Below are 128094 nucleotides of genomic sequence, written 5' to 3'. Positions count from 1 at the left end.
ACAGCTGTTGTAATGACATTTACAACTCTAGGTCTCAGTATCAGTAGTGCTTTAAGTGGTGCAACTAAATCTGTAAAACCAACTCCAGGACCAGACCCAACTCCAGGACCAGAACCAACTCCTGGACCTACACCAGAACCTGGACCAGGACCAAAACCATCAATACCAGATAAAGTAAAAGAAGGTCTCAAGAAGTTTGCTGAATGGCTAAAAGAACTAGCCAAGAAATCAGCTGCGGCTTTACCGGGAATCATCGGTTCTATCGTATCATTTCTCCTGAAAACAATTGGTGCAGTTGTTGGCTTTCTAGCTGAACATCTGATCATAGCAGTTATTGCTATTGTAAGCTCCATAATCTATGGTTTAATAGAGGGTGTTAAAGCCTTAAAATCACGTAAAACAGTAAAAAAACATAAAAGGTCTTAGGTGAACTTCTATCAAAACAATGTTTAAAAAATAATTATCATGTATATATGAATAAATACATATCATTTAAAGATTATTATTCTAGTGAGTGGAACAATGAGAATCTTAAAGGATACATTCGTCCTAGGGTTATGGATCGAGCTATGCTCTCAGGACTGCGTCCGACTAGAAATTTTAGTGAAGAAAATGACAGCAAGAATTATGACAGTGGGAAATTTGATAAGCCTACTCGAGCTATGCTCTCAAGACGAAGTCTGACTGAAACACACAAAGTAGTCCTGCCAAGAATGAAAGAATATGACGTCAGTATCAACACTAATGCCCAATTCTGCCGTAATTGTAAAAGGTGGACCCTTTTTGAGTATCAAAAAAACTTGAATTCAGCAAGGTACGCAGCTAAAACTGTGAAGTATCAATTCTGCACCAATTGCAATTCGACTACTTACGATGATGATTTTAAAACTCTTGAGATCAATATTGACAACAAGACACGTTACTTTGACAGTATTCTAAGGAAACTTGGATGGAGGCGGCTGTCCAAATCGGCAGTTAAGTATTTAAAGGACTTTGTGGAAGGGTATTTACAGTGCTACTTTTCAAGTCACAGAAAATGTCTTAGTAAGCAGAGATATGAAAGTACTCTTCAGTCAGCCCTAAAAATGGGTATTAACACTCTCCCCTCTAAGTTATGTAACCAAGGGTTACATGGTGAAGCCATGCTTTTTAAATTTCACTGTGGGGAATATGATTGGTTTCTTGCCATTGAATTTATTAACAGGGCAATTGATAAACCGCAATTAACCGATGAGAATATCACTGACCTTAGACTAGTGTACTATGCTTTCCTTAGATTTCTGCATTACTGTGGTGTCAAGGTCACCATTAACTACAAGGTATTTTTACACCAAGCCTTTAAAACGCTGAAAATTGATTATGTAATATTTACACCTTTTTTAACCAACAAGGAGCGAGTAAATGATTTGGAGAGATTATGGTATGATTTCACTCAAAGTATTTTCTTCCAGAATTACAAGGTTGAGAAGGAATATGACCAGGATATTGACAAGCAGTTTGACGTTTTACTGAGTGCCAGTACAGGTAGAGACAATAACTGCATCAGTAGTATTAAGTTTACACCAGCCGGACTTCAACCTGAGAGCATAGCTCGAGCCCGACTTCGTCCTGAGAGCATAGCTCGAGCTAGTGTTAAGATGTAATAAAGTTGTGAAAACAGCATTTTGCACTTAACAGTCATTTTTCCATAATTTTAAATGAATAATCAGCAAATGAACAGTCAGACATCTGCAGTTATTGAACAACAGATGAAACAGATTGGTGTTATCATTCCAAACCCAGTTCAGAACACTGGTAGTTACCAACAGAACACTGGTAGTTACCAACAGAACAGAACTAATTTTCAACAGAACTGTTCTACAAATCAACAAGTTTCAAACAAGCAGTTGAATAGTTCAAATTTAGTTACTCCTAGTCAAGGAATAGTCAATTCTAGTTGCCAACTAGGATCAACTCGAGCTACGCTCTCAGGACAAAGTCCGACTAGCAATCAACAAGGTTCAAGTAGCAATCAACAAAATTTGAACTATTTGACTGATAGTGGCCTTAAAGCCAAACAAGACTTAGAGATTCTAGTTGCAACTGGTAAAAGCAAGGATTTCCTTAATAAACAAATAACTTTTAATGACTTAGATAATACGACTGAAAAAGAAATCTTAAAACACCATAGAATGTATGAAACAAAGATGGCTGCCAGACTTAATGATTCTTTGGGTAAGACAGTACTTAAAGCTTACACTAAATTATCAAGGTGGTTATTACCAATAGATGATGAAGATAATCTTTATCATGATCTTAGAAATGATTATTTGATAACTGACGAGTTGGATAAATGGCTTGGATGGTTGAGTTTGAGAATGGGTGCACTAACTGCACTTGCCTCAACAACACTTATTACTTTAGGTCATTGTCATGAGGAATCATCTATGAATACATCGGGTATGACTGCATCAAATATGAATACACCAAATATGACTGTCTCTGAATGTGACAAACCAATAGATGAAAGTCTAGATATCACAGGTAGTGATGATAAAGAAGACTAAATTAACCTGGTTATGAGAACATAGTTCGAATTAAATTCGGCCAAGATAAATGGAACTTGAAACTGTAACTGATACTACTCGAGCTAAGCTCTCAGGACAAAGTCCGACTAAAGTTTCAGTGTCTAAGAAACCTCGATCAGAGAAACAATTAGCATGGTCTAGAGAACTGGGTAGAAGATCTAAGGAATTTAAGAGGATAAAAAAGGATAAGACGACATTTAAAGTACAGGACTCCTCACCAAAAAACAGAGTTGTGGAAAAGGAGGAAGAAGAAGTAGAGGAAGAAGAACCACAATCTCAAAATACTGATGTATCACTGCGTGAATCTAGTAGTAATACCTATGTCTATGTACTAGGTTTAGGTGCCGTTATTTTAGCAGCATTCATTATGTTTAAGAAACTTCCTAAAAAAGTAAGTAAAGAGCAGCGATCAGGCTTGAATCGAGCTATGCTCTCAGGACAAAGTCCGAATGAAGCAGTCATGAAGGGATCACTCAGGAAGGGGTCAATTAACCCTCTTGTTAAACCTGTAGTTAAAGAGAAGAAATGTACTATTCCTTTAATGGAATGATCTCATCAGGTGGTCGAACTTTGTTCTCGGGACTTTGTCCTAGTCAGACTTCGTCCTGAGAGCAGAGCTCGAGTCCGAGTTGCTTGTCTTCACTACAAGAGTTTAACTCTATTCGGACTTTGTCCTGAGAGTTTAACTCTATTCGGACTTCGTCCTGAGAGCATAGCTCGATTCCTAACTCTAAAGAAACCTCTGTTCCTCTGAAATTAACTAGCTTACCATTTTCATGAGTGATTTCGAATTTTATGTGATTAGTACACTTATTTATCGTTTTCTTACAATTCGGTTCGTATCGCTGCATTTTTATTTGGTCACCATCTTCTACAGGTATGATGCAGAAAATGTTAGATGGTTTATTGTTGTAGAGGGTCTTAGCTTTGTCAACCAAATTAGCTTGCAGGAATAGATATTTCCTGTAAAAGTTGAGTGGTCTTGTGGAGTAGTATTTTCCTTTCTTTGTGAATTTAGTTTGCTTAAAGCCAAACCACTCATTCACCACTGTGAGCTGTTTTTCTATCACCTCTCTTATGGTTTTTCTTATTTGAAAACCTTCTGTGTTTCTCTCAATCTTGATTTTTTCATTTTTATCTAACTTGTATACTTTCAGAGGGTACTCTTTATCCTCTGTAAGTTCAAGGGTTATGTAATTATTGTTATCACAGTAAATTTTCACATGGCTAATTCCAATTTCTTTTATGTATTTTTGCCATACCTCACAAAACTCACTTAAACTAAAATGTCGAGAGTATGGAAATGTGTATTGAGTAATGGTGTCTTTAGTTGTGGTAGATTCATTTTCCAAATACCGTTCGCAAACTTTCATGACTTCCTTTTCAAGTGTATCTGTTTCAAGTCCAGGAGCAAATAATGTCCTAAATTCATCCATACACCATAATTGTTTATCTAAGGGCTCATTTGTTGTAATTCTGGTTATTTCGACTAGAAATGAGAAAATCCTGACTCCCTCTGGTAGAAAATCACCTGTCCACCATGAATTGTAAAAGGTTATCGATTTCAAAGTAATGGATTTTATGTCTAATTGGTCTGTTAAGTAGTACTCAAATTTGGCTTCATTACATTCTTGTTCATTGATTATGAAGTCCATTTCTATTTAATTCAAGAGATTTATTGAATTTAATAAATTTTAATCTAATAAATAGAATGACTGATAAGAATCAGAAAATACTTTGCACTACATGTGACAAGTACATATCCTACAATAATATGGCCATTCACAGGAGAACCAAAGGTCACTTAAGTAAATTAAACCCGGATTATGTCCCTATTGCTCAACCCCGAGCCCCATCACTGATCCCTAAAACTATGGATAAGAAACTTGCATTTGAGGAAAATGAGCTAGATGGCATAAAGAAAGTGAGTGGAATAGAAATAGTAAAACAATTTGGAAAGCCTGTAGTCACCATTAGTTTGAAGATTGACAGAGAAGCTAAACAAGTGTGTGAATACAGAGATAAATTAGAGGAGGTATTATTTCAACTCAATGATTACCATCACAAAATTAGCATATCAGTATTTGCTCAGTTTGGTCGACCTTTGGTCGAAGAGCAGAGCATTGATCGTCAGGGTGAAAGTGTAACACACCCCATACAGTCCCCAATGGAAAGCATAATTTCAAGGAACCAGGCAATTTATGCCATAACCAACCAGTTAAACTACATTAAGACACAGATTGAGGAAAGGTACTTTCAAGGTTCTGGACTTACTTTAAATAAAATAGAGTCTTGTAACATGACCATCTGTTCTTACAAGAGGTGTAAAGGTGGTCATTACACTAAATTACCATTTAAAACAAAAGCAGTAATAAATGTGGAATCAAATGACAATAAATGTTTTCTCTGGTCTTTATTGGCCGCTAAATATCTGAAAGAAAATCCAGAGACGGCCTTTGTCCTGAGAGCAGAGCTCGAGAGTACATTAAATATTACTACCGATATGCTAGAAATGACTTCGTCACGAGAACAGAGTTCGAAAACTACTGATATCAAAATCAAATCATTTCCTGTATGTATTCAAAAGGATATCCCTAAGATAGAGAGTGATAATAATCTCAAGATTAATGTGTTCAAGTTAGAGAACGAATGGGCTAAGAGCACCTGTGAGGCAAAACTAGAACCTCTCTACCTGTCCAAGAATTATGATGATGATGATGTCATCGATCTGCTGTATTTCAAGGACCATTTCATGTACATAAGAGACATCAATCTTTTCTTCAGGACACTAGCTCATAGAGTGTATCTTTGCAGGAGATGCATGAATTACTTTTACAGGAAGTCAACACTAGATAAGCATAAAAAGAAATGTGGAGAACACGATTACTGTAAGATTACTTTGCCTCCACCTAACAGTAAATGGTCACAAATTAAATTTGAAAAACACTCATTCAAAAATAGAGTTCCGTTTGTGATCTATGCTGATTTTGAATCAATAAGCACAACAGTCAATGATAACTCGAGCTCTGCTCTCAGGACGAAGTCCGACACAACTCAGACAGATACCACTGTTACCACTAAAACACTTTTTAAACAAAATGCATCAGCTGTTGGTGTTTATGTTCACTCAGACTACACACACCTTTACAGTAGCCAGTATGTGTCTCACAGGGGTGCTGATGTTGTAGATGTGTTCTGTAATTGGTTAATCAGGATGGAAGAACAATTCTCTAATTTATTGAACTGTAACTTTCCTCTAACAATGACAGATGAAGACTGGCATAAATATCAATTAGAAACACATTGTTACTATTGTAATCAACCTTTGGGATATGACAAGGTCAAGGATCATGATCACTACTGTGGTAGATATCGAGGTGCTGCTCACAACTCGTGTAATTTGAATGAAAAGAAAGCTATGTTTGTTACAGTATTTTTTCACAATCTCAGTAATTACGATTCTCACTTATTTATTAAAGAATTAATGACTAAGCTACCGAAGTACAAGAAACTGAAAATACTTGCCAAAACATCAGAGGAATACATTTCATTTCAGTTCGGTTGTTTCAGGTTTTTGGACTCGTACAGATTCCTGCAGTCCAGTTTAGACAACATAACCAAATCAATGTTGGATGATGATTTTAAAATTACCAGACAGCTGTTCCCAAATACCACTGACTTTAAGCTAGTGAGGAAGAAGGGTTCAGTACCTTACTCTTTTTACACATCACATGAAAGCTACAATGTTACTTACCTAGAAAAGTCTATGTTTTTTGACGAATTGAAAAATGAAATGGCACCTGATTCTGCCTATGATGAAGCTAAGGTAATATGGGATCATTTCAAGATCAGGAATCACGGTGAGTTCATTGACCTCTACCTCAAAACTGATGTGATCCTTCTAGCTGATTTATTTGAGAAATTCAGGGATGTCAATTTGAACTACTTTCAGATAGATCCATGTCACTGTTACTCGGCACCAGGCCTAACCTGGCAAGCTGGTTTGAAGTACACAGGAATAAACCTAGAACTACTGACTGATACCAACATCTTACTTACTTTTGAGAAAGCAATACGAGGTGGAATTTCGGGTGTTATGGGAACAAGACATGTCAAGGCAGATGAACACCACAAACTACTCTACGTAGACGCAAATAATCTCTACGGCTGGTCCATGATGGAACCTCAACCCTATGGTAGTTTTGAAATGATAGATATTGATCCACTCGAGCTATGCTCTCAGGACAAAGTCCGACTTAACATGAATGTTATCAGTAAAGAGCAGATTATGGCAATTCCAAGTGATAGTGAAGTAGGCTACTTCTTAGAGGTTGATTTTGAGTATCCAGGAAATATTAAATTTAAGTCAAGGAACTTTCCATTCTGTCCTGAATCTCTCTTTATTGAAGATGATGAATTAAGTCCTTACCAGAAAGAGTTACTGGGTGATGATAAAAGATCAAATGTAGAGAAACTAATACTAACACAAAAGGATAAAACTAATTACATAGTGCATTACAGAATGCTACAGTTTTACCTAAAGCACGGAATGGTACTTAAGAGGGTTCATTCAGTGATAAGCTTTAAACAATCAAAGTGGTTAGCACCATACATTGATTTTAACACTAAAAGACGTATGGATTCTAAGACTGATTTTGAGAAAGACTATTTTAAGCTCATGAATAATGCGTTCTACGGAAAGACTTGTGAGAATGTAAGGAACAGGGTTGAAATTGAATTGGTATCGGACGGGGAGAGAGCCAGGAATGTAATGGCCAATCCCAGGTTTTCATCGATATGCGTATTTGACGAACATAATGCTGCTATTAGCATGAGGAAAACATCAATGAAATTCAACAAACCAATCTACATAGGAGCTGCCGTACTTGAATTGTCTAAATTATTAATGTATGAGTTCTATTATGAAGTTCTTCAACCATATTTTGGTGAGAAAAATATTGAACTACTGTATCTAGATACAGATTCTTTCGTAGTTAACATTAATACTGATGACTTAACTAAAGACTTAAAGGAGTTGAGACACTATTTTGATTTCAGTAATTATCCAAAAGATCATACACTCTATGATACCAGTAAAAAGAAGGTACCAGGCTACTTTAAGGATGAGCTAGGAGGAGTAGAGATGACTGAATTCATTGCCCTGAGAAGTAAGATGTACGCTTACAGGACAAAAGATTACGATTCTAAGAAATTGAAGGGTATTGCCAAGAATGTAGTAAGGAGAAATATCTCATTTGATGACTATGTTGATTGTCTTGAAAAGAGTAGGTCATTTTACCACAAGATGAGACACTTAAGATCAGATAAACACCAAATCTATTTGGAAGAAGTTGACAAAAAAAGCCTCAGTCCTTTTGATGACAAGAGGTTCATACTTGAAGATGGAATAAGCACCTTACCATTTGGAATGTATTATGAAGGCTACATAGATTACAGCAATTCAAACTTCGCTTGAGTTGCAAAATCATTATTCGGACTTTGTCCTGAGAGCATAGCTCGATTAAACTAATGAATAGGGTGGTGCTGATGGTAGTGCTACTTGGTGAAATTCATCCCTAACACCAAAGAAATGATAATAGTGATAGTGATACACCACATTAGGATTAGGACTATTTAGTCCGACTTCGTCTTGAGAGCATAGCTCGAGTCGAACTTTGTTCTCGGGACCTTGTCCTAGTCGGACTTCGTCTTGAGAGCATAGCTCGAGTCCTGTTTGATTTACTGAACTTTTAGTTTTTCTAGCATCTCTGTCTGTGCTAGTTTTTTTCCTTCTTCTAAAAAAGTCTTCTTTAAAGACTCTACATCAACAGCTGAACTTGCCTCCCTTTGTTTTTTCCTAATGGCATTTTTCATCGAAATGTATTTCTCCTTCTCCTTGAGAATCAAAGTAAACTCATCTGTAGATATGTGAGAATCGGTTAAGGCTTTACTAACCAAATCATTGATTGTGTTCAGTTTTGAAATTGCCAACATTCTGATATTCTCATGCTTTTCAATTTTCCTTAGAATATTCTTTTTCACCCAGCCTAAGGCTGATGAAATAATGGCACTACCTATTGTTACGCCACCCAAAGCTAAGCCTATCGGTGCCGTGATGACACCAGCTAGAGCGGAAACACCAACAGATCCGGCTGCTACGCTAGTTAAATTAAGGAAGTGGCTAATGCCAGTAATTACGCTAAATGCTTTTTTGTACTTTGAAAATATATTTCTTCTAAATTCAATCTCTCTTTCTAAGAAACTCTTAACATCACATATTTGTTGTAGTCTGAAAGCCTGAGGGTTACTTTCTGTATGCTTTTCAGACCTTTCATAGTTTAATTGACTTTCAGAGTTTAAATTACTTAAATCTAGATAAACCTTGTTGTCTCCATTCATTTAATTAGTGGGAATAACTAGAATCAGTTGTTCTGTCATTTCTAGTGTTTAGTGTTGATCTTGCAGACACTACAGGTTTTTGAAGTACATTAAATTTTAAAGGTTTTTCTGACCCAACAGGCCCAGCATGTTTTAAAGGTTTTTCGGGACCAGGCTCCAACTTTGACTCTACTTCTGCCTCTAATTCTCTATGAAATCGTTCTAATCTTTCTTTCCAATTACGTGGTCGTTTTGTGTAACCCCAAGTTCTATTCATTTAATTAAGTAAAATAAAATCAATTCACTGCAAAGAGTAAATTTCTTTCAAGTCTATTATTCAACTTAATCATCTCGTTTATGATTTCTGTCTGACTACATATGTTAATGTTCTGGTTCATTCTCATGTTATTATTTAAATTCGATAATCTATCAAGAAGAATCATATTTTCATCACGAAGATAATCCCCGAAATGCTGTGATATCACTATTTTCCAATCTGGTATTACATCCTGGTCTCGAAAGACAAACCAGTTTTCACTTCTCATCTTTACCATGAAATCCATTGACCTATCCAATTGATCCTTAAATAGTGTGTAGTCTACTTTAGCACTCTTCTGTCTGTTTTCTGTCTTTTCCATTGGTCTCATGTTAAACCAAGCAAAGCACAGTTCAGGTTTATCTTTGAATTCCTTGATTGGTAAGACATGATCCAACTCTTCTTCTATTCGAACTCTGTTCTCGGGACTTTGTCCTATTGGAGATAGACTCCTCTGGTACTCTAACCACTGATGGAAGAAACTGTCTGTACATCCTAGATTAAATGAGGAATTACCGGTACACTCTCCCTTAGAAATGCGGTTTAGTCCAACTCTAATTTTGTGTCTGTCTCTATTACCATTTTGGTCAAGGTAATCCTTTTTGTAATATGAATTAAAACATGATCTGCAGTTACCTCTATTTCCGTTTTTACCAAATTCACCATCACTTAGTAATTTAATTTCATAACATTTATTACATCCCTTGATTTTACTTGAACCACATTCTTTACAGTAATCAAGTAGTTTATTACGCCTGTTCTTTTCAAAATTAATTTCAGGTTTCTTTTCACAGCACTTAACACAATAAATTGTAGGTTGATTTTCCATGTTTTGATTCATCATATTATTCTGATTTTCCATGTTTTGATTTTCCATGTTTTGATTTTCCATGTTTTGATTTAACATAATCTGATTTAAGATAAACTGATTTATCATATTTTGATTTAACATAATCTGATTTATCATATTTTGATTTAACATATTATTTTGATGCAAATAATACAAAAACTTCTGAATATTTTGATTCATCATATTATCATGATTCATCATATTATCATGATTCATCATATTATTCTGATTCATCATACCATTTTGATTATCAAATATTGCTCCCTCCATTTCTTTCTTTATTTAGTAGGACATTTTTTTTTTAAATTACGTTTTTTCGAACTTGTTCTTGTGACTTAAGTCACTTTAGAGACTTTATTTCATTTCAATGATTTGATATCAGAAACTGGTAACCATTCATTGAACTTATCACTGTAACCGTTCCACTTCACTAATCCGTATTTCTTGCCTTTACTGGTCTTGTACCTTAGGATTTTCTCGATCTTGTACTCTAGCTGGTCAGGATTAGGAACATAGCTCAATTCCTCTTCATAGAAATATCCTTGAATTTCTTCTTTGTGGTAATCCTCAAGCTTGTAGACGATAGGGTGAGTAAAGATGATCTGTTTGATTTGGAACACCTCCTCAGTGTAGTTGGGCATGTAACCTTTACCGAAAATGGACTTGTATTTTGAAATTCTTTCACTGTCACCTACTTTGTACTTTGGATCACCAAATGTCTCTTTGAGGTGAAGACCGTTAAGATTGTACCACACTGTTCCTTCGTTTTCCATCTTTCTGGCATCTACAGGTTTCATACCTACTGATGAGTGAAATGTGTTGTTGTAGCCACTGACCAGGTCATCCAGAACGTCAATCCACTTGTCAGTCTCCTTAGCGGTGAAATAACGCCACATTTTTTCTTTAAGGGTTCTATTGAATCTCTCTACTACTGCTGCCTTCTTATCAGATTTTGTGGAGAACCATTCTATGTCATTTTCTGTTAAGAGTTCCTTGAAGTGTTTGTTGTAAAATTCTTTACCGTCATCAAACTGGATTTTCGTTGGTTTTGCTTCCTCAAATATCACTTTAAATGCATCTCTGATTTCTTCTCCCCTCTTACTCTTAACTGCTAGAGCCCAAGAAAAACGACTAAATAGATCTATGACTGTTAAAATGAATCTGAAACCCTTATTCGGACTTTGTCCTGAGAGCATAGCTCGATTCTTACTCTCGAATTTCTGCATGTCAACCAGATCAGCTTGCCACTGTTGATCGATGTACGATACCATTGTCTTCCTGAAGGTGAATTTCTTAATGGCCGGTTTGTGTAGTTGGTGAGTTGGTAGTGTTTCTAGAAATTCTTTCACTTCTTTTTGTTTAATAAGTTTTCCTGAGCTCTGCTCTCGTGACGAAGTCATATCTACCTTGACCTGTTTCCAGATTTTACTCAAAGAACTGTAAGCCACGGGACTCTCGGGGTTGTAGTACAAATCCCTTAGATACTGCTGTGTGTCATCCTTTACATTCATTTAAATGAGTGAAGTATTTATTTACGAGCCACACAATATGTTAATTTCTGGTGTTACCAATTGTGGTAAGACATATTTTGCCCTTGACCTCTTAGAAAAGGAGTATCGGCACAAGTTCCAGAACATAGTCATTTTCTGTCCAACATATTTCAACAATAAGACATATGAAAGGAAATGGATTTACCAAGACAAGAACGTCTACATAGTTAATCCCGAAGCTGTGGCCAGTAATTTGGACCTTGTGCTTCAGTTTGCTACTCTGACCTTTGCTGGTTCTAACACATTATTCCTCATTGATGACTGTGCTAATTTGAGAGACACAAAAAAGAAGGTGTCTGAGTTATGTAATCTTGCCTTTTCCGGCAGGCACTACAATCTCACTGTTTGGTTACTAGTTCAGAAGTACAATTCAGTTGTCAAGGACTACAGAGAGAACATAAGAATTTTAGTCCTGTTCTTTAACAAGGATGAATCAGCCATGAAAGATGCCTTAGAAGAAAACAGTGTTATTCCTAAGGAGAAAAGACAGTACTACATAGAAGAACTTAAGATGAAAAAAGGATCAAAACTGATCATTAGACTACAACATCCATTTGGATTTACTCTTTCCCATCAAAAATCTTAGTCCCGCTTCTGATCGAGCTATGCTCTCAGGACTGTGTCCGATCATCAGGACTGTGTCCGATCATCAGGACTGTGTCCGATCAGTGGTCTTAGTCTTTCTAACCCTAGTAAAATAATAAATTATTAACCCTAAACCACTAAGTCCTAGGATAATCCATAGGTACTCGTATTTCTTCATTTCATCACTAGGTTGGTAGTAATCACTTAATTGTGGTCGCTGAGGTAGTACAATAGTTCTTTCTGGATGTAAATGATTGTAAACAGTAAGTGCTGAATCAGTATTGTTAAAATCAATAGAAGCGTCTCTTTCTCTCTTTAATTCAAGATTAACAAAGTCAATAGTACTCTTTCTATGCTCCTCCCATTCTGTGGAGGCCTTCTGTAATTGCTCCTGAGCCAAATCATGTCTTTTCACTTCATCTTCATAACCGTTTTTGTCTAGTGACTTGAAAAGGTAACCGGATCCAGTGAATGCTAATCTATTGATTATTGCAGATCCAAATAACATACCAATGCCAGCCATTTAATTCCAGTGAAAATGTTAATTCCAGTGAATTTAATGATGTGTCGCTGAGAGCATAGCTCGAGTTAATACCAATTGGTACTATACATTATGACCATTAAGATCGATGATGTCACCTTTTTCATCAGTTAAGCGAATATTCAGCTTATTGAATCTTGGTTTACAGGGAATTGCTATTGGTTTCTCAAATGTGTATGCTATTAAATTCCCAAAATTAGCTTCCTTTATTGGTCTTGTGGTTAGCACATCAGATGCTTCACCATTACTTAATACACTATTAGATTCGATTATGTCACAGTGAAAAACAAAATGGTTAATTGGTCTAAAATTGATGGGTTTCTCGCTTACAACATCATCCTTACTTTTATTGTCTAAAGGGTAAGGCCATTCTGATTTCATGCCAAATAATTCATTACTTTTACCAAGAAAATAGATCTGATAATGCGCCTCATTTTTTCTCTTTAGGAAGTGTAAGATGGCCTTACCTGTTGGTTCTTCAAGGTCAAATCTGACAGCACCTCTACTCATACTATTTTCTTTCAACTTATCCGCAAATACTTTTGAAAAGCTCTGTAGGTCATAGAGACCATCTGGTAGCGTAATCTCTGCCACATCAAACCCCTTAACTTTGATTCGGTTATTCTCCCTGGCTGCACTTATGTTGTATAATGTACAAGGTATTACTGCAAAAGTTAAAGTGATGCTACATGCATCCTGAATTTCAGTCTTGAGATTGACTGTTAAATCACTTGAACTCTGATCTGGATAGTCACTTGAATCTATGTTCATTACAGTAACCATTTACTTAAGCAAATTTTCGTTTTCAAATTTACCTTTTATCAAATAAGTAAATTATTCCAGTTTATTACTTCATAATATTTCTGGGTAGGATTCCTTGATCGTAAAGGTACTCTAATGTTCCATTACTAATAGCTACAGTTCCTCCCAGTTTAAGAATTTCCTCTAGGTTGGCCTGACTTGGGGGACCAATATTGATTCTCAAGAACCTTTTCAGTAACATAGAGTAACCAATTGTTGTTGATGCCAACAGTAAACTTTGATACAGTGTATTTATGATATCTTTCTTTCCTGGTGTATCCATTTAATTACTTAGAAAATCACTAGTAAAACTCATTATCTAGTATTCAGTGTTGGAGCGAACTTTGTTCTTGCAGCACCTCAGTGTTGGAGTGAACTTTGTTCTTGCAACACCTTAGTGTTGGAGTGAAGCAATCTGAGAATTCTGGATGTTTACCTGGGCGTCAGAAACCACGAATATGTGCATTTTGTATGGTCCCTTTCCAGATTTCTTTGTAATAGATAATTGAATACCATCTTTTGTGTTCTGGAGCTTCTTTCCTGATCCGTGTAGACGATTGTCTTCAGAAGTTCTCAGGTCCAACCATAAACCATAGTGATTAGAATCACCATAGTATTTCTCCATGGTCATGTTACAGTCATGAGTTTTCTTCAAATCTTCAGACAAAAAATGTTTCTTGATCTCCTCCCATTGATCCATCATTCTCATTCCTTCTTGGAACACCTGATTTGCAACACCCTCTATTGTGATCTGCACTTTACTTATGTTAGGGTTTTCAAACTTCTCTGAATCTCTAGCTCCATCTACATAGTCAGACACAAATAGTAATAATAATCCTTTAATAGACATTCTTGGAAAGTTGATGTTCTCATTAATTAGTGTTTCATTAGCAGTAACATTGACTGTCTTAAAATGGTCTACCCAATCATAAAATATTGAGAATCCAGAATTGTACTTGTTACTCAATTGACTAGCAATCATCTTGTTGGTTACGGTGTCATATTCAAAACAAATATTCTCTAGTTTGTAGCCCATACTTGCTGTGGTTGCGGTAACTATGATCTCTTCCTTTGGTGCTAATGTGATTTCAATGATAACATCTTCTTGAATTGGAAACTTGTAAAATGGAGCATGATGGTGAAATAATTCAAAATCTAACGGTATTTTGTACTTCTTGTCAAACACTTTCTTAAATGTTTTTTCATTAGCTGTTTCTCCAGTGACATCAGCTTCAGCGACTCCTGATCTTAATTCTCTAAGATTTTCTGATTGAATACCCTGAAAAACTCTATCATTTCTTTCTTCTCCAGTTAGCCACAGATCTTTAAATGTAGAATAATGACTGTATTCGTCAAGGTCAAATATCTGCTCTGTTCCCCACTTAACCACCATCTTTGAGATTAGGTTTATACCAAGATTATTTACAACACTATTTTTAGAATCACCAGAAATGGTTACAACAGCAGACAGATAAAGAGATTTAGGTACAAAGAATGTATTCTCTCGCAATGCCGGTATTCTAACATACAGTGTTTCTTTTGGGTTAGCAGATGAGGGGTTATGAGTAATGATATGATGCTGCCTCTCAGCTTTTAAACCAAGTGGAATCTTATGTGCCCTTTCGGTATTTAATAAATATCCTGTTGCCATTTCTATTTATTTACTAGTAAAATTATGTACATGCAGTGAACAGTGCCAACATCAGGTAAAATGCACGGAAACGAATGTACAGTGTACAATACTTACAATACTTACATTTTCCAGGCAAAATTAAGGCCTCTAAAATTCATGGAGCGTGGCTTTATGCCACATATGGTAATTGATAAACTATTCTTTATTGTAATATTGATCGGCTCTCATTAGCAATTCAGTCATACGCAACGATCCCTGAGAGGAGGATGGTTGCTATGCCTATGTAAACACCTTGGTGTGTTTGTCATGGATGATCGTTGGACATATGTTCGATTGCGACATCTTTCATTGTAACATCTAACTAAACAAGCTTGTCATCGGCCAGACTCGAACCCGGGTATTCTGCGTGGTAAGCATATGTTATCCCACTAGGCTATTGAACTTTCTATTTAGATCAATAACATTTATGCCTATTTAAAAGTAACATCTGTTTAAAGTAATAAGAGCGCCTATTGATTATGCGCGTCACAGCTGTCATGTGATATCTCATTCAGTGTGGCACATGCATGGAAATAGGGTCAATTTCTCTGCTATTTTTTAACGGATATTTGCAAATGAGGTATCCTTGGAAAGCTATTGACGTGTACTTTCTGTTGGAATACAGTAAGTCATGATTACATTAACCCATTGAGCTCTAGTATTCCCTCACCATTTCATTGACCATTTCATTGCAACGCTTCACTGGGAATCTCATGAATGATAGAATATATGTATTGCGGTGGATGGTTCTTTGGGGTTTTAGGCTAATTTGGGGCAAAAGACCTGTAAGGTCTTTGGTCAAAAGGGCCTAAAACATAACCTAGTTCCTACCACCGCAATACATATATTCTGAGTTGGTTGGTAAACATGAAGAAGTTCCTGGAGATATGCGGGTGCAGTACCACGAATACATGCAAGATCACGCCAGTAGTTCTAAGAACTCTGGCGGTCTAATGGTATAGCCACTGGCCTAACACGCCAGCGACCCTAGTTCGAAACCCGCAGAGTCATTTTTTCCTTACTTTTTCCGAGATTCTTATTGTTTTTGTGATTATTAGCATTATCTAGTAAATATATGTATATACATGTATAAGTGAATAGCATTTTCTGTAATAAGCAAAACTTGCAAACTATGGCTGTTCTGATTGTTTTGATACTTTATACGCATTTTTACATTAAATTTGAGAATGGACCGGAATTCGACCGCGTCTAAAGTGCATAAGTGCCCATAAAACCAGATAAATGTTACTTTCGAGGCAAAGAAAACGACAAAGTCAGGCCGACATGACACGTGCGCGCTGCCTATTGTTAGTTTAACAAACTAATGTAATATAAATGCCGAGCCTCGACTAGCACCAATATGTACGCCTGCAACTCCGAAACGGACAACTTAGCTAGGCCTACATATGCAATATAACGGCAACTACATAGTCCCACCATGTTCACAGATTCTATTCAAACCCCATCGGAATGTCACATCATACTAGAAAATGCCAAGATTGTCAAAGCAGTCATTACAGATGTGTTGCGGGGATTTGATCGGACATCGGCCTTCCCCTATACAATCGTCAACAGATGAACAGGTCCTCAAAATCAATGACATACTCATAAGTAATTTGCAGGGCTCCTCCACAACGTATTTGTGTGCAGATAGGCCAATTCCTGATGACGAAACGCAAAAGGAGGACTATCCCATTGGAATTCTTACATGTAATTTAATGACTCCGACGGCATGCCAGCCATTCGTCTCATCTTGAAATAGGGTGCAATTGTTATGCTTCACCGAACCTTGACATCCCAAAAGGACTCGGTTAAACTTTCAGGGGGAACATGTTTCAATTAAAGGTATCTTGTCAGTACATATTTTTAAATAACCAGTATATATTGTTCTTTTGAAGGCGCAAATAATGGCCAAATTATGATCAATATGAAATTCAAATGTTTCTCTCTGTTGGTTATATATTCCTTCCACCAATTACCGAACACTCTGTGTCAATGCCGCAAATTCCGTGCGGAGCACGTTTTATTGCTAGTTGATAATTGAATTTCACACCCATGTCGTGTCCTTGGCTGAACAAACTCACATAAAACAGATGTAAGAAACCGACTCGAGATGTTTATTGTGCCGCCGTGATTCCTCCTCCTGTTCCGGTTCCTAGCCCGGGTACATATATAATATGAATACAGAAAATGGAACGAAGTTCCACCACATCTCCCCTGATTAGACAAAATGTTTACATTTTAGTTCACAAATAAGACCTGCAAATTTTACCAAACTTCACTCGATGATTAGTTAGAGTTATACAGAGTTACACACTGTTACAGTGTTGTATTTCTAAACATGTTAACAAGTTTCAAGCAAGATAAACTTCAGAATGTTTATATTTTACATTCTCACAAATTAGGACAAGAACATGTCACAACCAGTGTGCATGGTCAGCGTCAACTTGTGCTGAAGATTCAAATTGGTCTATTTGAAAGGCAAACTGATACATAATCATCCAAATGTTTTGGTCTTTCCCGATGTCTGGATGACCTTCTCAGTGCAACCTCACTGCCAGTACCAACATTGGACTCAGTGTGGTCACAACCCTGATGGGGTTCTGTGCTAACACCACTAGAATCACTGTCAATCTGTCTAGACTTGATAACACCGTCCCCATCTGTGCTATCAGTGGTGACGTGTCCGGCCAGGACACTGAAGGACGGAGCAGGAATATGTGGTTCTTCGATATAAAGATTTTATTCGAAACCTGGAATAAATTATACATTTTAGTACACAGAAAAATTGCCATTTAAAACCAGTGAATAAACCATTTCCATAAATATAAAACATTGCAAATTATCACATAATTTCAACGAACAAAACTAAATGTATAATCCTGATGATTTTGGCGCAAATGGTTTCAATGCCTATTTACATGACGCTGGTGATAGAAATAACTGACTGAATCCAACTTATCTGGCAATATATTTTGGCAACCTGGCCTGGCCATGAAACCTAATAAGTGAAATAAATGTCTGTATCATCGAAAACCTACACCAATTAACAAGTGATTTAATGAGTGTCTAAATAGGATAAAATTGAAACTTACGAATCCACATATAGTTTGTTTTTCCTGTTTTTTGATAAGATAAAATGTTTGCCCCGGACTTGGTCGCGATCCGTCCACTGTTACGCCTTAAGTTAAAATGTCTCTTGAATGGGCTAATCCCGTGACGGTGCAAAATAACAAGTCATGCGCTCGGATCACGCGACCCTTTGTCCAATGCGTAATTCGCGCCTAAAGACCTAACTTTTAACGCGGGCTTTTCAAATACTGTTTAAATAATATAGTCTATTTCCGTTTCGACTTTTACAGCGAAACACTCTCCCCCGGCGATGACATAATCTATTCATCTCCCCCAACCCTCTGCGGGATACAAAACCACGATTTTCGTGATTGGGCGGTCATATATTTATATATTTTTATTTTTATTTATTTATTTATTCCTCCTATGCAGAAGAAGATATACAAAATAGTATACAATAAATTTAACAGAGTGTATGAGGAGTGAGTGCATTATTTACAGGTAATTTGGTAATTAATTGAGTGAGCTGGTTAATACCAGCACTCCGCTGCAATTTGCAGCAATGACATGCTGTCTTCTAGGTCGCAGCCAGGTATTTGCTTACCTAGCAATGTCTCTGTTAGATCATTGTCATTCATGTTCCACAGTGCCGCGGACACCTCTACGGAGCATTCGTCTACGGCTCTTTCCCAGAATAGGTCTCGCTTTACCGCGAGACCCGAGCACTTGCAGAAGAGATGTCGTGGTGTGTCCGTGTATGCGCTTTTACAATGTGAGCAATATATAGGCTCTTGCAATATGACAAATGTGTTCAGCTTTGCAAGAAAAGCATATCTATGTTTACTCCTCGGGTCCTTTTGGGCGGACAGCCAGAGGAGGGACGGAAAGTCCAACGTTTTCTCAATGTTCAGAATTCTGGTTAGTTCGCAGTCCTTGTTACACGCGGACACGAAGTTAACATTTTCATGAGTCTCTATGGCTAATCGTACAGTCGATTTCCAGACGGATTTGTGAGGGAAAAGAGCTGGGTCCGTGGCGGCTTGTTCTAAGTAATCCGATAGATGATATTTATATAACGTGTCCCTGAGCAAGGGAACATAGCCAATGCACTCCTTACTGCAGGTAGTTCTGTCCTGCATGGATAGGTACCTGAATCTGAATACCGTCCACGGGAGTTTGCATGGCGCTTTACTTAAAGCTACAAGTTGACCAAGGAACTGGAGACGTCTAGCGTCCACTGAAGATTGAATACAATGGCTCCCGATCATTGCTTGAGCCACTAAAGTCCTAGTCATTCTCGGAAATCCTTGCATCCTTTTCAAGCAAAAGCGGTGTGCCCTTTCGAGGATCATCGTTTCGCGCGCAGACAGATTGTCCCAAATTTCACTACCGTAGAGCGCTCGGGGAAGGCATACGGTGCAGTAGAGTTTGAAAGACGAGGCTGGATTAAAACCAGAAGGTTGAATCCCCGGACCTAGGATGCACATTAACGTATTTTTCAGCTTCTGGGCGGCGGCTATTACTTGCCTCAATGGCTTGGAATGCTTATCCTGGGATACCCCAAGGTGCACACAAACATCTGTTTCCCTGACTTGTTTGTTACCCAAGTGCCAATTGCGGAGTGGCTTCGCTCGTTCCCACTGTCTCAGGCTTTCACCGAATACTATTATCAGGTACTTTTGTCCATTGTAGTCGTATCTCCACTTAATTGCATACTGGTCACAGCACCCCATCATGCCGTCTAATCCAAACTTTGAGAGCGATACCAGGGTGAGATCGTCCGCGTGGCAAGGCGATCCACAGTTCACATCTTCGATTTTAGCACCGACATCTAACTGATCAAGGTTGTCAAGAAGTTCGTTGATGTAAAGTAGGTACAACCAGGTTGAGAGTACACCACCTTGTCTGACAGACTGTTTTAGCGCAAACCACGGGGACATAGTATTACTGACAATCACGCAACTTTCAGCATCCACATAGCAGTTTTTGGTCAAGCGCCAAAGCTTGCCTTGCACCCCAAAATTAAAAAGCTTGTAGAAGAGCCCGTTATGCCAGACGGTATCGAAGGCTTTGGATGTATCCAAGAAGCACGCGTACACTTTCGAGTTCCTTTCGAGATTGTGACGGATTGTTTCCTGGAGCACGAAGGCAGTGGGTACACAACTGCGCTTCTTTTGGTAGGCACTTTGCTGGCGATTAGGGAAAACTATATTGTTGTCTTGCGTCCATCGATTCAGTTTCTCTAGCATCAGTTTTTCTAACAGTTTGTACAGAACAGGTAGCAACGTTATCGGACGATAACTCCCTGGTTCGGCCCGATCCTTTCCCCCACCCTTATGTATAGTGTGGATAACTCCTTTCTTGGCACTGGCCGGTGCATGCTCAGATGTCAGTATCACGTTAAGGAGATTTGTGAGCGTTGTATGGAGGATGCGACCTCCATATTTGATGTGTTCGTTCGTGAGGGAATCGTGACCTCCTGCTTTCCCACACTTAAGTCCACGAATCGCGCGCGTAACTTCCTCAAAAGAGAAAGGGTGGTCGAGGCCGTCTATCTGTATCTGCTTTGACCTTTCGTCCATGTCTTGCACTGACCTGTCTACTTCACACCTAAACGTTTCATCATATCTCAGGTCGCATTTCGGAGAATAAAGCTCTTCTAAATATGCGGCCCACTTATTCGCGATGTCCGAAGTGTCATAACACATTTCCCCTTTGAAGCGCATAGGGGGAGGGGGCCTGTTTGGCGTGAGTTTACGGCTTTTTAGCAGTCTCCAGAATTTGTCCTGGTCTACCTCGGCAAGCTCGTCCAGTTCTGCATAGAAATTCGCCTCCAAGTCGGCATTCTGCTTTCGCAGAGCCGCTCTGAAAGCCCGTTTGGCCTCTTTGTACAGTTTGAATTCCTCCGAGTCCGCCGATCTGGGTTTGTCTGCTTGCACCCACAGGTGGCGTGCCTGTTTCATTTGCTGATAGATAGGCTTGAGTTTTTCATTCCAGTTCGGTCTGCACTTCTTACGCGAATTCCTCCGTTTGGGAATGGAGAGATCAGCTGCGGTGACCATTGTGCGAACTACTGATTCATACAGTGCATCAATTTCGGCGTGCGTACGCGCAGTTGACGTATCGACCTGCGGGAGGTTTCTTTCGAGTATTGCTCTGTAGTCAGTTATGCAACAGAAGTTGTCTCTTATGCACCGGTCCCAATTGTAGCGCACAACTAGAAATCCCCGAGCAGTAGTGTTGTCTGAGGCGCCAGTATGGGACATTTTTACTACTGCACAGATGGGTAAATGGTCCGATGTGTTTATGCCATTTTCTTGTAGTATAACACAGTCACTAGCCGATTCCATCAGCGAAGCATTCACTAGGATGTGATCAAAAAGGGTTTTGTTGGCCCCCTCGAACGGATCAAAGGTATAGGTGGGGCCCTTGCAGATATTGCTGGCGGGGACAGATATGAGTCCAGAGTTTGAAAGGAAGGCGTTCATTGCGCGTATCCTTCGACTAGTAACGCACAGCGGCACCCTTGTCCCGTCGATTTTCACGTTAAGATCCCCCATGATGATCACCTCACCAAGGGGGCTGTAGTAATCATACAGCTGAGATAAGTAGTCCACGTATTCGATGAAGTAATCGTCCGGGTGGTTCGAGCTTGGGAGGTAAGCCACAATGATTGTGATCATCCTATACCCCGTAATACTCAGTGATATTCCCACTGTTCTATCGCTATCCAGGTGCAGGCCTGTGATAGAGGGTGTAAGATCCTTGCGCCATAGGAGGGCCACACCACCTTTACCACGGCGCACCTTATCGGAGATAAATAGGTCTTTATCACAGACTACATAAGCAGAAAAATCATTGTTAACGGACTCTAAGAACTGGGCCGAGTCAGGATATAGCCAGTGTTCTGAGATTCCCAAAATGTTGAGATTCCGGGAAGTGAGCAGTTTGTCCACATATAGTGACCCGGACATTATGCCGCGCGCATTCCAGCACGCAAGAGATAGGTTACGAGACGAGCTATCCATGAAACGATTGTCTAATCCATCCACTCCCGACAGAGGACACCGGCTGGCCAGAAGTCCTCATGGAGCAACATGTCCTTGTCCTGTAGGTCAACAATGACTTTAGCTGACTGGGTGCCTCTAATTTTGCTTTTCATGAGTCTAACGTGCGGCTCGCTCACTTTGTGACCAACTAAGAACCTAAGTATTGAGTCAACGGTGGTCCGGGGCGAGATGAACCCCACGAATAGGGGCGCCCTCCGCCGTCGAGGTTTTCTGGTCACGCCAGTGAATTCCCCGCAGCCCTGCTCGTTCGTTCTGTAGCTATCTACCCCAGAGTCGATATCCGGGTTCGGTTTCACAACGCGCCCGGTTTTCCATGTACCGCGGATTGGATTTGTTTCCTTGATGAGTACGAAGTCCCCTTCACACACGTCCCTTCTTGTAGTTTGCCATTTTCTGCGAGGCATCAATGTCGGAAAGACGTCTCTATACCAACGATTCCAGAAGGACTTCACTATCTGTTGGCAAAACTCAACACGATGTCTTGGATTGTTCGTCTCCTGGAATGGCCCTTGGGGTACAGTGGCTGAGGCTCGTCCTAATAACATATCGTTTGGGCAGATATACGCACCGTCGTCCGGATCCGTTGAGCAACGCCCGATTGGTCGTTCATTTACAAGGTTAGCTACCTCAAATAGTACGGTCTGTAGCTCCAATGCTGTCAAAACCTGATCTCCAATTGCGTGTTTGAGCGCGGTTTTACAGGATTTGACGAGAGCTTCGGCACACCCGTTATGATGCGCAGCTGTGGGGGTCAGGAACAGCCATCTTGTCACTCGCTCGCAGCACCATTCTTTCACTTGTGGAGCGGAACCTACCAGTTGGGGACCACGATCGCTGAGGATGGTCTGAGGGGTACCTCGGATTGAGAAGAAGCGCCGTAGGACCTGAAGGAACTCCATGGTTGAGTAGTCAACGGTTATATCCAAGTAGACTGCTCGCACATTTAGACAGGTGAATAATACTCCGTATGCCTTGTCATGTTTGTTTCTGGTTATCCTAATCTTGAATGGGCCGAAGAGATCCAATGCGGTATTCTTGAATGGAGGTGTCATTGGCTGTAAGCGCTCCACTGGAAGTTCTGCCATGATCTGCATTTCTGACTCGGCTGTCATCTTGCGACAGAAGACACATCGATACTTGACCGTCTTCGCCAGCCTAGTCACCCCAATAATCCAGTACTTTCTCCTTACTTTCGCCGCAGTCGCTGCTACACCAGAATGTCCATATTGATGTGCCCTGTGAACAATGAGATTTGAATACCAGTGATTGTTTGGCAAGAGAGCAGGATGTTGTGTATCATAGCTAACCATAGCCTTTCCTACTCGTCCGCCTACCCTAATGATTCCTTCGCTGTCCACAAATGGTGAAAGGCTGGCCAGCTCATGTTTTCCAAGCAACAGATGAAGCGAAGATTGTGCATGAATGCGAAGTTTTTTCTCCGCATTTTCAACTTCTTCTACTGACAATGGTCCTGAACGCGGCTGACATTTGAATTTCCACATTGTGCAGAAGTTTTGTTTGAACCGCATTATGTGCGCTGTAACTCTGATTGCGCGTGACTGAGATGAGAATGTATTCATGTTTGCAAGTATCGGCGCGGCTACGGATACATTCATGATCATGCGAGCGGATTTTAACTCACTTTCATCCTGACAGTCGGTGTCTTCCACGGTAGGCCACTCACTTATGGGCAATTTCAAAAAAGGTGGCCCGTACTTCCAAGATTCAGCCAAGTTTTCCACGGAGCACCCTCTGCTGACGTCATCGGCAATGTTCAGTTCGCTAGGACAGTGCCGCCAACCTTTCACATCCGTCTTCATCTGGATTTCGCCAATGCGGTTGGATATGAATGTGTTAAAGGTTCTGGCTTCACTCTTTATCCATGCTAAAACTATCATAGAATCAGAAAACAGAACAGTATTTTCTACATCGAATCGCATTTCCGCAATAATGGTTTCTTTCAAACGGCTGGCCAAGACTGCTGCTTGTAATTCTAATCGCGGTATTGTGAGCGGTTTTAGCGGCGCGACCCTAGATTTTGCCCTCACGAACCGAGTTTCATAGCCGTCGGAATTTTTCCATCTTACGTACGCGACGCAGCCGAATCCGTTTTCAGACGCATCACCGAAGATGACTAATATTGGTTGACCTTCAGACTCGGTTGGGGTTAGGCATCGTTCGATTTTGTATGCTTTCAGCCTCTGCAAGTCTTTAAACCACGTTGCCAATTTTTGTTTTACAGGCTCAGGGAGGTCTTCATCCCATTGATATTTCTCCTTCCACAACTCTTGTAACCAGATCTTTGCAGTCAAGATGACTGGAGCGGCGATGCCTATCACGTCAAAAACTCCCGCTAGGGCACTGAGTACCATCCGCTTTGTCAGCTTGTCAGGGATTTTCATCAATTGGCCTTCTTCCATTGCTAGCCATTTTGGTGGCTTCACCGCGATTGCAATTTCATCAGTTTTCCGATCCCAAACCGCTCCTAGAACCTTTTCATTTGGAAGCTCTGATTTGGTTTCCTCTCCGTGTGTCGGGATATTAGAGATCCATTCTTTGATTTTGAAATGTCCACTCTTGAGTATCTTGTCAACCTCACCCGCCCGTTTTGTTGCGGTTTTGGTATCCTTCAGTGAATCGCAGATGTCGTCCATTTACCGGCAATTCTTGATGGTTGTGACCGCCTCAGGTAGTAGATCTTCGAATTCCTCCGCCGTTAGGTCCATCGCAGTATTCGCAATCGCTGGCGAAGATATATCTCCGAACGTCAGCACTTGTTTCACGTATATATCGGGGGGCCGATTTTCATAGTTTCTCCACAGAAATCGATGTGTGCGTGCATCTCGGATTGGATCCACTAATATCTGGTGATACATGTTGGAAACATCTCCCATAATGGCCACTGGGTTTTCGCGGAATCTTGTCAAAACTCCAACCAGGTTATTCAGTAGATCAGGGCCTTTCCGTAGATATCTGTTCAAGATGTGTCCCTGGAAGCTGGCGGCAGAATTGAAGACCAGGCGGCATGGAGTTGATTTCTTCTCTGGACGATACACAGCATGGTGGCTTATATAATGCACGGGACCCTTGTGGCTTTCTATCTCATCCTGGTATAATTTCCTGGCTGAACCCTGTGCCACAAGATCATTTATCTGGTCGTCGTACATCTTTGCGTAGTCCGCATTTTTGTCTAACCGTTTCTCCGTGCTGATCAGTTTTGCCTTCACTTGATAGTAATTATCTGGCAGCTCAGCAGGATCACGCAGCCACGGTAGTGGTATTACCCATCTGTTTCCTTCCTTTTTCGCACTGTCCCTGATCATCTGTGCCTCCTCTCTCTCCACTAGATTCAGCTTCTTTTCCAGGTACGTCTGTTTGATACAGCAAGGATTTACTGCCACTCCCATTTGTTCAGTAGCCCAGAAAGCGGTAATGTCAACCGGTTCCAACAGAGAGACATGATATTCGCTATATGTCATTTCAGAATTGAGGGATGCGGCGCCAAACACAACAGGACCAAGAATAGAATTCCGAATAGCGAACCGCTCATTTACGTGCGTGGTCCCGCCATGAAACTTCGCATGGTCAATGCCGATCAGAATATCAACGGGTCCTGAAGCTCTATTTAGTGCGGCGAATTCGTTTCCCACAACCCCTTTTAGATGTTCAACATAAACGTACGCAATGTCCTCGCCAATTTTCGGAATGGCGATAACTTTGATACTGAAGCGTGAATTTCCATTGACGGATTGCACCTGCATATTGTACACCTTGCTTTCTAATAATTCTTCTTGGCCACCTACTTTGCTTATATTGATGACAATGTCTTTGCCCCGCAAACCCAAGTCCCTAGCGTATTCGGCCCGAATCAATGACAGTTGCGACCCACTATCAAACAACAGCGTGCCAGCTTTGATGGCTTGAGTTTCAGAGTTGATGAAATGACAGGTAACATGTTCGCACTACAGGAGAGAACTGAAGTGTTGCTGGCAGCGCGGTCAAATGGAGCCCCGTGTAAGAGTGGATGATGACTAAATGGAAAAATTTTGCCATCGGTGACGATTTCACAACGTTTTCTAACGCGACATGGCCCACGGTGTATGCGCAGACAAAAGTAGCATGCTTTCACTTTCCTAACTTCAGTTAACCTAGTTTCCAAATTCATGGCTTTGAACTTTGTGCACTCATGAGGTTTATGTTAATGTTTACAAACCCAACAAGTGGGACTATAATTGGAACCACTATAACTTTGAGTAGACCTATTGTCTGATTCAGGTTGTGCAGTCACAGTCTTATTTTCTGACGTAACACTACTGTCCGAACTAGAAACATTCACCGCATGCTTCACATGACCAGATTTTGAACTACGAATGTCCGCGCCGGCAATCTGCCGGACCCAAATTTCACCTTTCATCCAATCAAGTAAAGTGTCAATAGAAGGTTGAATGTTCTTAGTCTGCTGGTGCGAAGCCCATTTCAGTCTGTCGTTAAATTGCAGTTTCTTTTCAATCAGGCCTATGGTAGTAGAGTTGTTCAAATCAGTTGGGCGTTTCAACTCACTGAGCGCATTGTAAATTTTCTTGATCAAATGATGCAACTCAATAAGCGGGGCAAGATCGTTTTCCTGGACTGTTTTGAAACGGTTGAGTGTGCCAATCAAAACATCTGACGCCAAACGGGGATTCCCATATTTACTGTCAAGAGCATCCCAAGCCGAATCGTAATCTTTCTCACCCTGAATCCAATCAGTTGGTTTTTGACCAAGACATGTTTTCAATATATACAAAGCTTCCTCATGGGAATAACGACCTTCAACTAGGAACTTGAAATCACGTTTGAAATCAAAACACTCTATAATATTTCCCGAGAACTTGGGCAAAGGGGCTTTCTCAGTTCTGATCTGCAATGTCTTTTGCGATTTACTGGAACCTGGAGCGGCACTTGGGTCTGATTTCAATATGGGAGTTGCAGGCGATGGGTCTTTAAATAAAGACTTGTAATCGTTTATATAGATTGTTAGTTTATCACAACCCTCCGTGATCGGCTCAATCCACGCAAACTCTTCATCAATTTTATCAGAGTCTACAAGCATCAGGTATTCTTGATGGCGTTTGAGGACTTCCTCTGACGCCCCTTTGAACTTACCCTCTGCTTCCTCCAGTTCCGGTATTGGCCGTTCTTCTCCCATAATGAATTTCACAGAGTTCTGAATCCGGGTGAGCATTCCTTTTGCCACACTGCGCGCTTTTTTGGCATTTTCTAAATCCGCCATTTTGAATCAACGTTACGAGTCGGAACCGAATAGAACAGTATTCTACAATCCTCTGAACAGAATAAGTCGTGGTGATTCACGTAATGCCGTTGATTTCGGATTTCCAGAGGATGCCTTTTGTCGTCGTTGAATTCGGTTGGTTTCGGCCGGTTTCTGTTTCCTATTCATGCGTTCGTCCGGGGCGTTTCGTTCCAGTCGTTCTCGCCGTTTCGTGTTCTAGGTCGTCTTTGCCGATGGTCGTTTCGAATGGTGACGTGTCCGGCCAGGACACTGAAGGACGGAGCAGGAATATGTGGTTCTTCGATATAAAGATTTTATTCGAAACCTGGAATAAATTATACATTTAAGTACACAGAAAAATTGCCATTTAAAACCAGTGAATAAACCATTTCCATAAACATAAAACATTGCAAATTATCACATAATTTCAACGAACAAAACTAAATGTATAATCCTGATGATTTTGACGCAAATGGTTTCAATGCCTATTTACATGACGCTGGTGATAGAAATAACTGACTGAATCCAACTTATCTGGCAATATATTTTGGCAACCTGGCCTGGCCATGAAACCTAATAAGTGAAATAAATGTCTTTATCATCGAAAACCTACACCAATTAACAAGTGATTTAATGAGTGTCTAAATAGGATAAAATTGAAACTTACGAATCCACATATAGTTTGTTTTTCCTGTTTTTTGATAAGATAAAATGTTTGCCCCGGACTTGGTCGCGATCCGTCCACTGTTACGCCTTAAGTTAAAATGTCTCTTGAATGGGCTAATCCCGTGACGGTGCAAAATTACAAGTCATGCGCTCGGATCACGCAACCCTTTGTCCAATGCGTAATTCGCGCCTAAAGACCTAACATTTAACGCGGGCTTTTCAAATACTGTTTAAATAATATAGTCCATTTCCGTTTCGACTTTTACAGCGAAACAAGTGGGACTTGTAATTTTGCCCTCCACAAATCGCTTTACATGCCCAGTAGACCTGAACCTTGTTGCTTTGGAATTTTGCAAAGTTAAACCACCACCATCTTTGTTCACAACTTCATACGGCTCTGGTGCAGAGAAATGTTCTAACTTGTTTTCTCTAAACGGCTTCTGCAATAACACCTTTTCACCCTCCTTAATGCTAGAACTCAGAGCACCCCTCTTCTCATCAGCATAGGTTTTGGAAACTAGTTTGGACCTAGCGTCCCTCTCCCTCAGCTTGACCTGCCACTCGGCTTCTGTTGGTCTACCATGTTGCAACTGGAGCTTTGGCAATTTATCCCTTAACTCTCTACCCATCAATGCTTGGGCTGGGGATACTCCAGTAGCAACACGGGGGGTGTTCCTATATTGGAAAAGGAAATTTTCTACTTCCTTTTTCCAATCTTTCTTCTCAAGTTTGGCAATTCTAATGCATTTTAGCAAGGTTTCATTGAACCGTTCAACGTTGCCGTTGCTTTGGGGCCAGTATGGCACGCTGGTTTTGTGTTCAATTCCAAGGTACTCCAGAAACGCATCGAAACCTGCAGTGTTAAAAGGAGGTCCATTATCACTTCTAACAGAAAATGGGAGGCCATGCGTTTGAAACATTGCATCCATAACCCTTGTCACATGACCTGTGTCAGTTTTTTTGAGTAAAACCACCTCAGGCCACCTGGAATAGTAGTCAGTGGTTACGAGCAAATGCTCGCCATTGCACACTTCCAGCAAATCTACTGCTAAATCAAACCACGGTCCGTCGGGTAATGCGGTGGACTTTATTGGTTCCGGTTTGGCACGTGCTCCAACCAATTGGCACGGGTGGCAGGCTCTGATAAAGGACTCGACTTCCTTATCGATCCCTGGCCACCAAGCCTTATTTCTAAGCCGGGCTTTGGTCCGTACCATGCCCTGGTGTCCTTCATGTGCCAGCCTTATCATTTTGTCTCTCAATTTCTCCGGAATGACAATCCTGTCCCCACGCATTACGAGACGCCCGTACAACCATAACTCATCTTTTACAGCATGGTAAGGTGACTGACTCAGATTAGACCAATCACTAGTCAAAATACACTCTTCAATAGCCTGTAGGGTTGCATCATTTGTAGATTCTTGCTCAATTACACTGGGTGTGATGGCAGCAGGCACTGCTTCAGTCACCACACTACGAGCAAATTCTTCAGTCTGCTTAGTTTCAACCTCAACGTTGCCAGAGTCCTCTATGGGCAGCCTACTCAACACATCGGCATAATTGTCTTTCCCTTTTATGTATTTCACCGTGTAGTGAAATTGCTGCACGAATAAAAGCCACCGTTCAATTCGAGCAGAGGGGTCTTGGATCCTGGGCTGAGAACCCTTAACAAAGGCTTGTGGTCGGTCCCGATTTCGAACGTGGCCCCTAACAAAAATAAGATAAACTTCTCGCACGCCCACCTGACTCCAAGCGCCTCTCTCTCGAATTGAGAATACCTAGACTCCACATGAGTCAACTTTCGACTGGCATAATGCACTGGCTTGAAACTACCATCATGCTGCTGTTGTTCTAAAATCGCACCCAGACCAACTGGTGATGCATCCGTTACTACACGGGTCCTAGCACCCTGCTTAAAGTAAGCCATTACTGGACTTGAAGTCAACTTAGATTTTACATCTCTGAAAGCTTTGTCATGCACAGGCAACCACTCCCATTTGACCTGAGACCCTGTTAATTCACACAAAGGACTTGTGATGATAGCAAAATTTACTACAAATCTGGCACAAAACTGTGCTAGGCCTAGAAAGCTCCTAAGTTCTGCTTTGGTTTTAGGCTTAGGTGCCTCCACAATAGCTTTCACTTTGGCATCAGCTACCTTCATACCCTTTGAAGTCATATTGTGGCCCATGAACACCATACTGTCTCCCACATTGCACTTGGGGAAATTCAAGGTGAGTCCATGTTCATGCAATCTCTTGATAACCGCTTCCACTCGCTCATATAGCTGGGCATAGTCCTCCGCTACCACGCGGATGTCATCGTGCAGGTTGCATGCCCCTGGACAACCCTTTAGAATTTGCCCGATGATACACTGGAATTTCTCAGTCGCCATATTCATGCCAAAATTAAGGCGTTTGTACCGATACAACGAATTGGGCCCAGCAAATGTAGTTATATCCCTACAGCTTTCATCCAATTCAATCTGATGAAATGCCATGTTTAAGTCTAGTTTACAAAAAACTCTTGCTCCAGAAATCTCTTGGAGCGTCTCATCAACCGTAGGTACAGGGTGCTTCTCTCTTTTAATGGCTTCATTGGCCCTTCTCATGTCCAGACACAACCTGATATCGCCACTTGGCTTTTCGACAACCACCAAGGGGTTAACCCAAGAGGTAGGACCAGATATTGGCTCAATCACATCGAGGCCTTCCAACTCAGCCAACTTGTCACATACTTTTGCTCTCCGATTGAAGGGGATCCGTCGATGCTGGGCTACAGGCTTGACATTCTGGTCTATATGCAATTTCAATAAGTAATTCTTAAGTTTCCCTAGGCCAGTGAAAACCTGTGGATACTTCTTTCTCAAACTATGCAAAATTGAATGCACTTCCTTGCCAGCATCGCACGCATTCACTTCATACCCTACTTTCAGCAAATTCAGCTTCTCCGATGTAGGCCTACCCAGCAGTGTTGACTGGTCCCCAGGAATTACAATGAAGTCAGCAACACAACAAGCACGTCCCGCCTGCAATCTTAGGGCACATTTTCCCAAGATTGTCAGTGGCTCCGTCGCACAATATGTGAAAACCTTGCTATTGGAAGCACGTAAATTCACATCTATGTCGGCAGTTACCAATTTGAATGTATTTTCCGACATTAAGTTGCAAGTTGCTCCTGAGTCCACGACTACATCAGTGCCAACGTTCCCAACTTTAACGCGCAAAACGTCACTTCGCAAATTTCTCCTTGGGACATCACTACCAGTATCCTCAATTGACCTGAATGCATAGTATGCTGCCTCGTCATCCTGATTATTTTCGGACCCGGAGTCAGACTCCTCAATCTGATGCACCCTGTCACGTTGCCTACCACCCCGACCACCACGTGTACGATTACGACCACGACCACTCTCCTTGGACTTGGGGACACAATCCTCCCATTTGGCACGACACTCTGAGGCTCGGTGACCCAATCTGTCACATCTAAAACACTTGATGGTGCCCCCATCTTTAGCCCACTTATCAGCACTGGTACCAGTCTCAGCACTGGTACAGTCCTTTGCAAAATGGCCTAATTGACCACAGCGGAAACAACGTACATCGCCACGTGACTTGTTTTGGCCCCTTTTGTCTCTCGGGTTACTACCGGCCTTTACAAAATTGACAGACTTATGGTCATTCGGCACCAAAATCAATGCATCTTTGTCGTGATACGTTCTTACAATGTCAATTACTTTCATCAACGTTAGCTTATCTTCGCGATAAAGTTTACTCTTCAGCGGTTTATTCTTTATAAACAGCAACACTCAATCGCGGACCTGATCACTCGTTGTATCAGCGTTTCCGAACTCACAAGATTTAGCCAGCTCTTTCAATCGGGTCACGTAATTGTCGATACTCTCCCCTGGCTTGGGATCAGCCGTGGGGAATTTTTGTCTCGCAAGTGGCACATTTTTTTTTAACTTAAAATGACCATTGAGACAGTCCTTTAACTTGCCGAAATCGTTTTCCTCTCCTTGCTCATCAGCAGTTTTCGTCCGGAAAATGTCTCGGATACCCTCTCCGGCTATGTGGAGCATTAGTGCGCGCCTCTGCGCTGCATGCTGTACCCCCGACGCAGCCTCAAACAAATCAAAGTCTTGTATCCAGCGCTCCCATCGCTGTGCGAGGGCCTCCGGCTCTCCAATGCAGTCAAATGCATCCACACACGGCAGCCCGCTCAGGGCCGTTGGCGCGGTTACTGGTGGGGCCATAACGAGATTTCCGACGGGGATTTTACAACTTTCGACACACAATCAATTACTTTCGAGCGTTTCTACTGAATGTATAATCATTCATTGTTTGTTTTCATCCTCGTCGCCAATTTATGTCGTGTCCTTGGCTGAACAAACTCACATAAAACAGATGTAAGAAACCGACTCGAGATGTTTATTGTGCCGCCGTGATTCCTCCTCCTGTTCCGGTTCCTAGCCCGGGTACATATATAATATGAATACAGAAAATGGAACGAAGTTCCACCACATCTCCCCTGATTAGACAAGCACGTTTTATTGCTAGTTGATAATTGAATTTCACACCCACACCTCATTAAAAGTGTTTTTGGGCCGCTGCGGTGCAAAATCTTTATATGCAATATGGTTGCGTCACCAACAATCGCCTGGGTACGGGTAGAGCTAACATTATACACCTTTGGTAGGACGTTTTCCGTGAACGTCCCGGAAGTTTATGTATACCTCGTAGACGCGCGTTATTGGTCCCTGCAAGGGCGTTGTTACGTACGTTTTAGCTAATGGCTGTTATCGTTTGTAATTATCCGAGTTTGGCAGGAGAGAAACCTAGGCCCTTACGTGAAACTATTGCGTATGAGGTGATCACTTTTTGTATAAATGCAGGTCTTTCAGGCATACTCACGGAGGTTATGAACGTGTGGAAAGGTAAGTGCCCGTTTGTCAAAAACGTGTTGGACTTCCTCGATTTTAGAAACCTGTGGTTTGGCAAAATATTCCAACCATTTAGGCATGTAGTTGCATAGAATATGGTACTATAATATAATAATAGTTTATACTCTATCTCTGGAACGATACCACCGGATAACTCCACCCGAACCGGTCAATTAATATTCACCATGACTTACAATTATGACCTGCTTATTTCTGGTTGGTTAATGCATGAAATAAGACGTAAGGAGGCTGTCGTAATCAACACGGACCAACCCAGGCCTAGACCTCATCTTCTGCTATTTGACCAGGTATGACTGATAGGCTTTGCTCTAAATAGGCTTTTTCTGAGGTCATGAACATTCACCATTAAGTTGGGCGTAGTGCTTTTCTTTGTCTCGGTATTATAGTCCCGGGGATAGAGTACATACTCTAAAACCGCGAATACAAAGAATGAGGCTCCGCCCCCAATTATTACAATGGAGGAGAGATTCGAAAACCTCAATTTCAATTCTAAAGAAACGACACAATGGGTCTCTTTTATCAGAAGAAATGGGCCGACTATACCAGTGATATTGATTTCGTTTCACCATCAATGTCAGCCGAGATCAGAGCGTTATTTTAAGGCCTATCGAAAGGGTTCAACTACAAGTGGCATTGAAATGGGATGATAAGTTCAATAATGATATAGAAAATAAATTGAATAAAAAGCAGCATAGCATCAGTATCCGAGATGTGGACTGATAATACTTCCACTTTGAAAAATTTGAAAAATGTAAGCAATGTGGAGTTTGATTCATTTTTTGGGACCAACAGGGACGAGCACACATGGTACATAGGAATGAATTTGACATTCATAAATTTTCAATATCAGCGCACCTGATGCTATGAATTTAACGCGAAAAGAAAGAGTGAAACACAACATGTTCAGATTGGAAACATTTTCCATTGAAGCCAAAGTGGTCGCCATCTTTGGTTGTTGTCACTCATGGCCAGAAAACGGTAGGTATATTTGGGTCGAAAAAACAATATTGATCACTTTCGATTACCTGCATTTCATGACGTCCTAAATGATTAGCTGATGCAATTGAACGTATTCGACTTTCAAAGAAATCGGACTGGTATAAAAACCATAAAAGAGTGATTTGTTATGATACGATTTCATGGAAGATGTCAACACAGAAAATCATGGCGTAGTAATACAAAGTTTCACTAAAAGTTTATTTCGTTAAATTCACGGGAATTCGAAGTGTAAAAATGCACCAGGCGTGTAGATATCAGTATTTATATTTTTTTAAGTACAAAATGGCTGGTAACCGCTGTTGGTGAAGAAGCGTGGCAGAACTTGACATAGCTATGTTGACGATGTGCTGTGATACAAGGCCGCACAAATTAAGTGAAGATATCAAATGAAAACTAAGAATCCTAACTTTTTTATCATACCTTATCCAAATGAATGACACTGAGACCTTTGTCCGATTCACCCCTTAAGTCTGGATTACTTGTGTGAGCCAAGGCATTTTTGACATCTCCTTTTCAGGAGAATGGTGCTCAGTGATGCACGTTCGGAGGGTTATAATCAAGGTGGCAGTGGATCAGTCGTAGCCCCTACTTCATGGTACAACTGCAATATTTGCAAAAATACTAATGTTTACTTCTGGATTACCATTTTATTGACTCAGCCTAGCTGTAGAATATATCAATTAACTTTTAGACATCTTCACAGCTGGTAATTTTTAATTGGATGAATAATTCAATGGCAAAATGTCTTTCTGATGAATAGCAAATTCACCTAATTTCATATGCTTGTTTTTAGATGGCTCGAAAAGTATTTTGTATTCGTTATTTACAAGTGTACATTCCTAGTCTATATAGTCTATATCAGTGGAAGTAAAATATGCTATCCTATAGTAGGAGTTTTTTTCCTAACCCAAACCCTTTACAGTTTCTCTAACTTTTCCCTGATTTATCAGACACAAGTCCGGTATTTCCCTAAATGGTCGCTCGAATATGTTTAAAACATGTGCAAAATACCACGACTTCCAACAAAAGGGCAATAAAGATCAAAGGCCTTCGTTGAATAGGGTTATAATGAGATGTTGGCAAAACACTCAGAGTGACCCTAGTTTGAATACTAATTAGCTCACTCAATTAGGTAATCTCATTAACCCCATTCAACAAAGACCTTTTACCTGCCCTGCTCTGGCAGGCCTAGTATTTTCACCCTTTCTTTTACAATTTTCAATATTTCAATACATTTTGATTGTCCAAACCAGTTGAGCTTCCGTCTTTATACGGTGGCCAGGAGTGTCTCGTGCGTTCCACATGTTTTCTCCAACTCATGTCGAACTGACACATTGGTTCTTCGTTGTAGGTATGAGCTCCCAAGTAGTTTCCGCAGGCACTTCATCACAACGCTTGGATGCCGCGCTCTGTCTCGGCAATTGTCGTCCAGCTTTCGCAACCGTAGAGGAAGATGGAGACGGCGAGGAACCTGTAGAATTTGACCTTGACCTGAAGACTGATGTTCTTGCTCTAGATCTGTAGAATTGGATAGAGTCTGGCTACAGCTCCTGTTGCTTGGGCGATTCTGACTTTTTTCTCTTGAGTTGATGTACCGGCCCTGTCGAGGATGGACCCTAGGTATTTGAAATGGTCCACATCTTCGAGGAGTTCGCTGCACATTGTTACTGCTGTCCTGGTACCTTGTACTGCACTGTTGGCCATTCCTTTGCTCTTGGGGGGGGGGGGGGGGGGGAGGCTGACTTCTATACCATAGCCGCCACTGTTGTTTTCGACCTGGGTAGAGAGATATTGGTGTTCCCCTCCGTCACCTGCCGACAGGTCGATGTCGTCTGCAAAGCGCAGGTTGCTGAGTGGTCTGCCCCCAATGGAAATTGATAATTCAAAGTTTGTCAGCGCCTCTTGCATGATTTTTTCCAGGAATAAGTTGAAGAGTGCAGGGGAAAAGAGACATCCTTGTCGGACTCCGACCGTCGTTCTGAAGAAGTCTTGAGGTGGTTGTTTCGGAGGACTGGTTGCATTGTCATACAGTTCTTTAATTATTCTGACCAGGGGTTCATCGATGTTGTAATCCCTCACGACCCCCTACATGTCCAAAAACCCTCGTGCCATATGCGGTTGAAAGCCTTCCTGAAATCAATGAAGTTGTGGTGTAGTTCACTCTGGTGGTCCAGGCGTTTTTCAACGAACAATCATATATTGAAGATTTTGGTTGTACTTCTTCCACACCTGAAACTGGCCTGTTCCTCTGATAGCACCTCCTAAACCTTGGGTTTGAGACTGTTGAGGATGATGCGTAACATGACCTTGCTGGGATCGCTGATGAGACTTATAGTGTGATTGTTTTGGCACAAGCGCAGGTTACCATTCTTGGGTAGTGGGATGATGAGAGATTGAGTCCAATCCTTCGGCCATTTCTTTTGTTCCCAAATCTTCTGGCAAAGTGCGGTCATGACCTTCGGCCGGGCCAGCGTGTTTCAGGAGTTCACCGGGGATGTTGTCTGGTCCGGGAGATTTCCCTTTTTTCAAGGTTCGGATGGCTACAAACTTTACAAAGTGTTTATATTGAGGAATGGTTGAAGATTCAATTTCATAATAGCTTTCTCGTTACAAATCCTATGGCAGTGTCACGGGTCGCAAAGCGTGAGGCCGGGGCGTGTCCTCCTCTCCTCCGTAAAATGGTAGGGATACTCGAATGGCTAATCAAGAGGTCGGGAATCAGATACGCCGAGACGAGAGGAAGTCGTTGAATGTAAGTTAATAACAACACAAATAAGAAACGAATTGTTAGGTCATGCTAGTCACTGATGTCCACACAGGAATATTCAGTTTCGCAGATTTTATAACAGATGATATCACAATACTGGTGTGAGCTTACTTCCACGACGAATTAATAAAATGTTTAGCCCTGAAGCTAGAATATAGTCACTGCTCTGAAGCTGACTGATTGTTACGCTCGGGAGCGGAGTTAAGACTATTGCCCTGAGGCTAGATGATGAGCTCTGCTCGGAAGCTGACTATTACGCCCGGGAGCGGAGTTAAGACTATTTCTTCTACTTCGTTGAGAGCTGTTCGTTCTAAAAACGTACCCTTATTTAGGTATCAAAGTCAATAAATATCGAACGAACAGATATTCGAACCCGTAGAGTGTGCGTCATTGCACTTTTCTGTAATTCTAAATAGTTAGGGTTTCCCAAGGTTATCGTGGTCTGGAAGTTCAAGCTCGAGATGTTATCTACCTTGTACCATCAGCTTATACAGGTGTTTACGATGTTTTAGAGAAAGCGTGGGCTATGTTAGCTCCAACAATTGCACTACGAACTATCTGCCTATGGCAAGATGACCAGATTTTGACATTGGCTTTTGGCTAAAATTAGGAATGGTTTGGAGATAGGAGTTATTTGTCTATAACGCTTACATGTTTTACAAGCTTGTCCGATAGTGGGTTCTTAAAGGGTAATTTAATTGTGTACATGAAGTACCTGAGGCTGATGTAGTAGATAACAGTTTTATTTGTTATTTATACAAAGGAATTATATTACATAAGTGGAGTCATAGCATAGGAGCATAGCATAGCATAGCATAAGAGTTAGGTGGGGGACTCAAATGTCAGGCGAGTTTACGGCTAAAAACGAGGTAAAACAGGGTGGAGTGTTGTCTCCGGTTTTATTCAGTATTTAATACTTAGATGAGCTTTTGTTTGCTCTTGAAAAGTCGGGCGTTGGGTGTTATATCGGTTTACCTTTTGTTGGCGCCTTCGCCTATGCCGATGACGTGGTTCTGTTAGCTCCGACTGTATGTGCTTTGAACAAAATGTTACGTGTAGCTTCTACGTTTTCAGTTGATTTTATGATAACTTTCAATGCGTACAAAAGTAAGCTAATTATTTTTGGTGCAACCGTGGGTTTCGACATTGTCATTTGGTTTCAGGGAGTGGCACTTCGACCATCTCCCTAAGAGGTACATTTGGGTGTGATATTTGGGCCGGACATTATGTAGAGAAAGTTTCAGGCGGCGATTAATGACTTGTACAAAAGAACAAACATTCTATTATCTCAATTTCGGTTTGCTACTCACGAAGTAAAATACAGGCTTTTCAAATCTTATTGCATGTCTCTTTACGGGTTCCAGGGGTGGGATATATCATTTCAAGGAATTGAGAATGTATACGTGGCATGGAGGATATGTATTGGAAAACTTCTTAGTTTACCGTCTCGCACTCATAAGTTTTTACTTCCATTAATCAATCATACATGATTCTCCGATTCAGGCTCAAATAGAGAAGCGTTTTGTTAACTTTTTAAAACTCTTGGGAAATCTACAAATGTATATCTCAAACTATGCAAACGTATCATTGAGGGTGGGAGTCGATCGTCTCTTGGGAAAAGTTTTATTTTTTTGTTAGCTAAGTATGGTTGGGATAAGGGCAATTTGCCAAATGTATTTTTTATGACACGGGACATTGGGAGGTCAAATGTAACAGAGGGGCAGAAAAGATTGGCGGGACAGATTAGGGAATTATTATGTGGCCGGGATAAAGGGATGTGTATACTTACGAGGGGGGAAATTGATGACATATTATTAGTACTGTGCGTTTCTTAATTGCTTATACCTTTGAGCGTAGTTTTTGCATGTTTTACATGATGTCGGTTTCTCTTCCTCTTTAATTTCCATTTGTAATATCGCGTTGTAATGCACTAGTATTTGTAATGCACCCCTTGCACTGTATTGTACCTACGAGTACGAAATAAACATATATATATAGAGGATGGGATTGTTTTACAAAATAGGATGACCCCGTAACAGCAGTATTGCAATGTAAGTAGCACTTCCAATGTACGTCAAACTCTTTTAAATCAAATCGTTTCAAAAATAATTTGCATATTGCGTCTAACTTCTAAATTAACATTGAGATTCAATACATTATCGTCCCTTATTATCGCAGCACGGAAATAATCTTTGATCTCATGAATGTTTTCGACCAATTTCAGTTTCCCGATCGCTGATATTAGTTGTGTTCCTCCCTTCATCAGATGCACTGCATAATCTATGGACTACAACGTTTACTTCTATACTGATACAGTATTGGAATGTGCTCTTGTAAACAGAGAATACAAATTATTTAGTTTCAAGCAATTTGTAAGCACGACGTGCAATTTGGTAATTCGATATGAATTGCTTATCAGACAGTCAGGTTTGGCACATCATGAATTATTTATCCAATTATTAGAATTACACACAGCTGTGAGGATCATGAAAATTTAAGATGTCGTTATCAAAGTTAATTGATATATTCTAATTTGTCAGCTGCTAGCATCTAATCTAATATATAGTCTTGGTGGTAATGCATCCGGTACCAGATATCTAATAGCAATTGAACCTGACACTGGCAATCTAAGAACGTAAGTAACCATTTCACGAATTTGAGTGAAAAATCTATTCCTGACCTGGCTCGCTCAAAATTACTTTAAAATTCATTCCGCAATCTTAGATATACCCTTACTCATTCACAGACTACAAAATTATGCATGAAGTGTCATTTCCTGTACAATCATGATGGATACAACTTTAGAATGGTATTTCATCTCACTCTGAGACCAGGCAGTGTATCAAGTCGAGACACAAAATACAGAAAATACACCTCAGACGAAAATGGTACTTTTCGGCAGCAGACTGGGCCATATGAATAAAAATTAACATTGCCTTGGAGGCGAATCCTTCAAGTAGAAGCATTATTAACTACAAGTAAATTACTATGCCTCGTTTAGTATGAATAATGTGGACCTTTCATTGCAAATGCTCAGATAAAAATCTTCAAGCAAATGCTTGAAGGTTAGTCGCGATGTCATATTTCTTATGAATGGTCGGTGCTGGTAATCTATTTCATCTGACTTGTGGCCTTGGTATTGCTAGAAGGGGGTAAAGCATTCTGAATTTCAGGGCTTTTCTCGCCAGACCGAAACCTGAGTTCTCGCAGATTATGAGGAAGTACTTAACATCTGGTCTTTCGTGCTGAAAGACCAGAACAAATAAATTGTAAAAAAAATAAATTGCAAAATGCTATATGACCTTCGCTACACGTGGCCTCATAAAATCGATGCAGTGAATAATGTATCTTCACGACATGGCTTTCATGGCAAATACTATTTTCGTGGCCAAAAGTCATAAAATCGGCCATTCGGAAGAGACAAACCTCTTCCCTCAACTTTCTAGCCACCTCAGGAGCAACCTTGAAAAATCGAAGCATTTCCTATCAAGTAAAAAGCGTATGCTATGCTTTATTCATATGAAGACAAGCACGTCCTCCCTATAGAAGCAAGCTCTATATGCTAAATGCGATTGCTTTGACTTGTAGCAAAGACTTAAATTTCCGAGCATTTGCTCAGTACGGTTTTATTCATACGAGTACCAGCAGATCCTTCAAAATCGGTAGAGAAAGCAAATGCTAGTTTTTATTGATATGGCCCACATGCAAATTGTATTGCAATATGGCGAGATTCGTTTCTCAATTCAGTGGAGTTTAAGTGGTCACCACTTAGACAGTACCTTGGTGGATTTTTTTAATTTCGTATTGATTGGAAATCTCTGTTTCAGCATTCTAAAATGAAGAACGTTATCCTTATCCTCCTAGTTGTTCTGATAGCTTTTCAAATGGCAGATGCGTAAGTAAAACGTTTATGTAATTCATTTGGTGGTAATGCCATAATTATCCCGAGATGGATTCACTACAAAGGGGGACACAGACTACCATCTATCTAAAGTGTTTTAATTGATACCATCCCTTCAGGTAACTTCCATGGCAGTGTGTCTGGTCCACAAACTTTTCTTTGCAAAGTAATTTAATACCGGGGAGGTACTCTGCCAAGTGTTGGCCGCTGAGGGAGACTGCTCTATTCTTGCCAAGCAATTTGTTTATCTTGGCCTGTTGTTGACAGGTGTGTTGGTGTCTAAACTGAGTTGGTCAATGGTAATGACCTCAAAATAGGTCTATTTCTGGTGTTTTGAGTGATACCAGATTGCATTCCTGTGTCTGAAGATGCTGGAGATCTGTGTAGTGGGCATTTGGTCAGTAGCATCCTGTATACTGAATAGAAGAGGAGCTCTGGCAGATACTTGTAACATATCTACGGCGGAAACCTTCAAATTCATAGAGCTGGTACAGGATCGACCAGGGATATGGGATGTCACGTCAAAAGAATACAAGAACAAGCATATCAAATCTCTAAATAAAATCGAAATTGCCCTTCTCTTGCTCTGGACAAGCACTGTCAGCATATCAACAGTAGCTATCTTTGTATTTTCCCTCCAGAATCATCAAGGTCAAGGGGATTTTATTCTTGGGTAGCCCACCGCAGATGCATGGATTCAATTAAAATAGAGAGTTAGATGTTAGTCTGTCTGTGCACTGTTTAGCTACTTGACCAACTTGGCCACATCTGCCTTCAATACTTGGTGACCTAGAACTTTAAACAGTGTGTAGTCTGTGTCCGCCTTAATTCGTTGAAATGGTGTTCATGAAAAAAAACGGGGTTATCTCTGCCTTCTTGTGTGATGAATGATAAAGGCCCAGCGTAAACAGTTGAATTGTACGGCATGTAGCTTTTTCTATTTCATCATTGCTTTTGAGCATGACTCGTCCCGAAGATGGCAGTCTTAAAAATGAATGATCTTCTTTCAGGCTAAGAGAAAATATGTGGTGCCGCCACAGTTATCGATGCGACGGCCAAATGAGGTGTTGTCTACGCAATGGTTGGCAATGCACACGTGTGTCGCAACCATGTCACCGGGAGAGGCACTAGATAGCAGCTCCATTACCTTGGCGATTAGAAACAACATTGTAAAACGGGAGAAGCTAAATACAGATCATTTTCTACTGTAATATTAATTTTGGTTTATATTTCATTACATTATAATGGATAGTGCCATATTTTGAATATCCATGTACCAAATGTTTGCTCTATATCGAAAGTGAAACATAATAAAAGCTAATGTATCGCCAGTAATCCTCTCCATGTGTAATTTATTTATTTGTGCAGATGAGTATTTATCAATCAATAAGCTAAAACATGGCCAATAATTTTGAAAGGTTCGGGCAGCTTTACTTTCAACATAATATTTGGAGATGATGTATCAGTTGTTATATTGGCTTGTTGTCTTGGAAAATGATGATAATGATGACCATGATAATAGTAAGGTAAATTGGTACAATTAATTGCAATGGTGCAATTAAAACCTCTTCGATGTAGCAATCAGCTCAATGATAGTGCACATACATGCACACAAAGGATATGATTGCCCCGGGGCAATAATTGCAGTAGCACTTTGTATCTATGGCAGCTTTCCGTCGTACTTACAAGTTGCCACCTCCACACATGGACCTCAACAGAAATGGACGCCATCTTTGATTTTTCGAAGTCAGATCTTGGCAACCATTATTTCTTTTCCGAATCAAAATTATTTGCCCTTATCCTTTTTGCACGGCAGTTCCTGGACATTCTCGAAAAATGCATGCCGATCCACCGTCGTTGTGCGTATATCCATCCTTCACTGATATTCACCGCTGATAAGTCAGCAGGGAACAATGTGAACAGAACATGCTTATTTGTAATCTTGGCCACATAATTGCTTTCGAAAGGTTGTGTAAAGTGTCTGGACTAAACAATGCAATGCAAAATGCAGCATGCTCCAAAAGCAAACTTTTACCACGAAATGTGTATGTTCGTATAACTCCTATATGCAGGCTTTAACGCGAAGCCAGTGTAGCTCATTGAGCACCGTTCTTCGGTTATACTAACGAAGACACACAATCTTGACAACCATGTTCTGTCCGTTGCCGTCTCCAGGGGTGCCAGTGTCTTTTCGGGAGGACGAACAAGAGAAGTCTAAATTTTCGAACCGCTTCGGACTATCATTAAGCCACGGAGGTGTCTTTCAGTTCTTTTTTGATTCATGAACTTAATACGGACACGTAGTAATAGGCGTTTTCCGACTTCTAACGGTTACTCTAAGTTTTTCCCGATTTAATATTCAGACTAAAGTCCGACATTGTCCAATTTTTCCCTGAAAGGTCAACATTCTAGCAAAAACTTTTGAGAAATACTAGGGCTTCCCAAAATAGGGAATGGGGTTATGATTAGGTGGCATAGTTAAGTGAGCTAATCTATTTATTAGTACCAGAACTGGTAAAAGTAACTTTATGTCTACCACCGCCTTAACCGCTGGATGGAATCTCCTAATTTTTCGTATGTGCATGTAGATTTTATCCGTAAAGCCATTCAGATACGTCTCCAATCCATATTTTCAGCGCAAAAACTGTTTTTCGTGTGTTTTTTACGAATGAAATTAATACTGAGAGACAGAGTTTTTTCGTATGAATAACTGGCCAGGCGAACATGCAAAACATGCAAAATCAGATGTGCTCTCGACCTTACTGTTATTGGCAGGGAGTTGATTCCACATGGTTGGAGCAGCACATTGAAGAGCTCTGCCACCATAGGACAATACCCTTCCCCTTTGCTCAACCAACAACAGACCATCAGATGACCGGAGGCTGCGAGTTGGTTGGTAAACATGAAGAAGTTCCTGGAGATATGCGGGTGCAGTACCACGAATACATGCAAGATCACGCCAGTAGTTCTAAGAACTCTGGTGGTCTAATGGTATAGCCACTGGCCTAACACGCCAGCGACCCTAGTTCGAAACCCGCAGAGTCATTTTTTCCTTACTTTTTCCGAGATTCTTATTGTTTTTGTGATTATTATCATTATCTAGTGAATATATGTATATACATGTATAAGTGAATAGCATTTTCTGTAATAAGCAAAACTTGCAAACTATGGCTGTTCTGATTGTTTTGATACTTTATACGCACTTTTACATTAAATTTGAGAATGGACCGGAATTCGACCTCGTCTAAAGTGCATAAGTGCCCATAAAACCAGATAAATGTTACTTTCGAGGCAAAGAAAACGACAAAGTCAGGCCGACATGACACGTGCGCGCTGCCTATTGTTAGTTTAACAAACTAATGTAATATAAATGCCGAGCCTCGACTAGCACCAATATGTACGCCTGCAACTCCGAAACGGACAACTTAGCTAGGCCTACATATGCAATATAACGGCAACTACATAGTCCCACCATGTTCACAGATTCTATTCAAACCCCATCGGAATGTCACATCATACTAGAAAATGCCAAGATTGTCAAAGCAGTCATTACAGTTTGTTGCGGGGATTTGATCGGACATATGCCTACACCTAAACAATCGCCAACACACGAACAGATCCTCAAAATCAATGATATACTCATAAGTAATTTGCAGGGCTCCTCCACAACGTATTTGTGTGCAGATAGGCCAGTTCCTGATGACGAAACGCAAAAGGACGACTATCCCATTGGAATTCTTACATGTAATTTAATGACTCCGACGGCATGCCAGCCATTCGTCCCATCTTAAAATAGGGTGCAATTGTTATGCTTCACCGAACCTTGACATCCCAAAAGGACTCGGTTAAACTTTCAGGGGGAACATGTTTCAATTAAAGGTATCTTATCAGTATATATTTTTAAATAACCAGTATATATTGTTCTTTTCAAGGCGCAAATAATGGCCAAATTATGATCAATATGAAATTCAAATGTTTCTCTCTGTTGGTTATATATTCCTTCCACCAATTACCGAACACTCTGTGGCAATGCCGCAAATTCCGTGCGGAGCACGTTTTATTGCTAGTTGATAATTGAATTTCACACCCACACCTCATTAAAAGTGTTTTTGGGCCGCTGCGGTGCAAAATCTTTATATGCAATATGGTTGCGTCACCAACAACCGCCTGGGTACGGGTAGAGCTAACATACGAAAGAGCTGACATACTGACGAAATAAGAAAAATCAGGAAAGGACTGCTGCAAATAAATTAGCTGAGTCCCTAGGTAATAACAAGAATGACGACTTCTGGAAAGAAATAAAAAAGGTGAAAGGAAAAGGCACTGTACTCCCTTCTAGTATGGATAATGTGAAGGGTACGGACGCAACTTGTGAACTTTTTGGTGAGAAGTTTAAACGTTTGTATAATTCTGTATCGTATGATATAAATGAGATGAATGATGTGAAGATAGATATTGATACGAGTATTACCAGACATTGTATTGACAATAATCATGATCATGTATTGAGTGTGCACGAAGTTATGAAGGGAGTACAGTGTCTGAAGCGAGGTAAAAAAGACAGTAACCCCAAAATTATGTCGGATCACTTTATAAATGGGGATCATTTATTACATGTTTACGTGTCTTTTTTAGTGAGCTCCATGATGAGTCACGGATATTGCCCGATGGGGTTTGTTCGAACTAAAGTAGTTCCAATTCCAAAAAACAGTAGAAAGTCTTTGAATACGTCCGATAATTATAGAGGTATTTCGCTAAGTAGCGTTATTGGCAAAATAATGGATAATATATTCCTAAAAAAGTACGAGAATGAGCTAAGTACATCTGATGCCCAGTTTGGGTTCAAGGCAGGTCTCTCCACAGCTACGTGTAGCACGGCTATAAATGAAGTAATTAATTATTATAACGGTTGCAACACCGCAGTGTATTGCGTAATGCTTGATGCAAGCAAAGCATTTGATTGTGTTCATTTTGTGAAGCTATTTCGAATTTTGATCAAAAAAGGGCTATGTCCATTAGCGGCTAGGCTATTAGCCAACATCTACACACAACAACGTGTACAGGTTCAGTGGGGGAAGCATATGTCTGGTGAATTTACTGTATCCAATGGAGTTAAGCAGGGTGGGGTGCTCTCCCCCGTTCTTTTTGGAATTTATCTGGATGAGCTTATTACGAGTATAAAAACTGACGGTTTCGGCTGCCATGTTGGCAACATTTTTTGCGGTATATTTGCATATGCCGATGATGTTATTCTCTTAGCACCATCGTTCTATGGGTTAAATAAGATGCTAAACACGGCTCGTCAATTTTCTATTGCATTCAGAATATCATTCAACGCATCTAAAAGTAGATATTTAGTCTTCGGGTCACATGACCCGCCAGGGGAGATTGTATTTGAGGGTACAAGGGTTCAAATTTCTAATGAAGAAATTCATTTGGGCATTCTTCTTGGTCCTGATGTTCGTCGGAGTAGGGTTCAGGTTTTAGTTAATGATCTGTACAAACGGACCAACATGCTTATGGCTCAGTTTAGGTACGCCAACTTTGAAATCAGATATAAGTTATTCAAAAGTTTTTGTATGCCGCTGTATGGTTACCAGTTGCTAGATTGTTCAAAACCATACGTGGAAGAATTGTATATTGCATGGCGTAAATGTATTCGTCAGATTTTGTGTTTGCCATATCGCACTCATAATGACCTGTTACCAGCCATTATAAAGGACTGTAGCGTTCAAACTCAATTGGAGAAAAGGTTCGTAAAATTCATCAAAGGACTGCGGAAATCAGGAAATACACTCGTAAAGGTTACAGTTGGATTATTATTTGCCGGGAGCGTCTCATCAGTGGGGAAAAGTCTAACTATGGTATTACAAAAGTACAACTGGAATAGGGATCAGCTGCCTGATGAATGTATAATGCTAAGGGACATCAATAGGGAATTTTGGGGATTGGGGCATAATAGGGTTGCCATCCAAGTTAGGGAATTGCTTGAAATGCGGGAGGCAGGGAATCATATTCTCACAAAAGAGGAAATAGACACGATAATTAACTTTTTGTGTACAGGTTGATTTGATGGAGTATTGTTTTTGGTGTTAGTTTTATTGTGATAGTTCAAGATACTAATGTAACTTATTCAGGATCATCTCCAAGAATGAGAGGTTTTCGGGTTCGACTCTCAGTCTTACCTTTTACTTTGTTTGCCTTATCGTAAACTTGTATTTGCACCCAACTCTGTATTGTCTTATTGCACCTTATTTTTTGTTATCTGTACAACGGAAAGTAGTACGAATAAACATATATATATGTATATATGTATATATATATTATACACCTTTGGCAGAACGGAGGTTATGAACGTGTGGAAAGGTAAGTGCCCGTTTGTCAAAAACGTGTTTGACTTCCTCGATTTTAGAAACCTGTGGTTTGGCAAAATATTCCAACCATTTAGGCATGTAGTTGCCTAGAATATGGTACTATAATATAATAATAGTTTATACTCTATCTCTGGAACTATACCATCGGATAACTCCACCCCGAACCGGTCAATTAATATTCACCATGACTTACAATTATGACCTGCTTATTTCTGGTTGGTTTATGCATGAAATAAGACTTAAGGAGGCTGTCGTAATCAACACGGACCAACCCAGGCCTAGACCTCATCTTCTGCTATTTGACCAGGTATGACTGATAGGCCTTGCTCTAAATAGGCTTTTGCTGGGGTCATGAACATTCACCATTAAGTTGGGCGTAGTGCTTTTCTTTGTCTCGGTGTTATAGTTCCAGGGATAGAGTACATACTCTAAAACCGCGAATACAAAGAATGAGGCTCCGCCCCCAATCATTACAATGGAGGAGAGATTCGAAAACCTCAATTTCAATTCTAAAGAAACGACACAATGGGTCTCTTTTATCAGAAGAAATGGGCCGACTATACCAGTGATATTGATTTCGTTTCACCATCAATGTCAGCCGAGATCAGAGCGTTATTTTAACACATGCGACACCATTGGCCCATGCCATTGATAAAGGAATGATACCTGACTTATTGGCCCATCCCCATTCAAAGCCATTGTATTGATTTGGGGCGGAGCCTCATTCCTTGTATTCGACGTTTTGGAGTATATAGAATTTGGCCTTGGGTTAATAGTTTTTGAGAACTTGTAAGGTATTTGTCAATGAACACCAAGGGTCGGGGGTTATAGGACCGAACATCCCACGAAAACGAGGGATGTTCAGTCGTCTGCTAGCGGAAACAAAATAATTTGCAGTTTTATACCATTCGAACAGCAAAGAGCTCCAGGAATGTGCCCGCACATCCCGGAGTGTGACAAAATATCCCAAAATGGGGGACCAAATATCCAAGCAGTGGCGGACGAAAATCATTTTGATAAGGTTTTTTGGTTGCATTAGTCCTCCATACTCGTCTTAGAGAACGTTATTCGCAAAAATAGCACCATCAAGCAAAGCATGTCTTATTGAGCTATATGATAATGCCAATTAAGTTACGTATATCCCCAAAATCGGGATTTTCAATAGCATTGTCGGCCTCAAACATTTTTATCGATTGTATCAAGTGTGACGAAAAGCGAACCTAATTTTTTTCTATTGGTCAAATGAGTACTTAGACGCAATTATCCGAATTGTCCAGTTTAGCTCACTCAATAGCACTGCTGGCATGGCATGTATTTTGCCAAATACATCGTGGGTTCGACTCCATTTATTTTCCTTTTTTCAATTCATTTTTTTCACATTATTATAATTTCACTGACTTTAACTTTAAATTGTTCTATTCTTTGCTATGATCTTTTTTATAAAAGTGCACTGGATTATTTTGAAGTCGAATTATACCCTCTGAATCGAAAATAGAGATAAATGTAAGTTTCCTTACTATTTTTTTTTGGTGAGAAAACCATGTAGAACGACTTACACGAACTACGCGGAAACGTCCTGCCGAACCACATGGACGTTTCTGGTACCAAACGCCCTGCCAAGTCCTTAAATATCCACTAACGCGGGCTATTACGTCCGCGCGCTTTTGTGTACACGCAAAACCTACTGTCAAATGTCTCAATTTGCCCAAACCCTCCGCTGGCACCTGTGTTTCGGCCTATTTTTTAGCTTTCCCATTTACCTTTACCGCCAGTTCGGTATGAATTCCTTAGAGGAAATGGCCAACAACACATGTTGACCATTTGATAGAATCACTCGGAACTGACCATGAGTTGTGAAATTATATTTAGCTGAAAAAACTTTTACAAGTTATGCGTTTATCTATAAATCTATTTTGAGTTGAGTGAGAAACCAAAAAGAAACAAGATAGGCAAAGATAATACCAGTAAATAACATAATATGTGTCCACATCGCGGCTTATCAGCGCTAGATAACTTTTCAGCATCAACGATGTCTTTCCTGATGTGTTTTGTTTATAATCCTGATTACCTTGACTGCTTGGGAAAGCTGTGGTGTTGTCTTTATACTAAATCTATCTTTGCTCTTGGAGTGAGATATCTTGCTTCCTGCTGTGCTGGCTTTGCCGTGATGATATCATCTATCTAAATATATAGACCACATGCAGACAACTGGTAGAGCGAGCCCACGTCTATTTCATCACAGTGCAGGATCTAAGGAAGGTAACAAGTTTCAGCTCTCTTGCGCAGATTTGCGGATAGAAATGATTTCCTGTTTGAGACACCATCACCGCGTAAATTAGCATACACGTATTTCGGACATAGAAAACGTACATCACACTCCATATGCACTTGAATCATTACTTTAAATATAATTCAGTTATATTCAGCGGATTTTGGTAAACCTTCAATTACTAATTCGATCCCGTATCATTTTTGTTGACAAGTGGATGTTCGGCACGCGATGGTTAAGCCCGCAGCACACTAGCCGCCAACTTTGGCGACAAGAAGCGTTCAGCTGACGCCTCTCGACGCCGAAGTTGGCGGCCAGTGGATCCCAGTCAGAGCACACCTGCCCAGAATCGGCGTCCAGTAGCGTCTTTTCCGCCACTTTAGGCTGCCATTTTGAAATCATGTGACATCAAGACGCATACTGATTTGCCATAGCCTCGCCGCCAGCGCCAATTCAGGCGGCAATCCCTAGCACACCTGGCTTCTTCTTGCGTTCAAACGCGGCGACACGCGACAAAAATCAAACATGTTAGATATTTGGCGTTTAGTTGCCGCAAGTGGGGGCAAGTCGCGTTCGCCGACGCCGTTCGTAGCAGACTAATGATTTTTCAGGCGTTCAGGACTCTTGCGGCAAAAAACGCTTGTGAACGCCGAAGTTGGCGGCTAGTGTGCTACGGGCTTTACAATGGTGAGAGTTTCATCGTTAGGGCCAGCCCTATAATAGACGTAGGAGTTATGGCCCTGATTTCGATTATGGAGTACAATGTTATTGTCAATGAGTATAATGATATCGATTCCTTACAGACTTAGTGTAATTATGTTGCTACCAATAACAGCGGCCAGGGTACACCCATCTTTTACGATGGCATATTTTAATGAAATAACAAAACTTGTTCCCGATTTTAGCTTGCCACGTTCTTTGCTCGAAGTCGGTTTAATCGTGAGTCGAGAGGTTATTCCTAAGGTTTTATTACTAAAAACAGTCCGGGGAAGAATGTTTTACCTTTAATAACATTCGCGGTCTCAGCTCTTCCGCACTCAGCCCCTTGAAGTCTAAATAATCATTTTTGGAAACTGGTTGTAGATGCTCATATAGTGACTGTCGACCGTCATCAGCCACATCATCATTAGAGCTGCATGGTGTAGATTCTTTTGCTAAACAAGCAGGGGTTGTACCGCTCTCAGCCGTGCTTTGACCAGACTGTCCCTGTCTCACGATTCTAACGTCGTCGTAACTATCTTCAGGCTCCTGTGCAGTCTGATTCATTTCCCCCTCGCATGAGACATAATGGTGGAACCCACGCATGCCTTCATGCGAGGAAGCGTCATCTCTGTCCGTCTGATAAGCCTGGCGTGCAGTGAAGCTCTGTTGACCTAAGGTATCCTGCTGCCTTGTTGCTTGACTGATTCCGCTCTCGGCCATGCTGTGTTGAGGCTGGCTTTGTGTGACGACGGTTCTTACGTCATTGTATGTACCTTCTTGCTCCTGGTCTCTCTGCCATTCCGTTGATTCAATATGTCCTAAGTTTTGCATGTTTTCGTAAGAGGAGGTTTTTACCTGATCCGGTTGGTCCGCCTGGTGAACCTGAACTTGGATCAGTGCCGAGACATCCTGCAGCAACGTCGCCTGACTTGTCCGGCAAGCAGGAACGGGGCTATGATCTGAGTCTGATGCATCACTCTGCCACATATTATCTATGTAGTCATACGAATCTATGTCCATGGCATTGTCAGAGCACGCAGGTTCATCTGGATCCTTCTCAAAACGAACTGTAACGGGGAGTCTTTTAACCCTTGGTTGTGCGGGATGTTTATCGGCTGTGTGTTTTGAGTGAGTGGACGCGTCATTACCGAAATCAGGGTCAGTGTTGGCGTAAGTATGAGCAGGTCGTTTTGAGTGAGGGGATGCGTCATTAACGAAATTAGGGTCAGTGTTGGCGTAAGTATGAGCAGGTCGTTTTGAGTGAGGGGATGCGTCATTAACGAAATCAGGGTCAGTGTTGGCGTAAGTATGAGCAGGTCGTTTCCTGATTGATGTCAATGGATTTCTCGCAGCATCGTCATTGCAGCTGTCATTTGCAGGTTGATTAGTTTTTTTAGATCGTTTCAAGTCCAGTCGCTGTTTCCTGTGGAAAGCAAAACAAACAACTTTGTAATTAAACGGCATTACTATTTCATACAGTAGAACCACTCTATTCTCTATTAATGACACCCTCGGGACTGACAGGTGATGTCCTTTCTAGAGAGGTGTTCTGATCATTAGAGAGATCGAATTGAATTGAAAACACCCAAATCGGGAGCAAAATTAGTGTCCTTAATAGAGAGTGTGTCCTCAATAGACAGGTGTATGCAAAAGGAAGGTTCTACTGTTCTTCATTATGTTGATAGTTTCCATTTTGAGTCATTACAACCGATATTATACCTTACAAAATGTAAACGTATAATTGTATAAAATCAATTATGAGACGATATGTATACCATAGGCCTACTACGTACTGGTTACCAATTAACACTATTTCCACCTATATTACAGGCCATCGTATCGATGTGAATCCCCGAATATATGGTACGTAAAATCTTATCATAATATGATATTTTGCGTGAAACCAAGAACGATAGAAACGTTGAACAAGCGTCTAACCCTTTTTTACATCCCGGCTACATTAAGCAGGTCAACGGAGGAAACACAGCCACTTAAATTAAAACGTTGCCATCTGTAGTCTGTTTTATCGCCGCTAAATGGCCCTGTGATAGCCTAGTGCAAATTCAACATGGCAGCCCCATTGGAAGCACATGGAGAGGAGACAACACCATAGGAATATTCATAGGCCTCGACCCTCCAACCTATCAATTAGACGAGTGCATGTTTTCAACTCTCAAGTACATATTTGGAGAGGTATTGAAAAAATACTGTAGTTTCATGAAAATAACACCACTTCGGGATATTCAAGGCCCGGCCTCTTCTCTCGAGTCTATTCACCAGAGGGAACCAATGAGTGACTTCGCAGCTCTATTGATTCGAAGTGTTGTGGGCCTATTGGTCGATGAGTGCGCATGTGGAATGATGTAAATGGTAAGGCCACTCGCGGACCGTTTTTACAGGTTGTCTCATAAAACTGAAGCACCTTTTAGATTGATGCAAACCCCCCAAAACAAAGAGGCCTTATTGAAACTCTGAAGGAAAATCTACGAATGCTTGCATTAGTAAAGCAAAGTGAGATTCAGGCAATGAGAGTAGTCACGAAATTCCGAAGAAAAACGAGGAGTTCATCCTCTGTTTTTCTACAACCCTCTTTTTTATTTAGACTCCCTAGGCCTACGTGGGAGAAAGCAGAATCGAAGTTTCTAGGATTTGTGGTTTTCTTGTGTAATTCTAGGGCCTCTTAGGCCTATAAATGAAGCCCCACTGAGGGTACCCACATTGCAGACAACCTGTGCGACAATGGATGCTGTAGAGCTGCTGAGAAAACGACGCCGGCGCTACACCGTGACAGAAAAACTTGCCTACCTGAGAGACCAGAAGGAGGCACTGGTGCGCAGTATGAGAGAGTTCGCCGCCCACTATAGCATCCCCTGGGAGACGTTCAGAAGGTGGAATCTCGAGGACCTCGAGCAGAAGCAAGAACAAGGGCATGGCTGGGAGAAGACGGTGATGGAGCCCCGTGATCCGTTATGGCCACAGGTTGAGGACCAGCTTTACCAATGGCTGCAGCAGATGAGAAAGCGTCGCCTCGCAGTCTCCGTTCTCGACATTCAAGATAAGGCGTTGGTAGTGTGACAAAGCTGGTGGAATGCGTTAGCCCAAGATGTCAGAGAAGGGATTCAGCATTGTCGCCCTCAGCTATGGGATTTCAACGCATCCATAGGCTGGGTGGAGGGCTTGATGAAGAGACGCCACGTGTCCCTACGGAAGGTGACCAATAATACAACGACCGTCCCCGCTGATGCTGCTGCAAGGATCCAGACCTTCCGAGATGCGGTTACTGGGAGCATCGATCGTCTTGATATACAGATGCGGTTCTTCTTTAACATGGACCAAACCTTTGTCCTGTTTGATATGAGAACCATGTACACGGCCAACACCACGGGGGAGAAGGCCATAGACGTCCGATCATCCAGGTCCAATACCAAGCTGGGAGACACCGTCACCCTCTGCATCGCAGCCTCTGGAGCAAAGTTGCCGGTGCACATCACCTTCCCCAGAAGAGGTTTCGTCCGGGTGTTTGCAGCCCTCCAATACAACCCACCAGCAGATGTAAAGATTACCCAGTCGGAAACTGGTTGGATGAGGGAGGAAACGGCGCACCACTGGTTAGATGAAGTCCTATCACCCCACGTCACCGACAACGAGGCCGACCAGTTCCTGATAATCGTCGATCATTATCGGGTCCACCGGACAGAGAACTTCCGGACGAGAGTCCGCGACATGAGAGGCAGCCTGGATTACGTACCTGCTGGTTGCACATCACTCGTACAACCGTTAGACGTTGCAGTCATGAAGTCATTCAAATGTCACAGTCAGTTGGCCGCGCCCCCGTTCGCAGCGCCAAAAGAGCGTTTCTCTCTGCGTTGCGCTGCTACTGTCACCTATCGGTAAAAATTTGATACTAATTCGCGCCATATTTGTGGCAGAGACTAAAACCTCTGTAGCATGCACGACTGTTCGGGGAGAGCGATTGATCAAAGATGGCGAAATTGTTAGTTATTGAAAGAAAAAATTGGTGTTTATTTCATCAAATTCCAAGCAAAATCAACCGAGTTTGATCAATTTTTCGAAATATGATATTTTCGCAATCTTCGCTGAACATACCTCACTCAAAGATATTTTTCAGCTTTGCGGCGATATTTGGTAAATTGATTTTTTGCGAAGTGGTTGACCAATCCTAAATGAATTCATATCTTTTAAAACATTTGAGCACCCGGTTTCCTAAATATTTCTTTTTTGGCACTTAATTTGGTGATTTTTCGAAGAAATCTCATTAATATTTATGACGTTTTGGATCACGTGATGTTAATCAAGCCGTTTTTCGCGGCAATTGCGTGCACGACGCGATAGTGTAAAAATATTTTAATGCACAGCGTGTCTCAAAAAAATTGTGGTTAAAAGTGAGAATGGCATGATGGTAGCCTGTTTGAGTTCTGTTGATGAATATGCTTGGTCTGACTATAATTTCTACAACTTGTGGCCAAATGACCAGATGATTTTGAGCCTTTTGATAAAGCTACTGGTAGAATAGTCGTCAGAAATGTCAGAGCGACAGTGACTGAGTGAGTGTTATGTTATTGTTATGTTATGAGACTGGAGGTATGTCATGTGTTCCACCATATCGTCATTGATATTGACCAGGAATACTATCGATTTGTGTGGATGTGCTCAAACAGTAAAGCATGAGCCATGATGCTTCAATTCCGAAAAGATCCAGGTGACTGAGATGTCTACTACTACTGTTGGGCAATCCGGCTGATTCTTCAGAAATTTCTCTGTATATCCTCTGTGAAAATAAACTTTCTCATAATGATATATCTTTTGTTTGTTTGGTAATTTTAGTTGCCTATGTTTAGGCACTTTTTTTGCCAGATTTGCCTGTAAAAGGCTGCCATAGTTCAGGAAAAGAAATCATATACACATTACAATGTGGATCATCACGGTCCAAAACACCAGGGCCTACTAGGTGACATGGCTCAATAATAGGCATTGTCTGGTAATTTTGGACGACCTTTGGATGGATAGTTTATTTTCCCTGACCCTGGCCTGGGTCTGAACGGGCTTCCAAGCCATCAATGAGGCTTATAAAGCCGGGAATAGCCTCATCAGTACCCCCACAAGAGTTATTTTGTGCCAGACATCGCGCACAGAACTTGCCATCATCTCATTTTTAGAGTTGCTGTATCAGTAAAAGATAATACCAAAAAGCTGATAAAGTATGTAATTTGAGCAGCATGACCAATGCCAGTGTTGAAGGTGTAAACTTAACCTATTACAGGACATCTTCCTGCAAGATTGTGATTGGTTTAACTTGAAGTTTGTCATCAATTTGACTGTTGTAATTGTACATCCAGGCTGTTGTCATTCAGGAAAAATCTGCTTTATCTTTCAGCTAATACTTTCACTTCTCCAGTCAATCGGGTTTGATGAACATGTCAAGCTGTTGAATGGTGTAAACAATCATTAGCAAATAACGTCACGAATGAAAATAAGTTTGATTCCTTCCACTTGAAAAGTTCAACAGCACCACTTGCAAGAATTTGAATTTGGCATTGTGTTTTACACCCTTCAACAATTGACTGTCTGTTGTTATTGGTGTTCTTGTTTCAATGTTAGCGTTTCACTGTTAAAGAGTTTCAAGATGCAGAAGAGAGGATTAGTTATCTTTAATGTTAAGTTTCTTCTTTGCATCATTTTGTCATTAAATTTGGGCAATGGTGGTCTCATGAAAGGAGGGATGGGACGGCAGGATGGGCTATTGGACAAGTTTTCATAATCAGTATTCTAGAACACGTTTTGTAGCGATGGTGGCGATCCTAGTGTTCGGGCCTCTTCGGCTCAACTTCGGGTGTGGTCGGAACCTAAATCCGGCTGCAACATTTTCTGACAAAAATCAGAGGCAACTTAAACGTATTTTCTAGCCGTGCGGCAGAAATAATCATTTTTACTATCTTGTTATTCAGTCAAAGATACATATAACAATAAATATCAGTCATTACTTCTGAGCACGCGCGATGTTTTTGATGAGTTAGGTGCATTTATTCAACAAAATTACGTGAAAAAATTGCAAATTTTCGGGCGACGACCGCTGTTCAAAGTCACGTAAACAGCAAACCTCAGGACTTTTTACACTTTTTTCTTAATGAAACTACTAATTAATGTTTCATCTAGAATAATATGTTCCGTTTACATGTCATTCAGAAAGATTTTGGCAAGTTTAGGATCGATTTCCGACTTCATATTTTTCACGCCTAAATGTACGCGATAATGAGCTCGTAATGATATGCAGTGACGTCATAGCGCAGAGAGAATTACGCGGAAATGGGGCCGCGGCCAACTGACTGGTCACGACAATGGAAATCGTGGAAGAAGGACCACACGGACGAACGAGGAGACTGCCCTCACATCGGCCTGAGAGACGTGACCAACATCATCAGAGGTGCCTGGGATGGTGTTGATGAGGACGTTATCGTCAACTGATTTGAAGCATCGTTTCGACCAAGGCCAATCGAAGCTGAACCACATGCTATCTTGGAGGAAGAGGAGGAGACTGCCGTGGATGGACCGGAGTTCGTGAATGTTGTTCGAGGAGGACATTGTGATGGACTTGAATTGACTGTGGGTATTGTGAATGATTGTGTGTACGATTCTGAACGCTGGACAGTCTAATAATGTGTATCTTTAGGTTTGAATAAAAATTGAATCGGGATTTGCATCGTTCTTTTTTATTCCTTCATTGATCACTTTGGACAAGACTGTACATCAGAGGGATGTTCGGTTTTGTCTCCAGTTATGTGACGGACAACTTCTCATTCTTACCAATTTCGCACTGCCAAGTATCATTGAAAGCCCGAAGCTGGTAAGGGATGATAAGACCCGAAGACATGCTCCATTACCTCCCTGAGCAGTGCCTCACTTTGAAAGGGCAGGTCAGTCCCTAAAACCAGCAGAAGCCAATATGTCAGTTGGACTTTTTTCATGGACACCCTGTACACTATCAGCCATTAGCACTGGGACACCCTATACACTACCAATGACGATAAGTTGAAAATGTTCTGGGACACTCAGTACAATGGCCGAAGGCCCGATCCCATTATCATGCATTCATATGAGACCTACGAATCGGTTTCAACAACCTAAACAATAAGGATTGGACTCGAAACTGAAGTATATTGGATATGAGGCCTGGACAACCCTCTCTGGAATCCCAGCCAATGATCGGCCTTCTCAACAGCTCTGTTCGCCACCCTATGAGTCAGGGGCGGCGACACCGGCTGTTAATGAAGTGGTGTTATTTTCATGAAACTACAGTATTTGCTGTGGCAAGTCAACAGATATAAAGAAATTATTTGATGAAAAAATTAATTTCGAATTTTGCTAATTGGGTAATAGGGGGCGTGTTTTGAGTTTTTTCTGCCAGTTGGCTGAAAAGAGTGGAAATATCAAAGTCTGTCTAATTTGTCGATTATCAAAAAATTTCCGTTTTCAACTACCAGTTTATTTTTCACCATTTACTTGCCCAACTGTCCGGAATATCATATCAAAATTTCAGATTCACAACCCCACGCAGTATTTGATGCGTCGCGGTCAAACATTGACAATTTAACTGCTAAAAGGCTTAACAAATCTAAATTTTCAGCTCCATAGCTTGCTTATTCTGGCCAGGGCTGGTCTTTGAATTTGGTGCTGTTGGCTGCAAAATCATGACTTTTTGTCGATTTTGTCCTCTTTCGTCGCTTTTGGCACAGTTGTACCACTCTTTGAAATGTCTTTCATTTCTCCAAAAATGTCCAGATATCACTTTCCTTTGTTGGAGAGTTGTGGGATGTCATCTACATTAGTTTGGAAAAATTCTCAAAATGTTAACCCTGAAATCTACCTTCATTGAGACAAGACCACTAATGAATATATTCATAGGTTGGAGGGTCAAGGCCTATCAATTAGACGAGTGCATGTTTTTAACTCTCAAGTACATATTTGGAGAGGTATTGAAAACATATTTGCTGTGGCAAGTCTACAGATATAAAGAAATTATTTGATGAAAAAATTAATTTCGTATTTTGCTAATTGGGTAATAGGGAGCGTGTTTTGAGTTTTTTCTGCCAGTTGGCTGAAAAGAGTGGAAATATCAAAGTCTGTCTAATTTGTCGATTATCAAAAAAATTCCGTTTTCAACTACCAGTTTATTTTTCACCATTTACTTGCCCGACTGTCCGGAATAACGTAATCTAAATTTCAGATTCACAACCCCACGCAGTATTTGATGCGTCGCGGTCAAACATTGACAATTTAACTGCTAAAAGGCTGAAAAAATTAATTGTGGTCTTGTCTCAGAGGAATGCAGTGACAATCTTTATCAGTTTAGTAAAATATTTGTTTTAGAACATGTAGAAATAGTAGTTAGTAAATAGGAGTGATTTTCAAAGAATAAGAAATAGACCAGGGGGTATTTTATCGACTGGCCACATTAAAGTGGCCACTATGCATACAGTAGTGACCTTATACATGCTGACCTATGCCACATAATCATGTTGCCGGTGTGGCGGGGATAGTAGTCATAGGGCTGATAGTCCGTGTAACAATAGCCTGCATTGCTAAATGTTTTGGTTAGGGTTAGCGGTACAATAGATCATGCTGCTTAATTGGTCAAATACAATGCTACCGGACTATGACTCCAGGGGGACTATATCCGCTGTCACACCGGTATGCATCACATATACTATGACATTCATAAGCATGAGGATTAGATAGCTGGAGCTACTGTTGGCCTGAGCAGATGTATGCCTTGCTTGTGAGGCAGATAATAAGTCTTTGTTGTAGTTTCTCTTCAAGTTCAGATAATCAGTCATTAGTCATGGTAGTGCAATGTCTCAATGTCTCACTGGATTGGTCAAACAGCCAACACTGCTGAAAGTTGATAAACTTGTTAGTAAGGTTCACAGAAAGTCAATGTTACCTCTGGGAACGATAAATAATTTGCATTTTTGACATCGCCTTATGTCTTCATTTTCTTCCATCTGTGCATAGTCGCATCAGTTGTGTTTCACTACCGCCACCAATAGCTGCATGGTGGCAACATATATGTGACACCCTCAAATCCACCAATTTATGAACCATAATATTGGAAAAACGAGTATGGGATATGTCTAATAATGTGAAAATACATGTCTGGTTGGAATTTGACAGTTCTGGTAAACATTATTTCGTCCTCTTCTTCGCAAAATGTCGTTTATATAAACGATTCGCCTATCATGTCAATTGCAAGTTTTCTTCAAGAAGCACGTACAATTAATTGGTGTTCAGGATTTTTTTCGAACTGTCTCGACATCTTTCTTCAAAATACGTTATGGGTATAATATCTTTCAAATACTTCTCGTAATGGCGTCATATAATAGCTCGTAAGGCGTACTAAGTCGCAACTGCGGAAAGCCTGTATCTACCGATCTTTGTTTTAAAAGGCCAAATAGGAATAATGGCCTGTCTACATGGAGTATAATAGACATGCCATCAATTTTTCGTGGTGTATGACATGATGTGAACAGGCCTAGCTCATAAATTAACAACTAATTTTGATGCTTACCATGGAGCGAAAGCCAAAATGACGACTGTTGTCGTTAACATGACTGCACCAATCAAGCCGACACTAAAATACACACCAACTGTAAAATAGAATATATTAAAATTTATAAATGCAACTTAAATAAAATGTATTTATCAATACGTGTCCTTCCGTGCATAAACAACTTGGCGCTGCAGGGGAGGGGGCTCCCAAGAATTGGTTGTATAGCGTAATATGGGGCATAATAATATAATTGGCGTAATAAGACCATGGTGCCACAGTGCATGTTGAGTACCAATCTGACCAAGATGACATGGTCGTTCATGCCCGATCGTGTACTACTGACGTATAACTTACCCATCCTTTCCCTGTCATCGCTGTCATCAACAACAACAAGGCGGTTGCTCATGTAGACAACAATATCACCATCTTCCATTATTATATAATAATAATACGTTTTATCTGGATCAACGAACCAAGTTGCGGTGGTATCTTCGGTGTTTGGTACGATGTAATTCTCGCAGTAATCTGTGCCGGTTTGGCAGTATTTGACCTTTACTACAGTATATGTTCCGATTACTTGTTTCCAGCTTATGGTGACTCTGTTGTCCGTCCGGCTTCGACCAGTGACGGTGATTTCGGATATCTCCACCGCTGCAGTATCAAATTGAATTGAATTGGTGGTTGTTGATTAATGATTCAATGATACAACGCGTTAAAGTATAAGTCTAGGAGTAATCATAAATGCTATTAGACACAATTATTTTGATTAAAGCTAATTTCGTACAAGCAATATAATGCCGATCCCGCGCCTACAGTCGATACCGGAACAATTACTTCAATATCAAGTTAAGGAGTTTCTGAATGTAACCTTATTTCGGGCCCTATTCACGGCATGTACTGTACATCAAGCCAATTCCAGCCAACTGACCTGTGCCAGACTTTTAAACAGGAAATGAGAAGGTACTTTCACCGCCCGAGAACATATAATGAGTACTCATATGGCAAGCCGTGTGTCCAATAATTAAGAAAACCTGGTTTTATTGAAGAAAACCTGGTTTTATTGAAAAGATGAACCTGGTTTTATTGAAGAAAATCTGGTTTTATTGAAGAAAACCTGGTTTTATTCTTTCAAAACTTAGTTTTATGCAAGAAAACCATGTTTAAGAAAACCATGTTTTCTTCCATAAAACTAGGTTTTCTTAATTATTGGACACACGGCATGCCATATACTCGGGCTAAATTGTTGGTCGTGTGAAATCCCCTTTAGCTGATATGTAGTTCTGGGTGGTGTACCAAGTATCAATGACATGTGTTCCAATACAGAAACATGGCTTCACCCTGGCATGCCTGTTGCTCGCCGTCATTCAGGGAATATATCAGCATACACGTGTGCGTAAGTATGATCTACGGCGTAAAGTAAGATCCAAAAAGGTACCTTTCATAGAGAACTTAAAATTTGTCTTTAAAAAAGTAAAATGTATTTACTATTACAACATGCTAATGAACAAGCAATGAACGGCTCCTAATCGGGTGTGACAGATTTAAGACAAAACGCAATAGTTCAAGCATGTTCAAGGTCAGACAATTATGTTCTTCTTGTCAACCTTTTCATATTTGTGCAGTGGATGATAACGAACATTGTTTTTCTCCAATGTTCACAATATGACTAGTTTAGCGAGTCGTTGTACGCATATTTGTCACCCCGCAATTTAACTTTGAAGAAAAATATTTGAAGAAAAATCTAATGAATGCAAAAGGGAACATCATCAGCCTGAACGGGCTTTCTGTGAAACAGTGATTGATCTCAAGATGAAACGATTACATGATGACTGATCCGATGCCTCCGTTTCATCGGTTTGTACTTTTTATTGTGCGTCTATTTGTTTATTCATGTTTATCGTCGTAAATGTCAACTGTGTTTATCAACTTCTATACTGATAGAACGTAAAACAGTTAGTTTGTAATAAAGGCATTTTAATTTTTATTCAATATAATTTGATTTACTTATCACGTTTATACAACATCAACAACTTAGGAACTTACCTGCTTTTATAAGCCTGAACTTGAAGATTTTCGCTTGAAATCCGTTGGTTTTCACAGAACACGTGTAGTGTGTATAATCATGTGATTTAACGTTTTTGATGATCAACTTACTCCATGTTGACCCGGAAAATATTTCATATTCTCGCGATGAGATCGCCAGCGGGATGCCGTCTTTGACCTTGGACCAAACGTAACCATTATTGGCTGGTATCGGGTTGGCGGTGATTAACAGTTCAAACGTAGCCTCCTTCCCATTTTCTCCCACAACGTCGGACTTCAATTTTAAACCGGGTGGTAATCTAGGAGGGTCTGCAAGTGGACAGGAGGGAGCATGGATATGGGTTCCTACCACTTCTAAATGATGTGAATTGTAGCTGTGTAATTTTGAGACATGATCTCGGTTGAGCAAAAGACTAAGTGTTATTTTATGGCAACGTTAAACCTAAGTCATCCTACCTTAAACTCGCAGTGTGGCTGAAACTTTTAGGAGTTTCAGCATGCAATAGCGGGAGTCCATTTATCTAGATCACAATATCAGTAGTTCAGCATAAATGATTGTCGAGGTTGGGATAGACTTAACCTTTGCGGAGTTGTGCCATGGTTTAAAGATTTGATACCGAACCGGAAGTATTGATTGTCTCACCAAAACTGCGAGGGGGAGCTTAAATGTAGACCAGAAATGTTTTGGCCAACATTTCAGCTCCACCCGAGAAGTTCAGGTGAGACAATCATTACCGACAGTGAAATCAATTTCTATTCTAAAACATCTCAAATTAAATAGCGAATAATATGGTTTTGAATGCTTTTAAAATGTTTCCACATTCCACATTCTACCATAACCGCTGAATTCATAACGATGCTTCATTGGCGCGTTGTGCATTTACACTGTAATGTGCGGTTCATTCTAAACCGAGTTGTTTTAGAACATAGTATAATGCACGACTGCTCAGACAAGTAAAAAATGGATGTCACGCCTCTAAAACCAGTATACTTTATAACCACATACAAATGTATAATGTTGTATTGAGGTCATCATATCTTCAATAAAATATACTTTGAGCATGAACGAGGTTAAATTTTGCTTTAAAAAGGACAACATCAACAAATAAATTGAATTAAAATGCAGAACACTCCAAAAAGCCGGTTTTGTTGAGGATTTTTGCCTCTTCCTAAAACAAGTTTTCCTCTAAAGGCTTGTTTTTTAAGAACGCATGGAGATTTCAGAGTCTGACAATGTCTAACTTTTATCGGATAAATCGGGAAACAGTTAGAGAAACCGTTAAGAAGTCGGAAAGTCTTCTACTAGTGGGTGGGAAGCACAAAGAACCCAGGTCTAAAATGGTGATAAGATCATCATAATATTCTTAGTTAACATCTTGTTCAATCACGTGTACATCTACATCCACAATTGTTACGAAATTCTTGTCAGATTCTCAGCTAAGACATAACTAATAATCAAAAGAGAACACCTAACGGTCACTCATGAAAATCCTCATTCTTTGAACATCTGCCAAAATCACAGACGTATTTGATCAACTGAACGTTGTCTTAAAAAATGTTCACAAAATATGGAAGTGGATTTTTTTACAGTGCAAAAACATCAATATAAATTTGCTCACTTTGAATATATCTTAGTTTAAGATTTGCGCGATAGATAACCGCCGCAGTGTCAATAAAGAAAACCGAACTTACATTGTACACTGAGGTTTACCGACGCCTGTCCAATTCCCCTAATGTTCCAAGCCTTGCACGTGTACATTCCACTCTTATCGTACGGAATACGTGCATATTCCAAGATCTTCCCATTCTGCGTGCTGGTCCGAGTATCCTGTATTATTTCTTCTGCGGTGGAACCAATTTTTTTCCAGAGCCACTGATACCGCGTGATGTGTTCCGGGGAGCCTCCACTGGTGACGCATTGAAACTGCATGGATTCATTTTCATTCACAGTTGTCTTGCTTATGACTTGAACGTTGGGGATAGCTGAATAAAGACAGTATGTCAGGAAAATATCAGAATTACATCGGAAACAAACATGCATGAGCTTATTTTTTGATTAAAACACATCGAGAGGCTTTATATATCACTAGTAGGAGGCTTTTTCCGACTTCTTAACGGTTTCTCTAACTTTTCTCTGATTTAGCCGACAAAGGCCCGACATTGTCCGACTTATCTCTTAAAGGTCAGATTTCCAGAACACCTGCGAAAATGTTAGGGCTTCCCAAATTAGGGCATTAAAGAATGGGGTTAATGAGGTGGCCTTACTAAGAGAGCTAATTAGTATTCAACCTTTAATAGGGTCGCTCTGAGTGCATCTTTGAAAAAAATAGCCCAGCATCCATGTTTTCAAGGAATGTTTTCACTAGGGAAGTAGGCCTACTAGCAAATGTTTACAAACTTGGTGTCGTATGCCTGGTTTCCTTAGTACTGCGCTGAGTCCGAACTGAGCCCGAAGTGGTGGAGGAGGGTTGACCTGTGAAAATGAAGAAGAAAATATGTCATTATGGATGCCACCGGGCAATAACAATAGCGCTCTGATGCGGTCAAAATAACGTTGAATAAGTTAAACTTTTTTTTTTTTTTCAGTTCAGCATCTATATATAAGTACCAGAACAGGTAAAAGTATCTTTATGTCTACCACCGCCTTAACCGCTGGATGAAATCTCCTACTTTTTCGTGCGTAAATGTAAATTTTACCCCGTGGAGGCATTCAGCCACGTCCCTAATTCATATTTTTTAGCGCAAAATGTGTTTTTCGTGTTTTTTTTCGTATGAACATACTGAGAGTGTGTTCTTTCGTATGAACAGCTGGCCAAACAAGATATAATTGCTTTAGGATTTGGAAGTCTAGCCAAAATGGTGAAACCTACGGTTAACGCCTAAAGTGCGTAAGTGGCCATAAAACCAGATAACTTTTACTTTTTACCAGGCTAACAAGACAGGCGTGCGCCGCCTGTAGTTTGATAAACTAATGTGATATAGATTCCCAGCCTCGACCAACACCAATATGTACGCCAAGTGGTCACTACAACTCCGAAACAGACACCACCATGTTCACCGATTCTATTCAAATCCCATCGGAATGTCACATCATATATACTAGAAAATGTCAATATTGTCGTTGCAGTCATTACAGATTTGTGGCGGGATTTGATCGGACATAGGTCTACCCCAAAACAATCGCCAACGCACGATTTGGTCCTCAAAATCAACGACATGCTCATAACTAAGCAAGTTGCAGGTCTCCTCCAAAACCTATTCGAGTGCATACAGGCCAGTTTCTGATGATGAAAGGTAGCAGGACAACTATCCCATTGGATTTCTCACATGTAATCTAATGGCTCCGACGGCATGCCAACTGTTCGCCTTAACTTGAAATTGGGTGCAAATTGTTATGCTTCTCCGAACCTTGGCATCCCAAATACACTCTTTATGGAACATGCTTTTAAACTTTCGGTTAAGTTTTCAGGGAGAAGTTGTTTCAGTTAAAAGTATTTATTAATCAGCATATTTACAAATAGCCAGACGAGTATACAGTAGTACGAGGATATTGAGTCATCATTATCCTGCTACGATTGTGCGGGAATGGCTAGACCAATTATGATCAAATTACGTCCATAATCCAAGTCGAAGGGCGATTAACATTATAAATGCCCCGCCCCGTCTCGAACCCGCCAGTTAGAGTAAAAATTGACAACTTTGCTGGACTGAGCACATTTTTCTAATCAGGCCTGGGTAAGACGGCGAGTCATGCGAGGAACTACTGTATATTGTTCTTATGAAGAGGAAAATAAAGATTATTATAATCAATATGAAATACAAGTGTGTGTCTCTGTTGGTTATTCCGATCCTTCCACTAAATCCGCCCCCCCCCCCCCCCACACACACGCACACCCTAAAATCACCACCAATAGATAGGCTAGGGTTTAAAAATAACTGTCACAAGCCCAAAACCCAATGCGTAGGTCTATTTTGCAACACATCTGAATGCAAACCCGGTGTAGAAGTTTAAAATGTCCTAGGATAGAATGCCCGGGAAACAAATGATTCTATAATGCGCTTCAATCTCTGAGCTATTGACGGTCAGGGTCTCTATAGAACCATATTGCAGAATACAATAGGGCCGGACACTTTTTCCAGGGGGGCATTTGTTACTGTTACACCGGCATAGCTGTTTTGCATGCGCCCCCATTGAAAAGATGTCCTTCCCTAGTAATGATGGTGGATTATCATTCTTAGATACCAACATGCCCATTAATTACATTAATGAGCACAATCATTTGTGAAGTTCAATTCTAGGCCAGGCCTAGGGAGTAGGCCCTGAGTTAAAATGTGCAAATTAGATTTGATCACTGGTAATTAAGGGGATGGTCACTTCGTAATTTGGTTTACATATGTTTTACTAAGTCAAATTAACTGTTGAAAGAAAAATTCCATTGGTATGGTAAATTATAGCTCCTAGTAAGGTATGGGCATTTGAAAATATTGATTTTTTTCATCTGATCGCTTTTACCAAGACAATTTTATGTGATTTGTAAAGTGCTCAAATCCTTAGTAAGAACATTATATTATTCCAAACAAAGACCTAGGTGTATGGTACAAGGTTTATATTACTGATTTGGATCATAAAAGTCATTGCATGTTGTCATTTTAAGCATAAATTCAACCAAAAAGTGGATTTTCTTATACTTTCCTTGGTGCAACTGGGGGTGAACACCCAATAGAACAACCAGCAATAAACCACTTGCGAACTTAGGTTGATCATTTCATGAGGGATTTTAAATGCTCTGTTGGTCACATTCATGTCATTTACAGTTGTCTGCTTTGGTGTGCAGTGATTATGTAATACCAACCAACTTGTTTGTACTGACTGGTTTTCGTTGATGATTTTTTTTGGAGAAGGTACATTATGTTATACACCAGAACGGTAGCCTATGAGCATATTACGATGTAACCATGGCCACTTAAAAATGCAGCTATTGACTTCATGTGCTTGACCGACACATGATTCTGATGCACAAGTCCGTGTACAATGCAGAAGGTAGAGGGTGGCCCATTTTGTGTCCAGGGGCAAGTCTCAGTTCTTGAACAGACGACTGACTGTAGACTTGCAGAAGGCAATGACAAAAGTTCTACCACCTAGAGATTCATTTTTCCCTAGTCAAACCGTAGTGGCTATCATCTGTCATTGGTCAGCGATGTGATACACGTTGGTAAGACATCAAGGACTACAAGGTACCATGTGACATGGATAAGGTAAGGAAAAAACGTGCTATTGTGGATTACACAAGTTTCATATTTGTGATTGATATATTACAACTTATGAGAGATATGTGATCAATGCGTGTTTCTTGTAATTAAGTGAGTTAGCAGATTTCTTTGACTATTATGACCCATCATCTACCACACATGGCTTTCCTTTGTGATATAAGTTGCATAACATGATCCCTATGGCAAATAGCTTTCCTCAGATGAAATAGATATTCATTTAATAAGCAATAATTATCAATTGTGCTCATTTCATCCATGTAATGACTTTATCCGCCATCAGCATATCACTTATAATGTCAGTTTATGCAATATTTGGAAAAAAGCGTGCCATAGACGCCATCAAGGTGACCAATTCTAAAGTTTGTCAACACCCACAGTGAGATTCAATAGCAAAGTGATTGGTTTTGTTAACTTCGGCATGTAGATACTATAGAGCATAGAAGAGAAATGCCCCCTTCATCACATCTTGCTCCATCGATAGTACTTGATTCCTGTGGAAACCAGTCCACTAAGGGTCAATACTAGTAAACCAGACCCTATTCATTCACATGTTTAAGAAACTAGCCAAGCATGAGCGAGCTGGACTACTTCAATTCATAATTGACCACAACTTACGTTTCTCTGCCCGTGATGATTTTTCCATAATGACCCCGTTTTAGCCCTTTTGGTGGGTCCATTTTATCAAGATTGCCTAGGGATTAGGGGGTTAGCCGTTCCTCCCCACTAAAGAAATAAATATGAAATATTGTGCAGCGTCAATTTTGGGAACGAGACAGTTCGCCAGCAAATATATCTCTATCACAAATAGCGCTTTTGAATTTTTAAATTGACTGAAGAACGACCATTTAAGAGCTATAGAAATGAGGCAGTTTTGTCGATCTCGCCTGGATCTCATCGTCTGATGAAGCGCCGCGGCTTTGCCTCGAGCAGGTCGCAGTGATGATCACTCAAACGTGTTCAGTTGCCGTGCGCAGTTGTTACTGTAGAACGGAAAATATCCTCAACATAACATTTTCGCGAATGCCTCACGATGGACATATTCGCAGCAGAATATTTTCGCGAGTGAAGAATATTTTTCCAAGAAAATTTAAACTGTCTACTGTCTATTTTGTCTCTAAGCTATTCGTGTATTGGGACTGTAGTGTAAAATGTCCCCTACTTAGCATAATCTGGGCAATAATTAAGTAAAATTTGTTTAAGTTAAGTGTAATTATGACAAGTGCTAATTGCGCGGCGTATACACGTAGGTCTTCGTTGGGCCACGCCGTATGCAGTGCCTCTGTGGAAACATGGCAACAATGACATTTTCCCGTTTTACAGTACATAGTGCACAATATTTTGGAAATGTGAAATGAAAATTGTTTGTAAAGTTTACAGAATTTATGCTTTAAATGGAATTCAAATGTTCTGGAATAGTGGATTTTACTGAGAAGGCTTATCCTCATGCATCTAATTCAAAGTTAAATATCATCGATTTTTGAAAAGAGAGTCACATGTCAACTATAATGAATAAATAAATAAATATAGAATTTGTAAAGCGCCTTTCCAGGTCACCCTGCTCAAAGCGCTACCTCCTCTATTTTTTGAAGTGAAGATTGAACAAAGAAGGGATTTGAATTGGGTGAGGGTCTCAGCAGATGTAATTGCTTTGGGGAGTCGATTCCAGAGATAAGGGGCAGCAACGGAGAAACTGCGATCCCCGTACTTGAGCGAGGTACAAGGAGACACTTTGAACATGATGACCTGGTATGGCGCCCACCTTCTTTACGCTGCAAAAGTGAAGACAGATATGATGGCGCAAGTCCATTGAGGGCCTTGAAACACATCACCAGCACCTTGAAGACAGCTCGGCTCTTTACAGGGAGCCAATGGAGCTGCTTCAAGATGGGGGCGATGTGATCACGCTTCCACGTACCATAGATAAGCCTTGCGGCTGAGTTCTGTACCCGCTGGAGCGGAGCAATGGTTTGGTCCGGTAAAAAGTACAGAAGCCCATTGCTCATATCCAGCCTTGAGGTGACGTAAGCATGGACAAGGCGTTCAGCACTAGCTTGGACAAGGAACTTGCGGATCCGACCTATCCTGTACAAGGAGAAGTACATGGATTTACACATGTTGCGAATATGATCTTTCATAGTCATGTTTTTGTCAAACCTGACACCAAGATCTCTGACCGACTCGGAGCTTGAGATGGATACACCATCAATGGTGATTTCAGGCACTGAACCAAGTCTACGACTTGATACAATGTCCATGAACTCAGTCTTTGGATCATTTAGAGCTAACTTGTTCACGTGAAGCCACTTTTTGACATCAATGATGCACTTTTGAACCTTTTTTACCATATCATATCATTACCGGCGTCGTAACCCTATTGGATTTTTGCCGGAGGTATGGAGTCCACTATAGGCTACTGTCCACCTATGTAGGATCTTTTACTTGCCCTGGCATAGACACTCAGGTACAAGGGACCACGGCTTTTAGTCTCATCCGACAGACCCTCGAGTATTTCATACGTTAATGTACGTATTGTGAAGAGCCAGGAATTTTAGTTCCTTGAAGCCACGCCGGTTCATCCAGAAATACAATCCTGGGTTCTCCCCGGGATCGAACCCGGGCCCTATTGCGTGGTAGCCAGCAGTGTTAACCACTAGGCTATGGGGCTCTACTAAAATTAGATTTTCCGGGGTTCGAACCCGTGACCACCCAATCCGTAGTGCAACCGTATAACCGCCGAGGCCATCAAGGCTTTACTGGCAGGACCCTGGACAGGATGACCAGATGGGAAGGAATCTACCAACTGGCTGTCGTCAGCGTAGAGCTCAAATGGAACCTGGTTATGATGCATTACATCGCCGAGTGGGATCGTGTAGATCGTATACAACACGGGTCCCAACACTGAGCCCTGGGGCACACCGTATCGTAGGGGCACACTACTCGAGATGTTACCGCTGACGCTAACAGAGAAAGTTCTATCTTTCAAATAGGAAGAAAACCATTCCAACGCCTGACCCTGAATACCAACGCATTCTTGGAGCCTGTCCAGTAGAATGTGATGATCGACAGTATCGAAGGCTGCTGACAAATCTAGCAAAACCAAGAGTACTCCCTCTCCCCTGTCGAGAGATGTGAAAATCTGGTCCGACATCTTTAGTAGAACAGTTTCAGTACCATGATTCGGTCGATAACCAGATTGATGTGGGTCATATAGAGAGTGCTCTGCCATGTGAGATCGGAGGCGAGTAGCTACTACGCGTTCAATCAGCTTGGACAAATATGAGGGGTTCGAGACAGGGCGATAATTTGATAGCAGATCCTTGTCGAGTGATGACTTTTTCAGCAGTGGCTTGACAATGGCGGACTTCAAGGAGCACGGGACACAAGCACAGGTCAATGATTTGTTTATGATGTTGACCAGAACTGGGAGTACAGGGTTCAAACACTTCTTCAGGAGCCAGGTTGGAATTGGGTCCAACTCACAAAAAATTATAAAAATTGTGTTCATCAAAGTCACTATTTTCAAAAATCAACCATCCAGTCAGAGTAGTCCTAGCTACACTAAACAATTATATATTAAGCATAGTATATATACTGGTAATTAATCTCTACCAAGGATGACACAGACTGCATTGTTATGTAATAATCTTCTTTTTTTCTTCTTCTTCCAATTAAGTGCTTTCCTTGTCAACAGAGTATAGTCGCACTGGTGATAAAAATGTTCTGTGCACGCTTCGTGAGAACTCAAGGAACAAAAAATTAAAACAGGTTAAAAGCTTGTTGAACGGTGCGTGGATTAAAAAGTACTTCTTCTTGAGCTACTGTGGGATTCTGTGGGCTTCCATCCTGATGAGTGAAGGCAAGGCATTCCATAGTGGAATGACACTTGGGAAGAATGTTGCCTGGTATGTGGCTATCCTGCAGTGGTGTTGTCATAGTTGTAGCTGTTCTTGGTTTCTGGTTGAAAAAAATGACGTATGGCTGTGTTTCAGGGATGGCGATGACCTGATGTAGGATCTTGTAAACCATGGTAAGCTTGGTCCTTGCTCTCCAATCGGCTAGAGTGTGCCAGCCGCGATCTTGCAAAATAGCTTTCACACTCTGTCGGTGGTCGCAGGATCTTGTTACGAATTTCGCTGCTCTTCTTTGCACCATCTCTAACTTATGCCTATTTTCTTTCGAAGTTCCATCCCAAACTGTTCTTACATATTCGATGGTTGGCCTCATGTACGTCTTATATGCCTGCTCCTTGAGGGACTTGGGGCCTTGCGGAGGTTTCGCCTTAAGAATCCTAGTGTGCCATTAGCTGTTTTGAAGTTATTGTTGATGTGAGTGTCCCTCTTCAGTTTGGAGTTGATTGTTAGGCCGAAGTATTTTGCTCCTTCCACTGTCGGCAGAGTGCAGCCGTGGATGTTGTAGTTTGTTATGATGGCGTTTTTCCGCTTGTATGTGATTCTTATTACCTCGCATTTAGATGGGTTGAAGTGCATTTGCCATCTACTTTCCCAATCCTGTAGCTTATTGAGGTCAGTCTGAAGAGTTTCTCCGTCACAAGTGCGTGCGTTTGACAAGAGTCGCTTGTACGGGACTTTGTCAAAGGCCTTGGAGAAATCCAACAAGATTGCATCGATTCGTTCCTTGTCCTTCAGCCCCTCGGCCAATTAATGGAGTCAGCAGGAGTTGCGAATCGCATGAGCAGTTCTTCCTGAACCCAAACTGGTTGTCTGAAAGGATTCCCTCATCTTGCAGGTGTTTGATGACATGGCTGTGGATTATGTGCTCGATTAATTTGCAGGAGATTGAAGTTAGGGAGACAGGTCTGTAGTTTGTGGCGGTCTCCTTTCTTGAATAGCGGGATGACATAGGCTGAGCTCCATGGCATTGGGATTTTGCCTTGTTGTAAGGAAGCTTCGAAAAGTAGGGTGGGGACTGGTGCAAACTGTTAATCCCCTTCCTTCAGGATCCGTGCTTGGATGTTGTCTGCCCCGGTTGCTTTGTGCGGGTTGTTGTCTTGTAGTAGTTTAAGGAAGCCTTGAGGAGCAATGCACCGATGGAACGTCGTATGGACTCTCACCAAGGTCTGGCATGTCTTCCAGGTCCTGCTTGGTGAAGACAGAAGCAAACTGGTGGTTGAGCGTCTCTGCCTTCGTAGAACTGGCGCTTTGGAGCATGCCATCCTTCATCAACGGAGCAGTGCCAGGTTTGTCGTACCTTCGATTTTTTTATGTACGACCATAACCTTTTCTTGTTTGGTGTATCCTCGCCCGAGTCTGATGTAGGAGACAAAATGCTGGCGATGTACTCATCATGTGCTTGGCGGCATGTGGTCTGCATTTCTCTCTTTAGTGCTCTGTAGTGATTCCAGTCTTCCAGTTTCTTGGTTTTCCTTGCTTTGGCAAATGCCCTTTTCTTCTTCCTACCGAGTTTCTTTATTTTTCGTGTTATCCACACTTGGTTGAAACGGCTTGTTGTCATCTTTGAGGGTACATGTTGTTTAATGACTTCCGTAAGTATGTTGTAGTTGTTATCCCACATATCATTTACAGATGAATCGACTGTGTTTGAGTTAAGGAAGACGTTCTTGAATGTTTCGAGTTCCTCATTGATCATGTTTGCTTTCTTCCATAGGTGGATCTTCCGGGTGACTGGTTTTCTGCGCTTCACCTTGGTGTCGGAGACGGTGAGTAACATCTCATTATTACTGATGCCTGGTAGTGCAGTGCAGTTTGCTATCAGGGATTGTCGGTTTGTGAGGAAAAGATACAATTTGTTCTTCAGTCGTGTAGGGAAATTCACTATCTGTGTGAGGCCTAGGTCACTGAAGGTGGAGAAGAACCTGTTGTTGATCTGGACTTTGTACTGGTTTGACTTTATTGACTCAGTTTCTCAGTCTATGTCTGGGAGGTTAAAGTCACTGCTAACCCAAATTGTTGACGTTGGATGGTTTAGGGCTGTTGTGCGGATGGCCTTGCAGAGGTCTTCAGCGTAGATTTCATCGTTGTTTGTTGGTCTATGTGCAGCTATCACTATGAGTGGGTTTCTTGGTGTTAACTCGATCTTTGTAGCCACCATTTCTGCTGTTGTAGTATCTATCTTGATCTCACTGTCTATGATGTGGCTTCGAGTGGCAATCAGGACCCTCGTAGCCATCTTGACGGTCGTTCCTCATCAGAGTACTATACCCAGGTGGCATTACTTCACTGTTGAGGATGCTCGGGATGAGCCATGTCTCGGTACCAATAATGACATCTGGGTGGCTGGTGTCAGCGGCTTCCCAAAAAGATTCCCTCTTTGCATGCATCGACTGAAAGCTTACCGTAGGGACGTTAATGGTCTTTTGGCAGCCTTAGCTCTATCCTGTTGGATGGGAGATGACCTTTCACCTGGGGATCCAATTGATAAGGGGGTTGAGAACGAGTCTGCACCAGGAGATGAACATGAAGGGTTCAACATCACTGTTTGTTGCACTGTCTAATCTTGGTGGGTCAGTGGATGGGGCGTAGCTGTTTTCATCTTCTAGATATATATAGCTATCCAGCAGACCAGCCGAGTAATTTGGTGTATCACATTTGGAACAGATCCATGATACATTCGATTTATTTACACGGTGATAAGAAGCGGAGCTCATTCCCATACAGTCAGTGTGAAACCACTTGTCGCATTTTTCGCATGCAACCGCTTTCCTGGTCTTTGACCATTTCACTGCGTTCTCGCAGACTCCACATGGGTACTTGGATCTGTATGGGCCAGGATTTACCTCTGTGTCGTGGGCGTTTGTGACCAGCAGGACACTTAAGTAAAGTAGCGCTGTGGAGGCCTTGTGTAGACAGACTAGTGTTGTGGACTGGTTGTATCTCTTGTTCCTCGCACGCAGGAGTGATACGGAAAGTAACTTCTGCAGGTCTCTGCAGTTGGTCAATGTCGATAAGTGACCAGTGATAAGCTGTGATTGTGAAGGGCAAGCATGCTGATGGTGATGGCAAGCTGTGAATAGCCCCTGATACGGTGGTCGTGAAATGTTGCTGATAAGGACTGGGATAGCAAGCAGCAAGGCAAAGTTTTGGTTTGAAAACATGCTTACACACCTTAAATGTCCATGAAGCAATGAATGGTCAAACAACTACGATCTGCGATTACTAGGATTTCCATCTAACACACTCGTTTTTACGGGTACTGACTACACAGACTTCGGCTTCACATGTAAACAAACACATAAAGTCAAGATGGCGGCTGTGTATCGGTTACTTTTTTTCTTCGGTTTTTTTCGAGTAATGTGAGCACAAAAAAAATCGGATCGGCGATCAGGGGCGTTTCCGGGAGTATTCTTGATGATATGAGTGGTTAAAGTTGATTTGAACGTAAGAAAGTTCGAGAAAAAGAATAAATATATCGGCGTCGAAAAAAATTCCGAATCCTCACGCGCATACGCAAAACACACTCTCACACAAAGCAGCAGTGACCCATATCCTCAACTCAAAGGAGATGTTAAACCCTGCTGCCCTCTGTTGGATTAGTAATAGGGTGGGCGGCTGATCTATGGAACAGCCTCCTTGCTGTTGTTTGGGGTTGAGGAATTAGACTCACGCTTCGGTCGGGAACAATGTACGATCTTTAGGGGATAGATAACATATAAACCAAATCGGGATCAAGGGCTCTAGAAACGTAATGCAAATGATAGCTGTTCCAACAGGCGTTTTCCCGGTTCACATGGCTGCTTTCTGGCCTAGCTAATACATTTCCCCTAATTTTACATTGATGTTGGTAGATAACGATGCTTTTTATCATGTTAATGTTATTATATGGTTGATACTATCACGGACTTTTTGTTTGGCTGTGACATCACTTTTCTTGCCTTTTAAAGAAACTTTACTTGCTCACATGATTTGTCTAATGAAATCATCAATTCCAAAGAAACTTTCTCTCGCACCTACCCATATTGTCCTAGGACCTACAATCTAACTTAACTTTATAATTTGTGTTCCAAAATTATTTCCAACTGTGTAAAATTTGACTAGGTAAAACGTATGTAAACCAACTTGCTCAGTGACCATCCTTTTTTATTTCTAGTTTTCTAAAATCAGGTTTTGATATGATTCACTTACTCCGTATGCAAATGCACGAGTCTCCGCTGACTTTACATGGTGCACTGCATGGTCTGCATCTTCCAATGGACCCTTCGTAATATCCCAACGGCTTGCACTGTCTCCTCATGTAGTCTGAAATCATGAATAGTTTAGCAGCTTTTGATAAACATTGAACCGACCTATCCCTTGTGATTAACATGCCGTGAGTTACCTACTTGATTACACATAGATTGATCAATTCACCTTTTTTTCATACTGCAAGCTAAACGCATGCACAACAAACTAACTCCTGGCATATTCAAAAAATATTCGTAAAACATGGTTAGATGGGATGCACTTTCGATTTGCTGCATTTAAACTGTTTCCGTATCATTTTGAATGGTATTCGTATGCACTAGTCATATTCCACACCCATCATCACCTGCCACACATTTCCCTACTTTTCCTACAACCACTCTCTGTATTCACCCCGAACATAAAACGGATGGTTCAATGCCTGGCACTGGCACGCTGACACAGGCTATGGCACTGACATGTTTCTGGCCAGAAAATGCAAATACAGTGTTTCAAGGCGAAACAATGTTTTCGAAAGTAAATCTGATGGTCAGCATCAGGTTGAATTAACTAAAAGTTTAAAAGAACAAAATGCGAAAATGATAGCCTCACCACAGCCAGTGGCCTGCAGCCTACACCTAATGCTTGTTAGTCCTAGTATATTGGCACAACACCAGTGACACCTACATCGGTATGGGCGTTGACCCTGGGATGGCGTGGGTTAATACCAAGGTAATCAAGAAAAATATTGATTTGAATTATAGACCAGTATTCAGCCTTTCATAAAATATTGATTTCAGTTCTATGGTTCCCTGGGTATTTTCAGGAGGGCAGCACCAATAAGGGCTCGATTTCTGGAGACAAGCAGCTTGGAAAGTGAGAATCTGAGAACTGTTTTACAAAAATAGGATTTTCTCTAGATTTTCCTGGTGAACCATATACGCCATTGCAGTGAGGGATGTCCCAGACCTTGGATATTAACCCCTTGTGGCGGTTTGTTAAAAAACACGGTTTCCTATTTTTGGCAGATTTTTAAGTTTAATAGAAAATGCATTGCAAATAATCACCGGTGTTGTCCCTATTGCTCTAACTTATATTCTATCTTGTCAATTACATGCCTGCACATAAGTTACAGTATGCAGTGATGTAGGTCAAGGCGTAAACAATACTATATAGAGAATGGCACGGCCCGTGATGATGGCAGACAGCAGTCTGATTTCACATAAATTTCGGTGGACTGCAGACCATTTTTGGATGCATCCTTGGGCCAGTGCCAGCCAGTGCCAGCCAGTGCCAGCCAGGGCCGCCAGTGGCATCGTGCCAGTGTCAGGATTATTGAACCAACCCACATAGAACAGCTGTGATACACATATCCCACTCTCAGGCAGATTTACTCTCTCCATAAAATTCGTCATATCGTAAGTTCTTCGAAAGAGATCCGTATTTGTTCAAAAAGGGGTTGAGGTTGAGGTGAATATAATTATGAACGGGTGCTTTTGCCCTCAAATGCTTACCAAGACAATTATGTCGTATGCATGCTTCTTCGCTTATTTTGCAAGTAAATCTACACGGCATACACCTATCGTGATCTCTGTTATAGAATTGTTTGTCGCCACACGCCCTCAGACTGCTTCCATTTGGTTTGGCATCACACAAAAGCCTGAAGAATGATGATAAATAATGAGCAGCATCGATTTAGAATTTCAGTATTGTTCCATTTCACCTAACTGTCTCGTAAGAAGTGATTCAATATTTGGGCACACTCGTGTTTAAATGTCGATGAGTCGAATAATTCCGAGTCGAAAATCATGTGCCCCAACTAGATCCTCTTAAAAGAGGACCAACGAAGTTTAAACATTGCCTAGTCTGCATAGCAATAATGCAGCATGCATTAATCGGCTATTTGTTTGCTACGGAAAGCATTCACTTTAGACGTAAACGTCCGAAGTAATACATAAATAATAGCAGCACACTTTCAAAATGTTGTTTTAATGTGATTGAAATCAGCCAGTGAAACTAAGACGACTTTTATTCATCTATTAAGGTGGCCACTGGTCTCTTTTAAAATGAGATGTTGAGTGGCCTGTCTGAGTAGTTTGCATTGCTTGTACTACGGTAAAGCTATCTAAACGTTCAGCAATAGTCTTTGCGTCGAACCGATACTAGCAATCTCGGTAGGAGAACACCTGCTCTCTTCTTATACAGCTTTGATCCATGCCGCAGTTGGTTGGTGCACCAAATCACAAATATCGACCAAATCCTCCCTGGTCGAAAATACAGATAGTGATTCTTAGCTAAAATCGTATTCAGTTTGTGTATACATGTATTTGTTTCACGGTTCTTCACAAAAATATTTGAGCAATCGTGTATGCAACTGTACACGAACCTAATAAGATCCCAGTCAAAGGGCCATTGTATTATCAACAGTGTGGGGATTCGGACACAGTCAGCATATCACTCAGGCTGTCTTCTATGGTTACCAAACCTATAACTGATTTGTTTGAGCTGTAACCTTGACATACCAACCAGAAATTCTACGTCGAGTGTCATAAAATGGGAAATATTCGCGATTGAATCTGTATCTGCTTTCAATTTATTTGCTGTCGTCTGCTAGCCGCTTTAGAGGACAGTGATTTGGTGACACTGTCCATATACCCACACTGATTAATTACCAAGTGGTCAGCTGCCCAGTCACCTCCATCAGCAAGTTGAACAAATAAAGGAAAAATTCAAAATCTTAAAGAATCATCACACTATTCTGAAGTTGACTCCGATTTGACGCATTTAAGCCCTACAGGCGTCGATCCCTTCAATATGGAAAAATACGCTAGTAAGGTGCTTCTTGGAGCAATGGAGCTACCCTGTAACGTCTTAGTGTAGATATCGATTTTTCCGACGTCACGCCTGTGTACACTAGCAAAATATTAGCAACATTTTTACAACATTTGCGGTTGCAAAAATGTTGCATAGTGTGTACAGAGCAAAACGCGTCTTACAACATGTTGTAAAATTGTTGTAAAAATGTTGCAAACTCTTCAGCCAATCAGAAATAGGATTTGGGTCATGTGATCTACCTGAGGTCATGTGACTTTAACAAGCGGCTGGTATGGCAACTCTCAAGTGAGTGTCTTGCTTCGTAATGGGTGGTGAAACCTTTTCAAGAAGTTCTTCGAATGCAGTTTCATCCATTCGCAGGAAGTTTTTGTATGATGCCTTGTCATGCAGTCAGTCGTAACTCCTTTAACAGGCAGTGATATGCCCCATGATCCTCCCTCATTTGGATCCAGGGCCTGGTCTCTTTGGTTTATTTCGCCGCCTTTTCCGCATCTCAACAATGACAGCTAAAATTGCTGCAGAAGCACTCAAAATACATCTTCTCTCCTTGGAATCATCCATTTCCCCTCCAAAATACCTATTTTCCTTTTGTTCCCGCTAAAAAGTTTGCGACAATTTACCAACATGTTGGAAAAATTTTGCAAATTTGTTGCAATTTTGTTGCTAGTGTACACAGGGCCTTGAAGGGCTTGTTGCAAAATTGTTGTAAAAATGTTGGTAAAATGTTGGTAATATTTTACTGGTGTACACCCTGCTTAATGGAAATGACGTTGCGTCATGATACTAATACCATCATAGCGGGTTGATCGAAGTGAACTTTAGTCTCGGCGTGCATTCACGTGGCGAGAAAGGTATTTCGCGCCAGGACTTGTGCGTACTTGAAATAACGAATACCGCATTTTTCTGCTATCTAAGAGCTGAAACAAAATCTGAAAAGCATCAAACAGAGGAAGAACAAGCATACAAACATTCCTTTAAGAATCGTATCTGGATTTTCGACCCAGGCTGCCTTCATGTAGTATAAGGTAAAATGGGGTAAACTAATCGATCAGACACATGCACAAAATATTGGTTGCTCAATTCGGTCATTGCTATTCAGCAACAAAATATAAGTTATTCAAGTCCTTCGCAATGACACTATATGGATGTGTAATCTGGAACTTTACCCCCGGAAAAATAGAAAGATTGCAAATGTCAATCTGACTGACACAGCCAATGTCATCAAGGACATGATCAGCTTACGCGACCACAGAGACCACACTTTTTTTGATAACGACGAAATTAATTATATACTACATGAATTATGTATCAACTAATTTCAGTAATAATTACATGTATGCACTTTACATTATGGTTATAGGACAATATCCATGTTATGTACATGTCTAAAGACTTCAATATTTTGTATCTTTGAACAACTTAATGTATAGTCATTCACTGCACGGTTCTGCCTGTTTACATGTCATTTCATTTACTGCACAGCCAGCACTGCACTGCACAACTTGATGTTAAGTGTACTATCCTTGAACTAATAAAATGGAAAAAATAAAATAAATAGGTAGGGATTGAACTTTTTACAGGTCTGAATTTTTCACACTTGGCAAGCATTGATATATTTGAAACTTGGTTCAGATGATCAGTATTGTGTGTAGAGAAGTTTGTATGCGGCATATGATGTCATTATTAAAAGTATTTTTTTCAGAGACACTTTTCTGACCAAGGTACCCTCGGAGTATTTGTAGCCCGTTGGTTCTGGGTAATTTTTGAGTTGACATCATGTCTGGCATTCCATTCTTTGTATTAACGTTTGGAAGTGCCTTTTTAGCTCACCTCTTAGCAGAGGTGAGCTTATCCCATACCGTGGCGTCTGTCGTCCGTCGTCGTCGTCCTTCGTCGTCGTCGTCGTCGTCGTCGTCGTCGTCGTCGTCCGTCGTCGTCGTCCGTCGTCCGTTAGCAGGGCACGTTTCGTAACTGTTAGAGCTATTGAGTTGAAACTTGGTATACATGTACCCTTATGTAATGACACCTTGGAGAACAAGTTTCGGTCCGATTCGTTTCATGGTTTGGCCACCAGGGTACCAAACGTTAAAAGTGAAAATATGCAATATCTCCCTTAATAGTAGTCGGGAAAATTTTGAAAAAAATATGGTAGGTACTTCTAGCAAAGGTGCATCATATATCCTCCGGGTTTTTGATTTGACCTCCTTTTCAAGGTCACAGAGGTCAAATGGTGTAAATTGGCCGTTAGGATGTAACGATGGCACGTTTCTAAACTGCAATGACTATTGATACCAAATTTGATACACACTTACCCCTTAGTCAGGTGATCTCAGGGACCGTAGTTTGGTCCAATATGATTCACCACTTGACCACCAGGGGGCAAAATCCAAAAACCTTAAAAATGTGATTATTCCTTAACTTCTTGCCCGATTGCCACCAATTTGATATCATGGGTACATCTAACCACCATACAGTATATGTCACACAGGTTTTTAATTTGACCTTCTTGTCAAGGTCACAGAGGTCAAATGGCGTAAATTCGCCGTCAGGCCGTAACTATGGCACGTTTCTTAACTGCAATGACTATTGATCACAAATTAAGTTCACATGTACCCTTTGGTCAGGTGATCTCAGGTACCGAAGTTTGGTGCGATCTGATTTGCTGTTTGGCCTCCAGGGAGGGGGCCAAATCCTAAATTCTTCAAAATGCCATTATTCCTAGTAATGACCTGCCCGATTGGCACCAATTTTATATCATAGGTACATCTAATTCTAACAACCATTCAATGTGTCACCCGGGTCTTCTTTGATTTGACCTACTTTTCAAGGTCACAGAGGTAGAATGTACTGTAAATTGGCCATTTTGGGGAAATTGTAATTGCTTGGACCTACATCAAACCTAACACTACATGACACAATACCATGCTCTTTATCCATCTTTCCTCCACATGAGGTGAGCACAATGGCCCTGGCCATTTCATTTACAATACTGTGAATATCAGAATGTCACTGAATGTAGAAAAATGTAGATATAATTATTACTCTGCAATATAATAGGTAGGACAGTAATTATACAGTTTTCGCGATTATATTTTTTTACAGTGATAACTCGTTTAGTGTGGAGAACCCGATATATTATTACACTTGATTTGTTCTAGGCAGTGTCTTTTGTTATTCACAATTGATGACACGACAATTATTCGCGTACAATACAGAACGCATGATTATTATAGTTATTAATCTTTCATTTTTCATAACTATAGTCCATTCGTAAATGTTATGTCCGCATTGTTTGGGGCTCTGGAGGGCGAACTACTGTATGCATTTGTGTACATTGACGTAGTGCTTTGAATTGGGACATTTTCCGCTCAGTACAGTTTACTTCTCGACCAATCTGGATGATATGTTCAGGTTATTATTTTTTTGCGTCCATCTGCTCATGTGCGAAGAAAAAATGAGAAATATCCAGAATCAAAATATGGCCTATCCAGCGACTGGACTTCGCTGAAGAAATTCTTTATTCCCACACTGAGATAAAAACGAACTTCAAAGGATTCCGACCAGTAATTTGCTCTACAGAGGCCCAACCAATGCGGATATAATAATAGGAATGGAATCTAGTATGTCATGTGATTAAGTTGCCTTAGTCAACAATTGGACAGGACATATACTATTTACCTAGCGAAAATTGGTTAGTCTTAGCTATTTCGAACGTTTTTCTGGGTTCGCGATTTTAATTGCATGAGACGTGTTTAAGCACCATATTGATGTATATTTGTACTTAATGGCAAACTGTCATGTGAATAGGACATATAACTGCTGTAACGTAGGAAAGCCAAGCATGTTCATTCAAAATTCAAAATTCAATATTGAATGTTGAAGTGAGCAAAAGTGCCACGTCAAATTTAAAAATTCAATATTGAATTTTGAATTGAGAAAATTGTCACTTCAAAATTTAAAATTAAACATTAAATTCTAAAGTGGTGGAACCCTAAATTACTAGCCATTCAGATCCTGCGTATCGTGACGCTTTGGCGAATGATTATTGAGGTGACATACTTGAATTAGAATTGTAATGGAGGCTTATTTCTAACTATTGAAACCGTTAAGTAAATCTGTAATTACTGAATTCGTCACTTTATAGGTTAGTCTAAGTATTCACCAGTTCTGGGAAAATAGTACCCGGAAATACATGTAAATCATTACTACCATTGTTATAGACCCCACATACAACAAATGTGGGGTCTTTATTGGGATTACTAGGAAAAGGTACTCGGCTTCTGCATTCTTCCCAGGTTATATTATGGAGGTAGTCCAGCAAAACTGCTATTTCAACTGAAAAACTGTCACCCCTGTTCCATCAAACTAAACTCGATCTTGTGCACCTGGCAAAGATTTTTTTCGAAATTCGGATAATTTTGATGACTTTGAAGCGTTTTTATGCGCCGATTTTCTGATTTGCTTTCAAATCTCCGGCACGATTCTGTCAATCACACGTATATTAGCATAAGCTCCGCCCCGTAATGGTGACGTCATATACTCATGCATCATGGCGGCGGTATCTCTTTGCCGAAGTGGCGAGCTGTCGAGTATTTTGAGCAAAGAACGACGGTTGACATGGTTGAATGAAGGAATAAAATAAAGGAATAGCCTTAAATGCTTATCGATGATCCACCCTGCCCATCTGAAAAGGCTAGGGTGCAGTTTAAATGTTACTGAGCGTGTGATTTTGAGAAAGCGCGAGCGTGTTTGTCCGGAAATAGATCATCCGCGAAACGGAATAGACTTCACTCCTCCATACGTGTACTGTGTGGGCCCGTGGGGGCTATCAAATTTGCTGACAAGCAAATTTCAAATTTCTAGTTATGTTTTGCTATCTCACAGGCATAAAACAACAAGATGAAGAAGTCGGTGAATTTGAAGCAAGCATTTGCTGCAAAACAGAGTGTTCGTAATAGCTGCATGTGTGTTGAGCAGATCGATTGCTATATCAACGCGATTGTGATTTACTTTTTACTGTACGAGGGGTAAAACCTTCCGCTCGATATGTTTTTTCTTCAAATAAATGGAATCAATCTCAATATGCCAATAAATAGCAAGTCGGCCTTGATCATCTTCCAATGAATGCATAGTGCCCGAAACATCTAATGTGTGCGTTACAGTAATGAGGCTGTAAGTATTGAAAAAATGCACATTGAATTAGACAATATTTTCGACTTTGAACCTAATGTTGCCTCCTACTTTGGCACTAGACGACCAATATTGAATACACATACACATGGGTAGGCACCGCTTCTGTGTACCGCTTCTGTGTCGAAATCAGCATTTTAGCTGAATTTGATTAGGAGCGATCACGTGTTTAATGATACATGCGCATTACATAGTGTACGAATGGTAGGATTACATGTAAATCCAGTCAACATTCTTATTGTAGGAGGAGTAAACCTCTATACTTTACCTGTCAATTCAATCCCACTGACGATTTCGACCAATTTCAAAGCATCAAATAAACCAATCTTTAATTAAAAGGGGTCTTTTATTTTAGGGTTTACCATACGTTTTTTTTGGCTAGAATTTTAAATCCTAAAGCAATTAAAACTCTTTCAAAGCAAGGTGAATGCCAATTTCAAGGGGGGGTGTCAGTTATTTGTTTATCAGTGAAGATACTCCCACCATTGAAATTGGTGTTAACTTCATTTTGAAAGCGTTCTAATTGCTTTAAGATTTCAAGTTACAACCAAAATGGCCAACCCTTGATAAAACCTTATATCTGATGCTTTTTGCCAATTGTAAAGCGTAATTATCGGATTTTTTGTACACTGGCAGGCGCCTCTCAACCAGTTTAATTGCGTCGACACAGTATTTACCTAAGCTCTGCACAGAAAATAGAATTATAGCGTCGGAATGAGTAAAACAAGTGAACTGACGATATACGTCCGCTGCCATTTCTTATGTTTATGTAAATAGGGAGGTTCAGAAAAGTGCCTTAAGAAGGCTGATAAAACTATACAGAAAAAAATTACTTATTTTGCGTGCACTGCGATACGTTTACCTAAAGGATCCGTGATAAGTCACTGATCTCAACTTCTGTGGTGACTGGAAATAACTTACCGGCGATTGTCATTTAACGGGACCAATAACATCACCAAAAATAATGATACTCCGATTTTCATGACGTGGAACGTTTCACTCGAAAATGACCAAGATCAGTAAGCAATCGACATAGGCCATCATAGGTCACCCGTCTGGTTAACCTCGACACCAATTCAATACACTCATGACGCTGTTGCCGCAAGCAGTGACACTGAGTTTATAACGTCGGCATAATAGGTTTCCACAAGCACCAGCCTGGTCGCATGTCTTCATTATATCCACAGGCATTATTAAGGGTAAATTTACTTGACACGGTTGATGCAGCTAAAAAGCCAATTAGACAATTTATTGCATCTAAAATTAGGTTAATAACGCCTGTAATAGGGGTCCTTATTGATAGGATAGGAGAGAGTATTTACATTATATCATACCAAGTAAAGCTCTGTGTATACGGGGGAGGGAGGTACCGATAGAACGATTCAGCAATGCGTGCTCGCCTAACAAAAGTATGACTCTTGAAGTTATACAGGCCCAAAACGAAGCATTAGTATTATCAGTCTCTTTCAAATCGTTTATTTGAAAGATTGGGGTAAGCCCTGCCTGTATCTTCAGCAGGACTGGTAAAATTTACTGGTCTATAACTCTTAAGTAGGATATTTGCCTTAATACATGTATGAGCAAACCATTGGGCCCTATATCTTTTCGCTTGGTCACATCTTTGAAAGAAGAGCAGTATCACAAAGCCTTTGAACTATTTTTTTAAATTATGTGAATAAATTATTAGCAAAATCTCATTATATACTTTGAAGTAACGAGTTTTTGATATTAGGGACATTTGTCGATTGAAACTTGACCAAGTATGCATAAGCATTTTAGGCGAGACGGGATTATAATCAACAATTAGGAACTGATCGCATGTGTTACTGTCTGTCTTAAGCACTGCACTTATAATATCGGGAGTCCCATGAAATGGAGGTTCGCTCCGAAACTCTTATAATATGGCGAGTATTTGCCCAGTAAAAACCTCAGGCAAAAATAAGCTTTCCTTGATAAATATAAGGAGTTTCGAGGATCCCAAATTATTTGTAAGGCTAAAGGAATACTGGTCGTTCATGGGTTTACGTTTTCGCATCATCAATGCATGCTCTCTCATCTTGAAAAATAAGACAATATTTACGATCAATACGATCAACTTTTACATTTATTTCGCAATATTATCTATAGCGCGCCCCTTGTGGATTTGTAACGTACTATTTGGATGTATTGAGGAAGACTGCCTCGTCCAGTTTCTTCGCTTGCGTATAAACGAATAAGGTCGACGGCCGTTTCTTTAAATTGTTGGAATCAGAGGAGATTTAGATGTTTCGTGAATGTTGCTAAGTTTCTTCCATGGAGTCTTGAAGGCTAACCGTTTGCTTACCAAATACAATAGGTTATCCCCGGTGAAAATTGATGCTCCACTCGGCGCCCCCAGGTAAGCGCACCACATGAAAGCCTACAGCACACACAACACTGTACAAAATATATGCATGGCTTTTTGTCTGTTTGTATTGTGTTTAGTCCAGTTTCTAAGGTTATTTACTTCCCCGGTTAATTCTTCCGTTCCCGTCCGACTCAAAGTCCATACTTAATAAATATTCTTTGGATTCTCCATCTTTCCTTGCTAAAACATCACTCCTATTGACAGCGCAGCAATAACAGCCTTACGCTATCATCGTAAATGTTATTTATACACCCGAAGACTGTGGCCTCTTTATGTAACCCATAAACAGCACCTGGGCCCATATTCATCAACCATTTTAACTCAAAGTGTGATACTTATCTATTGTGAAATTCAATAGATAAGTATCACACTTTAACTTAAGTTGGTTTATGAATATGGGCCCAGGGGAATCCACGTACGCGTGCTGTTGGCGAATTTTCAGCTCATAGTAAAGAAAGTTGTAAGGTTATGCAAATGAGCTTCCTTATATGGAACAAGTGACATCAGACAAAAGTTAATAATTTCGCTACAGGATGTCACTTCTGCAGGCCTCGGACTCACGGTATTGGCCTTTGAAAGCGGATAACTACACACTTGTTGGCCGACGATCACACTGACAGAATGTGTCTCCCTTCTTCTTAGTTGATGTACCCATTCTGCTGATGTGATTCTAAAAGCTGGTAAATTACACGGTGAGTCGATAACAAAGTAATCCAGAAGTAAATTGTTTTAAAATATGATTAAAATACGTCAAGGATTAGCATTTATTATGTAAAAACAAAATTATGGTTGTACCATGAAGAAGAAGCAACAACTGATCGACTGACAACTTGATTATAATCCTCCTGTCATGCATCACTGAGAACCATTCTTGAAAATTCCTGAAAAGAATATGTCACAAATACATTGGCTCACACAAATATTCGAAATGTAAAGGGGTTTATTTGACAAACATTTCATTATCATTCATCTAACTCTGATGTTATGGAAAAACTAGGATCCTGAGTTTTCCAATGATATCATCCCCGAATTTGTACGGTCTGAAACCGATGAGAACAATCGCTTTCAAAATGGCTGGTAACCACTGTTGGTGAAGAAGCGTGGCAGAACTTGACACTTTAGCTATGTTGACACAGCAAAGCTTCAGCATCAAAGTTTTAAGTTGACGGTGTGCTGTGATACAAGGCCGCACAAATTAAGTGAAGATATCAATTGAAAGCTAAGAATCCTAACTTTTTTATTATACCTTATCCAAATGAATGACACTGAGACCTTTGTCCGATTAACCCCTTATGTCTGGATTACTTGTGTGTGCCAATTGTGAGACAATGCATTTGCATGTTCGGAGGATTATAATCAAGGTGACAGTGGATCTTGATATCTTGAATATATATAAATTATCTTGAATAAATTCCGCTTTAGCATCATACTGTAGCGCCATGGCATCATTACTTCACGCCATAATATAACGTCACGACGCAGGCGGCCATTCGTGTTCGATTTTGTAATGTAATTTGCAACGATTGGAGCATCTTAAAATCCTACTCATCAATGGTTATAAAGGCACTCGTCAGTAAATATGCGGTTTCGTGGTGGGTATTTCGGGCCAACTAGACAACCACTCGTGTGATACTTCTACTGAAAAAATATTCGAAGTGTGGTTTTTCTTAGTCTGTGATAAAAACATCAGTGGTGGTCAAAGAGTCTGCTTGAAAAATAAACATAAATCGTGGATTAAGCTGTTGATCACAGGTTACTCAGCAGTATATCTTTATCTGATATTTTGGTCAGATTATGTTGAGGAATGTTGCATACCGATATCATTTTCACAATTTTACAATTATCTCACAGTAGTTATTACAGTCTTTCAGTTTCCATGAAACCAACATCATATGAATTCTCGCGTCATATTCCCCCATTTAACCATTTATTCTGACAACGAACACTCCCGAGGATTATCACGTTTTGCAGGATGATGTTCCTCATGCAAATTCACATGACAGACATGACGCATCATGATGACGTAAACCAAAAGACTGTTATCAAACTCGCCCCAGTGCCGAAATAAAAAAAGCAGACACTAGAATTGATCAATTGCCGCCATCTTGGATGCCAGCATCCTGAGATTCAGGGTTTTGACAATCCTACGTCATAAACTCTGTGGCCAGTTCGGACTGTAAATCTTATTGAGGCCGAATTGGTGCCGCTTTCTCTCATAAAACATTATATTTCATAAACAAATAACAACATATGATCTTTATAAATACAATTTGACACTTACTGGTGGGTTTTAAGATGATTGTATTGGGAACTACATACGCTGCAGCAATCATTTTCGGGGGCTTTGTGGTGATGCGATAGCCTCACAGTAATAAGAAATATCATTTCCTGATCTACATTCGCGGTACTGCTTTTCAAGATAGTTCTAGAGGCGTTGTAAGGAACGAAATCAGCGCCTCTAGTGTCAAGATTGGACTGTTATATAGCTCTTCTCGCCATGGTCAATGGTGCCAAACCAATGCAACAATTGTGTGTGGTAATTAAAACAAATTACCGTGCTGTGGACTCCAGGCATTTTTCTGGAGCCGGTATGATCGGAATGTGTTTTGAATGGTATAAAACGGTGGGGCAGGGTGGACATTTTCTCATGAGACAGATTTAATAAAATCTGTGGAGAAAATTTGGAATCAACAGCGATATGAAACATACGTATGAACAGTTTAGGCCATGGGACGAGTGTGAAAAATGTGAAGTTCCGTTTGACAAATTAGCGGGCAAATTGAAAACAGTCGTTTTTGGGTAATATGGGGGTGCTGATTTCAAAAATCAATTTTTCTCCTGCGTAAAGTTGCACATTAAGTCAGAAATGAGACCCTTAATAGGGCCTAATGGTCCCAAAGTAGGGGTAAAAAAGTTGATGTCATCGAAACATGTCAACATGGGTATCAAAATGAAGGTCTATGGGAGTACTTAACATTGCATAGTTTTTGGCCCCCTTAACGAACCGTGAGACCCCCAGGGAGGGTCAAAAAGGGCAAAAGTGGAAATTTGACCGCCTCCCATGAGCTTCATGGGCACCGCATGTGGATAAAAACTGTTTTATTCGACAGTACTCACAGGGACCTTTTCATAGATACCCATGACGACACCCTTGGGCAAAAGGTTTTCGAGATCTTAAATTTGGAGCCTGGAAAGGGGTCAAAATTACTATCTCGGCAACCCTCACCCCGAGAGTGTTGTCATGGGTATCATTTTGAAGGTCTATACGATTACTGTCAAATAAAACAGTTTTTATCCATTTATAGTCCTATGAAGATCGTGGGACAGGGTCAAAGTTACCACTTTTGCCCTTTTTGACCCTCCCTGGGGGGTCCCACGGTTCGTTAAGGGGGCCAAAAACTATGCAATGTTAAAGTTACTTCATAGACCTTCATTTTGATACCCATGTTGACATGTTTCGATGACATTAACTTTTTGACCCCTACTTTGGGACCTTAAGGCCCTATTAAGGGTCTCATTTCTGACTTAATGTGCAACTTTACGCGGGAGAAAAATTGATTTTTGAAATCAGCACCCCCATATTACCCAAAAACTACTGTTTTCAATTTGCCCGCTAATTTGTCAAACGGAATCCTTTTTCTAGACACATTTTTTGCCACTCGTCCCATGGCCTAGTTGGGTAATACTGCCCTTGATAGTGCCAATGGTCATTTAACCACCTTTCATGGCGAGCTGTAACGATTTCACTGAGCGTCGCAACGTCATGGCGTCATTGCTGTAAGTCATCTTGACGCAAGCGCACACTCGTGTTGGTATTTGAAATAGACCTTTGAGTGATAGGAATTTAAATTCTTTATTTTACTCGTAAATAATGACATACCAGTGTGATCGACAGTGAATGGCACTCGTCTGTTTTTAAGTAATCACACCCGTGGTTGTCTTGGCCACTCGACAAGCGGTTCAATTGGTCTATCGAGCCAACAACACAATCATTCGTGTGATATTTACCCTCATAAAAATCGCATGGTCTTCATTGTCTATGCTGAAAACATCAGTGGTAGTGACGAGTCTGCTTGAAAAATGGTAATATAATAAATCGTAGATTAAGCTGCATAGGTCGAAACCAAGCATCATTTTCACGGTACAGGACTGTCTGTGTAGAAATAATAGATTTCGTCGGCCCATTGGTCTATTTTTGGGGTCTCGAGCTATCAGGCCGGAGAAAGTCATCTCGTGCGATCTGCCACACATGCAGTTTTCTTTACTAAACGGAGTGCTTTGGTTGAACACATCTGGATCCGGAGGAGCGAAACTCTTATCAAGAATCTGAGAATGTCATGCATTAAGCAATCTAGGGATACCCAGAAATTGCGTTCCTGATCAATGGTTCAAAGTGTACGAAGAATTGAATTAAAATGAGTGAATGAGATTGGATGAACCTTATAGCCTAGTGTTTAACACTGCTCGCTGCCACGTATTATGCTCCGTGTAATCCCGGGAAGACCCAAGGATTCCATTTCTGGAAGAACCAGCGTGTTTGTCAATTTCAAGGATTGAACTAACATTCTTTGCTCTTCACAACTTATAAAACTTTTGAATGTTTGGAGGCTTAACATGTGATAAGTCACTGAGGGTCTGTCGAATGCGACTGAAGAATCTTGTCCCTGGTTGATCGGCATGTACATGCAAGAGCAAGAAAAAGATCCGCCACATTTTGGACATTAAAACCCTATGGTAGACTCCATTCTTCCCCCAAATCTAGTTCATGATGAGAGCAATCGAAAGAGACTAATTGCGAAAGAGCCTAGCACTAAAAAAACCCATATCTCCTAATAAGTCAAAATTCAAAGAATGCAAGATGGAGAGTTGGAAGGGAAATAAAATTGACTGGTAAATGTAGTGTTATTGTTTCTGGTCAGTTTATTCTTTCAAATGACGCTCAGATACAGAATAGTCGGTCTAATGACATTTGCCGTCCTCATAATCGCATTGCTTGGTGTCCTTGTCGAAGTAGAGGCCGATGGGACATGGCATGATGTAGTCTATTTCGTTGGAGCAGGTGTGGAAGATGGTGCAGTCTTGTGGATCGGCGTAGTCACCATTAGCCTTGCCCTTGCAGCCGGCGAACGGTTCCAATTCGTGAACTAGAATGAAGATTTACAAATAATGATCAACACTTGTCTCGCCAAACAGAAGTGACGTAATGTCTTCCCCGGTGATGTATTTGTCTCGCCGCTCTCCACTCTTCGCTAACATGCTAAGAAGATAGCAGCTCGTTCGTGAGTCTGGAACGCAACTCTCTGTTCTCAAGTTTAATCGTTACCAATCGCCTTAGCTGCGGAATGATGGGGAATTAAAATATATATTTGAAATCATAAATATGTTTCTTTTTTCACTGTCTTTGCTGAGGGATTGTTCAAATTGTTTGATCGTATAGTTTAAAACTCCAGTATCGGCAAGGCTATAAGGTCGAAATTATGGCTATATTATGATTTGCAATCATTAGTTAACTGTGATCACGGGCCTTCTAGAAAGGATTGTATGGAAATCCTGTTGAATTGGATAATAATATTCAGAACCATGCAATTACAACTGAACTGAACAAGATACAATTGTATACTCACGGACACAGTTTGCATCCCAGCCTTCTTTCCCTGCCCAGCCCCAGCCAAGAGGAGTTGGTTTACAATAGACTACCCCAGTTTTATGAAGACAGCCGCTGCTATCTTCATGCGAAGAGAATGCAACTTTTCCACCTTCAATCCAGCCGCAGGAACATCGGCTGTATCCAGAATCATAGGCAGCATGCATCTGAGCATCAGTTGCCAACACCATGCCCTTGGCCGTGCATGCACTTCTCGCCGCCTCTTCAGACGGGATCATATACTGCTGCCCGTCCTTACGCACCAAGTGCATCGAATCTGAAAGTGAAACAAACCGAGAGATAAAAATCGGATGATGATAAAGAAAAAGGGGGCCGAGAAGACAAACACGAAATGACTGACTGCGGATACGGGATGGCATTTCACAACTGTAGCGCCCAGTTATCAGTATTACTATCATCATACATTGGAGCAGACAATAGTTACTCTGATTACTACTAGATACTCCGGGCCTTAAACAAGGTCCACCCGAAAACGGTGGGTCACCACTCCAGTCAGTTTTTGAGCAATGGCTTCAATGGTGCTGAGGTGTAGGTCGAACCTGAGAAAGTATGCTCCTAATTGGCCACCAGACTTTCTTTAACCTAGTCCCTAAAGACATCAAGGGTAAACTTAAAAAAGAATGGTATTCGATCAAAAAATATCCAGGAATCTACTAATACAACTGGCATAACCTACCTTTAGCCTCCACATAGATGGCGAAGGCAACCACAGCTAGCAAAACGAGGAGCTTCATTTTTTATCTGAAGCAGAAGAAGAAATAGACAGATCTGCGGGCAGTACAATACGCTGTTTGTCGACGAGGTTTATCATCGAGTTTGCACCTCGGTCACACAGTAACAGAGCATCTTAAAGACTTGAAATTGTATGCACTGTACATGGCCATGCAGAATTAGCGGAATGAGTGGATTCTGGGCTTCAATCACCTGGAAAAGCCAGTATTTGTCGCGATGATCGTAGCCATGCCTGAACTCTGAAGACGAAAGGAGGTATGTAATAAAGCGCTCCGCACGGCTACCGACTGAAATAAACTGTCCCTACAGACCAGTTTTCATGCCCTCATTGCGAGTCATGGCTTAACCACTGTTAAAAGCGATTTTCAAATAATCTTTGTGGCGTATCGAACAAATTAAAACTTAAATAATTCATTAAGTTCCATTTTGTATGAAATTATATCATATTTTGTACAGAATCCGCTCATTCCGCTCATTCCGCTAATTCTACATGGCCTCTGTACATCTATATTGTCTAGCGTTCTGAACGCAAAATCTGCTATGTCAAGTTGCCGCTTTGAGCGGCAACTGGCAATGTAGGTTCCAGGTGCTCATGCAACTTGTTTTCACGAATAAACCCGATATATCCGTTAAGTCCTTCACATGATCAGAGGAAACTTTCTAACGACTGGTTATTTCTTGAACCATATTCCGCCTTCCCCGGACCGTGCATTGAGTTTTCATCGCAGTCCTTATTCATCACTTGGCGGTTATAGAATTCATCATTTTCGCAAAGCATTTACCGACGCAGGATTCAAAATTTATCACTAGTTCATTTGTTAGACGGCACTGCACACATTAAGAGCCAAAGGAGCTGGGAAATCTGAGAGTGATGCGATTTCAAACGCTCGCTTTTGGCAATACCTTGTACGAATTTTGCAATAGGGTCAAGAACTAGATAAACAAAATATCAGGCTTTAAAGTTTCATTTAAGGATGCATTTTGTTTAACCCTATGGAGCCCGCGTTTCCACAGAAATACCACCCCTTGCTTGAAACAACTCCATTAAAGATGATAGTACTCACCTGCTTTATCTTGAGTCCACCTCCTTAGTTTGTCGATCTTGTCTTCCGAAAGCGATTTGAAATTGTTCGGAAATCAGCTTGTTTTATACAGCCGTGGGATATTGTTACACTCACTTTCGTAACGTACCCCTGATGACAAAACGTATTAACAAGAGCAGGTGAACACAAAATTGTCCGCTGATTATTGTAGGTTTTTTTATCAAACGTCGTCATGACACGTAATTAGGATATGCCACTACCATGTTGCACTGAGACAATTCAGTGACAAGTCAGTCATGTCATGTCGGCAACTACTATAATAATGCGAATAATGCATACATGTTGCAGGGTCCGACAAACACATTTTTTTCATTATTGACTTGATAAGCGCAGGGCATATTTGCATGCATAAAAGATCGGATAGCTCCGTAAATATTCATGATCATGCTTTTATAACTGACAGTCTACAAAACAATTAGGGCATGTTATACCGAATCATGCAAATGAAATCATACTATAGGTCAGACTCCGTAGGTTCACAAGGAGTTCATTGACGAAAGTTGGAGATTTTTTCTACTTAGTTCACTTTTTTTCTGAAAGTGTTTGACGTTTTTTTTTCAATTTTGTCTCAACTCTCAAAGAGAAGAAAGGTGCGTGATTCGTTAATTTTATCACGCACAACTCCTGGGCTGAGTTGATCAAAATAATGTTAGCTAATTAAATGGATGCGATGAGTCCTAACCTGGACAGCTTAATGGGTCTAACTGAAAGAGATAACGTCCTCGAGGATAATTTACGTAATTGCTAGTGTTAAACTCGACTGCGGATGCTATGCTTTTGAAGATACCGGACCCGGGCGCATAGAAACCTTTCCAATCGGTAGTATGTAAATGTTGAAACGAGCTAAATACAACAAGACAAACTAAACGAACCAAATAAACATTCTACACATTAAACTGAAGATTAGATTTAGATGCAATATGATTGCAAGCGTTAGGTTGATATTTGCATGAAATGAAAAAAGCAATTTTATTCACTCAGGCCCACTTAGGTGGACTCGTTTACATTCTAAACAAGCCAAAATAAACGAGTAAATGAAACGTTCCATGGTGCACCATGCCAAACTTAAATGAATCATATTGAATGGGACTTCGTGAATAATATCATATTTTGTGCTTTAAACATACTAGACCGAATCCTGCAATGAATATTACATGTGAATTTGATCTTTCGGCTCAGGTTTAAATCGTCTTTTTGGATCGTTTAGTTTGGCTTGTTTCATTTGGCTCGTTTCAACATTTACATACAGTCAGTTGGCCGCGCCCCCGTTCGCAGCGCTCAAAAAGCGTTTCTCTCTGCGTTGCGCTGCTACTGTCACCTATCGGTAAAAATTTGGTACTAACTCGCGCCATATTTGTGGCAGAGACTAAAACCTCTGTAGCATGCAGGACTGTTCGGGGAGAGCGATTGATCAAAGATGGCGAAATTGTTAGTTATTGAAAGAAAAAATTGGTGTTTATTTCATCAAATTCCAAGCAAAATCAACCGAGTTTGATCAATTTTTCGAAAGATGATATATTCGCAATCTTCGCTGAACATACCTCACTCAAAGATATTTTCCCACTTTGCGGCGATATTTGGTAAATTGATTTTTTGCGAAGTGGTTGACCAATCCTAAATGAATTTGTATCTTTTAAAACATTTGGGCACCCGGTTTCCTAAATATTTCTTTTTTGGCACTTAATTTGGTGATTTTTCGAAGTAATCTCATTAATATTTATGACGTTTTGGATCACGTGATATTAATCGAGCCGTTTTTCGCGGCAACGACGCGATATTGTAAAAATATTTTAATGCACAGCGTGTCTCAAAAAAATTGTGGTTAAAAGTGAGAATGGCATGATGGTAGCCTGTTTGAGTTCTGTTGATGAATATGCTTAGTCTGACTATAATTTCTACAACTTGTGGCCAAATGACCAGATGATTTTGAGCCTTTTGATAAAGCTACTGGTAGAATAGTCATCAGAAATGTCCGAGCGACAGTGACTGAGTGAGTGTTATGTTATGTTATGAGACTGGAGGTATGTCATGTGTTCCACCATATCGTCATTGACATTGACCAGAAATACTATCGATTTGTGTGGATGTGCTCAAATAGTAAAGCATGAGCCATGATGCTTCACTTCCGAAAAGATCCAGGTGACTGAGATGTCTACTACTACTGTGGGGCAATCCGGCTGATTCTTCAGAAATTTCTCTGTATATCCTCTGTGAAAATAAACTTTCTCATAATGATATATCTTTTGTTTGTTTGGTAATTTTAGTTGCCTATGTTTAGGCACTTTTTTGCCAGATTTGCCTGTAAAAGGCTGCCATAGTTCAGGAAAAGAAATCATATACACATTACAATGTGGATCTTCACGGTCCAAAACACCAGGGCCTACTAGGTGACATGGCTCAATAATAGGCATTGTCTGGTAATTTTGGACGACCTTTGGATGGATAGTTTATTTTCCCTGACCCTGGCCTGGGTCTGAACTGGCTTTCAAGCCATCAATGATGCTTATAAAGCCGGGAATAGCCTCATCAGTACCCCCACAAGAGTTATTTTGTGCCAGACATCGCGCACAGAACTTGCCATCATCTCATTTTTAGAGTTGCTGTATCAGTAAAAGATAATACCAAAAAGCTGATAAAGTATGTAATTTGAGCAGCATGACCAATGCCAGTATTAAAGGTGTAAACTTAACCTATTACAGGACATCTTCCTGCAAGATTGTGATTGGTTTAACTTGAAGTTTGTCATCAATTTGTCTGTTGTAATTGTACATCCATGCTGTTGTCATTCAGGAAAAATCTGCTTTATCTTTCAGCTAATACTTTCACTTCTCCAGTCAATCGGGTTTGATGAACATGTCAAGCTGTTGAATGGTGTAAACAATCATTAGCAAATAACGTCATGAATGAAAATAAGTTTGATTCCTTCCACTTGAAAAGTTCAACAGCACCACTTGCAAGAATTTGAATTTGGCATTGTGTTTTACACCCTTCAACAATTGACTGTCTGTTTGTTATTAGTGTTCTTGTTTCAATGTTAGCGTTTCACTTTTAAGTTTCAAGATGCAGAAGAGAGGATTAGTTATCTTTAATGTTAAGTTTCTTCTTTGCATCATTTTGTCATTAAATTTGGGCAATGGTGGTCTCATGAAAGGAGGGATGGGACAGCAGGATGAGCTATTGGACAAGTTTTCATAATCAGTATTCTAGAACACGTTTTGTAGCGATGGTGGCGATCCTAGTGTTCGGGCCTCTTCGGCTCAACTTCGGGTGTGGTCGGACCTAAATCCGGCTGCAACATTTTCTGACAAAAATCAGAGTCAACTTAAACGCATTTTCCAGCCGTGCAACAGAAATAATCATTTTTACTATCGTGTTATTCAGTCAAAGATACATATAACAATAAATATCAGTCATTACTTCTGAGCACGCGCGATGTTTTTGATGAGTTAGGTGCATTTATTCAACAAAATTACGTGAAAAAATTGCAAATTTTCGGGCGACGCCCGCTGTTCAAAGTCACGTAAACAGCAAACCTCAGGACTTTTTACACTTTTTTCTTAATGAAACTACTAATTAATGTTTCATCTAGAATAATATGTTCCATTTGAATGTCATTCAGAAAGATTTTGACAAGTTTAGGATCGATTTCCGACTTCATATTTTTCACGCCTAAATGTACGCGATAATGAGCTCGTAATGATATGCAGTGACGTCATAGCGCAGAGAGAATTACGCGGAAATGGGGGCGCGGCCAACTGACTGAATACTACCTTTACAATCTTCTGAGTGCACGCCGATAATTTACGTCACAATGTCATTTCAGTGGGTTATTCGATTGACAGTGTGACGACGTCGTCGTATAGATGTTCGTCCTAACCCAGCGCGGTGCATCAATTCATGATTTTGACCTATGTGACTTTGGAAATTAGGTCCATGTCATATTCTTCTAGCCCAATGTTCTGCTGTTCACATTAATCGATGGCATTCATTTGAAGATCATGAAATGAAAGTTTCTCGATACATGTCCCCAATTAAGATTTTATGACATTTGACCTAAGTAAAAATGTGAAGTAGGTCAAATTGACCTAGTAAATCTTTGTCAAAAATGTAGAGATGCTTAATAAGTGTCGACACATAAAACTTTAAGAGTCTCTGTCAAGCAGTAGAGAAATGTGCCACATTCCGGTGCAATTTTAGAGAATGAACTCTCTGTGACCTTGAAAAGTAGGTCAAATCAGTCAAAAACATGTGTCATCAACTAGTTGACATGCACTCATCATAAAAATGTCGTTAAAAATGCGTCTGGGCATATAACCCAAAGCTACCATCATACAAAGTTTTAGCCATCTAGCCCCAGCGGTTACGCAACGTGATCTGCTATATAAACATTCGACAACGAACATAGGCGACCGACACCACGGTAGTGTAAGTCCCAACAGGTGAGCTAAACAACTACAGGTTAAAAGTGCATTTTCCACCAGATTTGCCTCCACAAGTGTATGACGCACTGCCGGTGATGACAGGTGACTTAAGGAATATTAATCACATCGCGGCTCTATCATGTTAAAAATCGGGACTGTGTAAATACAGCTTAAGCGGGAGTTCAAATACGAATGGAGGAAAAAACAATAGCTTTGCTGGTAATTCAAATTTTTGTGCCACTTTTCTTTATTCGTCTTTAAAAAGCCTGATGGCCGTGGTCATTTACCTACAATATGACGAGGCCTGTTTGTTCATCAGTTGCCTAATTTCCAAGTCTGACTTACCGAAACTGATGCAATTTATCCAACTCTTTATTATGCAAAACAATGTAAGTAAAAAGCTGACATGAACTGTCAGCACTTTTGTGATTTTTTAAAATGCAAGGTCATCTTCGGTCAAAAGGTATACGTATTTGTTATAAAAATGATAAAACAGCTCTAAAAAGTCATAACATCGCTTCTTTAAATAGGACACCTCGTTTTATAAGAACCCTAGACCTCGATCGGTTCCAAGGGTGCCGTCAATAAAGTTGCACAGACCCTGCAAAAACGTCACATCCCTTGCAGCCTATCATGAATCTGCGTTACTAATATAGGTAGATCTTCAATGAATCAATAAAACAGATTCCAGCTGATATTCTAGAGGTTAAAAGCTGATTGCGATCCCGTGGTTTTTAAAACTGGCAAATTACTGATAGTGTTATTTTAAGGCGTCCTACAAATAATGTCGTTACTGTAGTACCGCTATCCAATTCGCTTAAATTTACACGCGATATGTATAATATATCATCGAAGATCAGTACAATTTTGGACACATTTTTGTCCGTCCAACTCTTACGTAGAACTTCAAAGACGGGCAGCCATTTCTGAATACCCCGGTACATGAATGCCACCTATACCTGCTTCATTCTTAGTATTAACTGTGTATCAGGCAAGAATGCATCACCAAACTCCTAATTAAAATATGTCAATTTGTCGACAATAATGACATTTTGAAAACTCTCTGCATACATCTTTATAATTGACCATAATTTGTCTGTTACTTTCTGTCGAACAAAGACAATTATGGACAGATCGGTTGAAATATGAACTTCAGAGATATCTGCAACAATGTAGAAAGTTATTATGAAGATAGATAGATGGGCGACGTGTTCAATGCAGCCACGCAATATTAACAAAGACTGGTGTTTTAGAAATGGTTGCTGGGTTGTTGTCATTGCATATCGACCTTTACAATGGTCATAAAACGGAGCCATCCAGTTATATTGGACAGCGAAAAACATGGGTTCATCTCAAAGTCACGATAGCTGTACACTATCATAACAGTTTAGTTTTCACCGACAAACTGTTAGCAGCTTACGGGGTGTGTCGCACTAGGAACCGAACCCGCTGTAGGAAGACAGAAACCATGGAGAAACGCGACCACCTTAGGTATTGAGGTAGGAGCTCTTCTCAACAAGCATCGTATCATCGCCAAATCTTAACCAAAGAAACATGCTTGTTATCACGTAGCTACGTGTAGACATGTAGACACGTTGAAACAAAGGATGCATTAAATTGAGCCAGAGACATTCCGAATTGTTGTTATAAGTATCTTCTGTCGGCTGCAAATCGAAAATTCTGAATGCTGAAATGCCGATTTGATTATGTACGATGATAGTATCGGACTCCATTGAAATGATTGGCTCAGCCCGTGCGGATGTCACCATTACCAAAGCAACCGAGGCGACAGAAGATGATACGTATTCCATCTGGGCGCTGAAGACTCTATATTTTATCCTAAAGAAATACGGCTGGTGGGCATGCATCATCATAGGAATCCCAGGGAACACTATCTCCATTATGATAACGAGTAAGAAATCGAACCGGTACATCTCGTCGTGTCACTATATGACGGCACTTGCAGTAGTTGATACCATGACTCTTCTAATTGCACTCATGAAGTGGGGGTCTGCAGCATCACTGCCGGAGCCCACAAGAGAAATTCTATATAAGTAAGTCTTAAAGCTGGACAGGTTAATTCTTTCCTGTAAATTGTTTTCGTGTAGCCCGCTCGTAATCATAAATACACATTGCTTTGGTACAAGGCCCGCAACGTGGACGTACCAGCGCGATAAAAATGGGCGTGTATTGTGTTTTTGATTGATGTACTTAAATATCACCGTCAAAATTTATATTCAATGCGTATTTACATTGATGATTTTGGTGAATCAAAATCAGTTTGTAATTTTGAACGAACAACAATTGCGTTTAACAACGACAAAAGCAGTGTACAGATGTAATTACCTAGTAGGACATGGAAAACCTTAAAGTCTGATCGACTTTTTATATGAATTTTCAATTGTATTATCGCTACCCAGAGTGATGTGCCCTCCAAACAGCGATAGTCTATATCGGATCGATGCGATGGAAACACAAAGTGTGACTTCTGTGTGGCGCGAAAAGCATTTCCGCGACATGAACCATTGGCCTTTGGGTGCTGAAAGTAACAATTTTTTTAAATTTAATTTAATATAAGTTTATTGAGCACCAATATACTAGAGTACAGAACATAAACAATAGAAATACAAACAAACGAAGGAACACAATGATTGCACTCAATAGGGACACCCAGAGGGATCATAGACCCATAATAGGGGTCCCCTAAAAATTAATAAATGTAATGATAAAAATCAATCAATATTGGACTTTAAAAAAATAACAGGCACAGAGAGATTTAAATTCTACAGTTAGCACATCTGCAGCGCCCAACCCATGTACACGCATTGTCCGGGTCAAAGCGCCCCGTCAACAGCTCATTGTAGTAAACACCGATAGAGCGCCTGAACACATTAAGACTCACCGCACAACGCGCGCATGGGCAGGGCGTTCAAGCTGTAAGTGACACGATTAAAAAAAGACCGGCAAAAAGTTTCCGTCCTAAATGAACTGCGGCGGCGAATAAAAAGAGGGTCCCCTCTCCTTTCTCTAAAAAGTAAATGATTGGTTGTGTCAAAATCAACCATACCGGTAAAACATTTGAATAAAAATGACAAATCTGACATTTCCCGCCTGTGTGAGAGTGGCGCTATGCTGAGGACTAAAAGCCTGTCCTTATAGCTCAGTTGGTCGCCGAGCATGTACCTGGTTGCCCAGCGTTGAACACGCTCAATTTTAGTCAAGTTGTCTTTTGTGAGGGGATCCCAGGACACAGTATTATATTCGAGTTTAGACCTGACTAGAGACTCGAAAAGAGGACGCATCAACCTAGGATTATTTCTCTTATCGAAGACCCGCCGCACCGTTGCCCAAATCTGGTTGGCTTTCTTTACAATAGCATTGATGTGAGAAGAGAAAGTCACATCGCTGCTCACAACAACACCAAGGTCCCTGACCTCGTTCACCTTTGCCAAAACTTTGCCATCGATGTTGTAATAGTAAAAACGGTGATTAACCCTTCTGGTGAAACTCACTACTTGACACTTGGGGGCATTTAAGGTCATTCCCCACTTCTTACACCAAATGGCTACCTTCTCAATATCGTCTTGGATAAACAAACAGTCATGAACCGATTTTATTACTCTAAACAACTTTGAATCATCTGCAAAAGGTGACAACATTAACATACAATAAAAACAACAGTGGCCCAAGAATGGAACCCTGTGGGACACCAGAAGATACACTCTTGATAGAGGAGAAAACACCATGCAGACAAACCCTTTGTTTCCTACCGGTAAGATAACCAGAAAACCATCTCAACAGTCTGCCATTGATACCAAAGCTCTGTAGCTTATGGATAAGTAAAAGATGCGGCACTTTATCAGAAGCTTTACTAAAGTCAAGATATACTGCATCAACCTGGTCCCCTTTATCCAGTTTCTCACCAATATCATGTATAAAAGATTGCACCAACTGGGTGCTGGTGGAACGTTTGGCCCGGAAACCGTGATCTCAATCATGTAATCTAGGCAGAACAACATTAAGGAGTTTGGAGGTATGAATTAACCTTTCCATGACCTTAGAAATAACACATAAATAAAGAAATTGGACGATAATTTTCAACTGTTCCCTTATCATCCATTTTGAACACCGGTGTAACATTAGCCAGTTTCCAAATGTCTGGCAGTTCACCTGACGACATACTACAATTAAACATAAGAGCACATGAATAACTTAGTGAATAGGCACATTCCTTTAATAACCGAGGCGCGACACCTTCTGGTCCGTAGGCCTTTTTAGCATGAAGTGCACTGAGGGATTTCGCAACCTCCTCGGCCGTAAATTCAAAACACTCCAGCTGAGGGTCAAAAACAACATTGACCTCAGGTAAATTCACAAACCCTGTGGAGCAGACCGACGCAAAGTAATCGTTGAACAAGCTCGCCTTATCACCGTCCCTCTCAGCCTTTGTGCCGTTAAAGTTTACAGTTCTAGGAATCAACATTCACTTTGCTATGATAAAAAGTTAGTTAGTTAGTTTTCACATCTCTACTGACTGTTTCGATGTAAGCATTGTAACAACTACGAGACCTAGTTCTAAGTTTATTTCTGAGCGTCCTATACTTGGCCCAAGAAGCCTCGCGTCCGTCTCTTCTAGCCTTGCGGAGCGAAGTCTTAACTTTGTTTGACAGGTGTTTTAACTCGCCCGTATTCCAATTTGGCCAATACCTACTTTTTACTAAGCGTTTCGGTACAAAAATGCCTGCTCCACGCTGCGGCCAGCATTACGGCCACTAAAGTCTGAGCTTTAACCAAGCTCATTACAATAGAAATTACCCAAACCATTATAATCCGCACGGTAGCGCCTTTTGCTCAACATGATGAATAAGAATATAAACTAGTTGGAAACACGTCAACAATTTTCAAAGCATAGTTAACTAATAACAAATGGAACGGTTGAAGAATAATTAGATCTATAAAAAGGATATAGCGCTTATTTTTTCATATCGTGCCGGAAAGATGCAGGAGTAAAAATTCGAAGTTAGAACTCGGAAAAAATTGCGTAACTCATATCTTCTAAACTCACAATCTTTGCAGGTGGATGTGGTACTCTGTCTATTTGTTCGCCATACTATCTGGTCTTTTCCTCGCCGAGATGTCACTAGACAGACTCATAGCCGTGCGTTTCCCGATGGGATATTGCACCACATCGAGGGCTTGGAAAACAATCATTTTTACTGGGATAACTGTTGCCTTAGTGAATGCAAACTTGTTCTACACTTACAGATATCATAAGGAAGACGTTTTAGGTGAGTATATGGTCATCTTGTAATAAATAATGTTCTTCTTCTAGTCTAGTTTTAGATCCTGACCGTACTCTAGCTCTAGCACATCTCGTTTCTAAAATAGATTTCGCAGAATCGAACATCTGCGCATGCAATGACGTCCTTGTTAATTTCAGCGGTGAATTACCAATTTGTTCTGTCAATTTGTTTAAGACCAGTTGGTAATCCGTCAGATTTAGTGAGATATCGACATTTTTAAATGCTTAAGAAATGCGGCCACGTGTTGGCACATCTAAATCTAGCTACGTCTCGTGGAATTGCCCGGGCTAGCTGCGCCGATTTCCTGACATATTCGAAACGGGAAGCTCCGTAAAGTATTATGATTGTATGTAACTTGCTTCAAATATTAATTGTCTAGCTTCGGTTGTTGCAGGTACTGACATCTTGCGAGCCGATGAACCCGAAAGCCCTTTTCTCAAGGGCCTTGCTCTGGGCTTCCAGCTCGGCTTCGGCACAATCATGCCCTTCCTTATCATCGTCATTAGCAATTTGTGGATCATCATCACGGTGAGCAAGAATTAAAGATAACTTGTTCGAAATATAAAGTGACCCTGTATACTCTTTTATTTTATTTCTCAGTCTCCTGAGAATCATGTGACTGTTGTTGCTAACCTTGTCACTACATTATATATCTTCAACCGTCAGGATTACATTCATATGAAAATAACTGAAAGAACACAGCTCTTATATAAAAACACAACTTTTTCTCTTCGCACCTGGACTCTGAATCATTTAAATGACACAAGTCACAAATCACAACAAACCCACATGTTTGATAGTTGACAAATACCATATTTGGGTAATGACATCACCAATCTAATTATAATACTGTAAACTAGCTTCTGATTGGTTGCTAAGGTCGCTAGGCAAATACCACAATGCATTATCCAAGATGGTTGCTCTTTAGCAGACAACCAAGGTAAACATCATCAAAACCTGCATTTTCTAACAGAATCCAATCAGTTAAAGACTAAATTACTAGTTTAACTGATAAATAAACACATATAGCTATATATATTACATTCTCCCTGCCTTTAAGAAAAGATCTGCTCACTATATCCAACTTATACATCAATAGTTACAATTGTCAAAAACTTGGCCCAATGCCATATATTCAGCCAGGTCATTTGCGTATCCAAAATGTACACATAGCCTATGTACATGTACTACCAAATCAATATACATGCTATTTACACATTATTTACAAATCACAATAATTTCAAATACCAGAATTAATAATTTCAACTACCAATATACTGTGGCATAATATTTGGAAGGACAATGGGAAACCCAAGATGATAGACAAATAGAGACAAATATGAGATATGGGGTTCATAGTGCACGAAACTAACACCCATTGCATTCAATCCTATAAGACATACAGTGTAGAGGACAGCATTTTAAAGCATAATAATTATTTTTGGATTTTGTATAATAAACTGATCAAAAGTAGTTTAGAAGCTTTTAATCACAGCATAATAGTGAAAATAGTCCAGACATTTTCGAATCAATCTAGATCCTTCTCAACCATGGGGTCACCAGTGTCCCCAATTATATGTAACCTGTATTCTGTAACCTGTATTTAGAAGATTTGTATCATATACCCTAAGTGAAGTGATCCGGCAGACAAGACCATGAAAACCTTCCAAAAATGCATTCAAATTCAACCAAAATTACGGACAGTGGCTTTTATAAGCATATGCTCCCTATATGCCCAGCTGATGCCGCGCCTATACACATGGCATGCACAGTGCACTGCCACTGGGAACTCACCAATTGATATTTCCTATGCGATCAAGTCACTCATCCTCCATCTCCCCATCATCACCTTCGCCCGATTCAGAACAAGAATCTGAATGTCTTTCGCACTTTTCACTACTGGCTCGTACATGTAGGGTTGAATCACACCATTGCTTTCATCAACAACCAAATCATCGCCAAACAAATCTCCCGCACAATCTTCGCTCGTCATGCTAGCAGCCGCCATTTTCACTTGCGCAGTGGTCAATGATCGTGGATTTGACAGCACTAGTGACGTCACCAACCTAGCGGCGAATAGCGTAACTACACATCTGGTGGTCTTTTCAAAAGCGCCTTCAAAAACGAGCTCGCAGAGGACTGAACAAATAGCACTTATTTCACAAAAAAAAAAACTATTTTTAAAATTCCTTTCGGTTTACTATGTTTCTTAAGATAGCATAATGAAAATTCACCACAAATACAGGTTAAATAGCTCAGCATTTGACCTTTAAGTCTTCTTCGACGTTTTTACGTCATTAGGGATTCGGGTAAAAAATGACAAAAACTCGCCTTTTTACCTTAATTTTTTGCTATTATGGCCATATTTGTAGTATATGATAAATAAAAAACTGCACTCGTGTCTGATCCTCGTCATCCAGATCGCATTCAATGATTTTCTACGGCCCTAAAGCTCTCGACCTGCGGTATCGAGCTTTCCGGCCGTAGAAAACCATCTTGTGCAATCTGGATACCCGGATCAGCCACTCGTGCGGTTTTCTTATTGAACCAGCAGAGGAGGACAATTCTATTGCTTTCCTTGATACGCTTACCGTTCGCAAGCCAGACAAACACTTGAAAGTCTAGATATATCGTAAGCCAACGCATACAGAGCAGTATTTGAACGTTGGTTCCAATCACCCCCTTCAGCACAAACTCGGGATAATACGCGCCCTGTTTCACCGGGCTGAATCCGTCATCACCGAGAAGGAAGACTTGGACGACGAGATCGCCCAAGTGTCTTCAGCTCTTCAAAATTATGGGTACCCCACGTGGGCCATAGACAGAGTGAAACAGACAACACCAGTGGTGCGAGACCCTCCTGTCCAACTGACACAGCTACCACAGGAGGAAGGAGCAAGGCTCTTGCCATCATACCCTATGTGATAGGCCTGTCAGGCACCTATTCCATAGAGCTATACCCTATACTATACTATACGCGAACAATAGTTTCATGGTCATGCACCCTTTGTGAAGCCATTGTTTGCGTATAGTGTAGTATAGGGTATAGCTCTATGGAGAAGGTGCCTTAGGCACCTATTCCATAGAGCTATACCCTATGGAGAAGGTGCCTTAGGCACCTATTCCATAGAGCTATACCCTATACTATACTATACGCGAACAATAGTTTCATGGTCATGCACCCTTTGTGAAGCCATTGTTCGCGTATAGTGTAGTATACCGTATACCTCTATGGAATAGGTGCCTAAGGCACCTTCCCCATAGAGGTATACGGTATACTACACTATACGCGAACAATGGCTTCACAAAGGGTGCATGACCATGAAACTATTGTTCGCGTATAGTATAGTATAGGGTATAGCTCTATGGAATAGGTGCCTTAGAGACACTAAAACGGGCCTTCAAAGCGAAAGGCGTACAAACCTGTTCAAACCAACCAACACACTGAGACAGGTTCTTGTTGCTCCGAAGGACAAATCTAAGAAAGAGGAGACTGTCAATCCAGTAGATCCCATCCCGTGTGGCTCATGCAAATACTCTTATATAGGAGAGACTGAGCGTGCTCTCAATACCAGATTCGGTGAGCACAGGCGCCCCAGTTCAGCCAGCAACTCAGAAGTGGCGCATCATATCCACAAGGCATGCCCGAATCACAGCCGTTAAGGTTCTTGCTAGTGACCATAGGTGGTTCGAGAGGTGCGTTAAAAGAGGTCATTTATAATTATATCCGTGCCCTACAGCCGACCCTCAACAGAGACGGGGGAGATACCAGCTGCCTCATGTTTATACCAAGCTCGTCAGAGCGCATTCGCTCTGACGTCATTAACGATCAGTGACATTCAACTCTGGCTGACGAAGAATCTAGACTGATTCGAAAATTTCTGGACTATTTTCACTATTATGCTGTGATCAAAAGTTTTTTAACTACTTTGGATTACTATTCCCAGCATAGATGAATGTTCACGAACGTATATTAAACGTTATGCATGCAAACGATGTATGTGACTATTATACTATAGACGACACACTAGAGACGTTGGTGCACTGAACTGGAATGAAAGTAACTGAACATAAAACTATTCACAAATAACAGGGCCAGTTAGTGGACGGAATACTACCTACACGGGATCATCCAAAAGGCTACCGTGCCGCGAGGCACTGTAATGAAAATGAAAATAATACAAATTGAACGAGCAAAACGGCACAATAAAAACGGCAAGCAGACTAGCACCCAAAAACTGTACCAACCCCAACATGGCTGATTCACGTGGCCCCGCTTTTTCTTCTCTACAAATCAATATCCTTATATCAGACATGTTTTGCGAAACGCGAAACAACATGGCGGACGGCGTCCATAGACACAGTGTCCAGTCGAGCCATCACCGTTATGGACACTCAGCAAGCTAAGGGTGTTGGCATGGACGGTACACTGATCAATAACTCACACAACGTAGTGAGTCTAATGGGTACGTATACACTGTATGTAAAGTGTAAACAAAATGCATACATGTATATCCATCATGTCCATCGAATCTGAAAAAAATTGTGCTGACCCATGACAATTCTGGTTCCGGTTTTTTCATGCACTGCTACCGTCCCCTAACGCCCCTCCAAAGACTCAACAAAGGAATGTACCGAAATACCGGCAGCGTCTGGAGCAAGTGGCGGCGGCAACGGAAAGGAAAATTCAAAATGAAAGGGGAAAAAAACACTTCGACAGATGTGACGGAAAAGGTCAATGTTGGTCTTTTTGCCCCGAACTTTACATTTTTCTTATTGTTGGATCGATGCTAATAGAAAATAAACTAATCAAAAGTCAATATATTGAAATTATAATCTTTTTTAGTGACAATATTTCATGTTTTTTACAAATTCCATCTGGTCCGAAAAACCAAAAATAACAACTTGTTCATTTCCACACTTGCCGGGCAGCTTGTCTTTTGAAGCAGTTAGTTGTTTTTATTAACAAACATGCAATTTCTCGCACAAAGATGAAAACAACATTGACCAGCGAGTGGATAACTTTCTGCATTTGTCAATTTATCTGTAAACTACCCTCAGTGCACTAAAATCATTATATTTGTTCTGAAATTGATTGTTTGGTTTGGGTGAATGTTCGGTTTCATTGTGTACTACAGGGTGTCTCCCAAAAAAAGTATAACCACCTCATTCATTTTCGATGAAAAGGATGGTTGTTGGTTGGAGTTAGCACCAGCATCAAAATCAAAAGTCACGGTTGTGTTAGCTATAGCATATGAGAAGGAAGGGTCATTATTGGGGTTAGCTGTAGCATGAAAAGGCTGGGTAATTGTAAGTTAGCGATAGCATCAAAATCAAAGAGAAATTTGGATTTTTGTTTTTGAAAAGTAATTTTATTTGAAAAACTTCAAATGTGAAAATGTTCAGGGTATATCGAATGTCAATGAAAAACAGACTTCATATATCAATTTTAAGAGCATTCATTGATATTTGTCCTCCCAAGTAGGGCAATAGCCTGATCTACATCACAACTTTTGCTGAACCCGCCGCCTGGCTCTAACAAGCACTGGCTATATCTTCAAAATGGCTATATCTTCAAAATGGATGGAGCTAATTGCATTGGGTTTTCTGTATTGTATAAAGTGTTAGGTACACTTTTGAAATCGTCTTACAGCAGAAAATGGCAAAATACCTGGAGTTATGGCCTTTAAGTTATCAAGAAGAACTTTTGTGTAGGTGCACCTATAGGTCTGGGAGACATAACAGATCAAGGGAAATATTGGGGTGGTGGCAAGTGAGAAGCTTGGTCCGCTGGTAACAGAAGCCTCTTTTAAGGTTTCTACTTTTGACCACTATATGTAGTGACTTGATCCCGGCTGAACGTAAACGCTGGGAATTGAAATAAAATAAAGATAGACGATGAATATGTCAACAGGTTGAATTACTTTTAGGGAAACACTTTCAGGGTTTCCGGCGCCATAATGATAACTTTAAAGTGATACTATGATGAGATTTACAACTTTGCAGAAATACGTCCATTTTTAATTGTTGATCACAAATGTAAAGCTCAAATTCTCCATTTTTGATTAGAATTATATTAAAATCGCTGAATGTAAACCACCGCGACCGCGAAAATGTTCATGTTGTGACGTCATCAACGAAAACGTCGTCGGCGTAGCGCAATTTCAACGGCAGCGAAGCGAGCCACTTGGGCGGGATTAAACCATCAATTTCTAGAAAATGTGCATTTCGATTCGAAAACCTTACCGATTTATGAGAAAGTGACGTAGTCATTTGTCAAAAACAGCTAAAACATTATATGGTGAAAGTTGACACGAGTTAACCTTTAATGAAGACAGTTCTTTATATCGCTCTCATATTTACAATTTACTCTTGGAATTAAATTAAAACTACCCTATATTAATGTTGACGTAATGTCCCGTCGCTTTAATCCATTCAGAATTTCAATCCGTCCTCTGGTGCTCCAGAATATTATGCCATGATATGGCACATCACGATGACGTCCTAGCAAGCTTGTGCTACACGTCCTAATCATGACTCTTGGGTTTTGGCCGGACTGCGGCATTGCCCGGCGCATTGCGGTACGCTGCTGGCCTTATGATTGGTGGCGTATTTTGCGCATTGACTCGGCGCATTGTAGTACGCTGCTGGCCTCCTGATTGGTGGCGTATTCGTAGTGTAGTGGCACAGTGACGTATGCGTGGTGCAGTGGCGCAGTGGCGCATTGCAGTTCATTCCCTGTCTCCTGGTTGGTTGGGTCCTGGATATAAAACTGCCTCTCCCTTAGCAGCGGGAGTTCCATCTTAAGTTCGCTCTTGGATAATTAAAAGAGTACGTATACCATCTTAATCTCGTGTGGATGTTCTTCCCTGTTTGATCCCGGAGTTAGTCCCCAAGACTGAAACCCCCAGGAGATCAGTAATGAAGGTCCCCGATAACAGTTTATTGAAAATCCAAACGCGATGGTGAAAATAAGTGCGATACGCAGCATTTCTCAAAATTTTGGAGCAAACTATCACACAGTGTTCTTTTTCCGGCAATCTTCCTGCATGACTTTGCTCAAAAAACTGATTTGGGAAATCGACTTCATCAAAAACCATATTTTTTCCTCCTACCTCAAAAAATTCAGGCCATAATACACGATCCAAAATACAGAATTCAGGCCCAAATACACGAACAAAAATACAGAAAGCCAGCTAAGAGCCTAAATTATGGAGCAGAGTGAGCTCTATGTGCAGTGATCATCTTTGTTCGGAACGATGCATTGGCAAGACTCTGCCGGAAGCAAAGAACAGCATCATTCTAAGTTGTATCCCAATATGCGCTCTTGAGTATGAATGAAAGTCAGTGTTGATTCCTGGTCCTACATTTTGAAACCAAACGCGCTTTTATCCTTTTCATTGTTCATTTATTTAACGTTGTTTTTCTGTTACTTTATTAAGGATTATTTGACACGTCCATTGGTGGCTCACGTTGCAGAATGCCCACGGTAATTTGTTTGGCCACGGCGGACTGGAATGGTATCGTAGTAACAAACTTGTATCGATTCAATCATGTTGCCTGAAAACAAAAGCAGATGAAACCACTTACAATGCGCCGTCTGCCACCTGAATCACTGCACTGTTTTTTATTTGGGTATTTGACAGTCTCTATTCAACGTGAGATCTAATATCAATGAAAACTCTAATTTGGATTAATGAGTCAATGTACAATGTACTTGTAAATTGGTTTTAATAACTCACACAACGTAGTGAGTGTAGTGGTTACGTGTGTATATAAAGTGTAAACAAAATTCATATATCCATCATGTCCATCGAATCTGAAAAAATTTGTGCAGACCCATGACAGTTCCAGTTCCGGTACAGTTTGTTGCATTCCATAGGTCTCACTAGCCAGTGCAATGGCCAGGCCTACCTGGCTCCACAAATGGCGCGACGTCATTTCATGCATACCCCTGTTCAAGTGGCTGTCGACCTTGCAGTATATCACTCTCACACATAAACCTATACATTTCTGAATAGCTTGTCGCTTCTAGAATACATCTGGCCAGCTTTCATTGTTATCAAGTAATTCAGTCATGAGAACATGGGGGCAGCACAATACATGAGACACCCTGTACATCGATGAAAATTTTGAAAATTTCACCTTGCCGCCTTATAACTTGACGATTAACATGGATGGTGAAATAATATTTTTATAAACTTCTACTTATCACCTTGAGAAAGCAAAATAATAACAATTTTAAATTTTGATACCAAAATAGGGTGTCGTTGCGGCTTTTCTTTGAGCATTTTGACCGCGAAGTCTCACCTTGAGAACATGTGCACTCTGACAGGAACCAGTTCATGTCAACATCCGATTGAGCTATACATAGCATGCGAGGCCTGGTCACTGCGGACGTGCACAGAAGAAGCTGATATTTTCCTCAAATAATCGTCAGAGCTACCTCTTCACAAAATACCCAGGACACCGACATTTGAACATGCAGCAATAGCGATATGATAGGCTCATCTGTATCCATGGTAATCGCCTGAAATTGAAGAACTTTTTTTTTAAGGGGGACCAATGTTGACCTGATCACCACTGGCTAGTGAGACCATACGGGCCGCGCTGGCCGATCCTGCTTTCACGACGCACCGCAACCACAGTTACCATGATTCCCGTTGTTGACGCAATTATTTCATGACGTCATGAGCCATTGACCAATCACGCAAGTAGATTTATTCACACCGGCGCCACTGTCTTGAAGTGTATCTAAAAATCGTCTGCTAGAACATACAGGACAACAACGTCGGCGGAGACAGTTGTGACATTTCATTGCAGACGAAGTAAACGTCCTCTTCTTCTCGATTTACGTACTTTACTTCAAAAAAGTCAGTTTTAACACAACTGCACAAATATAGAGTGGTCATAATGTTCCATTTGGATAGAGATTTGACGGACTGATTTGGAAATTCATTCCAACCATGCAACTGTTTCAGAAATGAGAAAAAGCTCCTGGGTGTCATGACATGCATGGTGTGTCTTGCCTCTGCATTTTTGTACTGTGGCATGTCAGAGGGTTTTCAATTTTCATATCATTGAAGAAATAATTCATTCCAATCTACAAGTATATCAATCACATCATTTATTTAAAAATCGTCTGCTAGGACATACAGGACAACGTCGGTGGAGACAGTTGTGACATTTCATTGCAGACGAAGTAAACGTCCTCTTCTTCTCGATTTACGTACTTTACTTCAAAAAAGTCAGTTTTAACACTACTGCACAAATATAGAGTGGTCATAATGTTCCATTTGGATAGAGATTTGACGGACTGATTTGGAAATTCATTCCAACCATGCAACTGTTTCAGAAATGAGAAAAAGCTCCTGGGTGTCATGACATGCATGGTGTGTCTTGCCTCTGCATTTTTGTACTCAGGCATGTCAGAGGGTTTTCAACTTTCATATCATCATTGAAGAAATAATTAATTCCAATCTACAAGTATATCAATCACATCATTTATTTAAAAATCGTCTGCTAGGACATACAGGACAACGTCGGTGGAGACAGTTGTGACATTTCAATTTTCATTGCATAGAGATTTGACGGACTGATTTGGAAATTCATTCCAACCATGCAACTGTTTCAGAAATGAGAAAAAGCTCCTGGGTGTCATGACATGCATTCAATTATTATTTCACCACAAAGAGCTGCTTCTTCCAGCAGATATGAGACAGCTACCGGGGCGGGGACTATTTCTTTATGGGGCCTTATTGTTCAGCGTCTCCAAGGAATTCTATTTTTAGAGTCCAATGGGGGCCGGGGATTGGGGGGGGGGCCTTCCCCCAATGTACTGACTAAAACCTGTCACTTTCAGAGAACGGGGGAGGGGGTTTGGGGGACTCATCCCCCAATGTACTGGCTATATATGTCAGAAGGACAGTTGTGTGAGTTCACTAGAGATTGCTTTTTACATATTATGTTGGTTTTTGTTAGATTCTCTTATGTGTTTTATTCGTCAGTCCACCGCATGTGATTATTCTAAATACCATTCTTCTAAATCCAGAACCCGTCATGATATATATATAAAAATTGATAAACGAATTAACTGTGGACAACACGTAGGAGGAATTCACGACCACGGATAACACGTGCATATCGATGCCCCACTCTTGAGACTTCCCGGACCATGCCGCAACAACGTACGTCACATTTGTCACGAACGGCGGCAGCTCCAGAAATATGAATACTGTAACGACTGCAACAACGCGAAGCGTAATGGCGACCGCTTCTCTCTGGCGGCCATCTTGGTTGCCAATATTTCCCCTTGCAGCCACTTTAACTGATTTAATTAAAAAATAATTCATAACCGTCATAACCCCGACTGGAATAATAAAGAGAAAAGTGTACGTTAAGCCAACGGCGTATACCCATTCAAAAAGAGGATGTTCGCGAGTAAACGTAGAAACCCGCGCATAAGGCTTCAGACTTCGAGAACATCTGTCAAAATAATAAAAAGTATCGACATAAAAGAAATTCGGGATGTTGAATATCAAAGAGAATAAAGAAACGCCGCAAATTGCATACATTGCGTTTTTCTTAGTACAAATTGTAGTAGCTCGCAACGGGCGCGTCACCGCAAAGAAGCGCTCCGCGGTTATGAACACCACGACATAGACGGCTATGGTCTTGCTGAACCACGTAATGGCCCACAGATATTGTTGGCTATACTGAAAAATCTCGTAATAATCTACAAACTTGCCAGTGTAATGAAAAATCATTGGGAAACTGTACTCAAGTGCGTAGGTTACGAGGACGAAGGTGTCGGCCATTGCGAGCGCGCGGAGCAACACTGATGTCGAGGATGATTTCATCTCTCGGCCAAGAACGATGAAACTTAGGGTGTTTCCTACTAGTCCGAGGAAGGTCAGGGACAACATCAATGGGACTGTCATGACAAAGTAGACATGACCCGCCGACCCGCCGCCTGCGAAGAAGGGCCAGTAAAGACACCGGATGGGTCTGGGAATCGTCGGTAACAGGGTCGACGCCATGGAGAGATTTCGTGTAGATGATTCAATGAAACCATCCATTTTGTCTTGATTGCCGTATATCAAAATTTAGCAGGAAATTTCAAGTTGATCAAAAGAACTCGCAGCCACTAATACTGTCCTCACGGCTTATCTATAGATAATTTGTTCAGTTGACATGTTCTTATTTTACAAAAAATATATATATCACACCTTTGCAAATATCGGTGATATCGATTTCCCTGGATGTCTACTGGATGAAAATGCAGGTGTTAACCCACCAGTAAAAATGGTACGGGTAACTGACATCTAATGGTATAGTGGCCCCAAAAAGCTCTCACTTTTCTCGTATCGTTGATTTTTAGTTTTATATCCAGCTGTAACAATTTGTCAAACTACGTAGTGATCAACGCGTACGGAAGTTTTGATATACGCACTGGTGGAACAATGAAGCAATATAGTTGTTGTTGAAATCCGGATTCCCATACGTATGAGAATGTTCAATGATTGCAGACAGGAGTGAGATGCTCAGCCGCTTGATTTCTGTTGTACCGTTTCCAACAGACGGTCCTAACGAACAGCCAGAAGGTGCGTTCCACATAAAACGTATGATACATTTGCTGATGACTGAAAGTGTCGGTCCTTCTCTCCCTAAACGATGGAAGATATGCGAAACTGCGTCAAAGAAAATGCCCCAAAATGAACTTTCTTCGAGAAGTTTCAAAGCGATTTCTTACACGACATCAGTAAACATGTAATCTGCTTTCAATGATATTCGTTCTTGCGATTGTCTGCGTGTAGTCATTTAGAACTGCGCATTTCACTTTGAAATGCGGCGGGACGTGCATTTGATTCACCTGTTTCAAAGATATTCAACCGTAGCTTTTTCTCCTTGAAACCGGCGCTGATACGCAAGTTGTGTTAGACAAGTTGGAGAATATCAGCTTCGAGAATATGGCTACTTCTTCACACACCAAATCACAACAATGTATGTGGTCTGCTTTCCTTCTTCATACCACACTTGAGAGTGCATGCGATGGAGTGATTTAAGATAATTCGTCACGAACATTATTTCGAATTTTTGATGCAGGCAAAGATAAACAAGGGCGTTTTCAAATAACGTTTCCGGACTACTTTCCTGGTTGTAACGCATATTAAAACATGCTTGTAACAAAAATTACACAAACTTCGACATGGTTCCACTTTTGTTTCTGTTAATGCAAACGAAAATGATGCGAGTGTCGATGATTGGTAGACGCCAGTGCAGTCCATTGATGTGCAAGATTTGTAGGCACCAGTACTGTCGTGAAAAATGTTTTTAAGATTGACCAATATATGTTGAAATGTGTATCTAGTCGCCAAACATTACATAGATATAGTGGGATAAACTGTGACAAACTTCAAAAGGAACATAATTGATTCACTAATAGGAAACATATTATTGTACGTCAATGGTATGATTGCGTTCCCACGTCACAAAAATATTTGACATTACCTCCGTGATGACTTTAAAGGTAGTTAAATTCATCATTGAAAGCGCCAATGATACGATATACATGTATTCGACGCCGAGTTAAAACGTCGACTCGGGCCACTTCGAATTTTTTGACGATACTTTAACGTCGAAGAGATTCGTTAGTTATGTAATAATCCGAGATACAAACTATTCATCAATCAATGACTGTGAAAATTAAACGATTATAAAACTTACCTCCGAATTATCGATGACTATCAGTTCATCTTGTTAACGGAATTACCTTGACCACGATATTGAAACGAGTCCAAAGTGATAAGCATGCGTCAGCACCAACTGCAAACGGGGCATATAGTAACAACCTGGCCGATGATTGAAAACATCCTCATCATCAGCCAGGAGTCCCGTAACCACCATCGCAAGATCAAGAAGGCCATCAACATCAAAGGACTGAACAAGGCTAAGCTGAACCGGAAAAAAAAGGTGGGACACCCCAACTTCTGCCTGCCACTGCCCCGTGAAGATGCTGGAGGAGGCAGACTGACAAGACTCAAGTCTTGGACCTTTCTATCTTGGGGCCAATGTCATTCCATGAACAAGATGGACTGATGTTCATCGAAAATGCTGAAGTTTGTTCAATGATAGCGATATTTTTTGTTTGTAAAATATATAAAGTTTGTTATTTCACTGCCATGCTGAGAGAAGAAACCGTTCTCTAATACTGCCAATTGGCCAAAGCCTGCTATCCTCTTGAATCATTCCTTTAGAATCATTGTCATCGTCGATTGAAACTGCATGAAACTCCAAAACAGGATGCGATCCTGATGACGCACCAGCTATTTTGAATTAGCACCGAGTAGAAGATATCTAACTTTGATGTACTGAGCAATTTTCTTCGCAATTTTGAACAGGAGAACGTAACTGGTGTATATGAAAACCAATATTGAACTGGAATCCGGTATAATACCGCTCTCTGTCATGTATGTCAGTTCCTTTGCTCGGCGCATCGAACCTTGGGCGAGGCAATGCTTTCGCCGCATTTAGACGTAAAAGGTTGAGATCGCAAATTAAATTCCTTTCAGAACACCAACCCACCATGCCAAAGTTATTTTGTCCTTTCCGCTCGCTCTTTCGAGAATAACTGCTCCAGTAAGTGGTATTATATAAAATAAGCTCTTTGTAACACCAGCTCTGTCTTGAGACCCTTTGTCTATCAGACTACCTCATGCCCAGAGGGAAGATACTTTTTTCTTTGCAGGATATTAAACCTGGTGTATCCAATATCAGATAGTAATTACGATACATGAAGAGGTAATTGCAGCACTCAAATGACAATGGTCATACAATTAACTGCCAATCAATAGCTCGTTTGGTATGGCGATGCGTCAAGCCAATGTTGTATAATTGCATGCTAGTTTCAAATAACATTATAAACTCTTTTATCCCAGTGTACAAGTTTATGTGTCCTATGATAGAGCGCCAAGGCGAGAAATACTATGCGGTGTCATTGTCTTTATGGAACTATATTCCTTAATCCGTTTCCATAAATTTACAAGATAAACTTCCTCAACAACATACTTTGCTTATTTCTGGTAAAGTATGACGTACTTGGTACTCACTTCACATTTGCACTCATCAACGCATTTGATGCAAAATATGTAGGTTTCCACTGAATGTGATTCGTCGCAATACAACGATGCAATTTCTGCTATGTTTTGGTAGAGTGTGGCATGAAACCTAATGGTAACTACATGTACATGTATATCAAATTGTTTCCACCCACAGTATAGGTTTCCACGGAGAGCGATTTTGTTTTAACAGCTTCTTATAGATGCCAAAAAGTTACATTTTAGTTTAGTTGTATACATCATTCCGTTATGTTTTATTCTCGTGATTTTGCACTTACTACTGCTACGTTCTGAAGGCTTGCGAAACCTGCCTATTTCACTAATCTTGCGACAAACTATGAACGACGAAGCACCATGTTTCGGTCTGTTGCCCTGCCCCTGTAGCAAAAATCCGCGCAAATCAGCGTAAATACGACGTGCACCTACGTAACCTGGCCTCAGCTGCACGACAAACTTGATCATTCAGGTTTAATACAGCTTGATCATGGTGAAATTGTTATATCAAAGGTCCATGTGCTTGACATTCACGCTGTATTACCACTGACAACTTTGCTTCTCGGCAAACAAAAATCTCCAACCGTACGTTTATATCATTTTTATTTATCAAATAAAGTTACTGGCACCATTTGCGTCACTACATGGCCTCTGTGCCATTGCGATGTTGAGATATTTAAAGGTCAAGGCTAAACAGCTCTTATAAACCACCATAGACATCGGAACAATTTCATAACGATCCTGATAGCCTCCACATGACAGTAAACTGTCGACAGTAATTGAAAAACTGTCGACAGAAAACTATCCATAGCCCTTCCACTATGAAGAAAAAATCGCAGATAGTCACTGTCTGCGAGCTCTGGAAACGAGCGAGATAGTTTCTATCGAAAGCAACTGTCGTAAGGGCCATCCACGTACGGTTGTTTTGTATGATAGTTTCTGTCTGACAGCCGTATTTACCTTCCACGTGGCTGTCTTCATTCAGCATGTTGCCAGCAAGAAGGAGACAAGTCGCCGCGGCGATTGTGGTTTACATGACACTGCGTGAGCGGAGGCAAAAGAGGAGGCACAAGCTTTGGGTACATGAATGGTTTCTTAGAAGGGAGCAACACGGTGCATACCACTGCCTCATATACGGGAGCTGAGATTGGAAGATTCGAGTCGTCTCAACAATTTTTTGAGACTCTCCGCAGTTGACTTCGAGGAGCTTGCAGTGCTTGTTGGACCCAGGATCCACAAACAGGACACGTGTATTCGGCCTGCAATTCCGGTGAGGGAGCGCCTTGCCGTGACTTTGAGCTTTCTGGCAACTGGTGAGTATGCTTATTTCCCCACTATCTCATGAATAGAGCACGTACATGAGGTACTGCACTGAGGGATTTCAGCAGAAGAAATAGGTAAAAAGGTGATAACTTTCCAAATATTGCTTTATTTCACGGTTTATTTCCCAATAAACAAACCAGACACAGTTCCACTGACATAACTGAAATTCAATGAATAACCGATAATATGAAGTTCCATTTATGTCATTATTTTATTCACTTCTGTCACATCAGATGTTATAAAACATCTCGGATAAATTTTATAAACATCTGGGCTGGGTTGTACAAACAACGTTAGCAGATAACATGGCGTTAACACAGATTGGCGTTATCTTTCCGAGACCAACCATGGCAAAACTGGAAGTAACAACTGAATTGACTTTTGCAGGATGTAACCCCTGCTATCGAAGTTCTAGATGGCAGATTAAAATTTGGTATCAATCCTTCAAGTGAGACAGGACTAGTGTGAGAAAGATAACGTAAGTTTGGCTTAACGCCACGTTATCTGTTAACGTTGTTTGAACAACTGGCCCCTGAATGTTAAATAATTAATTTTGTCTTGGTGATTTAAAATTACCAGTGAGATGTTTTAAAAACATATGATATTTGATAAACATCTGATGTGATATAAATCGAATAATTATGACATGAATAACTTCATAAATGAAGGCCATGTAAATTCTTAAACTTTCCTTTTTATTTCTAAATTCAGGCGATTCATTCGTCAGCCTGATGTATCTCTTCCGTATATCTGCCGTAACGATATCCCGTATTGTGTCTGAAGTGTGCAATACGAGGCACTCAAGGAGGAATTCCTGAAGGCAAGTCGGTACCACTGAATCGTATGACCGGCGGCCACGGCAGTGTTCTCTGGAGTTGAATTCATGTCATGTTGAAAGCACTGTCTGACACTTTTATAACCAACTTGCATAATCTATGTGGCTCACTTCCACACGACAGAAATTGACCATCCTACAATCTTTCGGACAGTTATCTATTGCTGTCATAAGGCGCGGCTCCACTTGACAGTTTTCTGTCGAAAGTTTGCTGTCAGATAGTGACTGTCCAATGACTATCCCGTGGAAGTTGTTCAGCTAGTGGCTGTATGACAGCAATAGATAACTGTCCGAAAGATTGTAGGATGGTCAATTTCTGTCGTGTGGAAGTGAGCCACATAGATTATGCAAGTTGGTTATAAAAGTGTCAGACAGTGCTTTTATCGACTAGCACTTGCTCTATTTTGGGATAGAACTGTCGTACAGATCCGTCGAACAGATCAGTGCGAGTTCAACACGAGAAATGGCAGACGAATTTCATGTTGAAGTTGCGGAGAGTGAATGGTCGCAAGATGCGGTCAGCAACCTCATTGAAGGTTACAGAGCGAGGCCTGCACTATGGGATGTCACGTCTGCCGAATATAGAGACAGGTTGAAGAAAGAGGATGCATGGAAAAGTCTGGCGAAGGATTGTAAAAGTCATTGGCGTGTATGCGGATAAAGACAAGATTCGGTGACCGCTGCTTCTCATCATGTGGTCCCCGGTTGTGGAATGCCCTACCGGAGCACATCAGGGGGGCGGACGCGCTGCTTGCTTTTAAACGACTCCTAAAATCCTGGCTGTTCGAGGAAGCATTTCTTGGTGGGGAGGTAGCGCCTTGAGCAGGTTTACCTGGAGTTTGGCGCTCTATAAGACATTGTTGATTGATTGATTGATAAAGTGCAAGTGACGAGAAAAATGCACAACCTGAGAAACCAGTATGCGCAAGAATTAAAGAAAGCCACCAAGAGGAAATCTGGGCAAGGGACTGACGACGTTTACACCCCAAAGTGGATGTACTACAAGGCATTCTCTTTTCTAAGGGGAGTTATTGGAGGACGAAAGTCGAAGACCAATTTGGTGTGAATTATCTTCATTTCTTAATTTTGTTACATGATTTCTCTCTTGCAGGTTTATTTCAGTCTCTCATGTCATAAATGCTCTTCATTCCGCCCACTTTAAGGACGGCTTCCTCAAATGAACTTGTACTGCCACGAAACCTCACCCTGGGGTGAGAGGAAGTACTCTCGAAATTCGTGGCGGATGTCTTGTGGGGTTCGAGCATGACGGTTGCTTGTGAATGGCTCGATTTGGAGCAGGTTGTTTGCTGGCATGCCCTCTTTTCGCCATGCTCCAGGGGTAATGACACTAGTAGCCATGTCTTCCATATCGACTGTACCATGTGGAGAGTAGCGTGCGCGCGAGTCTTTCTTCGTGATCATCAAATTATGTAATGCACAGGAAGCCAAAACGATATCCTCTGCTTTCTGTGCATCTACAGCTATCGGCTTTCGAAATATGCGGAAGACGCTGGACATTATGCCGAATGCATTTTCGACGATTCTACGCGCTCTCGAAAGTCGGTAGTTGAAGATGCGCATGCTACCGGGAATGTCTCGCAGAGGATATGGTTTCATTATGTTTTCCCGCAATGGAAAAGCATCGTCGGCCACAAATACAAATGGTACCTTCATATTTCGACCTGGAAGTACCCTTGGTGATGGTAGGCAAAGGGTCTTGTTCTCAAGACCCGAAGATAATGAACACCTGCCGAATATGCCCCCGTCAGCAACCCTTCCATTACATCCGACGTCGACAAACGTAAAGCGGTATTTCGCATCAACCAATGCCATCAGCACAATACTGTGGAAGCCTTTGTAATTAAAATAAAAACTCCCAGACGCTGCTGGAGCTCGCATGGTAATATGCTTTCCGTCTATGGCACCGATGCATTGGGGGAAGTTCCACCTTTCAAAGAATTCGGAAGCAAGTTGTAACCAATCATCGGAGTCGGAAGGAAACTGCAAAAAAATAAAAAATCGTAACTATACATGTACTTGTACCACAATATTCAAACAGAAAAAATATATATTTTCAGGAACAAGAAGAACAAGCGCTAGATGATACGCCAGATGCAACACTATTTAACAAGGACGAGATCTGCACTCAACCTCGAGGATCACCATCTTCCGTGGCCACACCCAACCCGCCACCGTCGAAATCTCGAAAACGAAAGGATGTCGGTCGTGCGTCTGATGAAATCCTTCAGAAGGCATGTGAAGTTATGTCAAGGGAGACCGATGAACTGGACACATTTGGTGCTTTTGTTGCTTCTGAGTTGAGGGGATTGAAATCAGAGTCGAACCGCAAGAAATTGAAACGGGATATTCAAAGGGTCATTCTTGAAGCAGCTGAGAAGGACGATGAAGACGCCGCAGCTATGACAACCACACTGACGCCCAGCACGTCTCGCAGCTCAACTTGCAGTCCTTCGTTGACGGGATTCAACCAAAAAGAGCAGGGAAACACAGGCCCGGACGATAAGCAAATTCCGAATCAATTTTCCTTCCTACACATGCTTCAGGATCAGACAAACGTCATGTGTAATGATAAGAATAATTAATTGGTGTCACAGAATATAATAGGTGACCGAACACTATATTTTCCATTCATGTCATAATTATATTCAATTCTATCACATGAGATATTATAAAACATCTCGAGACATTACCTATAGATCTGATGTTAAATAATTATATTCTGTCCAGATGATTTAAAATTATCAGATAAATTTAAAACATCAGATGATTTTAAATCGTCCCATTGAGATGTTTATAAAACATCTTATATATTAAAAAATCTTATTTCATCTCGGCAAACTCCGTATGATCCCGAATGCCTTCGTTACTTTCCAAAAATTACCAACCAATCGCAACCGTGCTTTCATATTCCCTGGGAATTCAAACAAAATGTGGGCGATATTTTAAAATTATCTGTCGGATATTTGATAATCATCTCACCGAAAAGAGTTATCAAACATCTGATCTGATTTGATATAAATCAAATAATTATGACATGAATTCAACTCCAGAGAACACTGCCGTGGCCGCCGGTCATACGATTCAGTGGTACCGACTTGCCTTCAGGAATTCCTCCTTGAGTGCCTCGTATTGCACACTTCAGACACAATACGGGATATCGTTACGGCAGATATACGGAAGAGATACATCAGGCTGACGAATGAATCGCCTGAATTTAGAAATAAAAAGGAAAGTTTAAGAATTTACATGGCCTTCATTTATGAAGTTATTCATGTCATAATTATTCGATTTATATCACATCAGATGTTTATCAAATATCATATGTTTTTAAAACATCTCACTGGTAATTTTAAATCACCAAGACAAAATTAATTATTTAACATTCAGGGGCCAGTTGTTCAAACAACGTTAACAGATAACGTGGCGTTAAGCCAAACTTACGTTATCTTTCTCACACTAGTCCTGTCTCACTTGAAGGATTGATACCAAATTTTAATCTGCCATCTAGAACTTCGATAGCAGGGGTTACATCCTGCAAAAGTCAATTCAGTTGTTACTTCCAGTTTTGCCATGGTTGGTCTCGGAAAGATAACGCCAATCTGTGTTAACGCCATGTTATCTGCTAACGTTGTTTGTACAACCCAGCCCAGATGTTTATAAAATTTATCCGAGATGTTTTATAACATCTGATGTGACAGAAGTGAATAAAATAATGACATAAATGGAACTTCATATTATCGGTTATTCATTGAATTTCAGTTATGTCAGTGGAACTGTGTCTGGTTTGTTTATTGGGAAATAAACCGTGAAATAAAGCAATATTTGGAAAGTTATCACCTTTTTACCTATTTCTTCTGCTGAAATCCCTCAGTGCAGTACCTCATGTACGTGCTCTATTCATGAGATAGTGGGGAAATAAGCATACTCACCAGTTGCCAGAAAGCTCAAAGTCACGGCAAGGCGCTCCCTCACCGGAATTGCAGGCCGAATACACGTGTCCTGTTTGTGGATCCTGGGTCCAACAAGCACTGCAAGCTCCTCGAAGTCAACTGCGGAGAGTCTCAAAAAATTGTTGAGACGACTCGAATCTTCCAATCTCAGCTCCCGTAGGAGGCAGTGGTATGCACCGTGTTGCTCCCTTCTAAGAAACCATTCATGTACCCAAAGCTTGTGCCTCCTCTTTTGCCTCCGCTCACGCAGTGTCATGTAAACCACAATCGCCGCGGCGACTTGTTTCCTTCTTGCTGGCAACATACTGAATGAAGACAGCCACGTGGAAGGTAAATACGGCTGTCAGACAGAAACTATCATACAAAACAACCGTACGTGGATGGCCCTTACGACAGTTGCTTTCGATAGAAACTATCTCGCTCGTTTCCAGAGCTCGCAGACAGTGACTATCTGCGATTTTTTCTTCATAGTGGAAGGGCTATGGATAGTTTTCTGTCGACAGTTTTTCAATTACTGTCGACAGTTTACTGTCATGTGGAGCCGCACCTATACAGCTGAACAACTTCCACGGGATAGTCATTGGACAGTCACTATCTGACAGCAAACTTTCGACAGAAAACTGTCAAGTGGAGCCGCGCCTTTACTAGGTGGTTTACACTACCTACTACCACTTTAAAGGCTTATGATGTAAGACGCCCGGACTCCTGATCACGCCCGACGCCTACCTACGCCTGGTCTGCAGATTATACCTTGCTACTGCAGGTTACGTGATGTAAATAAACGTACGTGCTCCACACTTTGCATTTCAATACCAAATACGGATATGGGTTTTCCCAGAAATTCGACAGGTTGCATGCAATTTACACCTTGACCGGTCTGTATTAAGGTTGTTAAGGACTATCTGGACTGAGAAAGGCTTGACATTTCAAGGAACGCTTGCAATCAGAAAGAGTAGAGAGAGATCCCACGTCGATCCTACTAAAGAAAATACTCTTGGTTAATGTACTGTAAGGTATTTGTAGGGTATTGTAAGATAAATGAGGGGGTAATTTGGTCCTCCTGGCTCTTCACTGATCGCCGGTCTCATTCTTCACAGTCCTTCGAATGTGACTTGACCGGAGTTCCCTGTATCTATAAACCTAACAAATGAAGCACCGCTCAAAGCCGTATTGGCATGCAAAAACGCTCGATCCTGTCTTGGAGAGGAAATACTCGCTGAAGAAAATCAAATCCGAGTGCAGCTCGAACGCTGAAGATGAAGAAGAAGGTACGATGTCATGTCTTAGTGGTTTTTTTCAAGAGTTCACCACTTCTCTGTGCATCTAAAGTCATTATTGCCGATTAGAGGTACAACATAGATCTTATGTGTGTCTTATTTATAAGTGAACTCGCAAAGGACTTGTGAAAGTTGTCCTTTGCCACGTCAGGATGTCCTCACAGCGTACCTGCCTTACTTACCTATGTATGTTTTAACAACGGAATCGGAATACATTGTAGGCAAGTGGGCGAGTTATGGCATGGCGCTCATGGATACACCAAATAAGAGAAACTAAATATAAGCTATTCAAGGTTACTTCGATCAGGTCGAAAATCCCGCTGAGATTCATTGTGATATTTTTTAGTGACTATCTTATTCTAAATCTCCTTCAGAATCATGTCGAAACATGATTTTTGGAAGACTCTACTACGTTTAGATATTTTAAGATCTAAACGTAGAAGTGTTTATACATCCTCATACATTTAAAAATGTATAAGGATTGTGTATATGAACATTAATTCTGAAACTGAAAAAGATATCCGATCATCTAATGATTTCAGGATAACCTTGTCGGGATTTTGAAATGTGAAGCCAGTTCGGTCAGTGGGTCTCAGGGTTCAGCCCAAAGGAACAGAATGCCGCGGGCAGTGTGTTCTGAGATGATCGAGGACCTGAATCATTCCATTTCGTTATGAGAGGATAGAGGACCTGAACCATTCCATTTCGACAAACGAAAAGACTGGCTGAGTTCCATACACTCAGCCAGGTTAACGCCTGGTTGCCTTAGCCAATGTGGATGTTGGTGATGTATCCCTCCCTCGGCAGATGATCATGAGGTACAGATCCTTCAGAACTGTTCGGACATCATTTCTGTATTTACGCCCACCCCCAATACAGTAGAGGTAGAAGTTAACAGAGTAATTCTGATACCAGACTTCGAGCAATACCCAATATTCGACCCCGTAGCGGAGGATCCAATAAGGGTCTTCTAAGTTGTATATGTCTTTGAGGGCTGGGATGTTCATCACAGAGTCATACATCCTGAAAAAAAGTTACCAGGTTTTGCTCAACATATACTTCTTTTCGGACGTTCAGTCGGCGGAAGTGTGAACAAGATATCCAGATTTTGTGTCCAGTTAATCACGTGCATGAATGAATATACCTTGGTAACTCCTCGGATACTGAGGTTTCTGCAATAACCCGACACAAATTTTGAATTTGATCCAAACGTCTGTCGAAAGCCGCTGATTCTAAGTGCGTATCGATCAAGTGAGTAGTCAATGTATCATACAAAAAAAAGTGTCGCCTCCCCACACCCATCCTATGCCTAGGCCAACACTCGGCACTATCGACCGAGCTTATGTAACGTGTGCGAGGAGAGGAGGGTACGACTGACTCTGGATCTTCGAGGATGCCCCGCCACCAGTTGTATAAATAATGCTTCGCACAAGCAAAATATGGGCTGTTTGATACATCACCGTGCCAAGTTTTGCCAAGGATAAGCATTTCGTTCGAACAAAGTTCCGCAATATTATTGTCTACCCTCACCCCTTGAATAATATGATCAGCCCGTTGCAAAGCACATCTTCTGTGAGTGAAAACAAACGCAATTACCTGTAAGGGATTGAACACATGACGTAAGCGATGCAGACAAGGATCAACATCCGAGTTAGATACTTGGTGTCCTTGTCACGCCTCTTCTGACCCTTGGATCCGGCGACCTCCATCGTTGTTCTCTCCTTGTTCGCTTTGTGAACCTACAGTATCAGACGACAGTTAATTTTTCAAATCTGCTGTTAAAGTCAACAGGAGTCGAAATTCGTATATCGGCAAATGATGCAAGCAGCACCCACCAATTCAACTGTGTATAGTGTGTGCTGACTTACATTTAGTAAAGTATGCGCGAACCAATATCCAGTCAAGTTGAATGTTCTTTATTCTACCAACAAAACTCATCAGAGCCTTTGAGGAACATCCATTCCTATGAGTCTTAGCTAAATAACCTTGTGGCAGAATGAAGAATACTAGTACTTACCATCCCTTGGATTCCCAACAGAAGAATCTACATAAGATTACAGCAACTAGTCGCTGGTCATCAAGTACACACATTTTCCTCACTAGGCTTTTTTGTGTATGTGCGTTATCTTCTTACGCATAGCAGGATGAAGGGGATGCACAGTATCTCATTGCACAAAAGGACAGCACTTTGAATATACATTTTAGCAAACTCTGCATGATTTCTTTTTCTCCAAGTAACGGATGAAGATATATAATGTAGTCACAAGGTCAGCAACAACAGTCACATGATTCATAAGAGACTGAGAAATAAAATAAAAGAGTGTACAGGTTCACTTTATATTTCGAACAAGTTATCTTTAATTCTTGCTCACCGTGATGATGATCCACAAATTGCTAATGACGATGATAACGAAGGGTATGAGTGTCCCGAAGCCGAGCTGAAAGCCCAGAGCAAGGCCCTCGAGAAAAGGGCTTTCGGGTACATCGGCTCGCAAGATGTCAGTACCTGCAACAACCGAAGCTAGACAACTAATATTTGAAGAAAGATACATACAATCATAATACTTTACGGAGTTTCCCGTTTCGAATATGTCAGGAAATAACATCGGCGCAGCTAGCCCGGGGAATTCCACGAGACGTAGCTAGATTTAGATGTGCCAACACGTGGTCGCATTTCTTAAGTATTCAAAAATGTCGATATCTCACTAAATCTGACGGATTACCAACTGGTCTTGAACAAATTTACAGAACAAATTGGTAATTCATCGCTGAAATTAACAAGGACGTCTCTGCACAGATGTTCGATTCTGCGAAATCTATTTTAGAAACGAGATGTGCTAGAGCTAGAGTGCGGTCAGGATCTAAAACTAGACTAGAAGAAGAACATTATTTATTACAAGATGACCATATACTCACCTAAAACGTCTTCCTTATGATATCTGTAGGTGTAGAACAAGTTTGCATTCACTAAGGCAATAGTTATCCCAGTAAAAATGATTGTTTTCCAAGCCCTCGATGTGGTGCAATATCCCACGGCGACCATCGGGAAACGCACGGCTATGAGTCTGTCTAGTGACATCTCGGCTAGGAAAAGACCAGATAGGATAGCGAACAAATAGACAGAGTACCACATCCACCTGCAAAGAGTGTGAGTTTAGAATTTTTCCGTGTTCTAACTTCGAATTTTTACTCCTACATCTTTCCGACACGATATGAAAAAATAAGCGCTTTATCCTTTTTATAGATCTAATTATTCTTCAACCGTTCCATTTGTTATTAGTTAACCATGCTTTGAAAATTGTTGACGTTTTTCCAACTAGTTTAAATTCGTATTCACCATGTAGAGCAAAAGGCGCTATTTGTTACTTTTTCTGCACCCAAAGGACAATTGTTCATGTCGCGGAAATGCTTTTCGCGCCACACGGAAGTCACACTTTGTGTTTCCATTGCATCGATCCGATATAGACTATCGCTGTTTGGAGGGCACATCACTCTGGGTAGCGATAATACAATTGAAAATTCATATAAAAAGTCTATCAGACTTTAAGGTTTTCCATGTCCTACTAGGTAATTACATCTGTACACTGCTTTTGTCGCCGACAAAGTCGGTAGG

The 128094-nt window shown here is 40.8% G+C and overlaps 6 protein-coding genes and 1 long non-coding RNA gene across 8 annotated transcripts; 1 reads left to right on the top strand and 6 right to left on the bottom strand.

Moving 5' to 3' along the window:
- Positions 1–22371: 22371 nt before the first annotated feature.
- Positions 22372–25056, bottom strand: LOC135502644 (uncharacterized). Its single transcript, XM_064795600.1, has one exon. The coding sequence runs from the start codon at positions 25054–25056 to the stop codon at positions 22372–22374; it is 2685 nt and encodes an 894-aa protein (XP_064651670.1).
- On the bottom strand, positions 25057–26163 carry LOC135502643 (uncharacterized). Its single transcript, XM_064795598.1, has one exon. The coding sequence runs from the start codon at positions 26161–26163 to the stop codon at positions 25057–25059; it is 1107 nt and encodes a 368-aa protein (XP_064651668.1).
- Positions 26164–27834: 1671 nt separating this feature from the next.
- On the bottom strand, positions 27835–32082 carry LOC135502640 (uncharacterized protein K02A2.6-like). Its single transcript, XM_064795594.1, has 3 exons — positions 30083–32082; positions 28655–29879; positions 27835–27999 (listed from the first exon to the last, which is right to left on the bottom strand). Exons 1-3 carry the CDS (start codon positions 32080–32082, stop codon positions 27835–27837), a joined length of 3390 nt encoding a protein of 1129 aa, XP_064651664.1.
- A 7542-nt stretch (positions 32083–39624) lies between these two features.
- On the top strand, positions 39625–42305 carry LOC135502461 (uncharacterized). The gene is made up of 3 exons (XR_010449777.1): positions 39625–39704; positions 40897–40964; positions 41981–42305. It is a non-coding gene; the product is annotated as an uncharacterized LOC135502461 (long non-coding RNA).
- A 6880-nt stretch (positions 42306–49185) lies between these two features.
- LOC135502304 (uncharacterized) lies at positions 49186–84477 on the bottom strand. 2 transcript variants are annotated; one of them, XM_064795021.1, is made up of 9 exons: positions 84276–84476; positions 76844–76989; positions 75294–75407; positions 64322–64396; positions 63616–63906; positions 61924–62232; positions 60235–60531; positions 59899–59977; positions 49186–51738 (listed from the first exon to the last, which is right to left on the bottom strand). In XM_064795021.1, the coding sequence occupies exons 1-9, from the start codon at positions 84335–84337 to the stop codon at positions 50586–50588; spliced, it is 2526 nt and encodes an 841-aa protein (XP_064651091.1). In that variant the 5' UTR covers positions 84338–84476; the 3' UTR covers positions 49186–50585. The 2 variants fall into 2 exon arrangements, with proteins under 2 accessions (XP_064651091.1, XP_064651093.1); XM_064795023.1 differs by lacking the exon at positions 76844–76989 and having other exon boundaries at positions 84276–84477.
- Positions 84478–90637: 6160 nt separating this feature from the next.
- On the bottom strand, positions 90638–93320 carry LOC135502663 (aggrecan core protein-like). Its single transcript, XM_064795635.1, has 4 exons — positions 93202–93320; positions 92082–92146; positions 91365–91661; positions 90638–90884 (listed from the first exon to the last, which is right to left on the bottom strand). The coding sequence occupies exons 2-4, from the start codon at positions 92137–92139 to the stop codon at positions 90700–90702; spliced, it is 540 nt and encodes a 179-aa protein (XP_064651705.1). The 5' UTR covers positions 92140–92146; positions 93202–93320; the 3' UTR covers positions 90638–90699.
- A 31910-nt stretch (positions 93321–125230) lies between these two features.
- On the bottom strand, positions 125231–127524 carry LOC135502639 (uncharacterized). Its single transcript, XM_064795593.1, has 4 exons — positions 127398–127524; positions 126854–126987; positions 126078–126220; positions 125231–125504 (listed from the first exon to the last, which is right to left on the bottom strand). The coding sequence occupies exons 1-4, from the start codon at positions 127522–127524 to the stop codon at positions 125231–125233; spliced, it is 678 nt and encodes a 225-aa protein (XP_064651663.1).
- Positions 127525–128094: the final 570 nt, after the last annotated feature.

The sequence above is a fragment of the Lineus longissimus genome, chromosome 18 (genome assembly GCF_910592395.1).
Source record: "Lineus longissimus chromosome 18, tnLinLong1.2, whole genome shotgun sequence".
In the NCBI taxonomy this organism is placed as follows: domain Eukaryota; kingdom Metazoa; phylum Nemertea; class Pilidiophora; order Heteronemertea; family Lineidae; genus Lineus; species Lineus longissimus.
Note: the sequence above shows the minus strand (reverse complement) of the source record. Positions and strands in the feature narration are given on the sequence as shown.

Coding starts and splice junctions, on each gene's coding strand:
- LOC135502663 (XM_064795635.1), bottom strand. CDS start 92,139: ATGAAGCTCCTCGTTTTGCTAGCTGTGGTTGCCTTCGCCATCTATGTG. Junction 91,662..92,081: donor CATCTATGTGGAGGCTAAAG/GTAGGTTATGCC, acceptor TTTCACTTTCAG/ATTCGATGCACTTGGTGCGT. Junction 90,885..91,364: donor CTGGGATGCAAACTGTGTCC/GTGAGTATACAA, acceptor TCTTCATTCTAG/TTCACGAATTGGAACCGTTC.
- LOC135502304 (XM_064795021.1), bottom strand. CDS start 84,337: ATGAAAATCGGAGTATCATTATTTTTGGTGATGTTATTGGTCCCGTTA. Junction 62,233..63,615: donor GGTAAACCTCAGTGTACAAT/GTAAGTTCGGTT, acceptor GTCCACTTGCAG/ACCCTCCTAGATTACCACCC. Junction 59,978..60,234: donor CGATGACAGGGAAAGGATGG/GTAAGTTATACG, acceptor TCTATTTTACAG/TTGGTGTGTATTTTAGTGTC.
- LOC135502643 (XM_064795598.1), bottom strand. CDS start 26,163: ATGCAGGTGCAATCCGTCAATGGAAATTCACGCTTCAGTATCAAAGTT.
- LOC135502644 (XM_064795600.1), bottom strand. CDS start 25,056: ATGGACGACATCTGCGATTCACTGAAGGATACCAAAACCGCAACAAAA.
- LOC135502640 (XM_064795594.1), bottom strand. CDS start 32,082: ATGAAAGTAATTGACATTGTAAGAACGTATCACGACAAAGATGCATTG. Junction 29,880..30,082: donor AGAGAGGCGCTTGGAGTCAG/GTGGGCGTGCGA, acceptor TGTGTTGAGTAG/GCTGCCCATAGAGGACTCTG. Junction 28,000..28,654: donor GGTTCAGGTCTACTGGGCAT/GTAAAGCGATTT, acceptor AATTTATTCCAG/GTTTCGAATAAAATCTTTAT.
- LOC135502639 (XM_064795593.1), bottom strand. CDS start 127,524: ATGGTCGCCGTGGGATATTGCACCACATCGAGGGCTTGGAAAACAATC. Junction 126,988..127,397: donor TCATAAGGAAGACGTTTTAG/GTGAGTATATGG, acceptor CGGTTGTTGCAG/GTACTGACATCTTGCGAGCC. Junction 126,221..126,853: donor ATTTGTGGATCATCATCACG/GTGAGCAAGAAT, acceptor CTGATACTGTAG/GTTCACAAAGCGAACAAGGA.